Source organism: Numenius arquata, chromosome 8 (genome assembly GCF_964106895.1).
Source record: "Numenius arquata chromosome 8, bNumArq3.hap1.1, whole genome shotgun sequence".
Taxonomy (NCBI): Eukaryota; Metazoa; Chordata; class Aves; order Charadriiformes; family Scolopacidae; genus Numenius; species Numenius arquata.
Window position 1 is genome coordinate 21,121,257 of NC_133583.1, and position 130,423 is coordinate 21,251,679.

General features: G+C 38.0%; 1 protein-coding gene across 1 annotated transcript; it reads left to right on the plus strand.

The window, feature by feature from the left end:
• Nucleotides 1-6,127: 6,127 nt before the first annotated feature.
• Nucleotides 6,128-113,473, plus strand: ATG7 (autophagy related 7). Its single transcript, XM_074152479.1, has 19 exons — nt 6,128-6,173; nt 9,950-10,160; nt 10,367-10,421; nt 12,150-12,267; nt 13,690-13,767; nt 14,337-14,453; nt 15,517-15,666; nt 19,197-19,285; nt 20,381-20,502; nt 21,023-21,113; nt 22,612-22,756; nt 23,381-23,539; nt 29,582-29,776; nt 33,239-33,442; nt 33,694-33,809; nt 34,536-34,611; nt 36,594-36,674; nt 53,898-54,020; nt 110,813-113,473. Exons 2-19 carry the CDS (start codon nt 9,983-9,985, stop codon nt 110,843-110,845), a joined length of 2,130 nt encoding a protein of 709 aa, XP_074008580.1. The 5' UTR covers nt 6,128-6,173; nt 9,950-9,982; the 3' UTR covers nt 110,846-113,473.
• Nucleotides 113,474-130,423: the final 16,950 nt, after the last annotated feature.

Below are 130,423 nucleotides of genomic sequence, written 5' to 3' on the forward strand. Positions count from 1 at the left end.
ACAAGTAGTGAAATATGCCTTCTTTTGAACTACGAAGTAGCATCTTTGGAAACATAGGCTCTAATCCAACGGCCTTTCACAAACAATTGCTCAGATTCACAGCCATTATGATCTTTTTTTCTATAGTGATATGCAACAGCAATTGCAGCTAAAATGGTCTGTAATTCAGGTGACCCCTGAGGAAATAAAAAAGCAGCACACTAAGTCAGCTACAGTTATTGGTGTACACTGCTGAAACATGCTCACCCAAAGGCTACTTAGAGTTACCAAGAAGTCTATCCTCTTGGTCATGAGAATTGCCTTTTCTGACTTTAAAATACATTAATACATAAAACGTCAACTTAAAAGAACTGAAAATTTGTCTAAAAATTATGATGATTATAACAAAGAATAGCTCTGGTACAAGTAAAGAACATTCAAACACTGAACAGCTGAACCTAGGCAAATAAAACTGCCTGACGATTTTGTATCTCCCTTCATTTTTATCATATTTGATTATACTACTAATCTTAGCGTAACTGTGTTATTAATAAAGACAGGGGAAGTTGTTGTAGTAGGCTTCTCTGATGTGATAGCTATAATAGATAACAATAAAATAAGAAAACAGGATACTGCCTATTTTAAACTTCCAATTAGCAAGGGAACCTAACAGGATTTGTAAGTTTATTCTACTGAATAAGGCAATCCAAATGGCTCTGGATTAAGAGAAGCAAAGGAAAGCAAATTCGGGGAAGGAATGCAGAGGCCTACTACCACGTGGGGCCAAGCCTCAAGAGAATATTCCAGGTGTGGTTTCCTGTAAAATATTTTCAAGGTTTTCCAGTTAATAAACAAGGTCAGAGGACGCACAGCTTTAAGAGAACACAACAAATTTCTTGGACTGGAGTTCTACTTTGATTAAGGTGTGGCGAGAACAACAAACCTCACTGTTAAGAGGCAGAAAAATATATTCTCTCATTTTTTTCTGTGTCAATGGTGACATCTAGCGGGTAATGAGAAGAATTCTGGGCTTCCGCATCAAACACTGCGTATCACAGAAGTTTATTAAAGAGAGGTGAAATTAGCAAGTGGATCCCGCCATCTAGTACATGTTTCTTTTCTCATATTATTTTCAGGAAATGTGGCACTCAATAAAGGAAATATTAGTGTAGGTGCACATTTTGGCTTCATTCCATCATCTAAAAGGACTCCATTACGTTCTCCGTGATACCACTTTGTGATAGCACAATAAATGAAAACGACTGAAAGATTCACTTTAAAAAAGTATTTCTAATCCTAAGATATTAATGTAGAAGCATCGTAGGCATTTCTGAATAGTTCTAGAGGAGATCCTGAATTCTGCAGATTGCTGTATCTTTCCATTACTACCAGGGATGCGAGAGGACGAGCCTCCTAACCTAGTTGGGATGGCCTAAATTCCTAAAGATGAGGTGCAAGAATACACTTGAAGGTTTCTGTGTATGCATTCCCTCCACCAGAATGAGAATCAGCTCACTTGCAAATGCCAAGTTAAGTTTAAATAGTATGCATTCATATTCACTTTTGTTTATTAAGTACAATGATAAAGGTATTAATTTTCATCAAATTATTTGTCTGTTGAAGAATTAGAAGATAGAAAGAACAATTAATGTTAAGACTGTGTGAAAAATAGCTCATGAAAAGTTTAGACTCCTGATACCAAATTCCAAATTATCTTTAAAAATGATACATACCTGACACCAAAATAAATGCACTTCTACGTGGTCAACTTACAGTTTAAAATAGAAATACAAAAAATCAAGTGTGAGATGTACACTCTATACATGCACAGACACATGAGCACACATTCCAGGCTACTACAAAATTGTCATTTGAGATCTCCACGAGTTAAACAGTGTAAGAGTTCTCACTGGCAGAGATGTACCTTTGTGTATGGCAATGGTTAAAACCATATTGACATCTGGTAAGTCTAACAATGTTTCCGCTGTAACGATATTTGTACCCCTTATCATTTTGCTTTGTTTACCAAGATATCTTGTGTTTAAACCCTCATATGTTTCAACTAAAATATGCCTTAAATGAAATACGCAGCACCCATTGCTATACACTGGCACTGTGTAAACAAAATGAGTGCCTACTGTGTCATTAAATTGAATGCCCTGAGTAAAAAGAAATGCCTTTTATTTTGATCAGGCATAACTTAGCCTTCAAAAATACTGCTGTCAGACCTGGGACCTGAACTCAGGTCTCCTACCTGGCAATTTAATTTCCTCCTCACTAGATACAAATAACACCTTAAGTCCGTTCTTTGAGGCTTCACAACTGTTTCTCTGTATTGTATCAAAGTGCTCATAGGAGAGGCACCCACCTGTGCCAGGGAAATTAGTGACAAGGCTCACAGAAGTCTAAACAGCTGCAAGAAGATGCGTTTTTCAGCATACTCCTACTTTCTTCCACTACCATTCGAGTACTTGTTGCTACAACAGACTTTTAGTTTTGCAGTGTCCCAATCCTGCAGCAGTAACAGGTGAACAGCATGGGACTACGTGACTTTTGACTACTTTTTGTAAATAAATTCATGGAATAGTTCTGCCAGGTTCTGCCTGTATTTTGTGATCTTGTTCACTGAGAATGTGGTATAAAATTCATTTAAATCCTTAAATGGAAAGCACTACATACATCTAAATAAATATTATTTTTATTAAAACTTATAGCAGAATCTAATCTGAACTAAATAGTTCTGAGAAGTTATCTTCTCCTAAACACATTGAGTCCATATTCGCCAAGAATGGATGAGTTTGAATCTGCTTTGATTTTATTCTCATCTTCAATTCTGGGATGATATTCCCTTGCTGTGAGACTTTGCTTGGGGAAATTGGAAGTCCTACCTACGGAAAAACATGCCAAAAACACCTGACAGATTTGTTTCTTGTTTTGAAAGAGCTGATCTTCTAGTGGATTACTATTCTCATGTTTATTACAGACACTTTTTATTTGCTCATAGGAAGATCTCACAAGGTAAACCCTACCTGCAACAACTAACCAACTCCAGTATAAATCTCTGATTAACTTCGTTATAGCCACTTTCTTGAAGATCCCAGGCACAGAGAGATGTTTGAATGATGCTGCCTATTTCACTAATATTCTAAGGCTTCCCTGCAGTGTCCTCATATGAGAGTACATCAGCAGTTTCATATGTAAATCTCAAGTGTATTTCCCAGGTCAGCTAGTCTGTACAAAAAATGATAGTCCAGGACTGCAAGCTCACCGGATGTGCCTCCCACTTCCCCAAAGCTACAACTGTTGTGCAGAAATTTAACTCCTAGGGTCTGGTTTCTTTTCAGGTGTGACATGGCTAGTTGAGATAATATGGGGATACAGGTTCACAGAAGAGTGTCCCTCTGCCCTGTGTATTATTCCTCATGACCTATGTTATGTGCTGACAGCTGTTTCATAAACCACATTATGAAACTGGAAATGTTCAAAGTCTACAAATCTAAGCTAAGTTATAGTTCTATGGAGACCGGGTAACAACAGTCCAGCTATTTTGATGGGATGTCATCAATGTTCCCTTTCTATTTCATGGAAAAAGAGAATACAAAGATAGAAAAGTGATAAAATAAAATCTTTTCCAGCCTTGGGGAAATAAACTGCAGCACTGAGTTATGAAGTGTCCAACAGAGTAAAGGCATTACAAATACTAATAAAGTGGCATGCAGTACAAGGAATTGTAGAGTTTTACTGAGGTAATGCAGTTAGATTCAAGGTATAGCATCTACAGCAAAATTCCCAAGTTTATTCCAGTTCATTTTGTGAAATTCCTGGAAGGTCTATTCAGCCCATGCTCCACAGCAAAGTCCTCTATCCAAAACATCAGGTCTAAATTTGCATAATTAGCAGCACTGAAAATTTTCCCCTCATGCTGCCTGAAAAATTGTCTTTGTGTGACCTTACCCATGCTTATCTGACTGGCGGCTTTTCCTCTGAGGCTTACTCCCAATTTTGCTAGCAGTTTCTGCAACATGGGTGTTAAAATATTGTGTGCTCCAAAACAGAAGGCAGCTCTGGCAAATTTGTTTTCCCTGATAACTAAATGCCATAAACTACCTAAAGAGGTGAAGCTTGTTTTGTAGAAAAAGTACTTTGTTTTGTATTCTAGATCTGCAAAAATCAATATAGGCTCATTAAAAAATTCAGGTTGGAAGGGACTTCTGGATGCCATCTAGTTCAACCTCTGGCTCAACACAGAGCTAATATCAAAGTTAGATCATGTTGCTCAGAGGCTTGTGCAGTCAAGTCCCCAAGGACGGAGATTACAAAGTCTCTCTGGAAACCTAGTCCAGTGCTTCCCCAGCTGTATTAAGCAAATTTTTCTCTATATAGTCATTTGGAATTTTCCTTGTTTTGATATGTGCCCTTTTTTCCCCTGCTTTTTGCTGTGCATCTCTGAGAAGAATTTGCCTCCATCTTCTCCACTTTAGGTTATGTAAGATTCTAATAAATCCCCAGTAGCCTTGTTTTCTCCACACGAAGCAAACCCATCTCTCCCAGCCATGTCATATGCTCCAGCCCCCAGATCATTTTAGTGACCTTCTGCTGGCCTCCTATCAGTCTGTGATCTCTCTGTTGTACTGGCACGGGAAGCTGGAGGGGGACACAAAACTGGACACATAACTAACTCCAGGTGCAGTGTCAGGACTGCTGAGCAGAGGGAAATAGTCCCACCTGAGCCGCTGGCCATGTTTTCACTAACCCAGCCCCAATACAGTTATTTCTTACAGATCCAGGGATGGGGCATCTGCACCTTCTCTGGGCAACCTGTTTCTGTGTTTCACCACCCTCACAGGAAAGAATTTCTTCCTAGTATCTAACCTAAATCTACTCTTTCAGTTTAAAACCATTCCCCCTCATCCTATCACTTCACTCCCTGATCAAGAGTCCCCTCCCATCTCTCCCGTAGACCTTTTAGGTACTGGAAGGGGCTCTAAGGTCTCCCAAGGGCCTTCTCTTCTCCAGGCTGAACAACTCTCTCAGTCTGTCCTCACAGCAGAGGACCTCCAGCCCTCTGATCACCTTTGTGGCTATCCTGGTTTGAGCGGCACAGTACTAATTACTCTTCTGATGCCTCGGAAAATCGCACTTTTAAAAGACTCTAGTGTACAAATTTGTGAAAATATTTAATTTATAGCCAGCTATGGTATGTGGATTTCAAGGTCTCAGTGTTTCCGAGTCAGCCAGGTGCAGGGATGAGGAGGAGCGAAACCTGGGCACTTTACCCAGGCTGCCAAGAGGATTATTTCATACGTCACATTCAATATAAATTAGAAAGCTTGCTGAGGAGTTCTCTGTCTCCCTTGATGGTGGTGGTCCAGAGAAGCCCTTGCCCGAGTGCCGGAGCCCTGAGCCCTAACCTTCCTCCCGAAGCCGCAGTGCTCAGTGTCCCACATTGGCTGTCCCTGCAGGGAGTGCATGGCTTCCATTCAGATGGAAAGGGCTGGGTATAGTCATTGTACATTTTATATTGGTATCGGGGTCAATACTGGTTCTTTAGTATTACTGATGTTAATTACTAAGTCTTAGTCTATTAAATCTACTTATATTTCAACCCTCGGGTTTCCCTGTTTTTTCCGATTCCCCTTCCCGGGTGGGGAGGGGTCACTGGCTGTGAGAATAATTGTCTAAACAACAATAAACTGTTGTGTGTTTCTCAAACCGTAACATTGGCCTCCTCCGGACTTGCTCCAAGAGGCCTAAGTCCTTCCTATGTCACAAGGTAGCGGGGGGAAAAGGCAGTTTTTTTAGCTCCACCGCTTGGTTTTCCACTGGTGCCAGGACCGGCGCAATGACCCTACCTCACGCTTGGCGGCCTCCTCGCACGCTTGTCACACAGCGGGAGGACGGCGGGGAGCGGGGGAGCTGGGCTGAGGGAAGCGGGCCCCTCCGCCACGGCCGTCTGACAGGGAGCGGCTCGCCTCACTGACTAACTTCACTGACTGACTGACTGGACTCACTGGCTGGCTGCCTGGACTAACTTACTGACTGGACTAACCCCCTGACTGACTGGGCGGGAAAGCCCCGCCTCAGGCGGAGTCCGCCCGCCCGCCGCGCGTGCGTAGCGGCCGCCGCCGCCGCCAGGATGACGTCACTCGGCCGCGACAAGCGGGCCATGCCGGAAGTAGGGAGCGACGCAGCCGGTGAGCGGTCGGTGCGCGTGCCGGTCGCGCTGAGGGCGACCCGTCCACCCGCCAGCCAGCCCTCGTGGTCCAGTGCCCCTTCTTTCCCTCCCGCCCCGGGGCCCCCTTTTTTTCCCCGCGCCCCTCGAGGTCGGTGTGTCCCGGGGCCGCGGCTCCCGGCGGGCTCCTGGACGGGAGAGCCTCAGGGCGGGTGCGGGGACGCCAGTCACGGCTAGTCACTGCCTGAAGGGAGGAAGGCTCTGCAGGGGGGTCTGGGCAGGCTGGGTCCATGGCTCCGGGCCGATAGTGGGAGGTTCAACAAGGCCAAGTGCTGGGTTTTGGCCAGCAGGACTGGGGCAGGGTTCCCTCCCCCTGTACTGGGCACTGGGGAGCCCCACCTCGAGGGTTGTGTCCACTTTGGGGCCCCTCACGACAGGAAAGACATTGAGGGGGGGGAGCGTTTCCAGAGAAGGGCAATGGAGCTGGCGAGGGGTCTGGAGAGCAAGTGTTGTGAGGAGCGGCTGAGGGAGCTGGGGGTGTTCAGCCTGGAGAAAAGGAGGCTGAGGGGAGACCTTCTCGCTCTCTACAGCTCCCTGAAAGGAGGGTGTAGCCAGGGGGGGTCGGTCTCTTCTCCCAAGGAACAGGTGATGGGACAAGAGGAAAGGGCCTCAAGTTGCGCCAGGGGAGGTTTAGGATTGATATTTGGAAAAATTTCTTCACAGAAAAGGTTGTCAGGCCTTGGAACAGGCTGCCCAGGGCACTGGTGGAGTCGCCATCCCTGGAGGTATTTAAAAGCTGGGCAGACGTGGTGCTGAGGGTTGTGGTTTAGTGCTGGTTTTGGCCGTGTTAGGTTGATAGTTGGACTCGATGATCTTGAGGGTCTCTTCTAGCCAAAACAATTCTATGACTCGAGGTGGGCAGGGGCTGTCTCCTGTGGTGCTGCCAGCCCAGAGCTGGCATGAGGAGCGAGAGGCGGTGGCAGTGCCGAGAGCAGTGCCTGCCACCCACGGAGCGGGCAGCTGGCGGAGCAGGTTGGCCCCTGGTCCAAAGGCCGCCGTTTTGTGTCAGCAATGGTATTGGAAATAGGGAAGACTTGGGAAGAAAGTGGGCTTGATAACGGACATCAGATGAACTTAACATCTTTCACCCAAGAACCAGCTTTTCTGAAAGTGCCCCTTATGTAGTGGTGGGAAATAATAATTTCCTTTGTTGTCTAGATATAGAGGAGGTCCTCAAAATACTTAACTCCAGAGCACAGAATAAAAAGTTGTAAAAAAGCTCTAGATTTTAGGGAGAAGATTTAGGAGATTCTAAATTTAGGAGAAGACAAATATTATTAAATGTCCCACTGTGTTTTTTCCCTTAATATTCCTCCTCCATTAGATCAGCTTTAAAAGCCCGTGTATTTAAGAACAGGGGCTGGAACTTAGACTAGTGATAGTTTGTCTATGCTTTCTATGCTTTGGATTATCTTTGCTGGTTACACTTTAAGTTAAATGTTTGCTAATTTATGTTATTACTTGTACATCTTACATGCAGAAGAAGAAGTTTATAAAAATAGTCAGAAAATTCCATGCAGTTAGTTCTGCTGTTTATACTTCTAGCATTAGCAAAGTTTCAAGAAAGTAACTGATTTTTTTGTGTGCTAATAAAAAGAGATTTGAGAGGTTTTTCAAGTAAGCTGTCAAAGTTCACACTACCACAAATTGCAACTGCTGTTAAAAATTAAGAATTTTTTTTTAAAAAGAGGGGGGAGGACAAAAAAATGGTTTATTTGTAATATGCCAGTTGAAGCAAAGCATCATTCAGAACTGAAACATTTAGCTTTTACCATGAAAAATATGGAAACCTCAAAGCTATACCACAAAACCCACATTCCACATCTTACCAGCAATTGAGGGAAACATTTAAAATACAAGGAAATAAGCTGTATAAAGTGAATATAGAAAGCATAGCTGGACTACACTGAAGACTTTAAGGAAGTACCGTGTAAGGAAAAGCATAATTGTGTCTTTCTGTCAGAGAAGATTTGGCTATTTAGCAGTTATTAAGAAATCAGACCTACCTCTCGTTCTCTTCCCTCTGTTCCAACAAGCATGAAAAAAAAGCACGTAGGCTCTGTTTGTGTTGCACAAGCGACTTCACAGGACAATAAACTTGGAACTTTAATTCAAGCCAAGGTACAGCGCAGCAAAAATGTTCTGCATCTATTTAGATTGGTGTCATATAATACAGCTATGCTGGGAGATTTATTTTGACTTTTCAGTATGTAAAATCCTACCGTTGATCCACATGTAAAGGTAACAGGGGTATTGTGAAGAGTCAGTAACAGAAGGCAATCGCATGGGATCATGTTGTGCAAACTAAAAAACTTAGTCTTTAAAAATCAGTTGGTTGAAGGAATCATTTCAAGATCGTGTGAGTTCAGATGGTTGATTTGGTAAGCATTGCAAACAAAACCTAAATCGGTAGCTGTTGATCTCCCTTCTGGACTTGGAAAACAGCAGGTACTAGCTTGGTAGGTGGATGTGTTCGAATAAATAGATATGAGCACATGTTCATATCTTTGTGAGGAGTTTTAAAACCAATATTTTAAAATCTTATTTTTAATATGTAACAAATCCTTGTTTTGCAACATTTGTGCTTATCTTAGATAGTAAAAGACAGAATGGAATGCCTAGTAAAAGGACCTTTCCTCCCCTAGGTGTATATTGGAATACTCTATGTCAGGGTCCTTGTCTCCGAAACTTGCATCTTAATATGTGTAGGGGTGGACATGAAGAGGAATACTAACAGTAAGTCAAAGAGGTTCTGGAGGGCAACATTTTAATTTGATGAATTTTCAAGAAAATGAGCACATTGAGCTGAATCATCTCACAGTGAGGTGAATGCTGCTGCTAACATGAGCAAGGGGACTGTTACGCCTAGTTGAAGTAGAGGTTTATTGTAGCCCACTTTAGATGTTTTACTCCTCATTCTGGAGTACAGCCTAAAATTCTGAAATTTGCAAGTGTTGTGAATTGAAGACTATGTGTTTATAGGAATACAATTAAGCCAATATGGAGTAGTGATTTGGGGTATTAAAAAAAAAAAGTTCTTCCCATACGCAAAAACCTTTAGAAGAGAAGAGCTGTAAGAAAATAATCTAGACTTGTACATCACATTGACTTTCTAATGGCTAATGCCACTATTAGGGAAGTTCTGTTTCCAGCTTTTCCCTTCACTGGCTGCAAGACTTTTCTTGATTTTAGTTTCCCTTTCCTAGCTTTACTTGTTAATTCATAAATGCTTTCTGAGTGTTCAACTCTCACCATAGGCTGAGTGAAGATGTAGTTTGAACTGTAAATGCCTTTGGAACTTAAGTAGCACTAGTAGGCTTTTAGACAAATCTCTAGATAACAGAAGGAATGCAGATACAGGGTTTAGTATTTTGTTATTTTTATCTGTGCCAGCACAATACAAGATACAACTCACAAGTATGTAGTTCAGATGTAGTATCCTAAGGAATAGGAGAAATCAGGGAGTGGCTGTCAGGAAATCAGATCCTTCTAGGGAGCTTGGCCAAACAGAACATATACTTGCCTTGCATAACTGTACATAGAGGAAATTGGAAGGACTTTGCTTGAACTGAAAGGACCTCTGACCAATGATTTTAAAAATTGGAGTTACTTAGACATGCAGAGAACTAAGGCTTTCTACACTTCAACCCAACAAAATGTATTAAAAAGAAGCTTTGCATAGTCATGAGTAATATGGTCAGCTGAGTATATACTTACCAGGCATATCTGCTTTTACAGGATTCCGTTTAACAGCCATCGTTAACTAAAATCATGGCAACTGCCAGTAGCGAGGTGCGCCATCCTGTAGATCCTGGAATCTCAAAGCTGCAGTTTGCTCCCTTCAGTAGTGCCTTGGATGCAGGATTCTGGCATGAACTAACTCAGAAGAAGCTCAATGAGTACCGACTGGATGAGACCCCAAAAGTTATCAAAGGATACTACTACAATGGTAGGTAGTTTGGGGTTCTCATGTAATTCCTCTAAGTATTTATGTAACAATGTTTTAGGTATTTTGCTGAAATGTTAGAAAACACAGCTGGGTGAGCTGTGAATTCTGGTGTGCCTGTGGGTAATTTATAACTGACATTAACAAAAAGAGGGAAATTAATCTATGTGTTTCAGTTTAAAAGAAGCATATTGCTGCTTTTTGTCCAGGTGATCCTTCGGGTTTGCCAGCTCGATTGACACTGGAGTTTAGTGCCTTTGATATGTAAGTACATACTGTGGTTTACCTTAATTTGTATGTAAAGACACTTCCTTGCATAATAGTAATGCTTTAATGTATAATATTCCTTGGACAAACTCCACATGAAAATAAAGAAGCATTTTCATGAACTTTAGAACAGTAGAGGGACATGCTCTGAGTCACAAACATTAACTCCTTGTGTCTGAAGTAGTATATTCATCTGAAGTGTCGAGTTTAAAATATGCTGGTAAGTCTCAAATTCACTGTTTTATATATTTTTATACAAAATACCATTTTTCCCCCCATTTCTTCAGCTCTTCTGCGTAAGGGAGGATATTTCAGTCATCTGACTTCTGTCAAATTATTCCTTAGATCTTTATTTACTGAGGATTCATCATTAGAATTAGGATCTCAAAATAGTTTTTGCAATCCCAAGTTGTTACATTGTAATGTCTTCCAAAGTATTTAACCCCTATGACTAAAATTTTGTACTTTTGCCTTTGTCCCCAAAATGTACGGTAAACCAAGGCTGCTACAGCAAAAATGAGATGAGAGGAGAAATAAGTTTTCCACATGGTTTTCATTTCCAGCAAATGCCTAAGTTAGTATAGCTAACATAGGAACAGATGTCTTCATAGTTATTGTCTTGTTTGTTTTAAATTGGTAGATTATAAAGTTGTAAATCACAGAAGTGACTGTCTCGGCCTTGCTTGGTCAGGATGTTAGGAGCGTAGTGTGGCGGTGTGCATTTTGAGATAATTTCATAAGACATTATTCCATTAATTCTTGTGTAAGAACTTTCAAGTATGATACTGAAAGCATATGCAGCAAAGTGCAATTGGAAGAAAGCTGCGATATTGGGAACAGGAATTTCAGATTAGGAAAAAATGGATGGTACCGTGGTATTTTGATCTCTCAAATGTTATGACAGAAATAAATTTACGAAAGATCCATTTATGCAGTGTTTAATTATTCCTTCTACTGTAGTAGTAATTTTCTGTCTTTCTGTTTCTGTATGTTAGGTAGGCAGTTTAGATGATCATGAAGAGTTCCCTTTTAACTTTGGAAACTACATCATGTGTATTTATTATGTAACTTAAACATTCGCTGTATTTGAGTTCTAGCAGTGGCCAGAAACATATGAATTTCAGAGAACAATGTTAAAGGAGTCACTAAAATCCATCAGGTCTATAAATTAAGGGAATACTGTAGTTTTTTACCTAATAGACATTCAAAATTGGGAAAGAGGAGCTTCTCCAGCTGATGATGTTAGAAATTGTATAAGCTACTCAATCTTTTTTCTGGTTTAGGCTTCCTTTGCGATGTCTTTAAAAGAGTTACTCAGTTAAATTTTTATGTTTATGTGAATGGAATATTGATGTCTAAAGTTTAGTCTTAATGGTTTTTTAGTGAAAATCACATTTATAGTGATAGTTTATATTTGAACAGAATTTTAAAATCTTCCATCTCTGATGTAATAACACCCTACTAGAGGTAATACAAATGCCTGATATTTTTTTGAAGTCATAATATAGATGTGTATTTGCACAGGTTATTATGCCAATCCATGTCCAATAAAGCATTATGATCGTAAAAACGCTTTTGTTAGAACTGTCGTTAACTTTTATTACTCTGCCTCATCATTTGACAATTTCAGGGCAACCTTACACCATAGGATAGTTTCTGCTGCTACTGCTGATCATGTTAAAGGCGTTAGTATCCAGTTCCCAGAGGTTTCTTTCTTTTATTCAGGAATGCTTCAATACCAGCACATTGCTGTCCTGCTTTCGGAACATTGTATAATACCAACACTTTTGAGACTTTCAAGTCCTGTGATAAGAAATCACTTCTGGATAAAGAAGCAAATGAGGTAAGATTAAAAATCAAATCAACTGGTAGAGAGAAAGGCATTCTAAATAGCCAGTGAAGTGCTTTATAGTCTCTGCCCCAAATATTGCAGATACTGTCCATACTCACCCATACAGTAGCCTCAGGATTTAACGTATTCTAGAAGGAATAGAATACAATATCTCTGTTGAGAGGGACCTACACCAATCATCTAGTCCATCTGCCTGACCACTTCAGTGCTGACCAAAAGTGAAAGCACGTTAAGGGCATTGTCCAAATGCCTCTTAAACATTGACAGGTTTGATCTTTGTTTTTTACTGTTTTTTGCAAGAGAGTAGAAAGTAGCTAATTATACTTGGAGGACTTCATTCAGTGTTCTACTAGGCCACATTTTGAGCTTAGCAGTGCTATTGGAGCTGCCAGTGACTTGAATTCTGTAGACAACATTTGTGAAATTGTCTTGATATGCAGAAATCAGCAAGTGCCTGGTTTAAGCTTTAGATTATTGCATTACATCTGTGTATCAAAGTGATGGGGAACCTCCAGAACAGCCAGGGGACTGAGATAAAGCAATAAGAAGATGACTGTCAAAGGAAAGGACTAGTCTTCTTGCACTATGACTAATTAAATTAAATGTCACGGCTTCGGGAGAAGTGAAAATCAAACTAAGGCAACCTTTTTCTTTTGAGATACTTCACTTTGAACAGTCCTTGATTCCTTTAATTTGATTGATTGTCTGCCTGCTGGCCTTGAATAGCAAAGTTTTGATGCATATCTTCACTCAAAGCTGTGGATTTTTTGTGTTCCTGTGGCCTAGGGCTTCCCTGCCAGTGATAGGTATGATGCAGTGTCTATCTTTAGGGAAACTGCAAATGTCAGAATGCTTCATTCACTCTTGGGTTTTTTTTTGGGGTGGTTTTTTTGTTAATTTTTTTTGAGACAAAGATCAAACGGGTTTGCCTCATACACGTATTACAGCTTCTTTTCTCACCAACATGAGATGTACTGCCTTCTTGCATGTCTCCCACTTTTTTGGTGAAATTTCCTATTCCTTATTAATTTATTAGTATCTATAGAACCTGTGAATGAAAAAGATATATGTTCCATATTGCGCTAGTGTTAATAGTTCATATACATGAGGGTCTGTTGCTGATGAGGTTTGTTTTGTTTCCGTTGATCCTTCGTGCCTGAACCATGAAATTCCAGCTTCCATAATTTTTTGTGTTGGAGAGTGCATGTCTTACCTTTAAAATCCTTTTAGCATAGAAAACAGCATGGATGAGATCAGTTAGGAAAGATCACAGTGGATTTACTGGGAGTGTTAATTTCAGTATTTTTAAGGTAGCTGGAAGAATTAGAAGATTTCTGCAGCTGTTCTCATGCTACCTTGGTATTTTGTTTCTCTGCCCTTTCTCTTCCTTCTTGTCCCCACAATCAATGACAGATATGGGAATCAATAAAATCTGGAGCTGCCCTTGAAAACCCTATGCTCTTGAACAGGTTCCTGCTGCTGACGTTCGCAGTGAGTAATGATAATATGTCTCATACTTGGGGCATTGTAGTGGAAATGATGAAATGGTTCCTTTATAGGAGAAATACTGTATTAGTATTAGTATATTAATGCTAGCAGGATCATTGTCTGACATCTTAAAATGTCTGAAAACATTTTTAAAAACTAAGCCATTCTCATGTACAGATTAAAATATTTTAGGATATATTCATTAAAAAATGCTGGTGCCATCTCATATTCTTTTCTACAAATAGACAAAGTTATCTGATGGTCTTAGTAAAAATAAAGCAACCGTTTCATGTTTAACAAATGGAATATTTTAATAAATAATGCTCCAGCTAACAAAAACCGAAGTATTTTATGCACATTGTCTGTTTAAATCTTAAATAAAAACATATACAGAGAAGGGAAGACTTCTGGTATTTTTTTATTATTTTGTAAAATTATGACACAGTGCCTTGTGAAGTAAAGAGAACTATGGTTAGTATCATCAACCATCAATTATGATTAGTATTCCAAACAGTAATTTACTGTGATTTATGTGTTTATTATCTAATTTCACTTTTTTTTTTTTTTCCTAGGATTTAAAAAAGTATCATTTCTATTACTGGTTTTGCTACCCGGCTCTCTGCTTCCCTGATGGAATACATGTAATTCAGAAACCCGTGTGTCTTGGTGACAGATTCCCATTAAATCAGGTATTCAGAATGCTAAATGTTGTGAAATCTGCAGCACTAAGCAGTTCTGTGGGCTATAAAATGTACTATCTTTGTTGGCACATACTGAATTAATTTGAGAACTTAATTTCTTTTAAAATCTTCACTTTTCTTATTTCCATGTGGGTTTTTTGTTTACCTCTTTTCTCTTTATTTCATAAAATCTTTCAGCTTAACATCACTTCAGCTTTTTTCATTTAGATGCAGATGTGGCAAACAATTCTTGAAGAGTCAGTTCTAATTTTTATATACAGCTTATTGAAAATATAGCTATGTTTTTGAAACTCATATTTTTAAGATACTTTTTTAAAGGGAGAGCTAAGTCATGAGTTACAAAATTATTAGTAAAGTGCATGATTTCACAAGATAAAGAACTGGATAGGGAAGATATTTATTTTTTTTAGGAGACAAGTTAACATTTTTTTTGTAGTTTCTTTCATATTACAATGCAGAAGGATGAAAAACATCATCTTGCCCATATGTGCCTTTGTGCTTTGATAGAAGTTAATGCAAAACCTTGAACAGCTTTTTAATGGCATAATAATCAATGAGAAACTTTTGGTTTTTTCAGTGAAAAATGCTTGGTTTCCTTCTCAGAAGACTTTCATTAGTTCTGTAATAATAATGTAAAAATACCTGTCATGATCCAACACCAGAGTTTCAACTAAACACTGAAAATACATACAACAAAATAAATTCAATGGGACCCTGTTCTTTTGCTAATAATACAGGCACAGTTTTACTTTCTCGTAAAGCTACTGTGACTCTCAGAATGAGATTTTTATCTTGTTTTAATTTCTATTGGTAGATCAGTTTACAGCAGTTATAGTAATGCCCCTGTTTAAAATTTGCATTGGCAAATGCTTCTTTAACAACTGAATTTTTTATCTCAGTTATTGTGGTCATAATGGGCTTTAAAACTTCTGAACATGCTATATTCTAAGATTATCTGAGTGAGCCAGCCTTCCCAGATGCTATAAAAACTTTCTGTGATTCTGTATAAGATTGTTAAAACTCTTGGTTACGGTTGTCTTTTTGTGTTTAGATTCAAGCGCTTCAGAAAGCATATGATGAACTTTGCCAGAAAGAGGGGGTTACAGCCTTGCCTTATTTTTTAATCAAGTATCATGACAATTCTGTCGTGATAACTCTGCTGAAAAAGTGGGATGGCTTCTTCCAAGACCAAGGGGGAAAGGTAATGAGAATTTTATGTCTTTTTATAACCTACAAATATTGAACTTCCGAGTGGTTTGTAAAGAGTCTCTAATACTGAGCTGGGCACAATGTTTGCCAATGAATAGACTGGGTAAATAGCTGAAGACCAGCAGCTTGTATTGATTTTTGTGTTAAGTGTCTCTAGTTTTTACGCAAAAGCCCAGTTACATCAGACTAATGGTCAGCTTGAAAACAAAGTTCTTCATGCTCTGTCTCCCTTATTATCAAAACAGAAACGATGTAAGTTTATGAAAGAGTTAGCATAACAATTAAAGTTTTCCAGCCACTTTACCTATAATGCTATAATAATGCAAAACATCTCTTTTATTGTTTGTGTGCTAAAAATTGGTACTCGTATATTTTACGTATTTGCTGTTGTGGTAACAGTAATCAGAGAATACTATATGGGAGTTTTCAAGTTTTCAACTTTCAGCTTGTGTTTTGCCACATGTACATGTTATAACATGAGAGCTTTGGATAAAAATTGCAGGGTATCTGTATATGAAGAATGTTCAAGGTAAATGCTGAGTAATTTTGGAAGATGGATGGGTTGTGCACCAGAAGAACCTGGGATATTTCTTCTTGTTAAATGCAGAGGTCATGCCCGTCCTTTGAGCGTAAAGTGAATACTGTCCGTTGCATTCAGTTAGCAAAGCATTGTACTGATAGGTGAAGCTAATGTCATCACAGCAAGAGTTGACTGTCTTGGTTGGCTTGTGTTTATGTACATTGAATTCCAGTTTGGATCACGTTGCTCAGCTGCTGAACTTTGCTAGGCCTTTCTGAATGCTTTACTGTCCTTATTTTTGGTGAACTTCAAACTTTATTTTTATCTTGCATGTCATTGAAGTGTTAGGAAACAAAATTCTAAATTATGGTGAAGAGCTAGTAGGTGCAAAAAGGATATTTTTTTTTAAGGAGGTCTTGTCATACCTTATAAAAGTGATTTAATTCTGTTTTACAATACTTGGTCTTCGATTATTTTTTTTTCTTTTGCAAATTTGTTTTTCTGAAATTAAGACCTATGTCCACAGTTCTTTGTAAAATAAGAATCATAGAATCATAGAATCGTCTAGGTTGGAAGAGACCCTTGGGATCATCGAGTCCAACCATCTACCCTACTCTACAAAGTTCTCCCCTATACCATATCCCCCAACACCACATCTAAAGAGCTCTTAAACACATCCAGGGATGGTGACTCAACCACCTCCCTGGGCAGCCTATTCCAATGCCCGACCACTCTTTCTGTGAAAAATTCTTTCCTAATGTTCAGTCTAAACCTACCCTGCTGGAGCTTGAAGCCATTCCCTCTCGTTCTGTCATTAATTATCTGTGCGAAGAGACCAGCACCAACCTCTCTACAGTGTCCTTTCAAGTAGTTGTAGAGAGTGATGAGGTCTCCCGTCAGCCTCCTCTTCCTCATACTAAACAGTCCCAGCTCCTTCAACTGCTCTTCATATGATGTGTTTTCCAGGCCCTTCACCAGCTTCGTTGCCCTCCTCTGCACTCGCTCCAGCACCTCAATATCTCTCTTGTATTGAGGTGCCCCAAACTGGACACAATACTCGAGGTGTGGCCTCACCAGTGCTGAGTACAGGGGCACAATCACCTCCCTACTTCTGCTGGTCACGCTATTTCTAATACAAGCCAGGATGCCGTTGGCTTTCTTGGCCACCTGGGCACACTGCCAGCTCATATTCAGCCGCTTGTCAATTAGAACCCCCAGGTCTCTTTCTTCCAGGCAGCTTTCCAGCCACATTTCCCCAAGCCTGTAGCGCTGCTTGGGGTTATTGTGGCCCAAGTGCAGAACCTGGCACTTGCCCTTGTTGAAACTCATACCATTGATGTTGGCCCAATGATCCAATCTATCTAAGTCTCTCTGTAGAGCTTCCCTATCCTCCTGGGAATCAACACTCCTGCTTAACTTGGTGTCATCTGCGAACTTGCTGATGATACACCCTATGTCCTTGTCGAGATCATCAATAAAGACGTTAAACAGAAATGGTCCCAACACCGAGCCCTGGGGAACAGCACTTGTGACTGGCCGCCAGCTGGATTTAAATCCATTGAGCACCACTCTTTGGGACCTTCCAGTCAGCCAGTGTTTGATCCAGCGGATCGTATGCTCATCCAGGCCGTGTGAAGCCAGTTTTTCCACAAGAATTGTATGGGGGACAGTATCGAATGCTTTTTGAAAGTCCAGGTATACAATATCAACAGCCTTTACCTCATCCAATAATCTGGTTATCTTGTCATAGAAGGAGATCAGGTTCGTCTGGCAGGGCCTGCCTTCTATAAACCCATGCTGACTAGGCCTGATCCCCTGGTTGCCCATTATGTGGGTTTTGATGGCACTCAGGATGACCTGCTCCATGACCTTTCCTGGTATTGAGGTTAGACTGACATGTGAAGGTTGAGATTTTAGATGATAGTATAACTACAATAATGGGTTGCAGATAAAACATAGGGACGTTCTCAATATGAGAGAAATCTGTAATCATCTGGAATATATTTCTTTATTAACATTCACTTTGCAGTGCCAAAATTTTAGACCTGTCGGGTAAGATTTATTGCATCAATGCTGCCTGTAGAGTTTGTTTGTATTTGAATGAGCCAAATGCACTCGCTCCCCTGGAAGAAAAATATGTTTTTGCTGTTGCTGAGTTAATTTTCTGCTAGTTTACAAAATTGAATCAGCTTACTAAGGGGTCTTATGCCTGCTGGAGTCAGCAGCTGCAAAGCAGCAGCAATGTAAGGCTGGGAGGAGGGTAGTGGGCCCCTGTTCTAGGGACTGTTTTAGGGACATCTCACTGATGTGGTGGAGTCGAGACCAGTTGCTCTAAGTCTATTTATAGGCAAAGAAGCAGGAGGGAAGAGCTCTGTAGATGTGACAGACACAGGTATCACTAGTGATGGCCAAGTTCAGAATTTCAGCATATCTAATGGTAGGCAGTGGCATCTTTCTGATCTCTGGATGTGTTTTGGTTCTGCATTGACTGTGAACTAAGCTCCTAGTTTAGATGCCTCAGTTACGAGCATGGTATTACATTGCTTGAACATGAGACAGAATGTCCACTTCCTTTATTTACATCCCTTCTTGAAGGTTAGCTTTACAAGTAGTTTTTATGCCTTTTTTTCTTTTGCCTTGACATCTTGCTGGCCTCTCCCCTTTCACTTTTTGAGCATCCCAAAATCAGTACAGAATTTTGTTTTGAGACCAAGGCTTCAGTTGTTGGGCTTCTCCCATAATGGCGTGTTTAAGGAAGGTGCACATACTGTTGTGAAAAGTGAATGTCCATAAAGTGGCTAAACTGAATACATCTCAAAGCTCTGGCAAACGCTTGGCTGAAATCTAGCGTGAGCATGTATTAAACATTTCTAAATATATAAAATGTGTGTGTAGGCCTTCTCTGTCCACAAGTTTTACATTAAAAATGCCAGATAACTTTTACTGTAAACTGAATATCAGTGTGGATAGATGACTTCTCATTAGAGCAATTTTTTTTGCAGGTGACAGTTGGAGTTTATGATCCATGTAACTTATCCCACTATCCAGGATGGCCACTGAGAAATTTCCTGATCCTGGCAGCCCACAAATGGTATCTATTTTATTCTTTGCCTCAAAGATTATTTATTGGCTCATATCAAATGAGGCATTTTTCCCCACATGGCACTTGACTCGTATCATCCACCTGAGATTTAACTTTTAATCTTGACATAACTCACCTTCAATGATTCGGATTTTGCATGTTGTTCTATTTTTTTACTTCTGTCAGTCACAAGTTCCTGTTTTTCCTAATCCTCACATGCATGCATGTACCTGGAAACACATGCTTCAGACCCTGCCAAATACCCTCTAGCTGTTCCAAATCTTGTTTAAAGTATTCTGTGATTTTATATAATTAATTAGTGCCAAGTAATAGTAGACCTAAATTTTGAAAATCAGATACTTGTAGGTTTTCTTATAGTGTACTTTCTAGAATTTTTTGTTGGGCAGAAGTTGGGAAGACAGAACGTAGTTTTACACTCTGGTATTTGAAAAAAAGTATCATTTAAAGTGTCGTATAAAATTGTGTTGCAGTAAGAAAAGTGTCATTAAGTTATATTTTCATAGTTCTGACTTTTATGTTTTATTGCAAAGCACACAGCAGGGAAAAGAAATGCTCATTTAGGTGTGGCATTTTCTGGGCTGTGAGCTGAACTATAGCACAGAATGATGTGTAAATGCCCAGAGAACTTCACGCATTCTGAGATTTAGAGGTTTTTAAAAACTAAAGTTCTAATTGTTTGATTTGGATTTTTGAATCCTAAGGAGAAAAAATGATAATATATCAAAAGCTAACAGCGTCTTGCTTGTGCCATGTCAAGTGCATCACGTCACCTGATGTGTGCTCTCGTGCTTCCCTGCTATTTAGTCCTCTAAATATGCAGTTTGTCCTGCAGCAGTGTATAAATGACAGAGGACAGGCTGACAGTGTAATTTCTTTAGAGCTGTTTCACAACAAACTAGTCATTTTCACATACTAAGCAATTGTTTTTTCTTTATACCTGATAAGAACAACAGTGTTGCAGTACTAACAGAAAAAGCCTTATTCAGAATCTGCAAGAAACTAAACCTGTGTGAAATAGTATTTAGAAGTCCCTTTCCTATTAAAGAAGTTGCATGTCTCTATTTATCTTTTTTTAAACGGCAGGGGCAGCATTCTCCAGTCAATTGAAGTGCTCTGCTTCAGAGATAGGACCATGCAAGGGGTGAGAGACATAACACACAGCATTATCTTTGAAATAAAACTTCCAGATACACCCCTTGGCCCAGGTAATCCATTTTTAAAATAAAATTTCCCATTTTTTTTTTGTCCCTCTGTGATCACTGTGAAGATGGAAAAAAGAAATTAATACTACTAAATCATTGCCTGCACTGTTATTTCAAATGGATTTTAATTTGTTGAAGAGATGATTGAACTTGGCAAAATTTACTGAGTTCTGAATTTTTGCATTTACTGAGTTCTGAACATAGCAGTCTGTTTGACATTAAAGATCTGGAGGCCTGATGAGGAATAATGCTGTCTCTGTCCTAGGTTTGAAGCAAACTGAACATTGGACACCTGAGAGTAAAGCACTTCTCCAAGAAGCCATGCTTTCAGTTGACATAAACCAGCCAAATCTGTATAGCAATGTATGCTAGGTTGTTAAGATACAGATTATTTGCTTATGGGTTTAGAATTTGGTTTTTTTCAACAAGGTTAAATCCAGCAAAATTTCTTTTTTCTATCCTGTAATATTAAGGTTTTCATTCTTTATTTCCTTCGTCCTTTTTATTTTAATATGTCACACAGATTGTCCAAAAGCTGTTGGATGGGAGAAAAACCAGAAGGGAGGCATGGGTCCAAGGATGGTGAATCTCAGTGAATGTATGGATCCAAAAAGGTTTGTTTATTATCTTTTAAATTTCTATAGTTTTCTTTGCTTGAGCTTAAGCCATAACAAGTTGAAAGGTGAAATGCAAGGACTATCTGGCTTTGTTAGGTCAGAATATAGAGTAACACATACGCTGTATGTACTTTGGACAGTCCTATTGGAGGTAAGGACCTTAATAGAGTAGAGTACACTGCGTGCAGCAGAAGTGTTTGCAATTTTTGACTCGAGCTTAAAATTTCAAATTATATTTAAAACTTGAGTGGAATGTAGGTCATAGTGTTACAGACCTGTGTTTTTCATTGAATTTTATAACCTGCAAGTTGTTAAATATTATGAAAATAAGCATGGAGAAAAATTTAGCCTTTTGGAATTATTAGGGTGTGACAGGAAAGTGCTCAGGAAACATGAGCTTAGTTATTTTTATTGTTCTGCACATAACATATGGGCAATGGATTGGAAACAGTGTAATTAAACGGCCTCATCTGCTTTCCCTGACTTCATGTGTGATCTTGACTTTGCAACGCTGTAGGAGTGTGTTGATCTAATAATGCTTTAGGTTAACATATTTTACCTGTCAAGCTAAGCCATTTTTGTCATGCCATTGTGGCAATTCAGAGTATGATCATAGACATTAGAGGAGCGTCATCTGAGGGCTTTTAATTCTTTAAGTAAATGTAACTAGACCTTCTTTAGTTAGTATACATGCTAACTTCTGTTAATTCCCACAGAGACTGTTGGTAATACGCCAGCCTTGGCAACTGTGATCTTAAATCCTTGTTGAACAAATAATTTAGGGATACTGCAAAAATTACATTTATGGAGGATAAGGGAATGAAACTGTCAGGAATATGAGAATTTATATGTGTATCTGATTTGAAGACAAGAAAGGCAAAAGAATTTTAAGGAGATATATGAGAGTCAGTAGAAAGATAAGCTTTACCACTCTGTGGGAAGTGATGTACTTCTTTGGAAAGAGGAAGCAGGACAGTGAATGAGATAGTCATGCTCTGGATGGATTTTTCTTTTTTTCTTCTGACATGTGCCAGTTATTACTGGCCGTGACTTGCCAGTTATTACTCTATGGATTATTTGTGATGACCTGACTTGAGGAGAGTTTTAACACCTTCTGTTCTGATGAATACAAAAATCTGACAATAGGTTGAACATGGATTTCCTACCTCATTTTCCTTCTAAAACTTCCAGAAAGAACTGACTCCATTCCTTAGAAGGCAAGTGTAATATTTCATGTTGAGGACAGATGGAACTGGATGCAGGAAATTATCTTTTTCTGATCTCCTTGCCATGCACCTTATTACTAGCTGGAAGTATGCTTGGGAGACTTTGTTCTTCATATTACCTGTATCTTGAATTGTTGAATTCTTTCTCTCCTTAAACAAACAAGCAAACAAAAAGTATTGAACTTCTTCAGTTGAAATAAAAGTAATTGCTTTGTTGGAGAAACACAAGAACATATTCAGAGAGTGTTGCCATCTATTTCATGGTATAGGTTAGCAGAATCATCAGTGGATCTTAATTTGAAATTGATGTGCTGGCGGTTGGTGCCTACCCTTGATTTGGAAAAAATTGTGTCTGCCAAGTGTCTGCTGTTAGGAGCTGGTACACTGGGTTGTAGTGTTGCAAGGACCTTGATGGTAAGTCCTGAGTTAATCTTAAAATTAATATGCTGTTTCTCATAAATTTTATATGATTTCTTTTTTTTGAGCAGCTGCCATGGCACATAAGAGAAAAGATATATTTCTCTGTATTAATGTACACGTAATACATAGTAGTTGATGTTACAAATTGCGGGGAAGAGGTAAGATCTGTAGCCAACAGAAATAACTTGAAATTCTGCTAATAGTAGAATAGCAGGTAGTAAGAGAACCTTAGCAGAATAGTCATTTGTTTTGAATTCACATAAAAAAAAGCTTGAACAAGAAATTCCGGAACAAACTATCAAGCTAATATGATCAAATTCACAGGGAAGCACTTGAAGTAAGTAACTGTGCTGATACTCATTTTCAGGGATAATTACCGCATCCCACCGAATTCAGTAGGATTTTGAGGGATTACTGCTAAATTATATATTTGGAGAGACCAAATTTTCTGTTCTCTTAATTCAGTGCAAGTACAAGGTTCTTGCTGTGAAAAGCTTCAAAAGCTTTTGTAGATCTTTCTAGAAAAGTTGGACAAAACTCCTCTTGAGTTTCTGGTGTTACTCAAAAGTATATGGCTAAATCCATTGTACTTATTATTTAAATTACTTTCTCGTTTAGGGCTGGGGAGTCAGGAAGATAACATTTGTGGACAATGCGAAGATCTCCTACTCCAACCCAGTACGACAGCCACTCTATGAGTTCGAAGACTGTCTTAGTGGTGGGAAGCCCAAGGCACTTGCAGCAGCAGACAGGCTGCAGAAAATCTTCCCAGGAGTGGTAAGAGCAGTATTTAAAATGTGTTAATATGTTCCTTGGAAGAGAAGACTCTTGGAAGAATATTCCTTGGAAGAGAGCGACTTTAAATAACTACTCGAAGTTCTAGTAATTCAGTATTATTATGAGTGGGAAATACTCCGTAGGTGTTACATTGGTTGCTTAGAAGCACTTTACCTCAAGTAGTCTATGCCTGTTAGACTTCATTGAGACAATAAATATTTGTAATAGTGAAATATAATTAAGGATCATCTGAATCATTTTGTAGCTCATTGATAGTGAAGTAAATTTTTTTCCCTGTCTATAGTGTGTCTTAAGGAACTTTCAGTAATGGCTGCTTTTAATACTATATTTTCCCACTCTGCTCTTAAATATGAGTTTAGACACATTACTTGGCCGTTATGGAAGAAGAGAGTCTCGAAGGGCATAATAAATGTATTGTTGAGATTTCCTACTATGTTTTATACCCCAAATTTTCAATGTTATTGAAATTGATTTTCTACACAAGAGGCAAATACTTAATCTTTAACTGGTTATGCTGCTGTTGGAATGAAATGACCTAAGGTTCTCAAGATTGCAGCAGATGGACACTTTACTCTACGAATGATCAGTAATGTAGTACAAGTAAAAGAAAAAAAATTACTTTTAAAACTGAAAGCTGGTTTTTTCTGTTGGTTTTGCCCAGAATAACTTAGCAGCAGCAAGTATTGATTAGAAACTTGCTTTGCATAGCAATATAATACACAGTATTAAGATGATGTGAGAGAGCTTTCTTATCTGCTTTTGTTTTCTTCAAGAACTAAGCAAACTGAATCAGATCCAAAAAATGGCAGTAGTTTGTAGCAGCCTGGGAAAGATATCAATGTTGCCCTTTGACCAAAGTACTCCCCTTTTTTGGGAGCCTGATGGTAACAACTTACTGTCAGAATGAAGTAGTTGAAAGGGAACAAAGGATGGGAATAATTTTTTACGTTGTTTTAGAAACCTGATGATGAAAGGCCCAGCAATGACAGCCTTTATCCTCTTTGACTGCAGGGATATGTATCATATGAACGTTACTCAGTGCTCATGTTCAAACACATCTACTTTTCAATAATAAAAAGAAAAGCAGATTGAAAAAAAACCTCAAACTTACAAATATTTGCAGTTCTCTTAGTTTTATCCTTCATTTGGGAAAGAATTGATATGGCCTATAATTTCAGAATAGACATGCTCTCAGCTTCCTCTATCATGAGGAACATTTTTGTAATACTCATTCGGCATGTGATAGAAGTCAGTCAGCTGTTTATAGTTTTTGCTTTGAAATTGAGACTATCTTAGAATTAGTAGCTATAGTAACCCAGCTCAGCTGGCAAGCAGTTTCTTAACCACTTAGTGTAATAAGAATGAGTTATGTATACTTACTATGCAACTCTGTGTTTAAAATGCTACTGATTATGTTACTAGTCATAATATTATTGAGTTATGAACAGTGGAATATAGATCTATTCTGTTGCTGATGATCAGGGTTGTGAACAAGCTTTACAGAAGAGTGTTTCCAAATGTTTTTAGGTTCATTTAGTTTGACTCAAGGATTGTTCTGTGCTTTTGTTCTCTTTTTATCTGTGTTGATCCTATTATTGTCATTATTTATAAAATCACATTGGGACTAAACAGTAATTCAGTGAGCATTTGAATATCAAACAGTGATCCCCAGTATGAAAAAACACTAAACATTTCACTTTCAGAACTTTTGATAAGTAAATCAGAAGAGACTATCTGAAAGTTCCTAGAATTTTATTGAACCTTGCTGCACTATAGTGTTAATGTTACTTGGTGACATTCATTTAGTTATAGAAATATTAAATAGTAGAATAAGTACAGAAAAGAAAACATCTGAGCACTGTCACATAGAGTACCAACATGATGCTAACTAGGATTAGCGCTGCATGACTTTTCGCTTTTTAAACTTGAGAAAACGAAAGTAGGAGTATTAAGAAAGAATCAGTAGTTCAGTTAGAAGTAGTAAAAGCTGTTTGTGGAATCCTGAATGGTACAGGTTTTCATGTAGAGATAAAGATCAAAAGTTAGTGTTATGAGTTTTCTTGTTAGAAACAAAGACCAGGCTGTGCTATGGAATCTTGAGATTGTGATGAAGCTTTAAAAAAAAAAAAAAAGTTAAATGTAACCTGGAGAGAAACTTCCAGTAATAACAAGGAACCAATAACAATCTTTTAGTGAGTCTGTGTCAGTAAGTGTTAGGACATATGGTGTACATAGGAAAAAACTAATTTTCCTGCTCAGAAATAACATATAATGTGCAACCTGTACTGTATGTAAGGAACCCTCAAATGTTCTGCATCTGACACTGTTTTCTTAGCACATTATCCCCATCAGTGTTACACATTCTCTACTGTTTCCTCGTACCATGGATGGGTGACATCTGATCAGCCTTCAGTGGGACTCAAACCTAGTTTCATTGCTTTGTGGCACAAATGAGGAGAAAGCAGTTGCACAGATCCTGTGTATCTTTAGGATAGAATGTTTCTAACATATTTTTGGGTCAAACTCATTTCTGCAGTAGAATTCATGGAGAAGAGGTACTGTGGTTGACCATCAGTAAATATACAGAGAAACAACACACTAGCATTAACAAAAATTGACAGGCCTTAACAGTAAAAACTCTGGTTCAAACAGTTAATATCGCGCTGACAGCATGTGAGAGTGGTGAGGTTTAAGCAGCAAGCCAAGCACATGGGCTAACAATAAGTCTTTAATTAGCCTGGGTAAAGTCTTGGTGCTCTGGGATGGTTTGGACAGTGAAGCTACTGTAGCTGGAGATTTTTATAACCCAGCTGATTTTTCTGGACTCCTCAAAACAGAGCTGCATCTGTTACTGCAGACCGCACTGTTGCTGTTACCAAAACCCATATTTATCAGTATAAATGTCTTTGAATAAAAAGGTTTTGAGCCTGCTCGTTTCTTTCATACCAAAGGTATGTCTCTTGCTTTTTAGAAAGCTGTCTCTTGCTTTTTGGAAACCCACACAGTCCTTTCAAGCCCCTGGGAATCCAAGCAGTAATGCTGGTTCTGAAGGCATTTCTGAAAATTTGGTGATACATTTCTGTGCAATTCACTTGCAGTCTAATTTACTTTCTTTGATTTCCATGTGAGTAATATTTTGCACAAAAAATGCAGTTTTGCCTGGTTGACTTTGAAGTGCTTGACTGCTGTATGTGAATTCTTTTTTATTTTTTTAATTTTACATCCTTTCTAGTTGGAAGAATAATCACCTCATCATTGCAAATGAAACAAGAAGGAATGCTTTGACAAAGAGTTTGATTTGTTTCATTCCACTTCTAAGATTATCATTAACTGTATGTAGCTTAGAGTTTTATAATAAAAAAGAAGGGAGGACTCGGAAATAGCAGAATTTACGGATTCACAGCCTTTCATTACGAGTAGGTAAAGCACAGAGTCATTCGTATAGCTGCTGTGGAATTTAACTTTACTGACACTCTTATACAATCATTTCCTGAAGTATTCAGGCATGGAACTCCAGTGTATTCAGCATTTTATCATCCTTTGTACTGTACTGCATGGGGGGCCACTTTATGTAGGTATTTCCAATAGAACAATTTAATGATGGCAGCATCACATTTCACAATTTTCTGTGTACCTGCCCACGGCACGCTTCTATTCAGGTTTAATCTATTGAGCACAGATATCTTCTAAGTGATCTGAGTCATGGTTTAACAAAAAATGCAGAAAGTTAATAGAAATGTGAATAAAAACGAGAGAGAAGGTTATGGTAGCTCCACAAACTGCAATATTTCGATGTCTGTTTGCTTTAAAAAAACCCAGAACAAAAGCACTGGAACCTTAAACACAGCTTTGGTCAGCTCAATGAAACTGTTGAAAAGTGCATTATCTTTTATGATTTTGCACATGTCAACATAGAGTCCCTTTTTTTAATAAGTACATGCTTCTAATCCTTTATGAGATGGTAACTAAATACTATTTTCTTTTCTGTAACTTGGAGGCATTTCAAATCTTTTGTTACTATGAAGGTTCTGGTCTGAAAATCTAAGATTTTTTGTGTGCAGTCAAGCAAAATTCTTTTTGTTGTGTAGAGACTCTCTGAGATTTTGGAATTCTGTGGCATGAAGGAGATCTTTCTTTGGGTATATAGGCACATTTGCTAATGTGCATGTGCCATCGCAAGGTAGCCTTTTAACTCTCTGCCAGCGTTTGGCTGCAAAAGTGCACCTCGGCCACTTTTGCTAGTCACTGGTGTCTTTTTTTCAAGGGATGGTTATTCAAATAAAATTGAAGATATTGAAGCTGCTGGAATTGTATGTATTCCTACAGCTACAGTCACTGGATAGAGTTTTTTTTCTGAATTCTGGTAAGATTCTAGTATTTTACAAACCTTGTTACCATATTTCCATGCAGCTAGTATTCAACTATTTGTTTACTTGCCTTTTATTTTTTTGAAGAAAAATCAACCTCCTAAGTCACCAACAGTGTCAGTTACATTTATGTATTAAATCAAGCCTTGTATGCAGTACAGGGGCTTGAGTACTCACATACAGCATAGGTTAAGTTTTGTGTTCCTGCCACAGCTTTGTGGCGGAGATAATAACAGTGAAGATAAAACCTCCTCCAGTAACTGCTCAGTGTCTGTGCTGGTGATGCAGAGCCCAGTCTGTCCTCACTGGGACATGATGGAGCTGCCCTGTTAGCAGCATACGAGGTCACTGTGGACTCTACATTTTTCCTGTTGGAGGTGGTAGTGTGGGCAAGGAGGAAGAAGGGGGGAAAAGAAAAGGTGCATCCCTTGGTATTGTTAATGTAGCTATTACCCAAATTTATTTCCCCAAGCTGCTATATACGTCCGTTTCTTTTTATCTTCAGAGATACTTCTAATTAGAACGTATACTTCACCCTTCTGGTTATCTGGCTCACCTGGATTTATGAGCTGTGCATGGAATTGGTCTATACAAAAGCACATTCTACCAAGGTTCTTTTCCTCTCTTCCCATGTAATTTTATGTTTGGTTCATCTAGCTTTTAAATTGTTAGTTGCTTATGGCACAGTGACAAGCAAGGAGACTTTGGCAAGGCCTATGCTTCGGTGACATATATGAAGGATCCATTATTCTCTTATAGCAGATGGCTGGCAGATTGCGTTAACGTATTTCCAAATGAGTGAGTTAATTGTTTGCATTGTATACGCATTGTATATGCTTATTTGGCTCTTTAGCCATTTTCTGCTCAATATGCCTTGCCCAAATATGGAGTTGGAAGAGGCATATGTTTCTGCAATAAGAACAGGCGCTTTCAGCATCTGCACAGTGCAGGCCTCCAGGCATCCAAGGGCTGGAGTAACAAGTCTCAGAAGTGATTTTTTTCTATATCAAGGTCACATATGGCTGGTTGAATTACATGAAAATCATTTGAGACTATTGTTCTTCTCGCAAAGAATTTAAAACAAAGAGGAGAATGTGTGATACTTTACATCTGTCTTACTGTAATTGAGTCAATATTCAATATCAGAAATATAAACTACATTCCGTTACCATTGTGTGTGAAGTGGCTGGGAAGATAATCCAGATCAAAGATTTTATCTAAGTTTAACAGCATAATCATATATAAGATCTGTCTGCTTGCTTTTGTAGTGATGTTTGTTACCTCTGGGATCAGGAGCAGTTCAGCTGTCTTCCTCTAGTGATTTGCCAGACCTAATAAGACCCTGTGAGAGACTGGGCTTGTTATTTCAGGCACCTGTACATGGTTGTTCTGCTCTCATCACCCAAACTAGTGCGTTTGCATCGAGCTGCTCCACATAAATCCAGCAGCTGAGACTGCCATTCCCTCAGAAACTTCCGCGCTGTGCCTTAGTGCACAGCACTGCTACACAGAGAGATGTAAAGGATAAAGTTGCCATTCTGCCAAAGAATAATTGAATTTGTAATCTACAGTTTTGTATTGAACTTTATAATAATTCTATTAAGTCACAAGGTTATCTTTTTTAATATGTTGCTTTCTCTCTGTCTCCTTCTAGAGTTCAGAAGGCTACAACATGAGCATCCCTATGCCAGGCCACCCAGTGAATTTTTCTGAAATAACAATGGCACAGGCTCGGAAGGATGTGGCTAAACTTGAAGAGCTTATTGATGCTCATGATGTTGTTTTCCTACTAATGGACACTAGGGAGAGTCGATGGCTTCCTGCTGTCATTGCAGCCAGCAAGAGGAAGGTATTGTACCATGCCTTGCTAATATCCTTGTCACTGTATTTCAGCTCTTGCATATCAACCAGCTACGTATACCTAAAAGAACTTTATGGGAAATTGAAATATTAGATCAATGTTTTGTGATTGTTTTCTGTAGCCTCAAAGGTTCTGCAGAAGACAAAAAGACAATGTTGAAAAGAGGAAATAGAAACTTGTATCACAGAATGATTGAGGTTGAAAGAGACTTCTGGAGGTGATCTGGTCCAACTCCCTGTTCAAACGGGGCCAATTTACTCAGTATCTTTTGAGCATCTCCAAGGGTACATATTTCATAGTAACACTAAGAGAAATCATTTCGTAGTAAGAGAATCATAGGAGGACTAAAGACATTGCAGTGATGATTGACTGATAGGGGATGTGAATTGTAAAAACGTGTCTGAAACCACATTTTCAAAATACTTCTCAAAAATGAAAAATTAGAAAGTGAATTCTGAACTTAAGAAGTATGCCAACGCTTTCCTGGTTAAAAGTTAACTTGGGGTTTTTCCTAATCGCCTTATTGGAACACATATTGTTATGCATCCAATGCATCCAAGCTCTGCCCATGACTCTTACTCAGGTACTGTTGAATGCTTCATTTATTTCTGTAGCTTAAAAGTAATATCCTTATGTTACAGGCAAAGAAAAATGGAGAGGGCTGCAGTACATGAAATTAAGATTGTGAATTCTTATATTTAAAACAAAAGTATCTAAAGCTTTATAGATTATACTGTATATATGAGATCAGTGAGACTATGCATAACCACGTATGTAGTCAAAATGTTAAAACATCTTTTGTGGTCAGTATACAGACGTGGTCATATGAAGCAGATTGAGAAATAAAACATAACAAGGAAATATTCTACATCACACAGGATTCTGGAAGGAGCCTCTTTCTCCAAATTGATGCAGTGTTGAAAATAACAGTTTTGCTGAAGAATCCAACTAAATTATCCTGAAAACTTACCTCCTTTGCTATCATGATGTAGACTTTAGTAAAACAGTCTCAAGTAATCTTGCTATTTTTAAATTCATTTAAGAATTGTGCAGTTTCATGTTTGCTCGGTTAAAATAGCACAAAATCAGAAAATGCAAGTGTTGAGCTTTTAGCATGTCAGCTTAACCACAGTTCACATCCTGTGTGTTGTGTGGAATAAATGTAATGATGTCCACAGCAATTTATTAAGTTGTGAACTTAACACCAGAGTAAAAGAAAACATACATGTGACACAGCTGAGTCAATGTTGTCATTCAGTCTTTGATTTTTGCATTTCCTGATTTCTGTGATTTTTCAACTTTGACAGCTCTAGTTTCCTACTTGTTGTTAGTTGTTTGTGGTTTCTTTTTTGGAAATAAATATCAACACAAACAAAAAATGGACAGTAGAAAGGAGAGAGAATGCAGGTTTGTGATATTTGCAAACTAGTTTTAGTTTATAAATCCCAAGTATATTCCCCTTTCTCCTGAAGTTTATGTTGATAAGCATTTAATGAGAGCTCTACTTCAATTCTGAATTTGTATGACAACTGCAAATCTGAAGTACTGCTGCAGTTTGGACCCCTGAGTCTCAAAACAGGCACAGAGAAAATGAAGAACGTAGTGAGTGATAATCTGTATAAAGTTCTATAAGGGGAACACAGGCAGAAGTGAGAGTTGTTTTCCCCATGTAATCATTCAGTTGCCTTGATGATCTTTGATCTTCCTGCAGTCGTTCCTCCCAACACAAGTATCTTAGACAAACACAGAACTTAAATGTTAAATGCCCCTGTCAGACATTAAATTCCCATTCCTGCTGAGCATGCAAACTTTTAAAAATTTGCTAAAACACATGCCAAAAGATACACTTCTGCATAGTTTATTTAAAAAAATTATTTCTATTTTTTTAATTAAGGGTCAATCAGATTCAAATAATTGCTGGACAGTAAACTGAAGAGAGAAACAGTTTATTGCAGTGGGAAGTGTTTAGCTATTAACTTCTGATAATGCCATGTTATTCATATTTCGAAAGTGGAATACCATCTTCAGGTTTTACAGGTAGATGTAACGAGAAAATGCAGTCTTTTAATTGTTTGCTCTAGACCTGGCTGTGCTACCACACATTCAACAGCACAGTTCTACTTTAGAACTGAGGAAAGAATAAACTATAGGGGTTGAAAATGAACATCCAGAAATTGTTTGAAATACCGAGAATGATGATGAAACTCACAAGCTTACTGGTTAAGATGGCTAATTCTTGACAGCTTCCCTCAAAGTCCCTCTTTTAATTAATTCCTGGCTATAAGAATGAAAAATTGCAAACAGCTGTACTAGAATTTCTATCTTAAATATCTGCATATGAAAAAGTATATCTTCCTTTATATTTTACTGGCTACAGTCATTACTGCATAATTGTTTTTGCTTTTTCCTATATCTGAATCATTGTCTGTAAGTTTAGTAAAATCTGCTAGTTTAAGTATTGGTTTTATATTTAGGTCATAACATATATAGCTTCAGATTACTTTAAGCACTTGTCACAAACTGAAGAGAAAGGGGATGATGACAGTGTAATTGTACATCACAGCTGTTTGTGCTCCCCATGTGACTAAACAGATGCATATGAAGACCATAAGTAATCATTAATTGCTTTCTGCACTGAGCAGAATTTTTTTTGGATAACAGACTTGCGTTTCATTGCTCTGTCACATAGAAGCATTTAATGAGTTATATTTCCGACCACAGTGAACTGAAAAGACGACATATAGAATTTCAAATTACATGAATATACTTGTTATTGATAGTCATTCTTGTACTCAAATGGCACTTGGAATATTTTAGCACTTAAAGAATATGAACATACAGAATACGCAGCAAACTTAAAAATAAATTCTGAGCTGGAACCAAAATAAGTTATTCCAATAATGATACTAATAATTGTATGAATATTGGGCCCAATTTGGGCTAATAATTACATGAATATTGGGCCAAATTTGAATATAGAGATGTTAATTCATATCAGTGCATAGCAGCTTCAGTGACTTTAGTGAGACATTGAATGTTAGTTGGTACGAACCTAAGTTCAGATGTAAACTGGCACAGCGCATTTATGGAGTTCCTGTTCCTTGGTTTTGTTTTGTTGTTTTTTTTTTGTCAGCAAGTGTGCATAGGTTTGTGTAACAATTAGAGGGAGTAATATGTATCAGATTACCCTGAAAGACACAGAAAAAGGTAGTGGTTTGTGGATTTCTGAAACAGGCTTTAGTTTGGGCTTTGTATTTTTCTAAATGCTTGACAACTGGAATTTTGTACCTATCAGAAAATCCGCTGTTTATGGCTGGGGTGATAGATATGCAGTTAATATAGCATGTGGGGTGGTTTTTGACATTTAAAAGTGAATAAAGCCTTGAGACCTTTTTTTCCTTTCCCCTTTGGCTCACTTAAAATTTGCTGTTCTCTCTTTATTGGTCACAGTTGGTCATCAATGCTGCATTGGGATTTGACACATTTGTTGTGATGAGACATGGACTAAAGAAACCAAAGCAGCAAGAATCTGGTGATTCATGTTTCAGCAATGCTTCTTGTTCTTCTGATCTTTTCGGATCATCACTCTTTTCAAATATCCCTGGCTACAAACTGGGTTGCTACTTCTGCAATGATGTTGTGGCACCAGGGGATGTGAGTAAAGCCTTATGCAAATGGTGATTATAGATCTCTTTTGCTGTGACTTGAATTTTTATTTCCTTTAAATGGGGTTTCATAAAGGGATTTGTTTTATGTTGATGTACACAAGATTAAGAAAGAGCTCGTCTGTTATTTGGAAGACCAAAGAAATTAATTGCACAGAACTGAAGATGTTTTGTGTACTAGGGCAGCTGCTTACTTTTGAGTTACTTTTTTCTTTCCTTTAGAATTGTCTGTCTTTGTAGTCCACCAGGGATCGGACATTGGATCAGCAGTGCACAGTCAGTCGGCCTGGATTAGCCATGATAGCTGGTGCGCTTGCGGTGGAACTAATGGTGTCTGTTTTACAGCATCCAGAAGGGTGAGTCATTTCTGGGTTGGTGTTCAAAGTGTGTTCTCTGAGAAATAAGATGTATTTAATATAATCTTTTGGGAGAAGGAGGAGAAAGTACACATTAAGTGGGATAATTTTTTAAGGTGTAATGTTGCCTGTAAATTAATTTAATGTGTAAGTCATATCTACTATATTGCTGTTGTATTTAAGAGAGAACTGATTCATCAAATCTTAAGTTTTTGTCTTTGAAATTGGGAGCTTGCTTTCTTTCTGAGTTTAAAAAGTAGAAAAGTACTGAGAATATTTCAAACAAAGGAAGTATTCCTGTTAGTGGATCTTGCCATTCCTTTGCTCTGGAGAGCATTTGAGTGTGATGAGGAGCTTTTGTAACTACTTTTGCCAGATGAAGGTCTTCAAGATAAGCCAAATACTGCAAAATCTTAATTAAAGTTAAGTGGGTTTGATACAGAAATTACTCTGAAATTCAGGCTATTTTTCTGTCTTTAAAATCTGTGGAAGAAAAAGTGAGTTAGGAGATGGACATGAGTATGTTGCAAGTCTCTGAGACTGATTCTGAAAAAGGGATTTTGTATTCCCATGCTCAATCTTAGTTACTATGAAGCAGATTTTCCAGATAGGTTCCTTTCCAGATTCTAAACTGTAAGCTGTAACAAAATGTCTTGAAGCCTGCTGGAAATTTTGACTGTTCAGTATGTTGTCTTGTTCTAATTTTCCTTCTTGGATTTTTGGCAGTGGTTACGCTGTGGCCAGCAGTAGTGATGATAGAATGAATGAACCACCTACTTCTCTCGGACTTGTTCCTCATCAGGTAAATAATTTGTGAGTAAATGCTTTTGTTTAGAAGCTGGGAAGTGATATAAGGCAAGCATCAAAGCATCACAGGCTTTGCCTCCTTAACAGAAACATATTCTATGCTGTTTCCATTCCCTGAAGGACTGAATCTCAATGTTTGTTTTAAAAAAACATCAAAAAAAAAAAGAAATTCATCACACAGGCCAAGGTGGTTGTGTTCCTGGCATTGTGTCTGTCCTACTTGTGGACACACAATTCCTCCTACCTGCTTAGCAGGAATGTACTTGGAGCAGAAAGTATGTGAGTCTCATACATATTCAGTGACTCTGTTTCAAAATGGTGACTATCCTCCAGGCCTCTGGAAAACAGATCTGCAATTTGAACTTAACATCTAAAAAGAAAGAGTGAAGAAGTTTGGGCTTTTTCCCCAACAAAAAGCTAGAAATATTACGTTATGTAGTGATATTTTTTTAGAATAATTCCCAGTAAACTTTAGGAAGTTTGCTGTTTCTACAGAATAATAACGATTTCATAGTTCATATTTTTCCTGATGATGAGAATGTTAACTGTCCAGTCAGTCCTGTCTGAATTGTTTTATACCCCTGTATGATTTTACTTGCATTACTGTTCTGTTTTCTGCTTTGAGTTATGATCCATCTCAAATATGGATTTTAATTGGAAAACTTTTCATTAAACTATGACTTCTGTTAACCCTGTATCTGTTTTCACATTTACATTTAGTGAATGTCATTTACATTTAGTATCATTAATATCTTCTAGTTTAGACATTTGTCCTAACACAAATATAACTTTATAAAGTGAAAATAGACTTTTTTTTTCAAATATTGTGACATCCAATCCTTTTACAAACTGCTGTTTTCTCTTAGCAGTGACCCATCTAATCAACTCAATGAGTGCAGTATTTTCTTCAGGTGTCTGGAATTAACAATTACTTTCAGGTGTGGTTTTTTGTGGTGTTCTTTGTTCATTTGGAAGGCAGCAGTCCTTTCCTAAGGAGGTATTCTCTTGTGGATAGTAAATGTTGTACATTCATAGTCTTAGTCTGTCATAAATGAACTGAATTTATTTCCAGGAAGTATCTCGGAATTCCTAGGATAATGGAAACACAAAGCAATATGGTATCAGAAAGACTTGATTTATTGTTTTCCTTTCTTTTTCTGGGTGTGGATTTTGTTTAAAAATGGCTATATTTTTGTATACTAACATTATGTATGGCTTGGTGTTTCTGCAAAAATACCTTAGTGTTAATATTGTTTAAATTGCTATTTGCTTCTGAGGTTTATGCCATTTCAACTGCATTAAATGTGTTGGAGTCTATATTGGAATTATTTTCCATAATGGAATGCTATATTAATTAAGGCATTATTATTTGTATTGCAGAGCTGCTTAAGTTCTGTTCTTAGTGATGTCTCCTCATTGTAGTAGACTTAAAAAAGCACAGAGTAAAAAAGATGATCAGGACTCCAAAGAATTCATGCTCTAAATGATCAAACCCCGCTCCAAAGCATTTCCAGTGCTATCTCCGTTACAGAAACAATGGTCTGGAATTTTAAAATTATGTATCAGTTGTCATATTAACAATGTAATATAGGAATGCACAACAGCTAAGTTTTCAGATTATATGTTATGGAGGTGGGGAAAAAAAATATGTGTTTAACTGGTTATTCCATGACTTTTTATTTTTGATCAAACTTTGCAATCAGAAAAGTCAAACTCCAGGTGGTGCTGTGCCTCTATTTATGTTTAAATAGTGTTGCATTTAGATAGTTGTGCCATTAGTTGTATATAGAAAAACAGTAATATAGAGACTATAAATTTGCTACAGGTGTTATTGGGGGTCACTGTGTCAGAACAGTATTACCCTAGTTATAGCCGCTTTATCTTTTTATTGATTGTATATGTCATGTTTGCATCAAATCTTAGAATTATTTTTTTTTAAATTATAAAATAGTGTTGTAAATTCTTTTCATCTTCTAGATCCGTGGATTTTTATCGAGATTTGATAATGTTCTTCCAGTCAGCCTGGCATTTGACAAGTGCACAGCCTGTTCAACCAAAGTAAGTCTGAGTTTCTCTGGGCTTTATTTATACGTACAGAATGGTCTTGCCCCAGCTCAGTCCTGGGGTGCCGAGGATGGCTTTATATTTCACATTTTCTCTTTCTTCCTTAGCGCTTCGGATCCGTGTTCTCACTTCAGCTAAAGTTCTTTTGAGCTTGTACCCTTCTTGTTTAGCTGTTTTCCAAATTTCTTTTGCATCACTTACTAGCATGCTATCTCCAAATTAATGTTCCATGGTCATAGCTAAAGAAACCAAGCAAAGATTAGGGCCAACACATTTGTGAAAAGCTTATCACATAAAATACTGTCAATGTCTTTTAGCTTTTTGAGAAGGAATAAAATTGATAGTTTTTAGCTGTTTGAGAAATTATTTCTGATGTCCAATAAATAAGCTTGTTAAGTTTAGTATCGTTACAAATATGCAAAGTCATCTAAATTTCTGTTTTATGATACAAAACAAGCATATAAAGAACACTTAAGCAAAAAAAATTACTTCTATAACATTTCTTTATTGAAAAGACTGTTTCGTTTTGATGTTCGTGTTGACAGTCCTGAGTCAACTAATGGATTTACAGCTGTTGCTGGGATCTGGGCTGTGTCTTGCCAGAACACAAGGGCAGCCCACGAATGTGTCTGTGTGAGGCCTCCTCTTCAGTCTCAGTCTTGGACTCTTTTCCTCTACTGTGGCCTTGAAAAGTTTTTTCTGGCAAGTTTTCTATGGCCATGTAGTGGAAGTTCAAGAAGTTTTGACTGGGATATCTCAAGATGAAGATTCAGAGGTTTTGACTCATGATTTGGCCTGCTTGGGAGTGCCATTAATTTAGTTCACTTTTATGTACCTTGAGACTTACTGCAAGTTCTTTCCGTTCTTTTCACTGCACTTGTCCTTCCTCTTTCAAACAGCTATCAAAAACTCTTGAGGCGGTATAATTTTTTAAACGACTTGCTCAATGCCTTCTTCCACAGTATTCCTGTTATTTCTCTATGCTATCTGAGTACATTTGAGAAGTTTTGAAAGACTATTAATGTCCATATTCTTCTCAAAAGTTGAAGCACTGAACTTAAAACCGCCGTTATTTTTAGAAACACATATCTACCCTCTTGAATAGCTGAAAGCTCAGCAGTAGCTAAAAGTGATTATTTTCTCATCTTTTCCAGAAGTATGCTTTGCAGAAATTCTATATGTGTTACCTAAAGGGGAAAAAAAAAAAAAAAGAGAAACTTTATGATGGTGGAGCCTGGGAAGCTAAACTGTTAGAATAAGCTTTTTTTTTTTTTCTTTTTATCTCCAATCCAGGACGTATCGATATATACAAACAATAATAACATACATTGATGTAGATAAATTAAATGCAGGTATCTTTTTTTTTTTTTTTTTTGTTAGCAAATCATTTCCTCTTGGAGGTCATTTTAAGAGAGCCCTGTTTTACATAAACAGACTTGATGATTTAATAAAAACTGACTTGGATTTTAGCAGCTGTGCTATTCCCAGAGAGATCACTTTTCATGTGGTTTGGGTATTAAATTACTTCTGTGCTGAAAAGGTTGCTTCATTGGTGCACGTATTTCCTTACAGTAGAAACATAGCGTTTGTTTACTTTGCTAACTTTCTGTTTATTAGCATAAGAGTATGTCACCCTGTATTATCTGGAAATCTGATGCTAATACTTTGAAATGACAAATCCAATTACAATTTAATTGTAGTCTGTATGTTGGATGGGTTTTTTTAATGCGGCGATTTAGCATAATTTTGTCTTGATCTATGTCAGATTTACTGTAGATTCGAACTTTTAGCACAGGAGAGAAGTGGCTTTTCTGATATAATTGAATTTGCTGGTACCTTATGAATTTTCTTCTTTCTTATGTCAGCATTCTCTTTCTTGAGCTCTTGTCACTCTGTAACTCTTAAAACATGAAACTAATGGAGTAGGAATTTTTAAAATAATTCCAGTATATTCTTAAGCCATCCCGTCCAGCTGGATGACTTAGAAGACGCTGCTAATGATCTGCATGTTTAGAGATTAGGTTCCATTTCATTTTGACTTGCAGTCATGACTTCATTTCTCTGCTTTTGAAGCCGAAGAGCCCAGACGTCCAAGCAGCCAGCTATTCCTTACCCAGAATTGTCCTGAACAGGCTGCATGCCAGAGAAGCTTCCCGCAGGCAATTGTTCGGGAATTTTGGGATGGTCGCAGCAGGAAACCTATCTATTTTTATTCTGGGCCAAATTTTCCTTGTATGATTTCCCCCTCTGTCTTCTTTTGGTTGTGCACAAGCATGCGCTAGAGTGGAAAGTATCCTTTTTGGGAGCTGACGGCGGTGTGCTGCCAGTTGAGTAGCAGGTCTGAGGAGCAGCACAAGCTCTTCTGATACGCTTCCTCTTCCATCTCTAACTTGTTCCCTTACTGTAAGGGAGAGTCCAAAGTTCTTTAGTATAGAGGTTTTAATTTGTAATAACTCATTTACTTACAGAATGAGAATGTTAAGCTTATTGTGCTAATTAAGCTGTGTGTCCACAAAATGAGGGTATTTTCTCATAATATTACAGTGAGAAGCTTTACAATCCAGTAGGAAAGTGGAGTACTCCTGATCCCGTACTACCTGGTCCTTGCAGAAAACTGGCTAAAGCCTCAAAACAGGAATGTTAAAATACGTAGCTTTCTTAATGCAAAACTGCCAGGGTTTGTATTTTAATGAGCATAATGAAAATTTACCTGTTATGGCTCCTCCCTCATCCTTATGCATCATTGAATGAAACAGGAGACCTCACTTCAATGTCACAAAAGATTATTGCTACTAACCAACTTGGGTGTACAGATGTCCCCTTTGTTTTTACATATAGCTTACAGATCTTATTTCCTCCAGAGTTTGGATTTATTGTCTGTGTTCTTGAAAGCTACCTTATTTTCCCTAAAGATATTTCACTCCTTCCCCCGCTAAAATTGTTCTGACATGCAATTATCTCCACTATCAAATAAATTTTTAAAAAGGCATCATAAGCATCTCTACTAATTTTCAAGTTCTTTCTCAACTTTCTATTCAGCCTGATGAAAAATTGAGCTGCTTAAGTTGTATTTTTTTTAAGCAATGAATAATTTTAATGAATTACCTTTAAAGGTTTTTCAATTTCATTGCATTTCAGAAAGGGGTATACACTAGAATCAGGGATGGTATTCTAGGCACTAGGGTACAGTTTCTGTTTTCAGGCAAGATATTTCCCTACCCTTGCAGATGTTTTCCCTTTTTAACATCCCAGGAATACATTAAACACTTTTGCTGTGACATTTACTAAGTGCCCCTGTTGCGTAAGTTATAAATTTATGAGTGTTTCAGTTTTGAAACCTATCATCGTGTAGACATAACAATGCTTTTATTGTTCTCATCTGCTTTGCGTGCATTTTTACTTTAAATGGTTCCAATCAGTTATGACAGTAACCTGTGCTATTTAGTTACTTATCTCAATTGAAAAAAATCACTAAATTTAATTTTGATTCCAGTGAAACCCTTCACATTTGTCCAAGCTGCATTGAGAAAAGACTTTCCTATTTGCTTTCTCCCAGTAACTACCTAAGAGCTAACTCTTGCATAGCTTGCAGAAACGATGGAGGAAATGGGAGAAATGTTTGTCCTCCAGGAATGAACACTGCAAAGATCTCAAAGAATGTTTAAAAAGAGTTATTTCTGTAGCTGTCTGTAACATTGAGTCTATGTAACTGAGTCCATTTATAACTTTCCTTATTTCCTGAATTTACATATGTTAACATTTGACACTTCTGTGTACAGTGCAGCCTCTGTATTAATATTGGATAGATTTCATTCAGACTTAAAGAATGCATCATTAATATATCTAGGCATATTTTTAACATACTGAGTTAAATGTAATGCTTTTTTTTCCTCTTAAGGTGGCATAGAAAATTGCTTTATGATAAGTGACTTACAGAAATTTATCACTTTTGTTTTTTCTCTTTGAAAAAATGTTGTTTTAACTGGGGGGAGCAGAGGGCAGGATTATCTTGCCCATAACTTTTGAAATCTCAGGCAGTCTTTACCTCCCTGGATATCAATTTTGAATTCAGTGAGAGAATTGAAATAATATATATTTTCAAAATCAGTCACAGTCAGGATTGTTTTACTGCTTGAAAGATGTGCATGTGCATTCTTAAAAATAATGCCTGGTCTTACTATTTCAAAAATACTGATTTCTTTTTTTTTTTTTAATTACAAAGTCAACAAAATAGAATGTCAATTATCCCAAGTAAAAGAATACTAACAGAAGCAAGCTGGGATGTGTACTGAAAAAATGCCACATCACACACTAAGAAATGATGGCCGTGGTTAAATGATGGTTTTTTGTTCCCTTAGGGGAGGGCATATGTGATCAAGAACCACAGAAATCTGAAAAGAAGCATTGACTTTAAACACTCTTATTTTGTGAATAGAGAAGAGGGTGTGGAATCAGCAGTGTACTCGGGTTTGTGCATTGGGGAAGGTGGGGAGGTGTCTGTACAGACAGGATGGATGATAATTGAAAAAGGGAACTTACAAAAACAACAAAACTGAAATCTAATAAGGTGAGAGAGAGCTCATTATCTCTGTCCTATGTCTGAAAACAAATATGTGATGTTCTTGAAGTATGTGTAGTTCAGTGGAGAAGTTATGTCTTGTTACTCCTTGCCCAGTCCATCGTGATGACTGGAAACCTCATAGCTAATCCTGTGGGAAGGCGATAGTGCCAAATAAACTGCCCTGCACATAACAGCTCTGCAATAAAGGTTGTAAACGGAAGGAACACGGGGAAAGATAGAACATGTTTATGTTCAATTTTAAATCAGACCATTTACCAAAATTCAGAAAGCAGGTTGACGCTTGTATTAAGGCTGTTACGTCTATGTTGTAAGAGTTAGAAATTATGAAAGTTTTGCACCAGTTATTCAGAGATGTAGGTTGCAGGTTTATTGATATCTACTAGATAACATAGGTTGGTTGTTGACACCAAACAGCATCCCAAAGTCAACAGAAGAGAGGATTTAATAAAAAGAAACAAAACTTGATGGTTTATCTTACGGTACTGAAGAGAAGTAAGGTTGTTTAAAAATTCAGTCAGATCACAAGAAGGGTAGTTCAAAACTTTCCCAATGCTGCTACTGGCAGTCTTTACTTGTCCTCTTCTGCCCTCCCCAGACACGATGATGCTAGAAATCTTTGATGAACAATTGCTCTTAGACATTCCATTGTGTCTTCATTTCAACTTCTAACATATCTGTGAAATTGCTTCTTAATCAATTATTGTTTTGTTATCTTTTTTTCAACTAAGATAAATGTAGCAAGTATAAAAGAATTCAGGAGACTTTTTTTTCCTTATCAACTACTCTCTCATTCTCTTTTGTAATTTCGTTAGGGTTACAGCAGGGACTAATTTTTTGCTGTTACTACTTGTTATTTCTCTTAAGGAGAAGAAACTAATTTGCCTCTCCACAGCAAATTCATAGAATCATAGAATCATAGAATGGCTAGAGTTGGAAAGGACCTTAAAGATCATCTAGTTCCAACCCCCCTGCCATGGGCAGGGACACCTCTCACTAGAGCAGGTTGCTCAAAGCCCCATCCAGCCTGGCCTTGAACACTTCCAGGGATGGGGCATCCACAACTTCCCTGGGCAACCTGTTCCAGTGCCTCACCACCCTCACTGTAAAGAATTTCTTCCTTATATCTAATCTAAATCTCTTCTCTTCCAATTTAAAACCATTGCCCCTTGTCCTGTCACCACTCTTCCTGACAAAGAGTCCCTCTTCAGCTCTTCTGTAGGCTCCCTTCAGGTATTGATAGGCTGCTATGAGGTCTCCCCGGAGCCTTCTCTTCTCCAGGCTGAACAACCCCAGCTCTCTCAGTCTGTCTTCATAGGAGAGGTGCTCCATCCCTCTGATCATCCTCGTGGCCCTCCGCTGGACCCGTTCCAACAGGTCCATGTCCTTTCTGTGTTGAGGACTCCAAAGCTGGACACAGTACTCCAGGAGGGGTCTCACGAGCGCAGAGTAGAGGGGCAGAATCACCTCGCGAGACCTGCTGGCCACACTTCTCCTGATGCAGCCCAGGACACGGTTGGCTCTCTGGGCTGCCAGTGCACACTGCCTGCTCATGTTGAGCTTCTCATCCATAAGCACTCCCAAGTCCTTCTCCTCGGGGCTGCTCTCCAGCCATTCTCCACCCAACTTGTATTTGTGCCTGGGGTTGCCACGTCCCAGGTGCAGGACCCTGCACTTGGCTTGGTTGAACTTCATGCAATTTGCACAAGCCCACCTCTCCAGCCTGTCTAGGTCCCTCTGGATGGCATCCCTTCCCTCCAGCGTGTCAACTGCGCCACCGAGCTTGGTGTCATCAGCAAACTTGCTGAGGGTGCACTCTATCCCACTGTCCATGTCACCGACAAAGATGTTAAATAGTACTGGTCCCAGTACCGACCCCTGCGGAACACCACTCGTTACTGGCCGCCACCTGGTAAAATTGGTAAAACATTACCAATTTTACAATTGGTAAAACATTATTCCGTTTTAGCATATGTTAATCTATTTGTCCACATTGAGAATTGACACAAATTTAATATAAAAAGTTAAAGATCGGTTTGTGTCTTGTGAGACTAAACCACCCACCCAAATATTTTCACATGGGTGAGGATTTGTTTTGTGTTCAGGGCTCTGAGAGGAGGATGCATTTTCAAAACTTCTGACTTCAGGATAAGTAAATCTTAGCCTCCTAGAAGCTGGCAGCTCTATGTGCAGCATCAAAATGTTTGTTTTGAGTGTGGGTGTCTGCAACTGAATTTACAGGTTCAAAACTGAAGGTTTGCGTCTTTCATGTTTTGCTGAGCAAAAGCAGTTTTTATTACCTAAGATAATTGCCTTTATTCTGGCCAATCCATTTGTCTTCATCATGTAAGATGATTTCTTCCTGGATGGCAGATGCGTCCATTAGATATCTTAGGGAGTTGTATTTAAACTTGGCATAGAAAATGTATTTAAATAACAAAGTAAAACAACATTCCTCCCCAGATCATTATGGTTTGGGGTCTTTTCTTTGTGATAGAAGGGAATAGACAGCTAAGGGTTACTGCAAAGTGTTTTTAGGAGCCATTCTTCTGTATTGTGTTCTTTGCGATGGAAGTTTTGAACTCTGCTGATTAAATATTAAGAAGGTTTCCTGAGAGAGAGAGAGAGAAAGAGGAAGGGAGAGAAACGAGCAGAGAACACACAACTATCTGAAACTTGTTTTATTTCCTCTTCCTTTTGCTCCAGAAAATCAGCAATTCTCTTGCTATTACTTTTGGTTTCAGAAAAGTAAAGTTGCTGGATTAAGAATCCGTTTCTAGTAATGTGACACACGTTTGCCCTTCAGAGAAGAAAACAAATGATTTTGTTATTCTGTGTTTCTTTTATTTGGTGAATTTGTTAAGTGTTTCCTGATGTTTAAGTGAACTAGTGTGTCAATTTATGCTGATGTGGCAGTGTACCATATTAGATAGTAGAATCAAAGCTATGTTGCAGAGAATCCCAGACTTTGGTCCAAGAAGCAGCTGGTGTGATTGACTGGTCCGTGGTATTGACTATTTTACTTGTCTCCAAGTTAAATAATATTTTAAAAAGTAAAATATGTTCCTGTAATTGTTCAGTGGTCTTAAATGGATGTAGGGTATTGTTCTAAGCAGTTGTAAGTGGGAGAGAGAATGGTTTATGAAGTCCATATAAACAGGAATCTGTATTGTCTGAACTAAAAGAAAGAGCAGAATTAATTGAAGTCTTTACGTGAAAATACTGCACTCATCTAATATGGTTTCTGCACCATGAATAAAATGAGTTTTCCCATTTTTAAGTTTAATTGACTTTAGAGTATTGATTTCAATGGAATGAAGAAACCTGCCATTGTTAAAAACAATTGATTCATATTTTGGAGAGGTTATATTTCTGTTGCATTTAAATTATCTGTGTCTTAAAGGCTTTTTGGGTTTGTTTTTTCAATATTTCTTCTTTCTCCAATTCAATTACATTTTAACTACAGTTAGTACAAAGTGAAGGTCTACCAATCAGTAGGAAAGAGATAGCATTCACAGTCTTCTGCTATTGACATGTTCAATATCTGTGTCTAGAACACCATTTTTAATTATTTATTCTAATGGCAACTTAATGCTGTCTTGTCATCTCTTGGTGAAGCTGTTACAGAATTCCTTTTGTGTCTGTAAAAAAATGGAACTAAAATACTTTGACTTAAAATACATACTTGCTGACAGACTCTCGTGTAAGAATTGCAAAAACAAAGTTGGAGAATTCTGAACTGGATAAAAAGTAGGAATGTAGTGTAGTGATGGGTTGGTGATGGTGTTCATCCTACCAGTGCTGAACGTAGAAACAGTTCAAACCTCATTCTGTAGGTTTCCATCTGGAACTCACAAGGTCAGTTGTTCATTTTAGTGGATATGAGTAATTTGTAATTTTTCTTTTTACTTCTATAATGTTTTTGCGTACTTGCAACATAATGCCTTCTATTTATTTATTGTTCAGTTATTCCAAGGATTCAGTGCACATTTATCAAAGAAAATGTAGACACAGTATGCTTCATGTCTGCCATTTAAGCCTAGATTTTTTTATTTGTAAGCTGAGGAATAACTAAGTAAATAAATAAAAAGGAAATTGAATTTAAAAAGATGGTAAAATAACTGGAAATGATGAAATACAGTAAATATGGGTGGGTTTGGTGAAAATGTTGTTGTTCTGCCAGTGCTGTTTTGCATAGATATTGTAGTACATCCAGATAATAAAATCTTCTGCTCTGAAATAGTCTAGGAATTACTGAGGAGCTGCAATTTCCACTTTTAAGGTAGTGATAGTTTTGAGTGTTTAGTGTCTGACAGATCATGCCTTATTGTTGAACTGCTGATGGCAGGGGAGAGCCAGATGGAATAAATTACTTCATTTAAAAGCACTGGCATTTCTCTTGCTTAAGTCAACCCATCAACGATGGACCACTCCAGTCTTTGTAGAATTCAAATGTATGGGCAGCCAAAATGGTATTCGGTGTAAGACAGTTGATTTTCTGTGAGAAGACTAATTTTCATAGCTGTTTGGGGAAGAGACCTTGCTTCACTCCCAGCATTAGGGATTGCCTGCGGAAAATGGGTGCTGTTTCTGGGCTGTTTCTTCAAGGCAAAAATGAGAATTGTGCTATAGATGCCTGTCCCTGGATATAGGTAACAAACAGATTATCCAGCCACAAATCAATAACCTCAGATGTGACTGGGGAAAAAGAAGGGCTTTCTGCAGTTGCTGTGCGATAGATGGTGACTAATGCCAGTATGAACTGGAGCCAAACATGTTGTAACTGCTGATGAGCTAATCAGCATAAATTCTGGACAGGAAGCAGAATGGGGATAAATACAGTTGTAAATATCCGTCAAGTGTAAAATGTGGAGCGGGCGAGAGATGGCTATTAGGGCACTGAAGGATATACCCATGTATTAAAAGAGGTCAGGACAGATGATCTAATGATATTGTCAACTTGAAAACTCTTTTGTTTCTCTGTTCTCAGTCTCTAAAAATGGAGATGCTTATCTTCTTTTCCTCTCTCTTTCTTTCTTTTCAGTTCTGTTTACTGGTGCCTTCAGGCAGGGAATGCCTTAAACTTGTACGCTGTCCAGTAGGAAGTCCTTATATTGACTGCATCCTGAAGATGCCATTATGTTTCAAATAATCTGTAAGAAATATTTTAGAAAGGAAAGACTAGCGAAAATAAAAATCTCGCAGTTTTGTCTGTATTATTATTTTATCAGTTGATATCAGGTTACTTGTATATAAAACACACAGAGGTTATTTCAGAAAAGCTCAGAATGCATGCAGTTCCTGAGAACTTAATATAGACAACGACATGCTTAAACTGACATATCTTAAATTTTTAAGAACTCTACTTTCCTCCTTTTAATTATTCAGAAGAAGAAACTGGAAAGTCCAAAGCTAAAAACATGTCATTAAGACCTTTCATGGCCTGTTCTTCAGTAAGTTAATTCTCTGTTTTCTGTCCATTGCAATTCAAAATCGGTGACAAAACAGACAAAACAACTTTGTATCACTACATTCCAAGTCTAAATTAAACAGCAGTGCTCTTTCAGCACTCTGAAAGTGAATTTTCAGCATATTGGACTTGGATTCGTTAAGGTTTTGTACTGATTTGCTTTTATTTTTAATACTGATTATGGGAAAGAAAATGGTGTATGCATATGGTATTTTAATTATTTGGACGTGATCCAAAAATGATGCCGTTTTTGCCTTGTGGTTTTTAAGCTTCCAATACTTTCAGAATAACCTTCTTCAGCTTGCACCTGCAATATAGCCTTCTTCAGAACTTTGTTTTATGGTCTTGTTCTTAAAACTTAATCATGTGTGAATGCCCAGGTGTGTATGACCATTCATGCACACATTAAGATAATACTTAGAGAATTATCAAAAGACAAAGTGTCTTAAGAGTTGTCTTTGTGCTCAGGTAACATTGTCAGACTTTTCTGTTCCCGCGTCATGAACTGTGTTCCCCCAAAATCATTACATGATCTTTAGAAAGTTCAATTTTGTTGCATTCTTTTCCATACGTGTATTACAGGATCACCTTATTAGGCTTTTCTTTACAACATTTTAGGACCAAATGGCAATAAAAATTGAGACCTTCATGAAAAAGCAAAAGTCTAGGAGCTGAGGAATTTTTAAGGAAACCAGAAGTACGGGTCTCATGATAAAATTTTGCAGGTTAACGGTGCTGCCTCTGCAACTGCCTCAATCCCGGTGCCTCACATGCCTCATCTTACTCTCCTCTTGCTTAGGAGGATTATTCAAAGCATTGTAGTATTTCACTAAACTTTCTGTTTTAATAGCAGATACATTGAGCTTTGAAGAGTTTAACTGGCAAGACTTTTACATGTCTCCCTTATTTTCCATGTAGCTGTTGAAACTGAAATATCTCTTTTCAGCATACAAACACCCACAGTAGTTTTCTGATCATTCTGCATTGCCTGTGATAACTGGATAGTTAGCAGTGTGCAAAAATACATCCGGGCGTGTAAAACTTCTAAATAGTACATTGAATTTTGTGATTTTTCTGACTCTGAAGTGTTTAGTGAAGTATCTGTCCCCTTTGTGGGGGGTGGTGTCTTTGAGTGGAAAGCGTTCAAAGCCAGGAAGAGCGTAGAACACACCACCCATATTGTTTTGGAGGTAGGCTACCTGTGTATCTGAGTGTAAACAATACATCTGGTAGCATTAATTTCTTATTTTTCCTGGAAAGCAAACAATACTGTTTCAAGCTCTACAGATTCTATCTAATTAGAAAACAAAAAAGCCAAAACAAATGTAAATACTGGTAAAAGCTTTAAAAATTATGTGACAGAAATGAGGCATAAGATGTGAGCCGATTTTACATCACTGGCCAAGTTGTTTGTGTTAGGAGGTTGGTTTTTGTATTTATTTATTTGTATCTTCTATATATTAACTTACGCTATAAAGCAGTCCTGGAGCCAGATTCTCTTTCTGAATGTCTTTCTACCCAGCAATTGAGACTTCTTTGTGAAGAATGCTGTTAAAAAGAATATAACACCAAGGCTGCACATCTGTTTCTCATTTCAAAACAAGTTTTTTCACTCTAAGCCTCTATTTTTTTCCTCCTACCATGAGATTTGGGTTTTTTTCTTCAGTAAACAGACAAGAATAAAAAGATTGGTAATAAAGTGGGTTAGTCTGTATCATTTACACAAAAGGCTTTAGCAATACATTAATTTGTCCCTGTTGTGATAATGTGCATCCACAGTCATTTGTTCTATTAAAATGCCATCCTTTGAAAAATCAGTTGTAGCTCTGGCTCTGTAAGATGGAAACTAGAACCGAGATTATAGCGTGAGAAAAGACTGTGGCTTTAAAATGTGGGTTCTTCTGACAGTGTTTGTAGCAGATGTGAAATACAGAAGGCACGCTACGTTCTAATTCTCCTCCTCAGCTCTGAAAAGTGACCTGCAAGTGAGAAAAAGATAAGAGTTCCTGAATAAATCTGTATTGCTCCAGCTTGCCTTGCTGGGCAGAACAATTATATCCTTCTGGTTCTTTTTGTTGCTGCTTTGAAGTTTTTTGTGCTTGAGGAAATTAATTGCAACATAGGGACATGTCACTGAATGACTTGACAGTGACACATTTATTCCCAGAAAAAGTTCATGAGGGATTTTTTACATCTGTGGTCCGATAGTAACTAATTTGAGATCAATATTAATAAAAATTATAACATCTCTCAAGTGTTTGTTCCCCTGTAAAGCTGTTATTCAGAATGATCACACTGGTACCAAGTATGATGTTAGCAGCAAAGAGAATTGTTAAGAACTAAAAAAGCAAACTTGTGCCAACCATGGGCCTTTAGACTTTGCTGGACATGATTAATAGGAGAAAATTTCCTTTCCACACAGCAACAAATTGGGCGCTTATTAAATCTGGAAACATTTTTTAGAATTATTTTGTGCCTATTTGATGTCTAGACTGGCTTTGTTCCTGATGACCTGCAGAGCATTCCTGTGTGGTCTCCTGGCATAGGAATTTGAGATGAGTTTTATTTTGCTTCATGCTTTTTTCTTTTTCCGATCTGTTCAGTGGCTACTGAACAAATGTACGCCCCGTCACATTTATCAGAGGACAGCTGTTACTGAATTTGTGTAGTAAAGGTTAGACATGGGCAATTAACGGTGTTTATCCCTTTCATGGTATTTATTGTAATCTGAGTTGGGAAATAAAATTCCCTGAAGGTGACAAAATGTTCTTTCAGTTTCTGCCTATATTAAAGGGATTTCATTATACAGTATGCGTTGTTAATGGTACCACCACTGCTCAGGTAGCAAACCCAGTGATGCCGCCAGGTCACTCTTTGGCTCCCTGATATGTTGTTCTCTGGGCCATGGGGCTGGAACTTCTGTTTTCAAACTAGTTAACAGATATTTCTGTTCAGCGGGCTGTTCCCATTATAAAAATCAAGTAATTATAATCAGCAAGTAGACTTTTTGATGAGTATACAGACTTCTTCGGGTGCTAATCCAAAAAAGTATTCTGTACTGTTGTACTTTTAGGTTTTTTTAGATACTTTGTCTCTATAGTCAGATTTGTTATCCCAACCTAAGTTTGCCATTCTAGAGCTGTGGCAGGTCTGGCAGTGGGACATGATGGAGTTTCTACAGCAGGAAAATAGATTTTTAAACCTTTCCATAACAATAGCAGATTTGGTCATATTAATATGTATCTACCCAACTTTTTAAAAAAAAAAGCAGCTAAAGTTCACTAGATCCAAAAGTAAAATACCTTCAACTCATGGCTCTGTCATCTGGTTTTGTTAACATTAATGTTTTATTAATATTTTAGAGGACTCTTAATGGGAGACTTCCTAGTCTCTTCCATGCTAATCACAGTACAAAGGGCACTTGGATTTAATAAAAATTATTCCAGGTGATTCATCCAAAACTAATGCTAGACGTTGTGGCTGTCAGTGTAGTCATTCGGGTTGCTGTGTGTGAGTACATAAGAATTCATTTATAGCTGGGGGTAGGGGGGGGAATATAGAAAGGTTAAACCCATCTCTGAAATAAACCAGGGCAGTTTATACAGAGCTCCCTGGCACACTGAAGTCATGCATTTACTGAGGACGCAATACCTGGAAATCTTCACTTCAGGCTTGAGTCACAGTTCTTTGGAAATGAGGATCAAGGCATAGTTAGTTGAGTAACAAAATCAACCGAATTTGATAGACTTGTATATAGTGACGTTGCACTCAGTTCCCTGCTCTGTTGATAATATTTGTATATCCCAAGGTAGTATACATCTTTAGCAATTTTTACCTCTGGGAAGAGACCAAAACATCTTATTATTGTTGTCCCTGCATTTCTTTGACATGCTGTAATATTTTAGTATAAAGCTATGGTTTCACTGTGTATAGCCTGGATATTGTTTCAACATAGCATGAACTATAATCTGGCCTACATCACTAAAAAGATGTCTCATGAGCTCTGTATTGTGGTTCCAACAAATTAAAGCAATAGCAACATATTTGATAATGCTGTTAGCTTTGAGGATTATACACAGGCAGGGCTGTGAATGGAATCCAAGTTTATAAGTTGATATCTGTATACAGTGTTTCACAGAGAGCCAGATGCAAGAGACTTCTGCACATCTGGTTGGCTTATTAGAATTTTGGAACGCAGAATAGTCATTAAATGTATGTATCTATTCACAGTGCGATTTCACAATATATATAATGGATAATATTAGGAGGACACATCTCAAATGGAATGCTGAAGTTGTGCAGTTCTCTGCGTTGCATACAGTCAGATGGGTTTGTCTTGGTGTGTTTATCTCAGGAATAAAAAACAACAAGAAAAGCCCCAAGAAATGCTCCTAAGCAGTTTTTTTTTTAATCTTTTTTTTTCTTCTGTTTTTTCTTTTTTAATTTCTGATTATGTTTATGGGTCATTGCACAAGTATACAAAACCCCGTGTATGGCAAAATAAATCTTTAAAGTACGAAGAAAAATTTCTCTGGATTTAATAAGAGAAAATGAAGAGCAGTTTTTATTTATTTATTTGTTTGTTTGTTTTAGAAGTGTAAAGCGTGGTCAAGAAGGTGCCAAATGTTTGTCATAGTCACCTACGTCTATCTTCTTCCTCTTCATAGTTATGTTTCAGTTATTTGTGTTTTTTGAAACCGAAGTATAAAGTAGATAATTTTGTGGCTAAATGGACATTTTGCATGAAGATCTGAACAGAGGTCCCAGTCTGTTTTTACTGGTAAACTTACAGTTATGTCAGCTAAATGGAAATATTTTCTGAAATGAGCTTGAATTCCTGTACGACTCGGCGTAAAACCTCCCTGGATGTATTTTGCTGAGGAACGCTGTTGGGCTGTGCAAGTTCCCACAGCTTTAAGATTTATCAGTGCAAAGGTTGTTTGAGACCCTTAGGATGTTGTTAAACTAGAGAAGAGTAAGACCGTTGAGAATAAGTTGTGATTTTGGTTCAGTTAGATGAATTAATAATGAAACCATTTCCCCCCCATGCTATTGTCCAAAGCAGGGTGAATGGCTTCTTTGGGGGTGAGGGGAACAGGGGTTTTCTGTTCATTTTTAAACCTTGGCATGAAGCTCACTTGGTTCAATCTCCTATTTCACACTAGAACAAACAACAGTCCTTCCAGGGTGGTTTTTTTCTTCTTTTCCAGAAGAAATGAATTCCACTGGTTATGGGGAACTTGTCTGTCCAGTAAGAGTGGATATGTTCAAGGAGTACATAAGCTGTACAAATTTCTCTTGCTGCTTCTCTCCCAAAATAAGGATAGAATATATACAGTGAAAGAAAGGTTGTCCACAGCCCCTGCAACAGCTCTCTGTATAAAAGATTTTTTTGTGTTCTACTTATACTTTTTCTGCAAGAACTATACTAGAAGGAGATAAGTTAAAAATAGAGATACGATGCATATAATTTGCACAGATAAACTATAAGAAGACATCGATGGGCACAATATTGTGATCTGTTTGGAAATTTATACACCAGAGAATGAAAAATCAGGTATTTTTTTGAGCACAGGAGTCCTGGAGCCATAGCTTGATGGCTCATTTGGGTACTTTTCCCTTGGCTGGGCAGTAACAGAGATGCGGTTGCTTGTGGATTCTCTGGTATGTAGTAAGTGTTGGGCTTATGCTGGAGCTTTTTTCAAGTACAGCTATACCCCCCTATCTGCAGAGGATGTGTTTCCGAACAGTGGGATATAACAGCAATGCAATGTTGCTTGTAAAAAAATGACATGGTAAAGAGGGACTCATGCAGCGACTTTAGAAGTGCACCAAATTTAAACGCACAGGAACAGCGTATGTGGTTGGGAGGGGGAGAGGCAGGAGGAGATTATCAGAATCAGCAGCTGGAAGAGGTGCTGGCTTTTACAGATACTGGGTTTTGGAAAGGATCATTCTGAAAAATAAGAGTAATTCTAAAAAATAACAGCCATCGGTGAAACTGCCTGATCGTTAGCCCCTTTTTCTGTCTTTCACTCTTGAACTGAGGTTGATTTAGCTGAGAAAGGTGATGACTGGTATGAAGATGGAAGCGTTGAGAAAGGCATGATAACTTTCACAGTAAAAGCTGTTTGGCAGGTGTTTAGTTCCATAGATGAAGCCATTCTCTGGGCTTTTGGGAGAAGCTTGCATCTTCTCTATGTGGGGTGATCCTGATGCTCCTTACCCTGCCTCTCTGTCTTAGATGTTGTATATACTGCTCCTTTCTATGAAAATATTGTGTGTCTCTGAAGTCCCTGCACACATCCTGCTCTGCTACATGGATTTCTGTAGGAAAAGAGGCTTTGCAGTCTGTCAAGCTCAGCTGCTTCGTCTGACACTGGTGACAGCAGGGCAGGATGTGGTAGAACTCGGAACAAAAAATAGAAAACAATGGGTACTGGGATTGCTTTATCATAAGTTCATCCCATTTTCTTGCTACCTGTTTTCATGAAACTTGTAGAATCGTGTTCATCTGACGTGTATCTTTTCTTCCCACAATCTCCATCATATTTCATTGAAATCACCCTGCCAAATAGTTATTTAAGCTAAAGCTGCGTGAAATAAAATTCTTCATGGTGAGGGGTTTGAGAGGAACACAGGCTAAAACCTTCCTCACAATTCTTGTTGGAGTCTATAAGATTCTCCAAATATCCTTATAAACTGGGAAAATTAGAGTAGAAAAAATAGTGTCTTTCAGATACAATGGTCTCAGAACCGTGAATCTCTGGAGACTGGGAGGATGTTGGACTTGGACACTGATTCGGAGAATTTTTCAGTCTGTCCCAGCACGGTTCTTTCCCTTAACTGATACAGTGGAACAGTCTTTTACTGTGTTTTGTGTAACTCAAATGTTCCTTTCATGACTTTGCAACTAAGAGGTTTTTTTTTTTCTGGCCATATCATCTGTCTTTTTATAAGCTTAAAATAAATTTAAACCAGGAAATTTTAAACCTCACTTCCCTTCTCTCTTAACCTCCACCTTCTTCCACTTTAGAAATTTTTAACTGTTTGCAATATACAGTCATTTTCTGAGTGTTCAGAAAGATTCTATTTTGTGAGCAAAATACAATGATGAATCACATTATGGGCGTCTTACTTGAAATCCTTTTTCTGTTTGTTTTGACAGGTCCTTGACCAATATGAACGAGAAGGGTTTAATTTCCTAGCTAAAGTTTTTAATTCTTCACATTCCTTCTTAGAAGACTTGACAGGTCTAACTTTATTACACCAGGAGACACAGGCTGCTGAGGTAAGAAAATACAATTTGGATGTTAAGAATAAAGAGGTGGCAGTAAAGGGTGCTTGGGTTTATGTTCAGCTGTATAACCATGGGATTAAATCAATCACCGATAGAATGGAGCAGTGGTGTTTGATTTACAGGATGATTTACACCAGCCGTGTGCATATTCCACCCAGTGAGATAAGGTGTGTCCTCCTAATGTTATAAAATGAGAAATAATAATGGATGTGAGAGGTCATTCTTTTTTAAGAACAGATGATGGGATGCATGTTGGCAGCCAGTTAGAAATGTGTAGCGCTGGTCTTATTATTAATTTTATTGTTGCCACATGTTGTGAAATTACAGAAATATTTTAAGTGACATTTGTTACTTGACAATTCTGAATTTATATTGCGAAAGTTCCTGTCTGTTGTCTTTTGGGGTGTATTTCACTGGGGATGTAAACTGCAGTTGGTGCAAACACTGCAAGTACTATAGACAAATACTAGTAATAGGTATCCATGACAGCACGGAGCCCAGTACGGGTTGACAACAACAGTGGTTGCACAGCTTCATAGGTAGGTTAGACATTCTCTTAAATCAATTGTAAGTTTTTATATCTTAAGTTTTCAAGCATTTCTTTTAAAGAAAGTGACTTGTGTTACATGGTATAAGGAAATCAATTATCATTTTAGGTCAATCTAAAATGTAATTATTGTACTGCTTGATGAATTTCAGTATGGGGAAAACAACACTGTTTATTTGTCTAGTGACAGAAGTTGTAATGGGGGATGAAACTGGGGTACTTTAAACGTCCCTTTCAACCCAAACTGTTCTGTGATTCTGTGCTTTGAATCTCATGGGAGATTTGTTCTTGTGGGAGATAAACCTGCCTAAACAAGTTGCGATATTGAGTTTGTTCCAGAAAAAAAATGAAACAGGTATCTGTCTTAATATTGTATTTTAATAATGTTTTGTGATCTTTACTCTGTCTGCAAATGTCTATACTGTTCTACATATGTAATTTAATTTTGGTGTAGTCGTATCACGTGGATGTTTCCAAAGTTGGCTCTGAGAAGTGATTATCCAGTTACTGTAGCCTGTGTAAATGGTAGAGCTGTTTTTTCAGCTGGAAATGGCTCAACAGTGTTGCCGAATAAGGTTTGTGGGGATAATGATGACTTGGCTCTCTGTTTCATGTTTTAACCTTTGAAAATAATTGGAGCAGATACTGGAGGCATTAAACCATGAAATACCTGATGCGTTCTTAAATCAGCCTGGTGATACCTAGAAAAAATTTAAATATAAATGTGAAAGGGATCCAACAAAGGAAAACAAACACCCTCCAACAGGTGCTACTCATTAGCAGTAAGAGTGGGTGTAGTCTGATGGACATACATGACTTTTAGGCTGCTAAGAAGTGTCTGGTCTGCTAATGACAGAATTAAAACCAGTTACAATTGCCTTAGTAATCTATTATTTTGCAGATATTAATTAATGGATTTCTTTTGCAGCTTCAGAATGTATACATGTGTTTGTAAAAAAATACCTAAAACTTTATAAACAAATATAGAGTCTGGTGTGAGTTTATTGCAACTTACTGAAGTTCAAAGTTTAACGCAAAAAATGGAATTAGTGTGCTTTCAAAAACCTTTGGGTTCAACAGTGAGGTTTATGCAGTGAAGTCATTGCTCGTAGGTGGAAAAACTGATATGCAAAATATTTGCAAAGCTAATGCATAGAAATTAGCCCAACTGCATTAGAACCAGCGACTGGTTTTGTTCCCCACTACTCCCTCAGTACATAATCTGGGGCAGTTTTTAAAATTTTTAGGTGCACAAGAGAGTGCTTTCAGTATATTTTAGTATATTTTCTGTTGAATTGTTCTTGTATTTTGAGCTCCTACAGTGCATTTGGTGCAATTTATATTGCTGAGTTTGAAGACTGCGAATTGGCTTTTCAGGTTCCTGGCTACTTTTGAGCTGCTTTTGGCAGAATGTATTCTCTAAAATGGAGGCATTAGATTTGTTAAGGTCAGTGCTCTTTAGGTTGATTTAAGATATTCTTGATACGTGGCATTCTAAAAACTGCAACAAAAGTAGTGAGAGAGGTTTCGTAAGACACGTGTGGCCTGTTTTGGTCATTAGAGTATTTGATTGTTCTGTGGAGAAGTTACTTGTCTTTCTGCACTCAAACTCTTCAAAGAGATTTTGTAGGTGATTGTTCGGTTTGGAGACCGTAAAAATGGGTTCTAAGATTTTCCTTTCCTCCTATCTAGTAAAATTTGACCAGTGCTAGTGCTCCACTGTAATGAACACAGACTCATCAAGTTACATGTCATCTAACCTTAAATTCACTGCAGTGACGGCATAATTGTGTTGTAATTCCATATACAGAATCATTGATATTAGGCTAATGAAGTTGCATCTGATAGGGAAACTACTCAATCTTGTTCTTTTTTTTAAAAGGGTCGTTCTTAAAATGCTGATTCGTTAAAAGCATTTAGTTGAATATTGTGCTTAGAATGTTTTGTGGTCAGAAGTGGAGGTTTTGTCATGCTGGTCTTGTGCTTCAGCTTATTGCATCTTACGTTAAAACACACACAACGTTTTTTTTTAATGCATGTAACATTTTTAGCTGCCTTCATGATGTGTGTATATAAGTGCTTTAATGATCTAAATACTAAACTAATCTTAAAAAATTACATCTAAGTTTGGAGTTGCTTAAAAGAGATTCTGGATAAGTCATGTATGTTCCCTAAGAGTGGCTGACTATGTTAAATAGAACGTTTTTGCATGGCCTCAAGTTTTCATGAAAACCTCCCCTCCCTGCATGCTCAGCACAGACTGCGTTTCCCCAGCTTAAAGCAATGCAATTTGCAGTAAGATATGGAAGACTTTTCACTTAGTAAATACATCTTAAACTTGCATTGTTCAATTTCCTCTTCCAGTGCAGTGCTGTTGACCTAAGTATTAATACCATCTTGACATACTTTACCCTATATTCTTAAAATGACTGATAAGAGCATAATCATAATTCAGTGTTCAACCAGAGTAGGAATATAACACAGATTTAGTTTGTGGTTCAAATTTGATACTAATTGCAGGGGTTTTAGTCAATAGAGCACCTATTTCTTTAACATGAGATGCATCAGGAAATTATAAATGTTCTACATGACTTCCTTAGCATGACAATTTACTCAGAAAATAATAAAATTAGCAACTGCTTCTATTCTGTCTTGAAATGATGGTAAATTTCAAGCATCTGCTTTTTCCACATCTGGCTTTAATTTACGTTCTGTGGAACAGTTTTTGTTTTTTAATACCAGTTAGATATTTATGTACAGCTTCAACAAGAGACTTTGATGACACGCATGGCTTTGAAGGCCAGTAGAAGCTGTGGGAAACTCCCACATCAGTACTTAGACCTTGTTTCCACTGGATACAGTTCACTTTGGGAGCTGCCCAAACTCACGTAAAAATTGCACTTATGTTTTCCAGATCACTTTGTTCCTTAGTCCTAAACTATAGTTTTTAACTTGACACTTGTTCAGTGCGTAGTCAAGTTTAATAGCTGGGCTTAAAATAGAGAAAGTCTATGCATCTCTTTAAATTATTAATCAGAAACTAGAAGCGTTGATTTGGAGACAGAACAACAATCAACTGAATGACTTCCAGTTCAGAACCTGGCTGGGCTGCCCAACGATGGTTGAGTGTCACGGTGCATCTCTAAAACCAGCTGCTTTGCTTGCCACATTCACCAGATATAACCCTGCAAAGTGTATTGGACTTTGCTGGTGTGCAGAGCTCTTTATATTTAATCTAGTCCAAAATCACAGCTTTCCTGAGATGCACTTGACTACTCTTTGTTAAAGATTAATTTTTACTGATGTGGCACACTTCTGGAAGTGAAAACTGTGACACATTAATAAAATCCATAGCCAGGATTTTCCATAGTTGTGGAAGAACCGTGTCCGTTTGTAACATTTTCTAAGAAACTTAACTTCTTTAAGGGTACTTATTTTATTGTTGCCCTTTTTCTTCAGAAAAAACTCCCACTGTTCTTCAAGGCCCAATTAAGCAAAGGAACGAGGCTTATCCTTACTTGAAAATATGTAGGTGCTCTTGAAATCACTGGAGTGGGACATCTATTGAAATGTATCAATAGAAGGATGTATAATAGTGATAAAGTGAAATTTTTGCATGAATTTGGTGTAGTACGTGCAGTTGAATTTCTCTACGAGGCTTTTTCCGCTGTATCCATTTTCAGAAATACAGAAACTTAATTTCTCTCTGCTCTTAATAAGACCCAAGTATAAGTATACTTTCTTACTTTGCATTTCAATTCCTAAATTACTTGAATGCTTTAGGAAGCCTTACTATACTTTCTGCTTTCATCAGGATGAAAGAAAATCATAAAATACATAAAGCAAATAAAATTTTCACTTTGTTTTATGAGTGATTAAAACACAAGAAGTGGTAGAACTCTTGCGATCTAAGAGAATTGTAAAGAATTTTGGAAGAAATCAAATCCGGACCAGCGTTGATATTTCTGAATGATTGTAAAGGTCAGATATTGGTGCCAGCAGGTCATGATTTCTACTTTATTTTACTTTACTACTTTTATACTTCAGGTTTTTTGTCTCATACAATGTGACTATAGTATCTATAGTTTCTATGACAAGTTGTTGTGGTCACTGAATGAACCCTATTTGGTACCCCTTGCTGTGCTGGTTTACTGTATCCCAAACAATGCAGATTAGAGCTCTTATCCTATAGAAGGGTAGGATTAATTTAAAAAAAAAAAAAAATCATGCTAGTAAAATACTTTGAGCTCTTTGAATAGGAGAAAATACAGAAAAAGATTTTATATTCTGATTCTGCACTTATTTGAAATTTGTGCCTGACCATTTTTCAGCCATTTCTTGGGGAACAGGGCTTAGTTGTATAATAGGCAGCTGGTATTAAAAGTGAACTTTGTGCTTACCCAAATTTGGAAGAAAATTCAGAATTTCCAATGTGCTTTGCTATTAAAAATATCCTGCTTGTTTCTGATTCTGTATTATATTATGCAACATATTTGATGTTCAAACAATAACATATGAATAGCCAAAAAAACCACTAAACAAAACAGAAAAACCCAACTTCAACAATATTATAGTAGTAAGTTCTGTAACTTAACAGTTTTTTTCTGTTAACTAAGCAGTATTCAGAATTTAATTTTACTGGGTGTTACGAAAATTTCCTACAAGAAACATGACTGATGGGTAGACCAAAATTAATATTTGAGAGATTTCTGTGTCTGTAGTTTTTTTGTTTTCCTTCAAGTTTTTAATCTGGTGCATTTCAGGAGAAATCCACTTTGACAGATTCAGGCCTGCCCTGGAATCTTTTTCTTAAGATATTAAGAGATTAATCTGTTTTCTTTCAGAGGGTGGGTTTTTTCTTTCTTTTTGAGTTTTCTCATGATGTCAACTAGTGTCATCATTTTTCTTCATTCATCAAGCAATATTTCCAAGATCTTCAAATAATGGTAAATTTTTTTCTGCAAAAAAATTCCTACTGAACACAGTCCAAAATAGAAATGAGTCTCAGTTACGGTAGATTTTAAAATATATGTTAATTTCCAGGGCATTCTGGTTATTATGCTTTTCTATTATGTGCCTAAAATAGATTGAGTAAGTCTGTCTTTTGCTCAGTGTTCTGCTTAATCTATGGTATTTCTGCTGTTGAAATTTTGCCAAGGAGAGGTAATAGTTACATCAACACAAAACAGTTCAGCTGAGTTTTATGGCCTTTGAATGAGCCCAAGGATGGTCTTCGTGCTGACACCTTGTGCTGCTCTTTGAAGAATTTAGAAATATCTCTGAAGTGTTTCCTCTATTTCATATCAAAACATGATGTCTTTGTCTTTCCTCTGACAACTTTACTGATAACTTCAATTATTATTACTAATAAATGCTCTTCCTAGGACTTACATCAGCCACTGATGTGCACAAATACTCACGTTTCATGATATATTTGATCACATTTATATTTGTCCCTTCAGGACAGGGAGGGCCATGTGCAGTGTTTTTACTTAGTCGAAGCCAAGGGGAAGGAGGAGGAGGAAGCACAGTTGATTGTGGGGTTGGACAGAAGGGAAAGATTTCTTTGAGGGTACCGTACCACAGGAATGCTTTAAGGAAGATCTCAAGGATGAGAGCCTGCCAGTCTTCCAAGCTGAGAGTCCTGTAAGACCAGAGCCTGGAGTGTTACAGTTACAAACAGATTTTCATCAGTCAACCCTCGTTAATGTTTGAATTCCAGAGAGAGATCTTAAAAGTGAGGACAGCTATAGAAACACTATCCATATCACTTGGAATGAATAAATCTACGTTGTCAGAAACGTCCTGTTTGACCTTGTCTCAAAAACATGAAACAAGATATCATGAAATTACAATTGTATTTTTACTTGCAAATTTGGCTTGTAATTGCTGGCATCCTTCAACAAAAGATTCTACTGATTAGCTGCATAGATTGATAGATTTATTAAACTTGTATGTTTATTAGTCAAATCAAATGAAACTCTGCAAATTCAAATGTAAGAATTGGGGGCAGAGATAGAGGAAACGATGACTCTTCAGTGTATAGATTCTTTTTTTTAAATTTAAGCCACTGTTGATATTAAGCTGTCTTCTTTGTTTGAAATTTCAAATGTATGGAAAAAATGTAGACTAAAACCACTGAAAGAAATGGAATAATGGCATTTGGGCTAGCAGCAGATGCTAATTTTTTTTTTTTTTTTTTCATGTATTAAACTGTGAATTGCTGTCATAGTGCCAAAATATTGATAGAGTTTAAATATATCTCTGTATAAAATCTCACAGTAAATCTTGCAGAGCTATAAAATGGAAAGTACTGCTATGAATAAACTTAAAATCTCATCAGGTTTTATGTGAGGGAGAAAATTATGCAACAAATAGCAGGCAGTGCCTCATTTTATATGAGCTATGAAAAAAATTAGCCTTAGTAATACAGTACCTTTCCAGGTGCTGTGAAGCTGCTGTAGCATTAATATTTAGTCTATGTTCTTCATAACACCTATGCAGATTTTGAGCACTCGTTGTGTAGATAATAATTCAGGATTGTTTGTCCTCTTTATAAACAGTATTGATCAGGTTAGTACTGTTCAAGGCTTTCTGATGTTTCCTGTTTTAAGACTTACAGCACCTCGAGTACAGTTGCAAAGGTACACTGGTTTTCTTTTTCATGGATTATTTTAATTGCTCTCATTAGATTTGTATCTAAACAAGGTGTATTTGAGGTGATGAAGTAATGCTTCAATTTGTGACATGATAGTAAATGATATTAAATTGTACTTTATTGAAGACTTCAGAATATTTTTAGTTAATGACAAATGTAGCACCCAAAATTTTGCAGCGAACTGCTATACTGATGCTGTAAAATCTGAGAAATGGATTTGTTGATGTCTTTAGAAACTAATCATGCCTCTAAGAAACTTAGTAAACTTAATTACAATTTTTATTATAAGGCAGAAGACGACTTCCCCCCAATTTTCACAATGAATTAGTATTAATATGATTGAAGAGGTTCAATATTCTGGTATAATTTCTTTGCCAGTGTCTGACATTACAAGGTAAAGAAGTTGCAAATGGCTTCTGTAACTGAAGTTGCCGATCTAGTGAGTAGGGACTTGGTACTTCTAAAGCATCTCCAGGCATCCGCTCCTGTGGCACCGAGGACTTCAGCGATTTGGGGTCTATGAAGGATTCATGAAAATTATTAACAACACTTAATAAGTAGTTTATGAGAAAGCAGTAAGGACCCAACTGTCAGATATGGTAGGGGACAGACCTGTCTCTGTCTAGAAGGGAACTGGTACTTTACAACGTTGACCATGTGTTTGAGGGAGATAGTGGTTGTAATAGTTTTAATAATCTTCTTTTCTTGCTTAAAATGGTGAAGTAACTTCTTCATGTTCTCAGCTGTGCGCTTCAGCAGTCAGACTGCAGCGATCTGTCACTAAGAAGTTAAAATGACATTTTAAGTTATGAAGTTAATGACTTTCATATTTAATACAGGATCAAAGTTTATAGGAGCAGGAAAAAGTATCAAAAATGTGGTAGCAGACAGCAACAGTAAGAATACTGGTGTGAAAGTCTACCCCTCACTTTCTTTACTACTTGTGTACAGAAGAGAGTATCCTGATAAAAGAGTTCATAACATACGTTGTAATTTGTCAACATTATTTGTATTTATTATCCTAATATTGAGCTGTCCAGCTGCCTTGACATAGAAAATGCTTTATGGGTTTTGGGTTTGTTTTATTTAAATTTTCACTCAAACCTATCTTCCCATCACCTGCCTTTCTTATTCCTCTGCATCTGTCTGAAACAGACTATTTTAGCTGGTTCAAATGGCCTTTGAACAGTGCTGCTGTCAATTCCTCACATCCCTGCTATATTCAGTCAAGATACCACGTATTTCTCTTTGAACACTGTGATAATATTTGGTATTTTCAATGGATTTGGGATTTCCATAGCGCCAAGAGTTTAGGCAACAGCAAGCTGATAGAAGTGTACAGGATGTGCTGTATCTGGTCCTTTCGTGTTCCGTTTGCAAAGATTCAGGTAGCCCCCCATTCCTGTCGGTGCCTGCTTTGGAAGGTGAATAAGCCAGACCTGACTGTAATCTGATAGTGGCATTTAATTTCATTAAATCTTGAAGTCACATTGTTTACTGAAGACAGTAACAATAACACACAGAGAAAAATAAAAAACCTTACCAGAGTACTCAGTCTCGTGGTTCAAAAATTCTGGAGTAAAATTTTGGGGAATAACTCTCTAACATTTTGGTAATCTGCACTGAATAGAGGTTCATTTTATGGTTCCGTCATAAAAAAATAGTTGTTTAGCTGTGATTGGGATTGTTTTTCTCTGTAACTGCAGCACTAGCTATTGGTATGTGATAAACAAAAGGAGAATTATCAAGTGATTATGATCTTGTTCCTGTCAAAAGAATGTCTTAATGTGTCCCTCTGCTCTCAGCTTGTCTGATGCTCCAAATACTAGTGTTGCTGAAATAGGGCACTTTTATGCCCACAAATAAAAAAGTAATGAGACGTAAGCTTCTTAAAATTCAAGTTGTGTAAAGGGGAGGTCAGGGAAAGTTAAAGCAGCTTAATGGTGAACCTCTCTGCCCCTAAAATGAATCCTTCTGTATCTTCTTGTTCTTCCTCTTGATGGGAATAGAGTACCAAAAATTTTCCCGGTCTGCTTTACATTTGAGACCCAGCCCAATGATAAATCGAGATGCGCCACACCTCACCGTGACTAAGTGCTCTTAAAAATTACTGTGTATTTGAACTTTCTTTTTTCTGCTGAGCTAACTCTTGATATCTTGCTATAAGGAAGCCCAGAAGAACTGTATCAGCTCGAGTAATAACAGGAAAACCAGTGTTCATAATTCCTGAAGTAACCTCAGAAAACTGTATTTATCTTAAGAAAACAGTTTCTCTACTGGAATTCTAGTGAAGACAGGTTAGTCAGTTAGCAAGAAACTGAAGTTCATGTATTAATGCTTAAAATACTGAGAGGGAGCAAGTACCTATCTGGAGACAAAACTATGATCTTCTTGGTGTGGGGCTTTCAGCCTCCTTTCTTTCCCTTCCCAGGATCCTGGCTTTATCTTTGCCCTTGCTCTAATCAGTTTTCCTCCCTTGTGGGATTTGGGTTAGACAGCTGGTGAGGACAAGAGTTGCGTTTTCCAAAATACCAAGCTAGTTTTTGCAGAGGAGGCTTTATAAAAAAAACAAAACTGTCTTTTGCGCTCAGCCACAGTTTTGGACAAGGTACATCATCACTAAAACAGCATTTGGCAAATTAGGGTTATAACCTGCATTCTCTTTTTTTTTTTTTGTTGGGAGTATTATGGGGGAGGGGAGTAATTATCTTCTAGAAAGACCTTCAAACTATGTTGACTCTTTTTTGTCTAAAGAAAAAAATCTCCAGTAAAGAAGGGAGAAGTAAACCAATTTAGGGATTAAATCTCTTCCATTCCAGTATATTTTGTTACAATGAAGAATGAATAGACTGTTCAAGATGCATTCTATTATTCTCATGTGAAGAATAAGAAATTACACAACAAAGACAAACATGCTGATAAACTTTGTTTTATAATTAAGAACATAAATTATACAATGTGCATCTTGGTGCAGGCGAGCAGTTGCAGACTATATGGGCCCCTGTAGATCATTTGAGTGAAAAAAGAAAAAAAGTTTGCTGCTGGACAAATCACTACCAGATGCAGATTTCAATAAACACATAGTGTTGTAGCCTTACCCAAAGGTGCTATGAATTTCTGGAGGCAAATCTGCCTCTGCATTCACTAAACTGTTGAATGTTTGAATGTTAATTGAGTTACTGTATTATGTATGAGTACACTCCGCCCCACCCCCAGTTTTAAATGTACTCTGTTCATCTTGTAGACCATTAAATGTTGTCTGCAAGAGTATTTAATTGTTAACTATGTTTGCATTCTTCTGACAATCTGTGTTTCCTCTGGAAATGCCTCTAAAACTTCTCTTATGGCATTCATGTTAGAGTTGTACAAGAGAACTTGTGTCAATTATCACATATACCAAGCGTGTTGGTATTTTGTTATTGTCAACGTGTAATTTTTGACTACAAGGCCTTTTGGTACAAACAATAGTAGCTTTTTTTCCAACTTTGTAAACTACTGATTTCCCTTTAAATATAGGTGGAACTAGTAAGTGATAATAAATGAAGCTGATGACAATGCAAAGAGTTCTTAAAATCAGGCAGGTTTACTACAACTTCTCTTTAATGCCAGAGATTACTAATTCATAGTCACATGACAATCAGAGCAAGTTAATCATCACAAATTTTAATAACACCACATGAACATTAAGACCTACTCCTGTGTGGCAATCTCATATGGAAAACTCTTTGTAAACTACTTCTCAACTTAAATTTTCACAGTGTTTTAGTGTTTGTTTCTTATGAAGTATGAAATAATTTCACCAGCATGATTGTTTAAAGGTTTACATCCATGTTGCCACTATAATGCAAATGTTGTTGGCTAAAGTTGACGGTAATGCTGCAGAGACTTATAAAACAGGCAAAGTTTTGGTAGAAAACGGTTACCTATATGAGACTTCAGATTAATGGGTACCCAGAGGGGTTGTGAACTTTCCATCCTTACAGATAATCAAAAGCTGTCTGGGCATGGTCCAGTTTGATAATTTTCATTTATTTTATTTCAGTTTATTAAAAATAGTCCTTAACTTATCCATGAAAGTCCTTTTCAAAATTGTCTCAGGGATACATGTCAGTGTTGCCCTCAGTTAAAGCACCATGTACTGATATATGCTTCAGTCCTTCTGTGAGTCTGGGGCTCTATGGCTGCGCAGCAGCTACACTGAAATCTCTGTGCATTAAGGTATATATGCAGATTTGTCTGAGTATTGAAGTGTAGAATGTTGCAAAATTATTATTTAATGGCACATGTCTCATAGCAAATGAAGACAAGTGAATCGACTCTATTCCAGTTAAAACACAAAAGTAAACATAATTAAACTAGTCTATTTGGAATGACTTTAAACCATTGAGATTACAGAAATAATTTTGGAGAAATATTCTATATGTGCAAGCACATTAGTAGTTTATCATCTTAAAATATGGTTTCTGTTAAAGTACTTACTATACATGAAATAAATTTCTCTACTTTTAAACTACTGCTTCAAGCCTACCTCACATTGAATTTGATCCCCTGCAAAATAGGTGTGAAATTATGTGAGTTAATCAATAAATACAAAAATACATAGTTAAGGAAAAGATACAAACTGATTTAGATGGGCATAACTGCTGAGATGCTTGTTTATGTTGTTATAACTAAAGTAGAAAGAAAAGTCACAGGAGTAGAGAAGGGATGCACAAGTAAACCTGTAAAGAATTGAGTACTTTCCAACCTCTCACACAGGTAGGAGTTAAGAGATAAAGTTGTGAAAGAGTTTATGTTGTTGAAAATTTTATTTATCTAGTGTCTACAGAGACAGTGTGCCAACAACAGCAAACCCCAAATGCAAGTTAAAAGAAAAAGAGAAAACTACTACTGGAAGAGAATATGAAGGCATAACAAAGCTATTTAAAGTTATTACAGTGTAACAGCTGGATTTGCTGTTTCTTGATTATTTAAAAAAAAATTGTCTAAGTTCTAATTCCCTTTGTTTTGCTCACTTTGTGTAACTGTAGTATATGAATTTTGCTATCCTATGACTCATTCTTCCCACAAATACTATTTCTTTGAATAGCCCTGGTACAAACACCATTTCACATTAGCTGTCTTAGTTGGCAATTGTGTAGACTTTTTTTCTTCCTGGGTGAGTGATTTATGTGTACAATCCCTGGCTCTGCCTCTGCCACACATGGTGCATACCAGAATAGTGGTAATACTGCGTTGTACCGCTGTACCTATGATTGCTGTGCTCGTGTTTTTGAAAGAATAGAGTTGGCTGGTAAAGTGTATCAATCACTGAAACTAGTTTTAGTCTCTTTCTCCGCAAGCCCATAGTCTTATATCTATAAATTCTTGTATTTTGTATGAGTTCTCAGTGATGGACAGTCATGAAATTGAGGCATGATTTTAGTTGTTACTAGAATTAAAAAAGGTAATGGGCAAAAAAGGAGCAAATTCAAAATAAGATGTTATTTCCAGTCTCCAGAAGAAGCCACTTTGCATGAGTTTGGTTCACTATAATAAATAGTGAACAGAATTGCAGAAGCTAAATGACTGGGGTTCATTCAGATAAAGAATTAAAGAGCATCTGTTTTAGCTTTTATATGTGAGTGGTTGCTGGGCGGTCTATTTTAACTTTATCATTATAGACAGTTATGGCTGTGGGTGTAGGCTTTCTTGCTGCTTTCACAATACTTCACATTTTCTCTGATGGGACAACGGAACATGCAAGTGCCTACAAGGGAATTCTATACTGAATTATATATACTCTGTGAGTTTGTCCAACTGTGCTAGCGTACGCTCGTGACAGCAGCATGCCAGGATATTGATAGGGTCATCATCCTCTCCAGCTGTCTTTGGTTCCCCAAAGAGAGCGGGGATTCACTGGGGACAGCCTTTGGAGCGAGTCCAAACTGTAAAACACAAGCTCGGGCTTTTAGGTGGGTAATGAAATACTTTAAACCCTGCCTTCCTTGGACCTACAGGTTTTGTGTTGGTTGGAGCTACTACTTTGATATTTCTGCTTTCTGGATTTCATCTAGAGTTTAGAAATTGTTTAATGGATTTAATATGTAATTCAACATGTTAATGTGTGTTTAATGTGTAGATGTATGATTGCAGACTGTATTTTGATTACTCAACAAAGTAAAATCTTGGTTATAACTGAAACCTGTTGATGAAGTTCAAGGAGTTGACAGTGAATTTTCTTTTTATACAGTAGAAATTAGAGATGGTTATGGAAGAGTTGGGAAAATGAGGTAATACTTGCTGTTAAATATATTTTTTAGTTAAATATGGGCGTAAAGGTCACAAACATGATTTTTCCGTTAAGTGAGGTTAAACTCAAGCAAGGTTGGCCATAAAAAAACCCCGATCAAATACCACCTTTTATAATGTAGCATTAGTAACATCCTTATCTCATAAGTAGTAGCTGGTGGAGGATGCTATGTGAGTTTTCAGGACAATACTAGAAAAAAGTGTTTTTGGAAAAGTGCTAGGATGTAAGTTCAGTTATGAAAGAGGAAAATCTTGTTTTCATAAAGAAATTTCTAAATTTTGAAGAATTAATACTGTGATCATTGAACCTTTTGCTTCCCAAGGAGATTGATGTTCACCAGCTTTAGCATAAAACCTGCTCACTTTCATTCTGATTGTAAAGTGTGTTTTTTCTTTACTCTCTTCTGTTTAAGAGCAAAAGGAAAGAACTTGTGGCACAGAAAGTTGCTTATAGAATAGATTGCCTATTTAGAAACATTATTCTGATGTGGAGGGATGAGGTAATAGAGTAAAGCAATAACCAGAAAGCTTCAGTGTTTGACTCTGGCATCAAAAACAGCTTCATAGCCACGATCTTTATTGTACCTTTTTTAAAATTTTGTGGGGGGCTCTGATCAGTGTATCTGTTTCAGGAAGAGTATCAAGAGGACTCTAATTTTATATTTAAATATGGGATCTGATTAATACTTCAGGCATGCAAGAGAGCTATAACATTAGGACTGTTGTTACTATAGTGAGATGCTATTACAGACATCACAGGACTTGTTATACAAGGAAACACGATTACTTTGGATTAAAGAAGTTACCAAAGACTTGAAGGATTTATAGGTGCTGCCACTTTGAGTTATATATAACTACATTATTTTGTTGAAAACGTTTAGATCTAGAATAAACGAAGCACAATAAATGCTGATGAAACGAAATCAGCAGGTTTGACAGCTTTTAACTGACGCTGAGCGAATGATGAATTTTATTGTAGTATTCTTTAGGTCTAAAAATTGCTAGATAATTTACAGAAAATAATAAATAGAGCATTTGCACAGAGAAATGAAACTAAGATTCTCTGTAACTGGAGTGATGCGCATCAAAATTGATCTTCATGAGCGAGAGCAATGCCAATGCACCGGTCGTGTGTGTCGGAGCAAGACAAGAATTGAGCACCATCAGAAATCTCAGCCGTGCTGTTCTGGGGACAAAGGGGCTGGAAACTGTTGTAGGTTGAAGGGGATCTGGAGCTTGTTGAAATGTGAGGTAGGAGTTCGTTTTAAATGTTCTGAGTTTGAGGGGCATAGAGGAGTTTTGAAGAACAGAGATTGCAAGCCTCAGGCAAAGAGGAAGTGGGAAAAAGTGGGTTTAGAAACAAAGGACTTAAATTTGCCTTTTTTCTGCAGCATCTCCAAGATTTAGTCATGGTTAGTGTAATTAGAAGGGATGATGAAATATAAATTCATACCAGCACTGTGGTTGGTGTGCTGAGCTCAAGCAAGGTCTCTTTTTTCTAATGTGAATTAAGAGTTCAATGAATGCATATCACGTCAGTTCGATCATTCCATTAATCTCAGCTGTATAAAATTGGCTGCATTTGAACATTGCTTCATTAATCCGGCTCACAGACTAGTATGACATCTGACATCCAGTAACTTTTTCTAAGCAGTTGCATTCCATTCCATGATGCGAAGTCTGTAGTACTGCGAAGATGTTTCAAAACGTTTATTATTTTAACAGCTGGTTAATTACAAATTATTTATTGGGCTGTTAGAGTTAGCTGAGCATTCACCATTTGCTCTTGTTACCGTGATGCAGAATTAGTGTTATGTGTATTAATGTGAGTGTTAGTAAATCTGAATGAAAAATGAGCAATAACCAATGATGAAAGGCTTTTAAGTTTTGAAATAGTCTTACAACATTTATTTCTTACAAGCAGTACTATAAAAAAAAAATGTAATGGCAGAAATTGTTCTTGAGTTTCATTTGACTCTCCCTCTGTAACGTGACTCAGGAGTTTAGTTATGTAAAAATATGACTAAGTCCCTTTTGCCTTTGAGGTATAGACCTGGATGAAATCCAGTATTGGATTTCAGTAAATTGGAAAAGTTCTTTCCCAGTCTTTTTAACTTTGAATTTGGGACAAAGCTACATAAAAGCTGGAATAGTTTCCTCATCTAACTATTCCATGTTCAGGTGTGTTTTTTTTTTCTCTTCAAATAGTGTCTGATTACTAAATTAAGCTCTCAGCATTAATAAATCATTCCCCTGTAGAAGAAAACCTTTAATTTCCCATACATGTTGTCTTTTGTACCTTTTGATTATAGCTCTTAGGGCTGGTGAATCCCTGGGTAGATGCAGCAAAGAGAGAGAGTAAAAAGGAATCCAGGTGCATACTGAATAGTTTCTTAGGGTGACGTGCTTAACCTATGCCATGGTATTTGAAAGTGATGTATTAACTCCTTTTAACAGTATGCTATTTGGGTTATTTTTTTATGTAATGAAAAGTCAAATGTGGTTTCTGTCACAACCTGCCCAAACAACTGATTTTTTCAGCAGTTGAATATGCTATGCAATGTAGTACATTGGAGACACAGCAGTGCAACGTATTTCTGCCACAGTAAATGTAATTAGGGTGGGAACCAGAGGGGGGGGGGGGGGCATTTAGAACTGCACAAGCAATGTTTAAAAACCAACCCAGCCCACCTGCCTCGCCTGAACACTGCACGTTGGAAATTCCTATGCCTTACCATTTAGAGGGTAAAGGAGTGTCTGCAGAGCCAACCACGTGGAAAGTGTTTTCTGGTCTGCAGTGTTGCATGCTGACTTGCAAAACCTACATTCCAAACCGTGTTGGAATATGTTAACTTTTAATGTCTTGTTCCGTGCTACACAGGGCATCACAGAATCAAAATCTTAAAATGCTCACAGTCCATTCCTTCTGTATGTCTTTAGAGAAGAGAACAGAAGGGAAGAATGGAAATGATCTCCTACCAATATTATATGTTAGTGGCAATTAGGAAAAGTCTGTTAGTCCACAAAAAACAACAGCTGGAATTTATCTGCTCTTGCAAGCTTTCAGCTAACGTCTCTCACTGTATCCCACCCAAAGGTACTTTTAAAACCTTTGTTTGGATGAAGACAGCTCTTATTCTCTCCCTTGTGCTTATATTGACATAGTCACAGATGTTGTTACTATGCAAACTGCTATTAGTATTTTTTTCTCTTAAATGCTTTCCTGGTTTCCCTTTTGCTGTGACAATTTTTTCGTTGTTGTTGGGAGATGGAACTATTTCATTCATGGGCCACAAATGTTTTCTTTTAAGTATTCAAAACGTCTCATCCTTCTATTGTGTTTTTCCAGTTTAGTATAATATCCTCCAGTCCTACTCCAATATAGTTTTGTTTTAACCTTCCGTTTCTTTTATTTTTAAAATTTTCTCAGTACTGCTTTAGTTTTCCAAGATGTATCATTGCTGTCATTCTAGCAATGAAATTCTGCTCTCATTCACTTACTCAATCCGATCTGTACTTTTCTTTGTGTTTAACTGTATCATAACACTTTTTCTCTTATGTCCTATCATCCATAATTTCTTTATTTGACTCACACTTCTTTGCATTATCTTCGAATGTCTACTTTGTGTCAACTGTATGTTTTAAGTGTGCATCTGCACGATTTGAAATAAAAATATTAATCTTTTCAACTTCCAGATTTACAAATTTATTTCATGTTATTTAATGGTAAACTCTCTGAATAAACAGTTCCAGATTCCTATTATATTTCTATTAGTTTATTAAAGTAGTAGTAGGAAGTTGACACAGAACTGCTTCTAAACAATTTACTTTTCAGAATGCCATGCAAAAATGCTCTTCATAAATGGTTCCTTCTTGCACTTGTCATGTTTAACACTGTCACGTTAAAAAAATTTCAGATGTTTTTTCCACCTTTTTTTTCTTTCACAATAATCTGGGTACATAAGTAATGGGACATTTATTCTATTTATGCTTGCAAACGCTTTCATTTTCAACAACTACTTGACAACTTCATTACTGATTACATTAGTAGTTACTGTGAAGCTGTTAACTGGTTTATATTTAATTTTTTTTTGTTTGTATTTAAATATTTAAATTTGTTCTTTACAGAGGCTGGTGCTTAAGATTAGGATCGAGTACTGCATTGGTATTTCATTTATTTTCTCTAGTTCCCCTGCGTGTGAGATGGCATCTGTGCTGTTTTCTGGATTTGCAGCACAATTACCTTGCCTCAGCGTTTATCCTTTTTACCTATAAAGTCAATTTAGTAGTCTGGTTGATTTCCCGTTCTTCTTGTACAAACATGCATCTTCCAATAGTTGTGTTCCCGTTGAGCAATAAGAAATTGTCAGTACCTGTTTTTCTTGACTGTTAAGTATCAGGTGTAATTTAACAGTCATTTGGGGGAAATATTCTTTCAGTCCATTGCCCCTTGTCAGCAACCTTCCTCACCTGGGGACACTTTGTGCCTAGAGTATTATTCTAATACACATCTGCTGCCAAGTCCTCTTACTTCGTAGATTTAGCAATTAAATGTCAAAAGTTACATTTTAAACACCAACAGTTGTAGAGAAGAAGCTTTCTTTCTCTTTTTTCTTTTTTTTCTTATCTTACTTTGTTCTGCCCAAGACTAGTATTTGATCTAATGTAATTTCATGGATTCCTAAGGAAAATTAAGGCTATCCACATAACGATACTTACTGCCTTAGTTGCAGAGCAACCTCTGTCTTTTTTTTTTTTTTTTTAAATGTTATGTATGCATTGTCAAAAATAGATGTCTGCCTGCGCTAGCAGTGAGTTCAGGCATGAGTCAATCCATCTGTTTCTAGTCCCTACAATTTCTGTCAAGATTTTGTATTAGGGCTTTCTATACTTTTTATGGGAGATTTTTTTTTTAATTTTATATTTTTGAGTGTCTCCTTAATAATACTGTTATTTCACCAGAATTCCATGAAAAGAGTGAAACGTGTGAAAAAGCTGGACCAAATCTGTTGTATGGCAGTTATGGAGTCTTATGTATTAATACTGTTGTTGGCCTCTGAGGTTGCATGTTTTGTTCTTTTGTTACAAGCCGGAGCATGTTGACATTACTAACAATTCCCATATACGTTTTCACCCCCCCACGTGCACACACACACAAAAAGGGGAAGGAGCTCGGGAGCCCCCTCCGCTACTGACCGTTCTTATGTTCAGCTGGGATCTCTCTACATTGAGAGAAGACACTGAACGGAAGAGCCCAGTAAGTGAAATACCAACGAGAAGTTTGTCAGTATTGTTCTCACCATTGCCTTAAGCACATTTTAAGTCTAGTTTTTTTATCTCTGGCAGTTGAGTATCTCTTCACAGAAGAATACTGGAAGTTCTTGGAATTACAAAGATATCAAGTCACTAGCCAATTTTTTCCTGGCTGAGCAGTGACAAAAGCTGCCAGTTGATGGAGTTTTATGTGGTGTTTTTTCTGATGAGAACTACTGTTTGCTCTGAGATCATCCAAACTTACTTCAACTAGGATTCAACATCAGATTTTAGTTGTTTCCAGAGTTAGAATGTGAATTCTCGGCTATGGAACACTGATCAGATCATAGCTGAAGTTGTTCATCTTGAAATTCTGCAATTAAATTAAATTAAATCCCGGTATATTAGTAATTTTAGCAAAATGTTCTAATCCAAAATGAAATTCAGATGTTCTTCATGGAAATAGGGAAGTCCAGACAATGGGTATTGTATTTAGGTTATAAGACTTGTGTTCTTTAGGGTTTTGTTAATTTTCATTGTTTACGTTGTAGGCAAGTCTTTGCTCATTTTAAGGAACCAAACTATTAGTTTAAAACCATTTTTAAAAATTTGTATCCAAAAATATTTCTCTTGAGTTGTATAAAAAATCAGATCCTCTGGAAATCCATTGCCCTCATGAATGGACTCCTGGTGAGTGAGGAATTTTTATGACTCCCTTAAAAAACAATTGCAAGCATTCCACAAATAAACAATACATTGATTTTGGGGAACATTTTAATGAGTATTTTACAATAATTTGTTCTCCAATGCTTATTTCAGTATGGTATTTTGTAATTTTTAACTTAATTATACCAGGAATTCTCTTGTAGCAGTGGAGAGGGTAGAACTTTGGAGGATGAGTCAATGCCGTTCCAATTAGCAAGTGGAGAGACAGGACTAAGAATGATATTATTTCATTGATTTCCATGGGTTCTGGAGGAAGAGCCAGAATAGTTCAGTTGCATAGGTCAGCTGCTGTCCTTCTATTTCTTTTTGCATTTTGCAATTATTTTGGCAATTTTGATCTTTTTTTTTTCCCCTCAAATAGTTTTTCCTTCTGTGCTTTTCATTAATAAATTTCACATGTGATTTTGTTTTCTTTTGTTTTTCTTGCTTCTTTCAGGGCTGTTTTTGATTAATTGTCAACCGTAATAATAGTTACATTGGTATTGGCTTTTCCTGCCCCGCGTGTAAACTACTGCAAGTGACAGTTTTGCTGCACAATAAACCAGTGCCCTGTCAATGTGACAGCCACAGCTCTTGGTACAGCAGAAACCCTGACGTTGTTGATATCGCAGAAGAGTTTTGTTTGGAAAATTGGGGGTAAAGGGAAATGAACATCATTAGATTGCCCGTTGCCCCGGAGGGGTAGCAGTTGCATGCCAGTAAAAGCTCTTATTGTTGCTTTTGGATAAGATTTACTTTCTACTGCTCCATCTGCAAATAATCCAGGAGATCCTATTATCACCAGAAGTACAACTTTTCATTCAGATCATGTTCAGTTGCTGCACTATTTTTTCTGATTTTGATTCATGTCAATAATATTTCATTATTCCTGAGTGAACTCACAGGGAAAATGATAACATGTAGAACTGGAAAAATGTTATGCAGCCAGTATGAACCTGTTGCCTGGGGTTTCAGGCAGACATTTCAGCGTTAGTTTCCACTCTTCTGTCAAACCTGTGTATATCACATGTTCTCAGCAAGTTTTTCTCAATAATCTCCTTTAACCTGTTAGGTAGAATTGAGAAGTGCAGAAACGTTGCAGTGCTGCACTGCCCTTGCTCTGTGGCTGGGAGCAGGAGGTGGGTTAGCAGAGATAACTAAAGCCAGCTTCTTTATCTGCACACGAATAACAGAACTGTAAAGCATGAATATGGACATCAGTACAGAGACACCGACTGATCAGATTTTGCAGATTCTTTTTCGTTTAAGGGAGCCTGGCAAACTTACAAAGGTTACTGCTATCAGAAGATTATAAAATGGAAAAATATAAATCAAAGATACAGTGATCTCCTTCCAACTAAAACTATCTTAAGCAAGAGCATGAAGTCACTCTGTCAAAAACCAGATGAGTCCTTGGTTCTCCAGAACAGTACAGGGAGAGCATCAGGATGCAGAAATGACAGATCCTGCTGTGATGGTGAGGAAGGGAACAAGATGCTGTGAAGCAACGCTACTCTCTAGACACCGGGGTTTGCCCACTGTCTCTGTTACAAAGATCCTCCCAAAGATTCCTGAAGTTTTTGTCTGAATCAGTATTCCTAACTCATAACTGTGACAGTGACTTCTGTCATGGTTCGGCACTGGCTTGGCCTTAGCACAAAGATCAAAGAAATGGGTGTAAGTATCAGGGTAAGAATAAATATATATAGGTGTACAAAATGAGTTCTTGATAGGTGTTTTTAGGGGGGTAAAACGTTGCTGGTTTTGTGCAAGTTCAGGTTCAATTGGACTATGTGATTTCTAATTCATTAACAAATTTTACAGAGGTTTTATTTCATCGCCATAAAAAAACCTTTGCAAAAGATAAGAATTTTATTATAGAGGAGCTGATAAGGCACCTTCTGTGTGTACTTCTCCCCTCTGCTGTTTGTGTAAAACTCACAGAAGCAGAAAAATGGCCATTTAAACCCCAAATCTCTTCTTGCTGTATTGCAGTACTGTTCAGTTGCTGATGAATAATTATAGTTTTAGGGATTTAGAAATACTCAACAATTTCCTGGCTATAAATGCCCTTGCTGTCAGATGATGCTGTTCCGACTCATCGAATGTGGTGCTGTCAGGAGCCGTACGGGGAGCAGCCCGGTCCCACGCAGCCGGTGACGCGTCTGTAACGACGAACAGTCCCTTAAGAGCGGGGCTTACGCACAATCGGGAATCTCCCATCCTCTCTGCTGACTGCGAGATGAATCGGGGAAAGCTGGTGTTATTAAGGAGTGTGTCAGCAGTTCCAAAGGAATTAAAGGAGAGGAGAGCAAATTGAAACTTGGATGTCATCTATATTATTAATACAATACCAAAACTAAGGACCTTTTCAAGTTTCTGTTGTGGCAGCTGTAGTTTACTCAACTGTATCTTAAAACTGTGTGTACACTAATCTGAAATAATTTGTAACTCATTTTGCAAACTCCTTTAAAATTTTATTATGTAGCTGTCCAAATATTTCCTCAAATAAATGCCGGCAAATAGATTTCTTGCTGCTAAACTGTCCCAAGCTTTTGTCAAAAAAGTTAGTGGAAAAGTGGATTATCACAGAGAAAGCAACACATTCATATTGTATTTTCCTCACAGTTCTTTGCAACACAAAATGGATGTGCACCCCCTGTTTGAAATAATTAGCAGTAGTTTACTAGGGGAATTTTGGTACTTTCATGTTGTAGTAGCTTTTGATCAAAATTTCCCTGCTCTGCGTTGTTTAATTCTGGCCATCTGGATTAAAAGGTTGTCTTAATCTTAAATACAGATTGTAACTCTTTCTTTTTGAGTGCACTGCCATAAAAATCTGGCAAGTTTCCAGCTTTCTTCATTAAAGCTTGCTTTATTATGGTTTTTCAGCCATTAAATGATTGTTATGCGCAATGGGTACTTGATTATAATTTGCTGAAACGGGGAATCGGTTACAACAGTAATGCAGTTCTGTAATTAAGAGAGAGCATGTTTATACCTGCTAGGATCTTCTGAGAGCTGTTCAGGGTGAGGAAAAAACCGAGTTGAAAGGCAAGAATTTCTGCTAATGAGACATTGAAGCATTCTCATCTGACAGTATTTTGTGCTAGATTGTGGAAGTGTCACTTTCCACATAATAACTATGTTTGAACCAAAATTTGTGGTTGTGACAGGGATAAAAGGACAGTTTCTTCTGTCATAAAACTTCTCACATCTTTTATTTTTGTTTTGGATTTAGAAAGGAATGTGCGTTTCTAGCAGAAAAGGAGCAATTGGGAATCCTTGAATCCAGTCCAAGTTTTGTTTCTTCTCTTGTATGGTTTTTGACAGGGGGCTCAATCTCACTTTCATTGTTTTTCCACCTGTAGATTTTTGAAAAATTGTGAGAAAATTACTAGCTTGAAAGTGATTTTGAAAGTGAGTATTTCGTAGGTACGTGCATCATTTACTGTCGTATTCTGGCCGTTGCGCAGCTGAAAGAAATGTAAACTTGTCTTAGCTGCATAGTTGAACTGTTACGGACAACGAATAGCATGAAATAGCTGATGCTATAATTTAATCTGATTCTTAGCAGAACATTACTGATGATCTAAAGTATATACATGATAACTATAATAAACTTTAGAAAACATTTCTTTAGAACAGTGAAGTTACGTGGCAGCTTTACAATACTCTTTTTCCCTACCCTCTATCTGCCTTATCTGCTAACACTTTGTCTTTCAGATGCCTTTTAGAAAAGCTGCATGTAGAAAACTTTTCTGGGAACTGAATCTGTGGAATTTTGGTGAGATGAAGCTGCCTAATGAAATAATTTCCTTTAAAATTTTGCAAGCATGTATTTGGCTGAAAACAATTTTCTACCACAGCTGAGAACTCAAAAAGTGCACATACAAACACCGTATGTGCAACAAATTCCTGTCTTGAAATTAGCTCTTAGTCTGCAGTGAATCATACGTGCAGTATGTCAGAACTTTGCTTTTTAATATATTCATTCTCTTTATCTCTCAAATTGAGGAAATCCAGTGCTCCTTATTGAGTGAAATAAATTATACGTAGGCTCTGGACTAAGCAAGATGGAATAAAAATTAGTGAAAGCTGCAGAATTTAAGTGCTCTTTCCACAAAATCTAAATGGAATTGTTGACGGTGTATTCAGGAGATTTTAGTCTTGCTAAACAAGTGAGGACCATAGATGTGAATAAAAACAATAATTTATAATATTTTGTCTTTACTCAGTGTAATGAACCTTAGTGTTCTAGTGAACATACAATTGAAATGTGCAAGTCTTTTGAGGATAATTTAAATAACTTGGAAATTCAGAGTTACCTGAAAAAAATCCCTTCTCCTTTCAGACAAATCTTTTCCTTTCCTTTTTATAGGGTATTTTTTTAAGAAGTTTTGTTGATTTTGGAAAAAGTAAAAGGCGTTTCTTGTGACTCTAATCTTCTCAATGGCAAGCCCTTGTACTTCCTTTGCCAATAGTTTATTTCATATGTATTCAGTCCAGTTTTCTTTTTACATATGTGAAATAACAGTTTGGCAAGTGGTAAACAAAATATATACAGTGAAGAAAAAAAGACTTGTATTTTTTTAAGTGAAAAGATTTGTTTTATAAAATAATCCTTTCATTGAAGTGAATAATTAAAGCTAAAATAAATAAGATCTTATAAGAGATTGCAGAGTAATTATGTAACTTTTAAGAAACAAGAGTTCATGGTAATGAAGTATTTTCATTTTACTAGGTTTTCCTTGGAAAAGTACAGTATCATGTGATGATATACCACAGTGTGTGAGAGTAGTTTGCTGGTACAAAATCCAAACATCACAAAGTAATTTCCAAAGACCAGATGTTTATCAGTTCCCTCTCATGGAAGGGAGCAGAAAGGTTCTTATTTAAAGTTTCTCGACTTAACTTCCCAGTGGGCTTTCATACAGTGACTGTGACCCAGAAAGGATTTACTTTTGAAGGGAGAAGATTGCTTATATGACTACATAGTCTATAACCAGAGCATTACAACTGTGAGAAAAACTAGTTCGAAGCATTTCTGTTTCAGTAAATATTTGGTGTGGCTTTGGTTCACTTTGGCCCATGCAAGGCTTCTTTAACTCTTGTAAATTGAGAATTAGCGGACCTTTGATACTTAGAGTAATGGTGACAAGACTTCCTTTCTCCTCTTTCCTAACTCCCTTCGCTTAGCAGGGTTTTTAAGAGGTATTAGGAGTAGAGGACAGAGGGAGTTTCCTTTCCTTTAAGGCAGTAGTTAAAATATACAGTAAAGAGATGTCAATTATATTTTTCCAAGAAGGAGCAGAGTGTAGGCAGCGGGCCCAGTGGTTAAGTCCATACTGTGCCACTGGGCAAATTGCCTCTGTTTCTCATGTCTTCCTAATTTTTGCCTATGTGTCTCTTAGGTAATTTCTTTGGAGCAGATGTTCTATTTCAGTTCATTATTGTTCTGTACAAGGCAGAGTGGGATTTTGGTCTTTCTGAAACAAGACTTAAGATGCAGCTAAGCTGATTAAAAACAAATAACCCCCAAACTCTTCTCAATATTTATTCTCTGGAGTTAAACCTTGTGAGAAGGGGAAGATCTCAGAGAATGACAGGGAAGTCTTTTGCTAGAATTACGTTAAAAGGGCTGTTGAGGAAAGAACCCAGGTTCTGGTAGGACCCTCAGCTGGCACAAGGCTGAAAACGCACCTGTACGAAATGTGGATTGCTCTTGAGGTCACGTTATGAGCAGTGCCTTCAATGAGAGTGCTTTGCTTCAAGCATACACCGCTTAAAACAGATAGGTAGTGGTTAATTTGGAGTGACTGGCTACCTCGGCGTAGGTAGTGAAAATTCATTTCATAACGCTTCCACAGTTTCTAGATTTTAACTGATAGCACAATTAGGGGTAAAGTGGGAAACAGCAATTCCCAAGGCAAGATGAAGAAGCCGTTAGAAACAAGTGAGCCACCTTACAGTGTTATACTGAATTTTTCCAAATATTCTAGTCATATGGAATCACTTCTGCCTAACAGGGAGGTAACACAGCTGGGTGTCCTGGAAGCTGTACACAAAAAACTCCCAACTTTACCACCTGGTACCACCACCACTGACCTGGGGCAGGGGGAATCACTCTTGGATGCTGAATTGACAAAAGGAATGAATTTAGAAACAAAATCTTTGCCTGCAAAACTCTATTAATGCTTCCCCAAACCATCCAGACGGTCGTCTCAGCCAAAATGTTTTGTTAATGCAAGTTCTTGTACCCAACTGAACAAGCATTACTTTAATTGGCTCTGGCTTATCTTCAAATATGTCCTTATTAAGTGCCGTATCAATTACTGACCTTTATTTATAGCTCATGAGATCCAATTGAATGTTGTTCATACATATAAAGACACTGAATCTCAACTATCACATTTTAATATATACTTGTTTAGTCAGTTATAATATTTAATAATTTAAATACATCTTTTATATAATTATTAATTTATATAATTTAGTGAATTACATACAAAATTAAATTTACTTCACATTCTATTCATTTTTTCTTGTTTTTAGTGCATACAGATTATTACATAGGAGGTACTTACAGGCAGTAAAGCATACATAAAAGAAATGGTTTAAGTCAGTGCCTTTACTTTTCCTTGAAGAATAATTTCTACAAAGTGATTTATTTCATCATTTGCGTTTGCCTTGCTGGTGGGATGTTGTGTTCTTAGTCTATATGAATTCATGTCTTTGATATGCATATATATTCTGGTCGTTCTTCAGTGTTCACTGCTTATTATTCAAACTCTTGTTTTCTGTCTTTTTATACATCTCAGCTTGTCCTCAATAGATTATGATTTGAAAGAGAAAATATTTATCTTCTCTTACCTCGTTAACTGGTGTGGTTGATGAGCATCCACAGAAACTTCACTGGGGCGCTGAGGTTTTATCCTTTTGATAAGAATTATCAATTAAGAATTTGATCCCACATCTGAAAAATTCTTTGTTACTTTCTGATTATATTGAATACAAACTGAATCAAATACTAAGTGGTGTCCCCAGAGGATTTATCTGACGCTCACATGCAATTTGAGATGATATCTGTTACAGTAGGTGTGGGTATAATCTTCTGTTGACCAGCAACACGCTACTTGCCACTGGTTTAAACGCAACCGCATTGCTCTCCTGTGCTAATTTTCATCGAGGTGACATCAGTATTCTCTGTGCTGTGTCCATGGGTGGATTTTTTGCATTACAACTAATTCTAATATAGGAAGTGCCAAAACTATGTTCTTCCTAATTAATAGATGCATTATGACATAATTGAAGGGCAATTTGAAGTGAAAAAGTAAACTAGAGGTTGTACCTCTTCAGCCTGTTTGCATGTTGTTTATCTGATCTTTTGCTGTCGTGCAGAGTGTTTGATTCTCTGCTGGGGTTTCCTAAGATACCACTATACTTCTGCAAAGCTCACATCTACTATGCCTTATTTTTCAGTTATTATAACTAGAAGATACAGTTAAAGATGTTTTACTCGTGTATTTGCCTGGCTGCTTTCACAGGGTAACTAAGACCCTGTTGGGGTCTTAGACAACTAAGACTCAAGTTGGTTTAGATTTCTGATGTTACCAGTTAACATGATAATTGCAGCAGAGAAAGGGGAAGGCTAGAAAGAAAGCAAATCCCAGTTAAAAAAAAAAAAAGTAAAAAAAAAAGGCAAAGCAAAACTGAATACTGATTTTTATTTCCTCTGTAATAGTTCTAGTTACAAAACAGAAAACTTCAGACATTAGAACTGCATATTCCTAGCTGGGCATGCATTCTTTTTAAAATTATTTCTGTAGGCCAGCAAAAAGACTTATATTTTTCCAGTGAGCTTATTTAGTGTCTATTTCAGCATTGCTCCATTTTCTGTGCCTGATTATAAATGCATATGTACTTGATTTGACATGGACAGTTACATTCTGCCAATTACATAACAAAAAAATAATGATGAATTAAATGATATTTTGGTTCATTTTAGTTCTGAAATGTGTATGTCAATCTATAATTTTAGCAAATAGCAGGGATGTTTTCATACTAACATACAGGATCTCTATGTTAAGGTCACTCGCATGCAAATATGTGGTTTTGAGGAGTCTTTTGCACAAAACCTTCTACCACAAAGTCTTTTCTCTTACAGGGAATTACTGAGGGACTATGGCTATTTGAAGAATGTTTGTTCAAACTGTACTATTGTGATGTGTTGATAATAAAGTCAGGTTTTTAGGCATGGTCTTTCCATAATTGTAACTGTAATGTTAATTTATTCCTGCACTTCTTACCATAGTGCAGACGTGGTTTCCTGGTTCCTGTTGTTTGTTTTTAATTTAGGTATTTGCATTAACATTCAGATGCTTAAATTAGAATTTAACAGTATGTAGTGGTATTCCTGGTTTATGTCAAAAGTTACAGTTAGTGTAGTTACTGTGCAGTCATTGTCCCATTTTAAGATCTGTGTTTTTATTAATTTAAAAAATACACAATTTTTTGCAGAGATCTTTACAAAATACAGCTCCATATGATTTCCTCTGTTGAAATGGGAAGGGAATTAGAGGAGATTACATCTGAAGTATTTATATGATGCTTACAATACCATTGTGTATTTTTGGAGATGAAGGATTAATTTGAGAAGTGAAGCCTCTGGGGTATTTCTCAATGTCTGTCAGAATTTTCACAGGCAGTGATCTCTGAGATCTTAAACTCCTTGAAGTTACTCAATGCCAGTCAACAGCTTTGAGTTATAAATTAGTTTGTAATTAACATAATTGAATTTTGACACAAATTCACATATTCACTTCTTGAAAAGTCTGCTACACAAGCAAGAGCTTTCCCGGCTATCCTCAGTAACTTCTCTTGGGAAAATAAGAGAAAATCGAACTTAATAAACGAGTATGCAGGTATTGCAAAATTTGATTCCTAATTGCATTGTCTTACACTTGGCACTTCATCAGTGGTTGTGTCTCAGGTGTCATTGATTTCACAGTGTTCTCATGTTCCCCTCTTCACAGGTAGAGCAAGAAATAAAAACCAGTTCTATCTTCAGCAAATGGGACCCTTGTATTGTCACTTCTGCTTTAGGCCACTGACTAATGTTCCTTATGGAGCTCTGTCACATTTAGCTGACTAGTAGAGAAAAGAAGAAACTTAAGAAATGAAGATGTAGGTAATAAATTAACTTTGTATTTATGCTTTGTTGTGTTTTGTTGCTAAGGAAGGGATTTAAAAGATCAAAATATAAAAGTTTTATTGGAAGTGGCTTAAATCTATTTTTCTCCATTCATCAGTCAAATCTCATTCCAATGTATTAAAATACTCATCTTCAGACATTTGAACTGTGGGATAAAAATAAAACTAAGTGCAAATTTGGACGGTGGCTTTTGTATGCACTTAGCTCCTGAACTGTGCTAATACGTAGGGCTGTGTCTGACGTTTTTTGCTGCTATTATTTGAAGGCAGGTTTTGTTGTTAATACTTCAGCCAAACAGATAGGGCTTTGTGTTTGTAGAGCGCTGTATCATGATTCAAACAATACGTTGTGAGTCTTTAGAAATGTTAGGCAAATAAACTAAACCTGAAAGAAGCAGGTTATCTTGCCCTCTGAGTGTTTAGTTGATACAAGGGACTTAGCATATTCGGAGTGCTGATGTTATTATTCATCAAATATTTGAATAAGAGAAAAAAAGAGGACGGGTTTGGCTTGCCTTCACTCGTGTCTTCCAGCTCCTTCAACACAACAGTAGCCCTTGCTTGTCTTTGTTTCCATGGGCGCATAAGAGTCATAAGAAAGCAATTTAAAAAAATCAACCAAGTAAGGACATACAACTGGAAAGTGAATTTACTTGCAATTAAGTTCTGACAAATTTTCATAAATGTATCTGGCTGGTGTTCCCAGAAGAGCCGTGGTGTGGGATAGACATCCAAGCTAACATGAAGCTGATGCTTCCCTCCCTCTGCCGCTTTCTTTTCCACAGTGCGTTAATAGGCGTGCAATTCTAGACTGCCAGGATGCAATCAAGGCTTGTTCTGGTTTGGTTTGGCTTTTTTGTTAATTGGCTAACTCCCTGGGAATGAGAATGTGGCAGTGTGGTCTTTGGGAAGGTGGTAAAAAGATGGAATTCTTTCTTGGAAGGGTTGTTTTTATTTTGCGTCCAGACAGCTGTAGAGAGACCTCTCTGGCTGCGTGCAGATGCAAAACCTCCGAGTTCCAGAAGATACTGACCAAAATTGAGCATATTAGAATATAATTGCACGTGGAAACTTAGGCCTCTATTGTATGTGGTGCTTTGAAAATTAAGAGCTAAAACCTTCTTTGAAAAGGCTCAATAAAGTCTTGGATTTTGAAGTGTTTATGCTTTCATGCTGTCTTTGGTCTAGTTGTCTTAAATAGAAAAATATTTTTCAATCAGGGCATAGTTCTTTACTGTGTGCAAGCTGTCTTTTGGGGGATTTTCCTGATTAAATCTGTTGGGTATTTTAACATTTGGAGGAAAAAAAAAAAAAAAAAAACCAATGTCATTTGGCTTTTTCGTGGTTGGAGGAAAATAATTTTACATTAAGAGCGTGTCTTTACTTGTTTGGACTTGGTCTTAACTAAATAAAACAGTCTCTTCAATGTTTGTTTTGACTGTATTTTTCCTTGTAGTCAAAATGTAAGATTATACCTGTCCATTGTTTGATTTACTATAGTGTTTGTTATGGTATTGTTTATAGGGAAGTCACATTTTTGAATAGGTATTGAAATCTGGTTTCTAATTAAGACCAAGGTTAACTTAAAGAAAAGGGGAACTTTGCAAAACAGCTCTGCTTATAAGCGATACAGGCTTCATTTGTATGAAGCTGAACAAAAATGATTCTGCTGTTGTTAGGAAAAAAACTTTAGCCATCAACATTTGTAATTTTACAAAGCGAAGTCTTGGTTATCGTCTGTTCAACAAGAATGTGGTGAAGTGTGATTTTTACGTTAAATTATCAATGCAAACAGAGAGGTCTTAATTCTGAGAGAATTTCTCATAGAATCCTGAGGAGTAGGTTTGGTTTTAAAAGTGATTACATTCCAAACTTTCACACTTGTATCTTAATTAAAAGGGTTTTTTTAAAAAAAAAACCTCAAACCTAATAAGGGCGCAGCGCTTGGAACACAAGATTTCTGTTTTTATAAGCAGTCAATGCTGTCAAATGCGGGAAAACAAAAGGGTGAATTTAATCAGTGGGACACAAAGTCATTAGTTTCTCGCTGTTAGTTTACACGTAGAGTATTTAATTGCAGAGTAGTAAAGCAGCCAATCTGACGTGCCTACCAAGGGGGGGTGATTTTACAGCTAACGTCTAGGAGGTACCAGATACTTACATCCAAGAGGAAAACTTTCATGCCTTTAGCCTTGATTTGTTTCTTGATGTATCAAAAGAAGCTGCAGAGCTTGCAACTGGTTCCTTGTAAGTGGGAGTAATTAATTGGAAAGTGAGGACAGTGACATTAGTCCAGGCTGAGGAGAAGGTTTGAAGTGGGCCGAGTTTCCCTTGCAGTTGCATGCAAACTATTTTTGTGACACTTGAGTAAATGAGACCCCAAGAGAGAATCTTGTATTTCAGCAGACACCGATAGACTGCTCAGGAGACTTACAGCTGTTTGGGATTGCCTAGAGGAGAGCCAGTTTTATCTGCTCCGTTACTGGAGCAGATCTGCCTCTCTTCCTATCGGACATTGCAGCGCTTCAGTAGCCATCTTCCTCCACCTCAGCCTGTTCTTCCGCATTTGGGGATGGGCCTCTGCAAGATCTTCCCGCCCTCCTCAAGTACCTGAGGGGACTGTACAGAGAAAACGGAGCCAGATTGTTCGTGGAAAAAGGTTGTGTGCTTTTTTGGAGGTTTTTTGTGTGTTTTGTTGTGGTTTTTTATCGTTAGGGTGGTCAAATACAAGACCAGGGACAGAAAGAGGTCGTGGGATCTGCATTCTTAGAGATATTCAGAATTTAACTGAACAAGGCCTGAGCCTGGTTTCCTTGACCCTGCCTGATGTGGGGGTCACCGTAAATGACCTCCAGGTGTCCCTGACTTAATTTTTTCTATGATTCTAAGCACAAGTGTAATAATTCTTGGAGAAGAACACATATCATGCATAAATCTGTCATCATTGTGCACTTGCGTTTCACTAAGCCAGCACTTCTGTAAGTTTTAATCACTTGCAACATTGGAGCTACACTGAAATCTCATATTGAGCTTAAGTGTTTAGCCATGCTTTTTAGTTAGCAGAAATAAGAGTTGCCCTTGATTGTATTGCTTAATTAATTTTTAATATCGTTTTTTTATAACAATTTGAAAACTTTGTAATTCATGGATTTGAATGGAGTTGATGGCATGGAAAGATAAATGCTTTTGCTACAGTAGAAACGAGCTAGTTTTGCAGGTGGCTAAACATTCAGAAACTTTATAACTTGATTGTTTTTAAATATAGGACATGATATTAGAACACAAGTATTATCATCCACATCAATTATTCTTGAATACTACTTCTGAAATTGGGGACTGTGTTGACACATGCAAAAAAAAAAAACCAAAAAGCGCTACTTTTTGCTAAACTTCAGATTGATAATTATTAGAGGTATTTCTGGTCTTACAGAACTACTGTTTTCCCCTGTAGCAAAGCTGCTGTTTCTGTTTTGTCAGGATAAACAGTTTTGGAAAATAATTGCTGTTCCAAATTAAAAAAAAAAAAAAAAAATATTGTTCCCATCTCTGTCTTCCTTTTTGAAGCAGTAATTTATGCTCACAACACCAGTGGTTTCTACTGCTAGGAAGAGACCAAGAATTTTTATAGTTCTTGCATTTACTAATTAATTAACAGAATATATTATTTATCAGACTGAGGCTTCTGTTTGGGCATGGTAGGACTGTCCAGTGCCTAGATCTCTGGATGCAGATCCAGAACCATAACCCTTCTGTTCGTGCTTGTCATTAATTTTTTCTGTTAGTTAATAACTATGTACCATAAACGTAGGTTTTGCAAAAATTTGCCTTAAAAATAATTGTGCTAGACCACATCATTGTTGGATTTAGACAGCTTGTTTCACAGCTTGCTGCATTCTGTCCTTAGACACAGTGTAGCTTATAACTGTCTTGAACAAGTCTAAACTATGTTGAAACCACGTTTAGTAATAAACATAGAAAACCAGTTTTGAACAAGTTGAAAATCTCACAAGGAAGCCCAAGGAAGTTTTGCTATTGGCTCATATATAGAGTAATAAGGTTGAAGCCTTCGTTGATCAGTTTGAAAACTGACTCAACTTTTGTGATTTTTTTTAAGATAAACTACAGAGAATATCTTGAGTGAATGGTAGCAATTTTGGTGAAATCAGTAGCTGCATAATTTCACAAGCTTCACTGTGATCTACATAACCTGTTTGTCATGCAAATCACGTGCAAGAGAAGTCATATACTTCAAAACAAATATTAAGCTATGTTAAGAAACTGAGAAAAAGTTGATAATTGAATGTCTACAGCTACAGTAAAAACTTCAGCGATTTATGATGTACTCTTTTGACATTTTATTTTGTGAAAGTGGACTGTTCTGATGCATTGTATCTTGTAGAGCAAATTTAAAGCTGTGCACTTTTGAATTAACAGTGCTAATTGGTGCACTGATTGGAAATGTGACAATTTACATTTATCCTCTGATAAATGTACAAAGTTCTTTGAAAGTTTAGTATGATGTTATGCAGCGTTGGAAGAATCAATTAAATTTCTGAATGATTAGTGAACATTTTTTAGTTTCCCTTTCAGAGTCTTGCAACATGAGTAATTGAAAATTGGTTCTAGCTATGCCTGCTGGAAATAGAATATGAATTAGATTACTTTTTGTAGATTAACTGGGAATGAGGCTTTAAAAATTACAATTGGGTGTAAACTATGCAAGCCTTGTATAAGCTGTAGTTTTTAAAATGATACCCAAAACAGTAAAAAAGCATGGATAATGTGTCCTAGCACATTAGTTTTTTGTCTCAGTATGAAATGGCTTTCAGTTCACTTGGAAGACTTGTATTCGATACTCAGTTTGTGTATGTAAATACCGTACATATGCATACATTAATTTAAGTACTGTAACTTTTTAATAATCAAGTAAAATGCTGAAAGAGTCTTAATTTTCTGAACAAATTTTCAGAATGTGTTGCAGTATAATATTGTGTGCTCTTGAAATATGTAAATCTTAAAACCAATGTTAAAATCAGTCATTTGTTTGTTATTATATGTTTTGCGTGGTCTTGCTTAACCTAGCTATAGATACACTAGTTGGTAGAAACAAATATAATTGACTTCAGCTACTTTTAACTGTTTGCCTCAGGCTACTAAATTAACTTTTCCATTCTCTGAATAGTTACCCTGACAAGAAGTCCCTCTGTTTCCTGTTCTTAATTCTTGCCTGACTGCATGGATTGAACTGTGCGCCTGAACATTAAAATGAGGTGGTGTGTGTCCCTTCCCAGTCATAAGACATATCGCCCTATTCCAGGAAACACCACCCACTATTGTTTCCAAGACTTTGCAGATCTTACGTACATTAGTTAATTTAATTGTGATACGGTAATTGAAACCAGAAGTCCTTTTGCTCCCCACAAAAACTGTATTATATTTTTTATAACATATATGCAAATTTAAAACCCAATTAAAATACTCATATATTTAGCATTGTTAGAAGTCGATACAAAAATGCATTTCAAAATTATATAGACATTTTAACGTACCTGTATTGTTGATATCTCAACATAGAATATTTGGTTCTTCTTGCTGTGTGACTGGGTGTTAACACTAAGTGTTCTTAGATAGGATAATCACACACTTGTTATTTTAAGTTAGCAATTCCTTATTAGCAGAGCCATCCCTGTAACTTTTCAGAATGTTGAATACAATTCACTGATTTCTTACTAACTGTTAATGATCATAAGTTTCTTTTTTTCAGAGCAGTTTACACCTCTGATGACTTGTTTTTAATTTTGCATTTTAAGGAAAAAAAAAAAGGGTTTGGTTAATTCTCAAATAAAAAGCCTTGTTGTAATGGAAAGGAAACTTTTAGATTAATTAAATAGTAAGAGTAGAGAATACGTGGTGGTCTTTGTGCCTGTAATGGAGACAGCGAGGTGTGGAAACAGATATTTATAGAATACTTTGAGCTTTCAAAAGACTAGAAATTGAAATTCTGGAGAATTCATGCATGTAAATAATCCTGCAAGATATAAACAAGATTACAAGGAATATTGGACTTTTATTAATCTTTTAAAAGCCTGTTCATGCAAGACTTCTAAGAACTGTGGTATGGTTGCACTAAGGATCTGCTCTCAATTGTTGTCTTCACCTGTGCACTCTGCAAGTGCATCAAATTAGCTATATATGAGAAATCATTGCTGCCTTTTCTCCTCTTCCTGGAAGCCTTCAGATACCCACACACCTCAACTTCTAATTCTAGCTGTGATTCTAAAAAACTTTGAAAATAGCAAATTTTCATAGTATATTGTGTACTGAAAATATAAGAACATAGTGGTAACAAGCCACAGTGGGAAAAAATCTCATCTTGCACTTTAATTATTACTTAGTACTTTCAGAAAGTAGTGATAATAATACCTTTCACAATTTTTTTTTTCGCTCCTTGTTTTTCATTGAAGCAATGGAATTAATTTTTGAAAAAGAAATATTATAGCTTATCTTGAAAGGGATTCTTTTCTCAAGGGGAAAACCTTGGTAAGTTCATGAACTTCTTCCAGCAGTAGGATTAAGATCTTGATTTGCCAGAGTTATCAAAGACATTATTACATTAGTGAAGAAGAGAAAGAGAATGCGAATAGCATTTCAGTACTGCTAAGTCTTTACAAGCTTCAGATTCAAATGCTTGCATTAACAAGAAAATTGTATAATGAAATCTGTAGAACATGTTGCAGCGCTGTATTACCTCTGCCAAGCAGCATCATTGTGTATTTCAGCTGAAACAATATGCCAAATACTGAGATGAGTCTATGAGTCTGAAAATAAATATTTTGATTGGCCATGTCTTTAAAATGTGTTTTAATTGATTTTAAGACTGGCATTCTTCCAAAACTGCTGCGCAAACACTTTGGGATCTGATCCTTCATCGTTTAAATAAATGCCAAAATTCCAATTGACTTCAAAGAGAGCAGAATTAAGATCTTAGTCACCAAAAGACAGATTCTGATTTTATCTCCTGAACAGGAGGGTCATGTGTGATAGTCTGTGTGAGAGGCAGAAGCAAGTACCTGGGTAAGCGAGTCCTCTTCATTTGAATCGGCACTGAAGGCATGTATTAGTTGGTTGGGGGAAGGCAGCCTGGTTTTAAAGGTGTTGTCTCTCATTAGACATGCTGTTAAGCCGTCAGGTACTAGAAGCTTGCACTTAACAAGCAAACTTCCTTTGGTGTTCCAGTTGCCCAAATTATTGATTGCTTCTATCTTTTTAGATCGTTGTGGTGATGCTCAGTCTTGCGTTTGTGGTGTGGAACATTTAGCTAGTGGTGATATAGCTGTGACAGTCTAAGGAATAAGCACTGCAAGGTTTGTAGAGGAAGCAATATCTTGTATTTGACATACTGACATAGTTGGAAAAGCAAGAGAATCTTTTGACATTGAACATTTACATGCAATGGAAAAGCTGCAAGATTCAGGCTGGCTGAAGCTGAATCATTTGCTCTGAGACTGAATAGTAGAGTTTCTCCTTGGTGTCATCCAGTCATTTCCATTTCCCTTTTTTTTTTCTATGAGGAACTGGGTTTAGATTCTGTTTGATTTTTGTTCTTCAAAGGTAGGTCACTTTCCTCAGTGATTCCACAGTGCACATTCATGAACAGTTATACTGGGCATCACTGAAGGTATGATACTCTGCAGCAGCGGGCAAGAGTGAGCAAGTAGAGAGCTTGTTGGGCTGATCTCTCTGCTAAAGCCTGCAGCTCTCCCAGGCTACAGCTGGAGCTTAAGTTTATCAGATGATTGGAGAGAATTAAGTGGTCAGGCCTAAATGAGGAATGTGAGCTCAGAGATGCTTTGATTTGATGGGAAGAGATGGCTGGTTTTATGAAAACTGTTTCGTTGATAACTGGATGCTTATCATATTCCAGACAGCTTTGGGTGCTTTTCATTTGTCTGAAGACTATTGGCTGTAGTATATTTTCTGGAAAATTTGAGGTGAAAAAAACCTGCCTAAATATAGCTTTTTACTCACCTCTTCCTCCCAAATTCTCTGCATCTCCTATCCCTTCCTGTGTCTCACTTTCCTTTCTGAATCAATGATGGCAGCAATACCCTTTTATAATTTTCTAGCTTAAACATAATTTATCTGCATTATTGCAAGCTGTGCACTATTTGTTTTAGTTGCACTGATTTCGAAGATCAGTATTTTTGCTTTTCCATGTTACTGTTCACAACTCAATTAATATGTGATATCTGTAAGATATTATCTATTTAAGAATCCTGGCTCGAAGAGAAGATCACAGATAGCTGACATTTCATTGGTTGATACTCTTCCCAAAATCCTTTGCATGTAGTGATGTATCAATAAATAGGCCAGAATTTTCTGTTTGCAGGAAGATGGAGCGCTGATAACAACAGTGAGGTGTTATAAGGTACGCTGAGTCCATCCATAGGCAGCTCACAGACTTTAGAATACAGGGGAGGTCAAGAAACAGCTTTCTGATTAACTTGAACATGTCTTAGCAAATGATGACATCAGGACAGGAGTCCTGGCATTACATATTTATATTTATACATAATATATATGACAAAGTTATTATACATATATACATATAACATGGTACTATACCAGTGAGCACTGAAGAAAAATAGTTACAAGTCATGCCGGTTGTAATGATTTTACTTTCTGCTGCCAGTGTGTGTGTGGTAGTTTGATGGCGAGATGTAGCGCGGGAGAGGGGAGCTTTCTGAAGACAGTCCAGTATTTGCAGTGACATCTACCATGAGACCGAGCCTGCAGCTCTGTGGGATGAAGTGCTGATGGAGGATGCATTCGGCACTGGCTACCAGGGCTCAGCTAACAGATGGTAACATCTTACTGTGATGAGTGATAGGAATAAGAACATCCCTATTTTTTTCAGAAACCTTGAGATGGTCAATTGGAAATTATAGGGAGGAGGCCTAATGTTAGTAAAGATAGTTCAGATAGACTCAATAACCTGTCCTAGACAAGCTTATTTTCTTTCATTTCAAAGTCAGTACAGGTATTTCTGTATTTCTTCACATCTGAAGACCCAGATTCTAGGTAAGGGTTTCTGCTTTTTGATGGCCGGCTTCTTTCTACTTAAACAAACAAACAAATGAAAAAGTGTTCTTTTGAGCCAGAGAAGGGAATTTCATTCAGCTGTGAAGACAGCTGATTTGCCTTGGGGTAAAATGTGAGAAGAAACAGATGTCCAGAAAAGGAGAAGCACTAGGGAATAAAATAATTGAAATTGCCAAATAAGAGTTTATAAATAAAGTATGTGAAAGCTTACAGTACATAAACTAAAAGCAAATTTAAGATCACTGCGTGCTATGTGGTATTTTAAAGGGCTCATCAGTTTAACTTACTGTTTTTGCATTCACAGTCTCGTTTCAGCCTTTGTACCATGACAGAAAATCTTTGCCGTTTTCAGTGAATGTACACACATCATGTAAATATACAGTATGAAATTTTAAATTGAAGGTTACCTGGATTTTTCTTGAGGATATTTTGACAATATTCCTTAGAGCATTTTCTGTTCATAAAAAATTAATGACAGCATGACTCAAAACGTTTAAAAATTCAAATTGACATTGCAGTGTTATGAACTGCCTTTCAATTTTGCAAATTCCTGAAACACACTCTCTGTAGGCCTTAAAATGTCTCCAGTTATACATGTTTGTTCTCAGCTAGTGGAATAATTCTTCACGATGAAGTAAGTTACTATTTAGACTTTCTACTCTGGCTCTTGGTGAACACTTACGTGCATCTTGGTCATGATTGTAATTATTATATTTGAAAAGTCTTATTTGGGTGTAATGTGGATATTCCTAGGTACTGTGATAAGCCCCTGTAGTCTGTTGTGGTTGAATATCTGTCTGTCCCTAATTCAAATTTATATGCTGTCAAAAAACCAGCGTCCTCCTGCTGAAACCAAACGTGTTCACTCTAAATTAATGGGAGAAAAACATCTCCTTACCTTAATATGCATAGGTCACCACTAAGTGTAAGATTTTGGTTTTGTCTCAAAAAATTATCTTACTTTTTTTCCTTGTTGGTCGTTTCTTTTCACTGTTTCTGAAAAAAAGGAAACACTGATTAAATAAGTATTGAACGTATATCAAAGACATAGAATTGTTTCCAGGGACATTTCTTCATCATTATGTTGTAAGAATAATTATAATGAATTTGATTTGTAATTACTGCCAGAGCAACAATTCTGAGTCTCGTCAACATAGAGAAGGTAAAAATATATGGTGGGATAAGTCTGGGCTTCCACTGGAGAGGAAAACTCTGTTCTTACTTGCCTGGTGTTAACTACAGAGCTTCCTCTCGTGCCCCCCCCCCCCCCCCCCCCATTTTTGCTTCCTCCCCCCAACTCCTATAGCCATAAGCACTTTGTCATGTTGACACTGGCAATCGAACCGTCTTGCTTTGAGTATGAAAGAACTACTTTTATCATTTCTAATATGCAGCCTGGGGCCAAAACAGACAAAGCAATTTGAAAGGACTAGGTTCAGAAGGAGGCTGGAATTCCCATTGTACAGCCCTTGGGAATATGACTTCAATAACCAACTCTCAAGCAGTTATTTATCATAATGACAACTGTTGGTCTGTCCGTACTTAGTCAGCTGAGTTACACACTGTTTGATGGTAACTAGCTCATTGCCATCCATCCTTAGAAAAAAAATATGGTTTGTTATGATCAGAGCTGTCAGGAGACACCTATATTGTTTAATTATGGTTCTTAAAGGGGACAGGACAAGGGGTAACGGTTTTAAATTGGAAGAGGGGAGATTTAGATTGGATACCAGAAAGAAATTCTTTGCTGTGAGGGTGGTGAGGCACTGGAACAGGTTGCCCAGGGAAGCTGTGGATGCCCCATCCCTGAAGTGTTGCAGGCCAGGCTGGATGGGGCTTTGAGCAACCTGGTCTGGTGGGAGGTGTCCCTGCTCATGGCAGGGGGGTTGGAACTAGATGATCTTTAAGGTCCCTTCCAACTCTAACCATTCTATGATTCTATGATTCTATAAACTTCAAAAGTAATTTTATTCCATCTTTCTTAAAGAAGGTGGGCTGGATCATTGTTTGGGTATTTCCAAAGAAATACCTAATTCTTCATGCAAATGTAACTATCAATACGGAAGCCTACTTTCTATCAGAGAGTACCTTTGTGTGCCACTGATATCTTTTCATGTCCAGGGTTTTCTCTTTTATTAAGTCCCATATGGCACTGTCCCTACAGACCATGCCTGCTTTGTCCACTGTTTTACCTATGCTTTGTCTTAAGGTTTTTTTTTTATTCTAGCACCTCTTTGTCCTTTATATTGTCAGTCGCCATAAGCTTTTTGATGTCTACTCATCCATACATCTTGTGACCTAACTTTCAGCTTGTCTTAATAATCATTTTACTTTCTATCTATCTTCTTTTGAACTCTCATCACCACTACCGTCAGATTTCTGACACAATTCTTTTACTGCAAAATGCTTCCAGTCTGTAGTGATATTAGAACCCCAGTTAATACCTTTTTCATCTCAGTTTCTCTGAAACGTTTCTAAATCTAAATCTCCTTTAACTAATTTTTCATAGACCCGTCACCAACAGACAGACAACTTAAATATGTTTATTCTTCAGTCTCACTGCTGCTTGATTTCATCAGTTTAGGTGCTGCCCTTTCTTGAGATGCATTTAATTTGCCTTCTAGCTGTGGATTATAAATCAAGGTGACACCACCGTTTTCTCAAAGTAACAAAGATTACCTTTATTAATGTAAGCATACCATACCGTGTAAGTCAAGGAACATAACTGTATCTACTCTGCAACACTGTCCTGCTCATCTAATGTTCTTTGAGTCCAGCTCACAAGCATGAAGAAATGCAATAATTACCTCATTCCGCATTGTCTTGTTAATAAACCTTGACTCACTGCATAATTTTCCCTATGTTTTTATGGTACTTCTAATCTTTGTGCGTGAACTTTTATAATTGGAATAACTTGGAACTTGTTCTGCCTTTTGAATGATTTGTTGTTTTTTTGACTTATTTCTTCTTGTTAGCAGCAATGCCATAATTTAAAAAAAAAAAAAAAAAAAAAAAAATCCCCTAAATGAAATAATATGATGTGCCTGCCCAGCTTCATGCTTGGTCTGCATATGAATTTCATTTTTCCTTGGTGTGGGAAAAATACTAGTCTAGAGATAAATCCCTTTTTGATTGGCTGCTCTAAATAAAGCAAACAGCAATTGTTTCTAAGCTAATGTCAGTGATGGTATCACCGCCCCAGATTAGAACTTGACTGCAGCGTGGAGCCATCAGTGGAGATATATCATTCTTTCTATTAAACCTGATCTTTTAGGTTTTTTTCCTTGTGAAAACCACATCCTGCTCAGTTATTTAATGAGACATGGAGCCTAGACACAGTTTTCTGTTCTGAAGGATTGAAATTTAAAATAAGTTTAAACTATTTATTAAATTTACTTGTATATATTAATTCAAAATGTGTTAAAATACATATAAATAACTTAAGCTGCCACGTGATATTTAGCACTTGCAAGGCTGAAGATTCTCCAGAATGCAAAATTAAGCTGAAGGGAAGAGTATATATTTCCATGTAAATACAACATTTCCTCGTGGTACCACACTGGCCCTACCATATCCTAGGTGAGACAGATCCAGACACAGATAGATGTGTATATAGTTGTGTTTAATATGTTGCTGGTTGTCTGGACCGTAACACACTCATGTGGAGCAAGACTGACCCATGTTTAAAAGGTCATGAAGCTGCTCTTTACAGAGCTGGCACTTCACATACCGTTTCATAATCAGTGTATAGAAGCATCTTAAGCTCTTCCTTCCAATAACGTGATATAGGTAAAAGAGAAGGTATGTGTTGAAAATGGAGGTACCACTGCCAAAGCAGGAAAACAATGTTTGGCTGTTTGTAGAGCACAAAACTGCACTTACTCCTTGCTTAGCTGATTTAAATGAAATCCACCTCAGTGCTGTTTTTAAATATCTGTTTGTGTCATGCAGTGTGTTCTCTAGGTGAATAGCTTTTGGCTGTTTTGGAACATTGATTAAAAAAAATTACTAGGATATCTTAGAAGGAATCCTGTCTTACCCGCCCCATCCTTTTTAAATGAAGAAACCGATTTGAATTCATCTACCAGTCCCAGCTGGTGCCTGTCCTGTTTGCCATGCTGCGGTTCCCCGTGTGTTTTAAATATATTATTGCTATCCTCAGTGGGCACTGAAACTTTGAATGTGCTTGTTTTGAAATTTCACTGAGGCATACTTAGACTCTTACAAAATCCCTCCCAGACATGAGTGTAAGCGTGTTGGCACCGTGTGCCTACTAGGACTCGCAGATTGTTTCTTTGATTGCTCATTTGTGAGCTTCTATTAAAAGACGACTTGTCTGTTAGCCAGGTGTAGGGCCAACCTTTGTAATGGTGTCCGCATGTGGGGTGTTCTGGCTGGAGGAAAGCGGCTTAAAAACAAGCTTGGAGAACTGATTGACCTGTGTGGAAACAGCCTGCACAGATGTGTTGTAATATCCTTCCCACTTCAGCAGACATGACTAAACAGACTTTGTCTGCTCTGAACAATTAAGATGTTTGCCAGTGTGTGCAGGGCCCCATGCAAGTTCCAGCTTGTTCCCAACTGGTAGAGGAGTTTTTCAATTTGTGCAAAAATATTTTAGCTGTTCATGTTCTCTTCATTTTAGGGTTTACTCAAGATCTTTAACTTTTCAAGGAACACCTTATTCTTTACATAAATAAAAACACTTCCCTCTTCAGATTTTTCTAGTTTTTCTAATTCCCTGGAAGCAGTACTTACATAGCCAAAAAAGCAAACCTTGCTTTATGTGAAAACAAAGTAAGAAAACGCAGTGATGTTTATTCATGACCACAACAGTTTTCCTGTCATCATGACTCAGAAAGAGTCTGAGAACGTCTGCTCAGAATTTTGCTTTAATGTGGAGGCTCTCGAGTGATATCCACAGGATGCAGATGGGACTGAGGACTGATGCTCTGTAACTGGTGTTACAGAGTGGGAGAACTTTTTGCTATTGAATTCAATAAGGCAAGCAGCAGGGAAATCATTAATGAAAGCTCTGGGAGAAATAAGATGAGGTTTATTGTGCTGAATAGTGTGATCACTGTGGGTACTGGTCTGGTGATAAGTTATTATTGCAGGTGTGTGGTTGGACTATCTGCTGTCCCGAGAGCGGTTGAAGAGTCATTGCTCTCCTGAGGTAGGCTGACAAACCGGGGACACACAGCCTTTTTTCCGAGGTGGACCTGTTTCCTTGAGGCTTCCTACTCTCCTGTCTCGTGTCTATTTGCTAATTAGAAAAATTTTCTGAAGCTGATGAGTTTAAAGTATTGAACAATCTTCAAAGAAACCACTACAGAAAATGAAGCATCTGAATACAGATCCAAACTTGAGATATGATTGTTAATGGGTTGGTGTTTTTTTAATCCCTCAATATTGTTGGTTAGTGTTAGGAACTTTTTTCCTTGTTGAAACTTTAATTGAACTGTATTACTACAAAGACAAAGGAATACAAAAGTTTCCATGAGCAGCTACTTCCTTACATCACCAAAGTCACCCAGAGCAACAGTATTTAGATATCAGATTAGCCCAAAATGACTACAGCAGGCTATGGCAGCTAATCAGCTAGTCTTTCAGAAACCTGTGGTACTAGAAAACATTCCATGACTCTCAAAAGAATAATTATAAAGCATGTATTTGTAATAAGTAGGGATTATTTGTTCTGCATTAAAATAATTGGACAGTACTTGGTTAAAACTTTGCTATCTAGGTTTTTTAAGCCGGAAGTGGAACTTCACCATGGTGCATCCTGAGCAGCACATGAAAAGAAATGCCATCCCCTTTTTCTCTAACCCACCAGCAAACAAGCCTTTAAAATACATAAGATTCCGTTAAGATGCTAAACCTATTAGAGGATTTCATTGTTCATGACGAGTATAACTAATTCATCCGAATAACATAATAAGGTTAAACAAATTATAACATTTAACTACCAGTTATTCAATATATTGCAGAACCATAGAAAACTGAGACTGGAAGGGTGCTCTGGAGGACATCACACCCAGCTTCCTCCTTAGTGCAGGGCTGAATCTGTGGGCAGCTTGTCCCATTTGCTTCACCACTGTCACTTGACAATTTTTCCTTATTTCCAGACAGAATTACTCTTGTTGCAACTTGTGCCCATTGTCTTTTCGTCTTTCTGTACATGCTTCTCTGAGGAGTCTGTTATCTGATTCCATGGTTGATTATTTTGCTGGAACAGAGAAAGGAAATACTTTACTAAGAAATCACAGAAGTATCAAAGTTGGTGAACTTTATGTGCTGTTTACTCCCTGAATTTCTTGGTAAACATTTTCAGTGCTAAAAGCTAGTTTAAATTCAGGTTGAGCAACATAAATTTCGCAAATATATTTTCATAAAGGATTTTCTTCTGTCCTTTACTGTTGGATACAGTAATTGAAAGGAGTCATTGAACTGATATTTTGTCTTAGAGAAAGAAGGAATTGCTTTTTTAAAGAAAATCATTCAATTAGATGAAATACACGTGACTAGGAAGATTGTTGCTGTTTCTTCAAATCTTGCCTTATGTAAAGAGTGCACTGATAGAGCACTGATTTATAGAAGTCACAGTTCTAAACAAGCTTATTCTCAGTTATAGCTGTGTGTATCTGGAATAATTTATAAAGGTTGACTATGCCAGGTTTTGTTGACTGCATAGTGGAAGAAACAGCTCGTGACTTTGAAGATGAAGGAAAACTTTGCTTCATCTTTACAATGAAACTAGACCGTGGATCATTATATCAAATGTTGTGCACAGGGGCAACAAAGAGAATAGTTCCTGCTTTTGAAATCCTGTTTTAATTCCCCCCAAAAGTGACATTGCTATCTTTGTTTGAAACTATACTCACAAATTCTACATCAGCAGCAAAATTTTATTGTAGCCCGTCACTTGTTTCTTTGATTGGTGGATAAGATTATTGTAGTTTTGAGGAATATGAAAGAACAAGTTATCAACTTCTTATCATACAGTTTTGATGGAGAATTTATCCCCTGTGGATAGGTCAGTGTGGGAGAAAGCCCCATAGTAACTGATAAAATACATGAGTGGACAATGGAAGCTTTCCTCAAAGGCAGAATGACACGTTGTCTGTAACTTAAGATAGGAGCTGGCTCAGGCTATACAGTGAAATAACATACAGCTAAAGACAAGGAGTTTGTGAGACGTGGGAGAACGTGTTGCCAGCACACACACAGGCACAAACAGATCTGTAGTTGGAATAACAGAGCTAAGTGATAAATCTGTGCTTTGAGTGGGATTGATGCAATCCGTGTAACTCTCAGAACAACGAGGGGAAAAAACTAGGGGAATGTAAGGCAAGGCGTGATGATGTGGGCTGTACCAAGGGCCTCTGGACAAATAAGACGACGTTAAAAACATTTATGATACGGTTTAAAATTGTCTTGCTGTGTAGCTCAAAAAAAGGCAGAATCTAATATCCAGGATAGTTTGAATTACTGAGAGGAGCAAAAAGGAGAGCATTTCAAAGGCAGAATTGACTGGTGCTTAGCTAATACTTCCCTGCTTACAGTTATGAAGAAACCAAACTTCATTTATGTCTTTTGAAACTCATCTTCTCTAATGTTGTTATTTTTGTAGTTTCTTCTACCACAACCTGGGTATGATATGACTTTAATTCAGATTTAGCTCCTTAGAAAATATTTTCTGTTACCCATAATAAAAAACAAAATGGGGAGAAACATCCATCTCTGATGTGGAGGAAATCAAAACCTCAGTTCTTGGTTACAGAAGAATTTTTTTATACTGTTAAGACAAGAAAGAATGGTATTAATAGAATTGTAATTAATTTGTTTATCACACTAGAAGAGAAAAATTAGAATTACATAAAAGCTTTTCAGTCAATTTTGTGATAAAGTAGCAGGTGTTCAAAAGGTTAATGCAAGAAATGTGGTCAGCTTTATAGAAAATATGGAATTGTATCACTTTCCTGAGTTCCCAGTGAGGATGGTTTGGAAGAATAGTGCTCCCAGGAAAACCTTACTTTGTGTTAATTGTTTGAGGGGGGTGGTGGTGGTTGTTTTTGTTGGGTTTTTTTGAAGTGTACTCCATTACATAGCAGGTGAATGCAGCACTGGCATTTTGTAGGAATATTGCATCGAGCCAAAAAAGCATTATGAAAAGTTTGGTGTTAAGTCAGAAGGGCTAAGAATGAGATGATTATATGTGGAGCTGCGATCCAGAGCACAGCTCGTTAGTGAGCACCGTGAAGCAAAAGTATAGCAGTTTGCACAAGACAAGATCTGTATTTAGGGAGCAGGGTCACATGTTGCCAAAGTAAAGAGATGATCAGAATAGTTCTTGTGAGGTGTTTATGTTGGATAAAATCATTTGCCTGCCTGAGAGCCACATTGTAATTATTCAAGATGATCTTACGTTTCTCAAATTCAGACCCAAACATTTAAATTAACATTATGAGAGTGCTCCTCAGATATTTTTTTCTCAGTTTAAAAAGACGACTTGTGAACAGTAGCTTAATGTTTCAAATACTTATAGAGTACCTTTTGTGTTTTGGTTTATATCAAGTCTTCAGTTTTCCCCTGTGCAATATCTATAATCACCTATTCCTTTTAATTTCTGTTGCTTATCAGTTCTGCAAGGAATTGAAAAGCTATATAAACCGAGTAAAATGAATGATTTTATTCTCTACGGAAAAGAAAACCATTTTTTGCAGTGTGATATGATCTTAAATGTTTATAAATGACTATGCCCTCAGTTTTTAATATTGTCTGAAAAGGTGTCCCTCCCAGTGTATTGTCAAACCACAGCTTGATCTTGATCCTGCTCCTCTTGCCACAAAAGGCCAAGTGCAGCCTGTAGAAATGGCAGCGCTGCTTTCTCCTCCAGTTTGGTGCTCTGGGGATGTGTTTGAATTAAATTGATTGTTCAATGTGCTTGATTGTTCAAAATTATGCAGAACAACCTCATAAATATATTTCAGTTCATTCTTTGAGGGGGAAAAAGAGGTGGTGAAGGGGGAAAAAAAAGGGATATTTAAGATAATGTAAATTTAGTAAAGAAGTAAAGTATGTTTTCATAGTGCAGGAGATCTGTTGCTTGCTTTAAGATGGATTTTATAGAAAATTCATTGAACAGCCTTGGTTTATATTCCCATTTTGGAAACATACTAACTATATTTGCTGCCCTGCAATCAAACTTTTGAAAGTAGCTTCTCCCTCCGACGTTCACAGTTGGATTAACGTGTTGTTCCTGCGGTCCCCGTTGATCCCATAAACTCAGCGTAATTGCAATCATAAAGTAGGCAAAAAGATCAAAGTAATCCCATCTGGGGGGGAAAGAGCCTTCTGAGCCAAAACAAGCTGTTTGGCTTGTAAGCAACTGGAAGCCTTTCCTCCTGCACATCTGCAGTGTGCTCTGCATTACAGAGCTCGGGAGCGGGGCCTGCTGCATACAGCCTGTGGCTGGGATGCTATAGAAATGCTGCAACTGCACTTTGCGAAGCTTTTCTAGACTAAATAACTTGTAATAAAAAAGATTATTTTGTACCAGATAGATTACATTGGAGAGATCTGTGTTTATTTCTCTTCTCTTTCAGAGCGCTGGGTTATAAATAACGAAGCGCGACAGAGTGGGTTTGATTTTTTTTTTTTTGAATTGGTGAACAATTTGCTGCATTCAACCAAGCAAATCCCTTGGTATGGCCATGGCATCTTCCAAAGGTTTGGTGCCATCAGGCTGAAATAAGGTTTGGGAGTTAATAACCATCAGGAGCTTGTCAGAACATTGCTTTCTTACTGGGAATGAGAGAGACCAACAGGAGAGCAAGCGGGTTTTCACTTTGTTAAAGCAGTTCTAGCAGGACAGATAAAGGAAGGGAAAATGAGAGAACTAAATAAGGAGATTTGATAGCTGGGACACATACAATATTCACAAACGAGCGGTTAGTCCAACAGATGTTGAAATGATGTGGTCAGAAAATCAAAAGCAATTCTGAACAGGGTTACAGAATCCTGCGTCACGCAAGACCCTCCTAGCACAAAATCTCTGCACAGTAGCATCACAATTCTTGTTTGTTCAGCTGTTTCCATATTAATGGAAGTGCCACAAAAATAAATCTGACACTTGTACAAGTTTTCATGTAGTTTCAGAACTGTTGCCTGAGTCACTACATGGGTTTGTAAGTGAACTGGAAGCTGCCTGTATTATTTAGAGAATTGTGTAATGTATGGGCATAGCAAATACTTTAAGAGTGAGACAATGTGCTTGTAGAGGTCTGTTATTGCTGATGCACCTTCTGCTTTCTTTCGTTAATTTTCTGTCCATTTGAAATAATAGAGTTTAGCAGAACTAAACCATAACCCTGATTTTCCTGTTGTATTTCAAGAGCATCTCTACTGTTAGTGTCTAAATATTTTGCTAATTGTGCGTTTGTACCAACGCTTGCAATTTTCTGTGTAATATTTACTTTTGTCTTGCCTGATAAACATAATGGGAAAAGTGACATGAAAGATTTTAATAATAATCATGGGGGAAACTAGCATGTAAGGTTTAATACAAGTGCATTTTTCTGACTATGCAAAGAGCATTCTTTCTGCGTAAGAGGAGAGAGAAGAAGATTTTCTGTAACTTCTTGGTACCTCCTCCACAAGATAGAAATGTTATGTATACACCACATGTATCTTCATGGAAGCAATGATGAGATCAGTGAGGTCAAAATTGTAATGAATTGATATTTTGATTGCTTTTCAAGTTTTCTACTACTTACGTGTTATATGCAGTGCACTAGAGGAAATATGTTTATACTAAATACATGTACAAAATGTGCATGTAAGATGACATAACTGCATGTGGGAAATCTGTGTCAGTTTTTTGCTGCCAAGTACTATTTTCTGATAATGGGAATTGAGCTGAAAAGGATCTATATTCTTGATTTCAGAATTATTTAGAATAATGCATACTTTGTCTTTGCCAGCTACACTTTGTGAGGATGGAGTATGGTTGATTAACCAAGAAAATACCTTAGGCATAGGGTTGAAACGTGACTCTCGGCTGAGTTAGGTGACCCTCCAATGATACTTCTTATTGCTATTGGATTCCCTGTCTCATCTGAAAATGGTCAATACAACTTCAAGGATTTCTGTGCACTTTTTTTTTAACTTGTAGAAGTTGGGTTGTTGGTTGTTTTTTTTTTAAATAAGAGGAAGATTTTTCTGGTTCTCAAGGGTCTTCATAACATTTGGCAGTCTCCCTTTCTGATGTGACACGGTTTGCAAATACCGATCTTAGTTCCTTCTCCCACCCCAAATTTCTGTCTTCGTGAAGAGTGGTGAGATGGTTGATTCTTCACGCAGACTGTCAGCGTGCACATCCAGGAATGTGTCCCCTGTCTGACCAGCCGTCTAATTATGGTCTGAATTTCTTTTGAATATAAGCCTTACCTGGTTTATTAGGAGCCTAGAGCTGTTTAACTTTTTAAGCTGTTTAATGCTTTTTAACTTAGCATCATTAAGCTGTTGAAAAGATTGCAAGTAGATGAGTCTTCTGTTCCTATTGGAAAGGTGTTGCTCTGTCAACCACGTGTAGGTGCTATAACGAAGCATCGTGAGGATATTAATGATAGAGGGTGTATTTGTGGATATCTGATGGCTATGGGCTAATTGTTTTATCTTATGTTTCGAGATAAAGTAAAACTCTGGAGCGGGGTTCTTAGGCCATGAAATCTCAGAAATATTTAAAACTCAGCTGGACAAACCCCTGAGCAACCTGATCTAGTTGGCCCTGCTTTGAGTTGAAGGAATGACCAAAGTGATCTCCAGAGGTATCCTCCAATCAAGTTCAGTCAGTGATTCTGTGACCCCACTTAAAACACTGAGAGTACCTTAAGTATCACGTTCTGTAATCTCTTTATTGTTTCTGAATTGTTTATTTCTGAAATCCAGTTGAATAGCTTGTGTAGTTAAACCGCTGCTCTTTTATACTCGGTAATCATCAAATGTTTGATTTTGTATGACCTGAAAGCTAATTTACAGGTCTTAGACAGCAGTTGTGCATCACCTGTGAATTAAAAAGCTATAGTAGAACATGGCAAGCTATTGATTTATGCAGAACAAATAAAGTCTGTGTAGTTGGAATGGCACAGACTCAGATGTATAAATGGTGTTAATTATTCTGAGAAATCCTCTTAGGTACATGATCCAGATTTCCTGTACAAGTCTGTGCAACCCTTGAAAGTAAACGTGTGTTTACATCTACATTGTGAATTTTTTGCAGGATTTAGAAATGTAATGAATATAGACTTACACGTATATTTATTTTTAATGTAAAATCTGAGCACATCAAAGGAGGAAGATGATAGAAGAATTTGAATGTGTACTTTTATATACTATAATACTTTCATTTTCATCTCAAAGGGTTTATATCAGATCTACTCATTACTATGACAGTATTTACATTAATTGTGGCTTCATTCAAACACACATTCTGTTTGGGTAGGTGCTTTTTGGTGGTAGTAAAATGAAGTTTAAAATCCCATACCAAATAGGATAATGGCAATCATCAAACCTTTTTGGTGGGAGCGTGGTTGGTTGGTTGTTTTCACACTTGTTTGTTTTCAGTTTTTAAGAGCCTGAGGGAAAGACTTCATAGTAGAAACTATCCTCTTAGGTATACGTCATTCCAACAACTCAAGTGCTGTGCCCTGAAAAATGGCTTTTTCAGCTCCAAAGCATTTTTAGAGGGGGAGAGAAATTGGTTTTGTATTTGCTTGCTTCTCTGCTTTGTTTTTTTTTTTTTTTTTCCTCGTAAAACAGGAAACAATGGAAGGAAATGTCTGAGGCATTCTTATACCAAAAAAACCTAGTGTGCATTTTTTTTTGTTCCTTTTATTGTATTGTTTCATTAACTGCTAGTCATGTGAAAAAAAATCCTTTTTTTTTAATGTTTTCATATAATAATCTGATGAATATACCTAGGAAAACTGCTATGAAAACAGGAGGGACTAGTGTCCAGTGCTACTGTTTGTATGTCTGTTTGGAACAAGGATATTAAAAAGGCATTCTAGCTAAAAGTTTACACTGTAAACAAATACTTTCTGTACTGTTTACTTGCCTTTTTCTGTTTTGTTCTTAAAGTTATCTTTCAAAGCATTTGGAATCTTCAGATGCCAGTTCTGCAAGATATTTAGAAAATGGTCTGGTTTCAAGCACATGTAGGGTCATTTTGAGAGGGGTAATGTTTGCAGTTTGTATGAAGAGGGAGGCCACTTGAGAAGTATTATATTCAAGAGAATTGTAGGCAAGAGGAACTGGAAGAAGAAAAGAATGGTTGCTGTTGGTTGAGATCAAAATGAGAATCCCTCGTGACCTTGACCTAGATTTTAGCTGTTATTATGGGCTGAAGAGATTTGGAAAGTCTCTAAAGGGAGAACAAGCATCAGTCAGGGACACCATCATTGAGAAAAAGTACAAAGTTGATGGACTTGAATTTTATTGCAAGATTGTAAGCCATTTGGACAGGATAGGATGTGAAGGTTCTAGTAGAGACAAAAAAAAAGGAACCTGTGTAGGTACTAGGGATGCCAGGAATTTGTTGGTTTTGTCAACTAGTGGGGATAGGACTACTGTTGTACAGGGATCTGGAAAAATTATCCACTATTTTCTCTCCCTGCTGTTTAAATAAAGCAGCTTGAAGAAAGAAATCCAGTTTTTGTAATCCTTGGCTTTGATTTTTTTTTAAGGGTTAATTTCTTTTTGTGTGTGTTTAAGTTTGTCATTTCTGTGTCAGCTGAAGTAAGAAGTATCTGATATCTGGTCTGTAGTTAATTCTTCAGATTATAGCCAAAACTGAGTTTAGCTATAGTTTAATTATAGAAAGTTAGCAGCCGTTTCTGAAAAACATTAGCTATATCTTTCTGCAGAAATAGAAACCTGTTGCAGAAAAACAGTGAGGTGTGGATGGGATGAAGAGTCGTGGAGGAACCACTGCGATTCTTGTAGGATAAGCTTTTGCCACTGGGAGCAAGAGGGGATCCTTGTTAAGTGTATGACTTTGGTTTCTTGGATAGCAAAGAAAACACTTCACCGTAGAGCGTGCTGTTCAGGCTCTGACACGCATCTGGATATAAATTCTGAACAAAGCTAAATGCTCATGTTGGTGCAGAATACTCTTTGTGTAGGTTGTTCGTTTATGGCTTTTTTTCCTGTGGGAAAGGGGGATGGGGAAGGGATTGTCAAATACGCAAAATGCTTGAAGTGTTTTCAGTTTCAGTGAGATGAAGGGTAGTGCTTAGTGTGCATCAAATATCCGAGATGAAAGGAGGGTGCTGAACTTTGTAATTATCCCTCAGTCTATACCATGGAGTCTGAAAAAGTTGCATGTTAGAACTTGCGGGCGTTTAATGAATTTCAAGTTGCAATTTCATTTCCGTTGCCATTCCTGAAAGATGCAGCCAGTGGACCAAGAAGAATCCTGAACCAGTTGCACGGGGAGTGTTACTGCAGCCTGCTGTGTCTAGTTCATTTCTAGTACAAGTATATTTAGACACACATATTTTGTAAAGTGTTTTAGGCTGCCAAAAGGTTGTGATGTGTTGTCTCTCCGGTAAAGTGTAGAACAAAAGCATGTTTAACCTAATATCTATCAAAAAAAGCTCACATTTCATAGCTACAAAATAATTTAGTTGCTTTAAATTTAAACATATGTTTGGATGTGTTCTTTTTTCCAGTTGTTTACATTTCCTGAGTAAGTGTACATTTCAAAATCAAAGACTAAGATGTGATAAGCCTTAATTGATCTGGGAAGCTGTATGTTCTCATGTGAAACTCAGCTGTGCCCTTTGATGTATGTAGCCGTTCGCTTTGAGCCCTTGCCCTTTGCCTGTAGAATTTTACTCTTTACTTACTCTTCACCGTATTTGGAGCATTTATAACATAGTAAATCCTGTGGTTTGCGTAATAAAGCTATTCCAGGTCTTTCTAAGCAAAGTGTTTTGGTACATGTGTATGTAAATTTAACTCAGTTGTGTGTAGAAAATAGTATTTGTGGGGGTTGTTTGTTTGTTTGTTTTGTCTCTCTTAATGAGGTAGCCATTTTTGTGGCAAATCCTTCTAGATCCATGCTGGCAAGAAACTTTTAAGAATCCCCTAAGGGTACCTTTATATTCTTGCAAGTTTATTTATAGGATAAACAGTAGTTATCTATTTGAATTACATATGTTAATTCTAAGATGTGAAGCCACTACCTGCTTCAGTAGGTGAACACCAGTTTTGGAACCATTGTCGTGGAAGTTAAATTTCGGGTACCGGGTGTTATTGTTGTGTGAAGGAAATGCAAAACTCTTTATTCAGTGGGATTTATTGAACACAATGTGGAACTGTGTAAAATCAATCAGTGGGAACTTGTGAAGAGTTAATTTAATACACAGGGGTTTTTCCCTGTTCTTCCTATTATGTAAGAAAATAACGCTTATCATTGCAAGAAAACACGTGCGGGAATTCTTCTCTTATCCTGAATAGACATAATTTGCATCTGAAATTTAAGAACTTCCACAAAGATGTTTGGATATAAAAGCACATATTTGAAGAAACAGGTGCATTGAGATAATCTGTACAGGTTTGTAGAGAGGGGGTTGGCTCTGGCAGCTGGGTTATCTCCCTGGTTTATGCCTTCTCCTGCCTGGAGCTGCCCTTAGCTCCGACTCGCCCAGGTGAGCTGCGGGACAGAGCAGAACTGAAAACAAAATCCAAATCCTCAGCTTGGGTTGGATGACAGATTCTTGGTGTTGCAGTCATTTTAGATATTGGCTTTCGTGGCTTTTTGCATTTCACGATTTCTCCTCTTAAAAGTTCCACTCTTTTGAAGTGATATCCAAAGTTTGCGTAGTAGTAGTCTATGTATTTTAAATGTCTTTTCATGAAAACGTGTATTGCTATTAACTAAGAGCCTATGATCTATTATAATTTAGCTCTCAGTATTGACATTTAACACAACTTTTGCATGTAGCTTTATTTTCTTTAAGTTAACATGCAATTGGTAACTTTTGTATAGAATTTTCCCGTTTTATTTCATGTTCTCCTCTCCCCTGTGCACATCATTATTAAGGTACTATTGCTTTATTCTTTATAAACCTTAGCAAGATTCAGCACACAGTGCTATGGTTGTGACTGCTCTGATAGTAAGATGAAGCGTAAACTGTCTTATAAAACTGTCTGTTCTTCTAGAAGTACAATAATAGCATACTTTTCACATGTTTAAAAATAATTCTCAATCCAGGATGTTTGCATAGCAGTTAAATACCCCTGAACGTCAGTTTTGGTCTTTTTGCAAATATTTTTATGTTAAAAGACTCCCGGGAAAGAGCTGTGCTTTAGATCAGAGAAATTAGTTGTCAATCTCTTCACTTTCTTCCTCTTGTTAACAGGGTTCTATTTCTTAAGTGACCTAGTAGGCGCTGCTGCTGGCTGTGTGAGCTGCTTGCGCTGTTAGTCCTCAAGTTACTTGAGGCCCTCTATGGGTTGCCCGTCCTCGACTACAGCGGCCAAATACAGGGAACTGCTTTCTGCCATTTAATTTCAACAAAAGGAACTTACAGCGCCCTTGGAGCTGCTGTTTGTATCGTGTGGGGTGTTGGAGTAAAGCAAGTGTTGCGCATTAGACGTGTAAAACAAAAAGGCTCTCCCGGCTTTATAGGAATTACGGAACAGCTCGCCAGTTCCTGGATGGAAATATTTTCATATCACAAAATTACTAATATCACTGGCACCCTCACCAGCCCCTCTCTGTAAAAACCAACGCAACACAACAGGGGGTATTCTTGCCTCTCACCCACACTGCGGATCAGCGCGGATGATGGGAAAGCGCAGAGCAGAGACGCTGGCTGCACTCCCAGTATATCTGCTCAGTAGATAAGAGTTTCTTAGGGCTGTCGGTTGGCTGCTTTCCCTTTTGCCTTTGAATCACCTCATGGTGTATTTTTAAAAGTATTTCTTGTGCTGCTTTGACAGAGAGGTGTGTTTGTGAGGGTTACAGTCTACGGGCTTTGTTTTCAAAAACTAGAGTGTGCTAGAGAGAGATGGACTATCACTCTGAACTTTGCATTTCTTGCTTTTTGCCAGCTTGAATCATACCATAAACTCTATTTAAAGATTTTGTTTTTTGTATTTATTTTCCACATCCTTGACCCTGACTGGTGAGCTGGACATTTGTGTTTGCCTTGGCAAGCTCCAAGCTGCTCATCTAGGGCAGGATGAAAACTCTTTTTTCCTTTTGTAAACAAACTGTTCCTTCAGTATTTTCCATAAGGATTCACACCACCATTTTGCAACGCTTCTAGGAATTGAGAAAATTTTGCCACTCAGAGTTTTCATTTTACACAGCTTGTAGCACTGCATAGAAATGTTTGGTTTTATATGAGTAACAGTTTTCTGAGGTTGGGTCTGAAGAGCTTTTTTCAGAATGTTTTAAAATTCCAGAAATACTACATTTTGTCGTGAAGGGGTTTATTAAAGTTATAGATGAATATTCATTGTTGCCTGTCTGGAAAATGGGGTTGTTTATATTTTTCATTTGTCTAACACTAGTGCTGGTGTGTCAGACAATGCAACTGTGAACACTGCCCCATTGTACTAGACACCGTACACATGTCAAATGCTGCTTTGTGCCCTGAAGAATTTACAGTCTAAATAAACATTCGCATTCTGTATTTCTTTGGATAGATATATTTTAGTGGTCAGGATGTAAAATGAGAGAATAACTTAGTGAGCCACTCGATGCCAACACATAAATTATGTTTAAGAAAAAATGATCTGAATTTGATTTTCCAGGGGTATAAATGACTGATGCTGCCCCTGTTTTGTTAGGTCATTTGCAGTGGGGGGCTCATAGTTTTGAGGGCTGTATGCCATGGAAATGACATTCTTGTAATTAACAAGACTTGTCATGTTACTGCAGCAGTGTTGCTGCTAATTTTGGCAAATTTGAAATGTTCGAAGTCAGAGATGAAGTTTTATGTATTATAAAATGGATATTATTAAATCCAACTCAAAGCTGAGTACCTGTGTTAGGCCTGATCCCAAGCTACTGCAAGCCCTGCCAAGGAGAAAAAGGCTATTTGCCATGAGCTAAACCTCCAAAAAACCATTAAAAGCCTTTTAAGAGCACACAAATTTCTCTCTAAGAAAAAGCTTGTGGCATATATTCATAATATGTTCTCTTCTCCCCCAGCCCTCCACTAACTAGTTGTGCTCGCAAGTCCCTGTATTTTTCACAGCTCATCTGTTCTGCTCCCTGGTAACTGATATGAATTTATAACACTTGGTGTAGTGTGTTCACAAGGATACCAGATTCCTTGATGTTCTGTGAAAATACTCACTTTTTTCCCCCCAGTCTACAACCACATACTGAACATGGGCAAGTAGCAAAGTAAAAGTACAATTATATTGTATTGCAGCAAAAAATCTGTGTAGTTTTAATATTTCTTTAAACAATTGGAAAGCACAAATTTCCATGTAGCTTTTCAGCTTTATGCTGCTATTTATGAGATCTAATATTTGGGCTCAAAATGAAGTCTTGGAGAACAATTAATTTTTCATGAATGTCATGAAAATTTTCTGCAGTGTTTAGTGAAGTATGCTGTTTGTTAGAAGTTATTATCCAAATTAAGTATGTGCCAATGAGTCAGCAAACCAAAACAAAATGTCTGGTTTCTGATCTACAACTTACTGTAAATGATAATAAATAGCAAATAACCAAACTGACAGTTCAGGAACAAATGCTGAAAAGCATATGTTAAAAAATACCCCCCAAACTATAAATTATGAATAGCGTGTAGGTTGTTGACAGAAGAGAAAAACACTGAATTTTATGTAAAGCTCCATTGGTGCTCGTCATCAGTCCATAAATGTTATTTATTCTTCCTTTTAAATAGTAATACCAATTTTATAACGGTATATTAAAAGCGTATTTGAACTCCACAAACTAAATTTACACTTCCTTTTTTGTTGCAGATCTGGGACATGAGTGATGACGAAACAGTCTGAAAATCAGCTGAATAAGGTGGAAGACGACCTACTTTGGACTGGAATGCTGCCTTTTATGTGTTATTCGACAAGTTAACGATTGCTTACCCATTCTGACTGCTACAAATACAAACAAATAGAGTCTATGTTCTGACATTAATATCTTCACCTTAAAAGCAATCTGTTATGGATATAAGTCTCCATGTTTTCATTTTTATTATGTAAATAACTAAAGCAATGTGGTTATGTTTAAATCTTGCCTTTCTTTTTTCCTTTTTTTTTTTTTAGTTTCTAAAGATGGCTTACATATAAAATATGCTGCTTAAGTAAACGTTGGTGGTTTATTTGTCCCAGTTTTTATTTTGATTGTCAATGGACATCTCCAAGCAGCATGTCTAAATGTCTTTTTTCATCTTTCCCAGATTTGTGCCCCTTTAGTTGGAATTTATTGTTAAGATTGAGGATATTCTGCTATTGGGAGTTAAACTGCATCTTTAAAGGAGAGCAGGAGTATGTAAGAACCTACACCTACTGCCTACAACACGTTGGTTGCAGTTTCAAAGGACATATTTATAGTACAATTGATTCCCTTTTCTTTGTTACAGTGTGATTGTTCTTGCCTGTGTCAGTGGAGGTGTTATTCTCTGTAAAGATCGCACCGTTTCATGCTATGGAAAAAAGTGATTTGACCTATATTTACACAGGAAAGACCAAAGTGTGTTGGTATCATCATGAGACTCCCCTGAAGTTTAGAGAAAGCTCTGTTATGTACTAAAGTTGCTTTTGGGGGAGAATCATTGATTCAGATAAAACTTGTGGAGAAACGCTTAACAGGAGTAGGAAATTGGTTCTCTAACTTTGCTGTTCTTGGATGATGGCATACAGTACTTTACAGGTGTTAAAAAAGACCAATTATTATTTTCATTTTGGTTCGAAGTTTTTCATTTTTTGCAACATCAGAAACAGCTTCAGAGGTTATGGCTGAGCAAAAACAGTAGTGTGAGAATCCTTGAGTTTAAAAGATAACTTGAGAAAAATGGATTTGTAAAATACCAAAGTACATTATTACAAAATTGAGAGTGAATATATTGTTTTTTAATCTTGGAAACGTTTTAGAAGTATATTTGATATCCCTTTTATGGCTTTATATTGTGGGGATTATGGGCTAACTCACTCAGAAAAAATGCAAATCACTTTATCTGCCAAGCAGTCTTTGCTTGTCATATATATTATGAAAATCAGTTGATCAATCCAATTACTTTATTTCCTTCCTGTCGTGGTTCAGCCTCAGCCAGCAATTAGGACCCCCGGTAAGGTAGGGAGAGATAAAGATGGTTTAATAGAACAGTAACAGAAGAGAAAATAATAGTAATAATGGTAAAAGAATATACACAATTGTGATGCAATACAATTGCTCACCATGCAATTGCCCAGCCTGTCCTGAGCAGCAATCGTGGATCCCTGCTTTCCAGCCAACCCCCATTTATACACTGAGGTGTATAAATGAGGTCTCTGGTATGGAATGTCCCTTTGCCCAGCTTGTCACTTCTGTGTTCCCTCTCAGATTCTAACTAAGCTGAATAAGTCCTTGACTACTTATACTCTATCCCAGCTGAAACCCGGACACTTCCTTAACATAAGCTCCGACTATTTGGTGTAGATAATTTCACGGCTTTTCTCTTATGCCACATCAGAAGAAGTTCCGTCAGGTCAGTTTGCCTAAAAGCAAGGATATCTGCAATTCCCAGATTCCGATCATAAAAGATTTATTGAAACATGCTGAGGTTTGCATCAAGTGTCTAAAATAGCCCTTTTTTCTATTTCCTTTAGCTATCATGTTAATTACATTTGTGTGGTTTCTTAAATTGCCTTAAGGGAGTGTCTTGTTTAGCTAACTTCATTGTAATATAAAAATATATATGAGTCAAATATATTTTTTGAAAGACTAGTAATCATAGGAAACTGATCTTTTGGTGGTCAGGTAATGAACAATAAGATTGATGACATGCCACGTTGATTCTAAAGCAGTTTGTTAAGGTACATAATTAGTTACGAGCTCAAATGACTTCCATTTTGTTAGCCATGCCGTAGTCCAACTGGAATCCTCCACCAGTACCAGGGTAGTTTAAAGGGAATGATCTGCATTTTCATCTTTTGGAGTTGCTGACCTTGGAGTGTAAAATTCTCTTTGCCATTTTTGTTTATATAAAACTTGAAAACTAGACATCTTTCTGAAATCTGATAAACATTAATAATTATTTTAACTATCTGAAACTCTGCTTGTCACGTAGCTTTACATCGAGATATCTAACTGCAGAAGTATACAAGATCGAAAGGTTCAAAACTCAGGGTTAATGTAATGTTTCCTTACCTCTGTAATTTCAGTAACATACAGCTCTCTCAGGCTGAGCTGTTTCCTGTCCATATGCTTCCCAGATGTCTCTGATGTTCAGAAACACTTCAGTTTGACTTGCAATAACTTCCGTTGTCTAACTATAATGTTGTTTTCTTTCTCCTTGCAGACCAGAATTGTTCTTATTTTGCTTTTACTCAGTATCTAGCCTTCTACTGAGTGAGAAATCATGAGAATCCATTCAAATGGATGAATGCACATTCAAATACTATAAACAGATAAATACATTTATTTACTGGCTTGTATGCATTTAATGGCAGGATTTCGGCATAGTCCTCAGCTCCAATTATTGTGTTTAATAGAGGAAGAAGCTAAACTTTACCTTGCTTCATGAAGGAGGTAGGATTTAAATTTTATTTGTGCTGCCACGATGTCCTAGGCATCGGTGAAGAGCCCAAACTCATACTTTCATTGTAGAACCCTGCAGCTACCGTGGCTTTTCAGATGTAACCCAAATCTGTTGGGAAGCGGGAGTGAACAGCCTCAGAGGAACCTACTCATCTTCCTAAAGTATTGAGCAGAAAGGTAATGGCATTATATGGCAGTGTGGGTGGGACTGTGTCTCACAGAAGGCAACTGTGACACCTACAGAGCACATCTGGGGACATTTAATAGTGTTAGAAGACTACAGCTCTCAGTGGAGAGCTGTTGACATAATTTTTGTGCTTGAGTATTATAGAAACTCATGGAATGGTGGCCTCTATTTTGCTTCTATGCTGCTGCTGACTAGAGTTTGTTCGGTGTCATCCCTTCAATGTGTTTGCTGACTGAACTCTAGAGTTTGTTATGGAGTAGTACCACGTTCACAGAAGTGAGGAGCTTGGGATTCTGTGTGAGAGTTTTCTTCTTTAAAGCCCTCACTTGCTCTCATCCTTGCTTTCACGATCTGCTGTTCAGTCCTCTTCACCTGTGTCGTAGTCTGTCAATCAGGAATAAATTTTACTTAGGGCATGTCCTTTATATCACACATAAATCCTCTTAGCGCCGTTAAAGCCAGCAGAGTCATAGCCAGTGGGTGGTTCAGCCCACATGAGAATATGTTCCATGGAGCATGGGGCTGGTTTGAGTCTTAAGTCTTCAACATTGGGCTCTGTGATGGAGAAAGGGCACAAATTTGAAAATTACACTTAGATCTGTGAATAAAGATGCATAATGGCCCAGACAGGATGGTCAAGAAAGTCAGCAAGGAATGGAACCACAGGATTTAGATTCCTAGGAAGCTGATGACTCCCAAGAACTAAAGGGAGGTTCTGTTTCAGGAGAAGTCAACAGTGCAGTAGTTCTTTTGGCACATCAAAGGAAACTGTAGTGGTTACTCCAGCCCTTGACATCATTGAGCTTGAGCCTGGAAAAATACTTTTCCCTTCCCTGTGTTGTGTATGGCTTTGATATTGTGTCCTCAGAGAAGTCCGGTGACAGAAACTAAAATTTCACTTTTTTCATCTTTGATATTTTTAGTCCACTTCCTGTGTGAAGTTCTTTCTAATTCTATTTCTTTGTATAAGATTTGGCTCCTTAACTTAAATATATGCAACAGAAGTATTAGAAAAATTGAATAATTTTTCCATATATATACACATTTTCTTATAATTTCTCACTTGTGCTGTTGTCAAAAACTCTTATTGAAGTGGGTTTTATGTATTTCTGAACTTTTCACTATGGACTATAAATCATAGCGTTTGTTTCTCCCTCTTGCTGAACAAATTCCTTCTAAATGTATGTTAACTGGACCAACTGGAATTGTTGACAGAATCACAGAATAGACTTTGGGATGCAGGACTCTCATTAATGCCAGTGATGTGTGAAAAGTTCACTTTTCTGATACCAGCTTTTGATCAGGAACAACTCTGCCTGTTTCTTACAGAATCATGAGGAGCCAGGACTGAATCCATGAGGCTATTTTTATGTAGCTTCTCTTTAGAGTATAACCATCTCTTAAGAGTTCAAGGAGAGCCCTAACTCTCTATTCTTATGGGAATAAGCAGGATAGCTCACATTCTTTCAAACGTAAATAAGTTACAAGCCAGCACATAGTCAGCTTTCCTTGCACTCTCAGTGCAAACAGTGGTTCTTATGCTGCCCATTGATTCAGCAGTGCCTGTGCTGCAACTTGGCATTAAGAGAGCACAAAAGCTGACGAGAATATGAACGGGTAGATGGTGGGATTTTTCCTTGCTACTTTTCCAAATTTTTTGTCCCAAAATTTTTTTTTTTTTTTTAAATAATAATAATGCGATACTTTCCTTGGAAACAAATAAGCATTTCTACTCCAAAGGGAGCCGTGAAAGAAATATTTGCAGCATGGTAAACTTTAGCAGACTTCCGAAGAAACGTAGTCTGGAAAATGTCCAGATCCCAAGGCTGTTACCATTCTTTTCCTGACTCTTTTGACATGGCTTCATTAATTCCTTTTCTTCTTCTTCTTTTTTTTTTTCGTTTTCAATTTTCAGTGCAGATGCTCATGCATATCCTGCTGAAATGAACCTTTCCTTCAAGAGGGTGTTATGCACCTTTTCTCTTTTAGAGCACCTGGATTAACTGTTTTAAAAGACAAACACCACACTAGGAGGACTTTGGACTGTCCCACTCTGGCAATGTGTAAAACCTATGAAACCCCTACTTACCTGTCCCATCTCCATTCCAGCTCTTTCCCTCGCAGCTGCCTGCACCTTCTCCAGACCCCTAACAGGGTTTAAAAATACTGTGGCACCACACAGGTAATGCTTTAGTTTTCAAATTAATATAGGCTTTCCCTCTCTGTTATCACTTCAGCGATCCAGTGTAATAATTTCTAAAAAGTTCATTTTCTTATCTGTGCAGCGCTTGACAGCTTTTGAAATAAAACCCCCTAACAATTTGTTGACAGTGTTTTCAGTCTGGTTTTACTTCTATTGATACCCTTTCATCCGCTGCCACTGAAGGTAATAGTGACTCTTTATAGTGAGCTGTGATTGGTGAATGGACAGACCATGGGACTCCTTGCTTTGTGGTAGCACTACTCCTAGGTTTCTTATCTTTTATTTAACTCGTCATCTTTAAAATGTATATAAATTGGATATAGGTACTTGGGAAAAAATATCTCTGTTTGTTATTCTCAGTTATCCTGGGTCAGAGAAACTGGTCTGTTGCTCCGACCCGTTGTTTTGTTGAAGTATTGCTGACTATTGTTTGACGTTATGGAGTGTTAACCAACATAGGCTGTGGCTTGGGCTAATTTGTAGCCGCTTTTCTCTTAAGTACAGTAGCTGAAATTCAGCAATCGGTATTCTTCCACCAGCCAGTGGTTGGTGTTTTGTCCAGGTGGTAGAGAAGTCTTTGGCGTGAGTCACTTGAGGATTGTTTTAACCTGGCCAAGGAAATTGGCACTGCAGAAGGGAAAATGAAGCTACTCCCAAAAGAATTCATAGCAATAAACTTGAGTAGCAACGATGTTAAGTACCTTAAGGTATTCTGTATCTTAGGGCAACCGTTTTTTCGCCTAATTTCAAATGATCTCACCCCAGGATAAGAATGCAGTTGAGTACTCCAACCATCTGTAATTTCAGGTTCTAATTGTTGCCCTCGATAATTGACAATATTATCTGCCTGTTGTGACTCAACAATAGCATCATTTTCAAACCCAGTGCAATTATTTAGGACATTCTCTGAAAAGATTTTCAGAACCCATCAGCTGTTTTGTCTGAACTTTGCAAGTGACATAGCATAGGTTTGGTTCTGTGTAATCAGGCCAGTAGTCCCTTGCCGTTGTAGCTCCTTGCGGGCACTTCCTTGGGCTGGGGGATAAAAAGGGGCAGTCAGGAGTTCTAAAAACAAACGTGTGTTGTGTTTCCTGGCTGGCATGGAGCACGCACTGTCTTTCCAGCTGCTATAGCAGCCTAAATGCCTGTTTCCTCTTGTTCTTTGAATAGATGTTTATATAGGACATTGATAGAAAGTACAATGGACTTTGCCTCTGGAACTGAAGGTCACATGCACACGTGCGTTTCATTTTAAATGCTAAAATTTTCAAATTACTTCTTAAAAATATGTTTTAGTAAGCTAACAGGAAAAATACACGCAGTGTTGTACCGCTGCAAATCAAAAGCACAATTCTTAAAAACTTATTCTTTGTAACTTCTTTCCCATACAGTTCCTTTCTGTTCTCAGCTCCTTTGGCTGTGGATTGCTGCCTCGGTGGCCTTTGAGCATCCAAAAATTGAGGCTTGTGTGTAACTTCAGTTTGCTTTTTGGCACTGGCTCATTTGATTTTGTAAGATCTCAGCAGATGATTCATTGTTTGATTTGTTAGTGAAATACTATTCTGCACTACCTAAATAAGAAAAGGGAGAGATTACTCTGATTTCATTCTTTTGAAGGAGGTCAGTAGTGGTTTCCCCAATTTTGGTCTAATATGTGCACTCTCTTCAGAGGCTGCAGTTAGTGCATCCCTGTGAGGCAGCGCTGCCGGAGCCCGGTGCATTTGAAACACAAGCTGGTGTCCCATTTCTGGAATGATTTTACTTTCTAAATCAAAACCAGTATGAGCTAAAACTGTGCAAAGAAATGCTGCTAAAATTGTTTCCACATCATGTCAAAATGCTTGCAGGAACGGAGAGGGCCTGGAGGTTCCAAGTCTGGCCCACTCTGAATGCATTTGAACTTCAGTTTTTGACAGCTAGAAACCGGTGTCCTTTTTTTTCCTTCCCCCCTCTCTTTTTTTTTTCCTCTCCCCATGAACATCTCCTTCCCCTCTCAGTGCTTGGTGCGTCACTGCTAAGGGAGGGATGTGGATGAACAAGCAAAGTGATTTCTAGTGACAGACTTCTTTCAGATTCGTGTAAGAGATGAGGAAGTGTATATAAAGTAGGTATGAGTTTGCTTGGGGGTTTTGCTTTGTCTTTAAGTGTCTTTATTTTCATTTCATGCTTCAAAGTCTGACTTTTATACAGTAATTCTGTAGGTGTTACCACTTCCTCAGGAACCTGTGACTCAGGCAACGTATAAATGCAATGACATCACCGGCAGCTCCTGTTGAATTGCCTGTTTCCTAAATAGGGACTGTTGGTTTTTCTTTTAATACTTGCAGCTTTGTTTTGGGTTGGTTGTTTTCGGTTTTGTGGAGGGGGAGGGGATGAGGGGTTTTAATTCTCTAAGGCAGCCTTGCCATTGTGAGTAACCGCACTGCATGTCTTTTATCCTTCTGAATCAAATCACCAACATCGATGTTTACTTAAAACAGGAGATCCACATTTCTACGCAAGCTATTTATGAATGAAATAATTGTAATTAGGCCTTAGTAGAGGTTCTGTTGTCATTCTTAATTCACTCTTGACCCGTAGAGGGAGGGCGGGGGGAGGGTGGGAAGGAAAAGGTCTGAGCATAATTTTCCATTATTATTTTGGAAGTAATGCAAACAGAAGAAATGTGTTTTCATACTTCTGGGCAGTTCTCATGGATCTCCCTCCCTGCTCTCAATAGTGTGTATTTGCACCACGGGAGAGGCATGGTAGATTTTGGTGTTTCCTTTCCTGCAAGTGATACGTTTTGATGATAATTTTATATAAATACCTGGTTGGAATAGGAGGAGCCAGAGTGAGGTTTGCTGCTTTGCAGAGTGTCTCTGAAGCGGGCAGGAGCGGTGGCTGCAGCAGGTGGGCATGGTCGGGTAGGGCATGGTCAGGTGGACGTGGTCGGATGAGAATGGTCAGGTAGCTACTGTTTGGGACTGCATCTGCGTCTCTTCCTTGGCCAGAACCCCCAGCGATGTCACCGCAGGAGCTGGCTGTCTGGCTGCTGTTAAAGGGAATGGCAGGAATTCTTGTCATCAAAGGAATGTGACAAGTTGGCTGTCTGTCTAGGTCATTTATTCATAGTGCTCATGGACTGGCTATAAAAGTGTTGCATTTGTTTATTATTGTCATGAGCAAAGGATCACTGTCCTTTTGTTTAAACAGTAGCAGTTTTGGAACTCTCTAGAAATTCATGCAGCAGAGACTTTAGATACGTCATTTGGGTTGTGTCTTAATTGTAGGGGCTGTCCCTGAGCAGGCACTGCCATTGCAGTTGCACTTTAAAGGAAAACTCAAAGAAAGTGCATGTGTTCAGGGAGGTCGTATCAGTGACTACCATAGGTAATTGTCTTTCTTCTAATTATGTCAATCCATGTCAAACTTTGGCGCTATTAAGAACCATGTAATTAAAGTTATTTTTCAGATGACACACTAAACAAAAGGCTTAAAAAAAAAGTTCTGTATCTCTTTTGGTTTTATTTCTAACAATTTTTTTCTTTTTTCTTTTTTTAATTTATTTCATCCTACCTTCCTAAAGTCACTGTTCCACTTCCTTTGTATCCTTCATTGTCTGAATTACCCTTGTGCAGGGGTCATGCATGCTTTTAATGAAAAACTCTTGCTCAAGTTCCACCCCATGGCTATGAGAGCAATGGTTGTATATTGTTACTGGTACCAAGTTGGGAATGCTCTGACATGATAGATGGCATAAATTTAATAACATTACAATTACTTGGTCACACAGATATAAAGACAGTTTTTCCCTAATTAAAATGTTTACTGTTGCAAGAGACATACATGCAGTTAGGCAGTGTTGGTGATTTTTCCCTAGGGCAGTAGTTGGGAATGCGTGAGCCCTACGTGTTCTGCCCCACGAGCCCAGCGGGGCAGCAGCTGATGTATAGGGTGTAGCCAGATCATCCCCACCAACTGCCTGATACGTTATGTGAGTAGTGCTCTCAGAAGTCCTGGGGTAAGACATTTCAATTACGTGCTAACCATATTTTGTTGAGTAGTGGTGTTTAGCAGTCAAATATTACGAACTTAAGACAGGCTTCTCTGTAACCACGCTCTGGTTTGCGAGGGAGAAAGTCAGCGGGTGTGTGTGCAGCGTTCCCCGGCTGCTGGGGACACTCTAGTTTCGCTTCCAACGGCGATAGTATCTGTTACTTAATTTAGCTTCCTGTTGTTAGTATTTGGAAGTGTCATTAAGAGATTCTGATCAATAACATCAAGCTATCCAACGCTTGAAAATCAGCTAGGAGCAGAGAACAGCAACATACCTGTTGATCTGAGATACTGGAAAAGAATGTGGTTTAAATGTCACTTGAGTGTCAGGAGGGGGCTGACACTCACACCATGAGGACATGCGGCAGAACTTGGTTTCAGAATATGACCAAATGACTGGTTTTAAATTATTGTGTTGCTATAGCAGTAGGTGATTGTGGCTTCATAAATTTTCCAAGCCAAAATGTTATGTTCCAGCTTTCACAGTTTGGAGATTAGTGTAATTAATTATCCTGATTTTTAAAAACACAGCTCATTTAAAGCAACTTTGTCCTCTCCATAATAGTCACAGAGATGGGAAGATGGATTGAGGCAGAACACATGGGCTGTACCACAGACCTCCAGTGAAGCCAAAGAAAGTCACACCATCTCCACCTCCCACCCAGTGTCTGAGCTTTGTTTGGGAGAGTCTCTTTTGCTGAGCAAGTGCCTGGCACAGCAACGAGCGATCTTGACTGAGTCCGCTAGGCAATAGAATAGAACAGGGATTGGAGATGGCACAGGCACATCTCATCCCTAACGTTGTCTGTTAATGCCTCTTAATTAGTTTGGACTAGGAGTTCGGAAGTGGTTAGTGAGATTTATTTGCCTTGATTTTTGGATGCCCAACTTCGAAGTCTGGCTTAGAGCATCCAATGATGTCTTAAAAGGGGTTTCGGAATTCAAAAAGGAGTCTGATTTCAAATGTAAAGACAATCTTACATTAAGCATGTATTTTAAAAACTTTATGTGTGTAAAAGAGAATTAAATAAATCTGTTGTTAACTTCTAAATGCTTGCTGTTTCAGTTTTGCTCTTTCTTGCATGTATGTACTGAAAAATAAGCTTCCCAGGATGAGCATTAGATTTTGTATAACACATCAGCTAAAATAGTGAGGAGTCACAGAAGAGCTTTGTTATTCTTGTGGAAAAGGAATACAGGAAAGGGAAAAATTAGCTGAGTGCACTTTTTAAAAATGATTTCTGGTTTTGAGGCTTGCGTTGTTTGTTACCAATCTGACAGCTGGAAGCATAACTGCTTGTGTCACGGGGAGTGCGTCCTGCTCCCGATGGGATTCAGGTCCATGTTAAGCTGTGGTTATTAGCACAGGTGGAAATCGGGGTAATATAAATTAGGGATCCAGTCCGAGAGTGGCTGAAAATAACCTGGGTTCTGTTCTCCAAGGCCTGCGCCGCCGTTAAAGTTTCTGTCCCCTGGAATTAAAGGTTTGGATTCCTTTGCAAAAGGAAAGTGTGCGTTGGCTTTGGTAACGAAACAGAAGAATTAAGAAGCAAGAATAGATCTGAAAACAGAGATCCGGCGTAATAATTGTACTTTTTTTTTTTTTTTAATTTTCTTAATTAACAAACATTTCTTAATTAGTTCTGACCATATATTACAAATGTACTCCAGGGGAGAAAACAAACTTTTTTTTGTCCATTTCCTGAGTGAAATACAGAGACCTGTTCATGAACCACGTATGAGGTGTAAGTACGTTGCCATGACCTGCAATTTGATGGACTCTGTAGTGGTCCAACTATAGAGTATATATACTATATATATACTCTATATATACAACTATATATAACACTATATAATGGTGTTAGCGACATTTTTGTGTTTTACTGAACTTTCACAGTGTAGTCATTGGCTGTTTTCCCCAGTTAAACTTTTCACAAAAAAAAAATCTCAAACTTCAGTTATGAGAGAAGAGCAAATAAACTGAAATCCTTTTAAATCATTACCCGCTGCCCCAATCTCTGTTGTACTGAAGCTCTGTTCTTTTGTCCTACCACGCTAATATTTTCTTTTCCTCCCCTGTTTCCATTCTAGATGGAAGATGTGAAGGGGCAGAAGAAAAGCAGAAGTGCCAGAAGAAGAGGAACCTGAAGGAGAGCCAGGAAAGACAGCTCTAAGGAAATTGGCCTCCTGTTTGAGGCTTTCAGAGCAATGGATCAAGGATGCCCCAGGTTGGGAGCTTTCCCATCAGAGGTATTGTCATTGGCTTAGAGTAGTTTACTTTCCTCCCAAGAGCTTCAGTTCATTTCCTTGGTTGTTGGCAGGTCGTAGCACATCCCGTTTTCTGGTCTGGGCCTGTCTATCTATGGGAAGTTCTGAGGCTTAGCATCAATTTTCTTCTATTTTGGGGCTTCCTCTTGGGTTGCTCTAGCGATAAGGTTTCCAAGGATTAGAGGCAGTGTAGGTTACCCAGCCACCTTCTGCTGCTCCCTTTCGCTCCCTTTGCTGCTGAAATTAAGTGCTACTTCTCTTTTGTCACCCAACTTTTCTAGCACTCTCAGGAAGGAGAGGATCTTTCTTAGTTTGTAGCTAAAGAGGAGTTAGACCAAAATACTGGCTTAAGCAGACTTCTCACCCACAAGCAAAAAAAATAAAATATCTGGAAGCTTCATGATGTGATCCTGTACCTTAATGAAGGTTCCCTATGCTCCCTAACACCATCCTATGTGCAAGTTCTTGGAAGTGTTTTGGTTTGAGGTTATAGTGTAGCTGATTCCCACATCAGGGCTGCAAAGCTAAGCATTGGAGGTTTCCTGAGGAATTGGGTAGATTGTAGCTTTCTCAGCTCTCAAAATGTTGATGCTGGTCTCCCAACACTGGGGTTTTTTGTTTTGTGTTTCTTCAGTTCCCAAGAATCTGTTTTCTTTTTTCTTTAATTTAAAAATGAACGCATCTGTTTTGTGGCTGTGTAGAAAGACTTGAAAATGTGAAGCTATATGGCTCAAGAACAGAATTAATTCCAAATGTAATTATTTATAATAACCTGATTTTAATTTTGCTGCTGAAAAATTCAAGTGAAATATTTCCTTGTACAGTGATTTCAGTGAGTTCTATGAATACATAACATAGTTGTGGTGAGATTTCAGTGTTACTGCCTTGTAATCGCTCACCTGAGTTATAACCAAAATAACTGCATGGCAAGAAAGCTTTCTAGTCACTGAAACACTTTAATGCTGTTGTGTTCGTTATGCCTAGGTATCTGTGCAGGACACGCAGCCGACAAATCAGTTGAGATTCGTGCAAATCATATAAAAACAATAGTCTATATCCTTTCCTTAATATCATAAAGGCCGAAAACAGATTTCTTAATGGCTATGGAGTAGCGTAAAGAAGTCCTGGGCTCCAAATCCTGTTGATTCTCTAGTAGCAAGATCACATACTTGGCAGCGATGGTGCTTTATTTCTCTGTATACCAGCATTAGATGTTACATTCTGGGCAGCAAATCAAATTGGAAACACTCGCAGTTTTCTTTTTGTTGAGCTCTGGAAATCAGCATTCTGAGTATAGATCTCTATGCTATTCATAGCTCAAGGGAAGAACTTATTTTATAATTTAGAAGAAGTCAGTTCAAAGAGCTATCTGTACAGCTGCAGATTTTGGAGGCTTGGGCAGATTTTACTTTCGTTTACTCTAGTTTTATGGCAGCCACAAGGTGCTTTATGCCTGGTTCAGGGCTTGAATGAAGAGGCTCTAGGGCAGCACCTGAGTGCCCTGCATTTTGGATGGATGGAGGGAAGGGAAGGGGCTGGCAGAAGGAACGAAGAAGAGGAAGGCAGTGGGTTGATGTGTGAGCTGTACGTAGCTGTGTGGGTAAAATTAATGCTTCTCTTCAGGGAAAATGCATATAATTTGCTCTGGGAGTATGTCACAGAGGGACAGAATGGAGAGAAGGTGGGATCTGTCATGGGGCATCTGTTAAAAGGAACAAACTTTTCGTATAAATAGGAGACTATTTCTTCTTGCCTTCATTAGCTTCTCTTTCTTTAATGATGTATTTATTTTGGGTGGATCTGCTATTGACTTTAATCCTCAACCTTTGGCCAGGCATTTTTCACATTTCCTGTGAGAATTGGTAGGACCAAAACTGCATCCAGAGCTCAGCTATAACAGGGCAGAGCAGGAGGAGAATCCCACACTCTTTCCTGTATTTCCAAGCAGAAATTGTTTATTTGTTGCATTAATCACTTAAGTTACAGGCATGTCAGCAAAGTCACCGTTTGATTTATTACTGCTGATTTTGCATCATGCTGAAAGGTCGTAGCTTGACTCACATTACAGGCTGCATTTGTGAGCCTGGCAACAACAAAAGCATTATTTTTTGTTCTGAGGAAATCTGTTCTTGCCATGAAAAAAATCTCTAAAACAAGAGCCCTAGAGTCACACCGTGTTCCGTGTGGCGGTGGCTTTGCAGGTTTGGGTTTTTCTTCATTTCACCACTCCAAAACTCCACATTTGAAGTAGTGACGCCACGTCGTATAGGCTAGGGAAGCTGAAGGCTAAATTAGCAAATGCATGAAATGATAGAGGAGTGGTTCAAAGCAAAGCTCTCTGAAAAAGTGCTCTTTAGACAATGTCTGTAGTGCAGCCTTTACAAATCATGTGCATTTCACAGTGATACAGTTCACCGTTCTGACCTTGTTCTCAGCCTACATTCAGGCAGCCAAGTCTTTATTCCGATAAAGAAAACGTCTCACGTGCTCTTATTTTCCCCTGGCGTAGCTAATTCTGCTCTCCTGATATATTATATCCTGAAGGCTTTTTCAAAGCACAAGGTAAATGATGTACATGCGTACGCCTGTGTTCTGGGGACAAAATGAGAGTGTTGTTTACTCGCAGAGAAAGAGGTTTGCTCCTGGTTTCAGTTGTTACTTTACTAAATCGCCCTGCGGATCAAGAAATTATTTTTAATCTTGATTGTCAAATTCCTGAGGGAGGTATGAGAACGACTGGGAAGGAGAGACTTACAAACAAGTGACGAAAGGTTACCATTAAGATTAAAAAAGACCTTCACAACAGAGGATGACTTTTCTTTATTTTTAGCAACTCTGAATAATAAGAACAAATGCCCGTCTTCTTCAGTTAGATGGTCTGTTCCAGTTAATGCCTTTCCTGCATTTTCCCTGGTAGGGGAAGTCAGGTTGGTGGCAGGAGGTTCTCCTTTTCTTGCCTATTTGAATCACGTCCTGGTTGGTGATAATTTTTGAAATCACTTTGCTTCCCTCCGATGGTTCGCCGTGTGAAGGGATGAGGGGTGAGGCTTGCCGGCCCCCGCCAGGCACCCTGGGGAGCAGGGGGTTTCCTCCAGCGCCCGTGGAGCGTGTGTGTTCCTCAGAGGTGGCCTCTCCACAGGCAGCCAGGGCTCGACCGAGGGAATTACCGGGGAGCGATGGGGACAGAGAGCTCCGTGTCCCACTGCCGGGGGGAAGCCAAGGTGATACCGGCAACTCCTTGTACGGCAGGAGGTAAGACCTAATTTAAAGTTTTCTTAACTCTCTGCAGTTCTGTTACTTTGGGTTTGCTTTCAAAGAACGTGTGTTTATATTGGTATATAATTGGTATATATTGCTATATAAACCAGAACAAGCTCCAGCAGCCAGAGCGATGGCAGATTTTGGATGCCTTGAGATTAATGCCTTGAGAAGACGTTTGATGAATAAAAGTAACATTGAGGTAAATAAAGGTATGTCAGTGACAGTAAGAGAAAAGGACTCTGCTGCTGCTGCGACCCCCCTAACAATGCTGTATGACCTGTGGGACTGTTTGAATACAAGCATTTTCTTCTGAAGAAGTTAAGATAATTGGCACTTGGAAGTGAAAGGAAGAGGAAAGGCCCTTGCTTTAATCTCTGAGTATTGTTAGTTCTGTCCGTTATTTTCATCCCCGCTTCCCAGTTAAGAAGACTGCAGTGGATCAGTGAAGGGCAAAGGTCTGGTTTTAGGCTGAGAACTTTTTTGTAAAAACTAGTTGAAGCATTTTTTTTTTTCTCTGAAAGCAAAAAAATCCTGTATCTTTTATACTTTGTTTTTAACCAGAACTAATATAACAGCAGTGGTGTATGATATGTATACTTCAGCAACCAAGCCACGTGTCAGTAATGCAACTAGACCCACATTATTTTAATATTTCAAGAAGCAGGAGACTTGAGCTTTGTGTTTTCCTGGATTAAAAACATAAGGATTGGACCATGAGCAGCAGGAGGCTGTCAGAAGTGTTGCGTGTGCACAGGGTTGGCCCAAACCGAGTAAACAGTTTTGAGATAAGCAGCGTTTTGACTATTAAATGTAGCAGGCGTGTGGCTGACACAGCTTCATGCTGACAGATGCCTTTGTGTCTGTCTCTGTGATGGAGAGAAGACAGATGTTCTCCTTGGCATTTAAGAAAGCTGCCGCTTAGCAAAATAAAATGTAAAATTAGAACGAACAGTGGAACTGGCTCCTGCCTACAAGCGAAAAAAGATGGAAACAGTCTGATGTGAATGTAATGAAGTGTGTTCTTACTGGAAGTCAGTGACTGCTTTGTCATTATTTAAAAGTAGGCTATAGAAAAAGAAATTCGGGTTTTTCCAACTCTGTTAAAATATAAATGCACGTCAATCTGCATATCCATGTCTGACTAATCCCATGCCAGCCATTCTCAGCGGAGAGGCATGTCAATCGGGTATAAATGCTGAAGTGATACAGCAATTAGCAGCTATAAAACCCCTACGTTAGCGCATTGTTGTCTGATGAATTGGGCGCCTGATTGTGGCACAAAGGAGAAGATGAGAATTTCCTATTTAATGTTTCCTAGGGATGCTGCTCTCGCACAGAACGGAGGCCACCTTTGGTACGACGTTGTCCGCTTCTGGCACCAGAGGAAGGAGCAAGGCAGGAGGAGCTCCTCCCGGGCAGAGTCTGGCATCTGGCTCCCGTCCCACTGTGTCTCTGCAGGGTGTGTTCGTGGGTTCCATTCGAAGGGGGTGTTCCTGGAGAGCTGCTGCTCTTGTTTCTCTTTGAGGTGAGTGCTGTCCACGTTAAACGTCATAAACCGTGTGCGGAGGCTTTACCGATAGTCTCGGTGGAGCATCCGCCTCCCTTCACGAGTGACACCGTGATGGTCCAGCGAGAGCTGTCTCTTGTAAGTCCATATTCACTGGTGTGGAAGTTCCCGAGGAGAGGGAAAATCCTGTGAGTGAAGTTCGGGAATATTGAGGGCATCAGGAAAGAGGCCAAGTGCTTTGCCTGAAGTTTCCCTGTCTTGGCCCCGGGAGCGTGGGCAGAGGGGCCTGCAGAGGGGTCCCACTCACAGAGCCCTTCGTGCGCGGCTCCGGAACGCGCTTGGTGGAGTTGTGGGGTTTTGCAAATGGGATGGTCAGATTTGCCGAGCAGAATTAAGCAGGAAAATCTGAAACTTTTCTGCAAATAGAAATCAGCCCTGATGCCAAGCCCCGCAGTGAGCCTGCAGTGAGCCTGCAGTAACCGTGGAGGAGCACGGAGGAGGTGTGTCTCCTGAGTAGAATTGTTCTGGGACAGGCTGAAGACTTAGGGATTCAAACTGTAGTTTTGAACAAAAAGCTCCAGAGCTCCATGGAAGATTGCCAGCTACTGCGAGGCTCCTCCTACCATTTCCATGTCAGATAAAATGTACCAGGACCAGAATCGTCCTTGTCCTTTAATTTTCATTAAAAATGTTTAGTTTATTGTCTTGCAATTTAACCACTGTTTTTGCAATGGCCTGTGCTACACTGGGCTTAGGCTGCTTCTGCAGCTCTCCTTTGGCCTGTGCTGGGTTAAGACACCCCGAGTTTGCTGTAAACTATTGAATGTCTCGGAGAAAACCTGAAGAGAGAGAGCTGGAGAAAGAACTGGTGTCTGTGGCTTTAGATTGAGGATGAAACGATTTGCTCTCCCCTTCTCTTTTCTACAGTGTCCCCCTGGGACGGCGCTTGAATACACTCGGGAGTTTCGCTACAGTCAAGAAGGTTTTAAGACGGAAGGTTGAGCACCAGCGGGAAGGCCGTGTACTGGCGTGGGTTTATTCCTTGTTTTCCCGTACGTGCAGAGGTAACTGATACCAGCCCAGGTCTGCTGGTCTCTGTCAAGGCTTGTGCTGCGCTGATGGAGGGAGAAAACCCAGATGTGTATTAAATGTGACTCTTGGTGAGAAGTGCCGCCTCGACGAGCCTGGCAGCGCCTCTCCTGGGGGTAAAAGCCGTATAAAAAACCCTCTCTTCCGCTGGAGGCAAACGTCCTCCTGAGACAGCGCAGGCTCTGAGGAGCGCTCCCTCCTGCACCTCTGGAGAAACGTAGCGCTGGTGCCTTGTGCGCTGGGTCAGGAGAGCACCAAGGGAAACAGGAGAGCTTTGTCTGGAGAACAAGGCAGCTGCTATGGAGCTGTATGTAGCTGCAGTTTAAAAATAACCAATTAAATGATCTATCTTGGCTGTCTTAGACCCAAGGAATGCACTTGAGGTAGCTGTTCCTCGGAGAGGGGCAGAATGTTGCCAGTGAAGGAGAGGTTAAAAAAATTATTTAGTTATTAAATTGGTGTATTTTCTGTCATGGGCTCTTCAGGGATGAAGTGTGCTTCAACACACAACGTGACCCAGCTGGGGACACCTGTCAGCCGCTGCATGTGACGTACTTGGATCCATGTCCTGGCCAGACGAAATGGAAGCTCCTGCAGGTCAGGAAGATGCAGGCTGGGTTCTTGTTGCGCCGCTCCTCAAGGAGGGTCTAAAGATAGTGGTGACCGTTCCCCTTGGCCAGGCGCCGTGCGCCAGCCCTGGTGAGTCGTGCTCTCACACAAATAACGCTGGAAATGCCTCTGCTGTGTTTTGCCAGGGTATCGGGTTAAGCAACACGGCATCCCGGCGTGGTGTTTGGACACTGGAGAAGGCTTCATTCACATGGGCGTTGCGGGGCACCTCTTCGGGAACGCAAGTCCTCAGCACGGCGCAAGCAGCGAGGTCTCCGCACTCCGCTGCCACACGAAGGCTGCTGCACCGGGCGGAAAGACAATTTTACGTCTTCTCTCCATTGACTGATTTGGCCTCCCAGGAGCAGCTGGATTCGTTCCCACCCCCAGCAGCCCCCCGCGCCCCTCTGGGAGCTCTGGGCCCAGCTGCGGCGACAGCTCGGCTGCTGCTCCTGCAGCAGTGACGGCCCCGCTCGCTGATGGTGAACTGGTTACAATTTCGGGGTTTGTGCCTGTGCCAGTTTTCAAGTCTGAGAGTTCGGTTATGCCGCGCGGCCGTGTCGCTGCTTTACGAGCAGCTGCCGTGGTTCCCCGCCGCGCTCTCCGCAGCCAGCACGGATCAAACGGAACGTGGTACTGCCGGCAAACTCCCCTTGCTGGCGCCGTGGCTGTAGTTTTAGAGGAGCTGAACATTCTCCAGCAGCTACCGGTACAGGTTTAGCAGGTAGAGCTGTGCTGCCTGTGCCCATACACAATTACACGGCTTGTTGTACCGCCGTTGTGTCACACCATCACTATCTGTATTTGTGTGTAGGTTTAATTTTCACAACTAATGCAGCTTGAAATACGTAGAAACAGTGTTCAGGAGAGGTCACTCTCTGAACTGTGCAAACAGGGCCCAACTCTACCCCCAGTGCGTTTGGGACGTCAGGGCTGTTTCCTCATATTAAAATCCTGGTTTGAATTAAATTAGCACCAATAGTGTGTGCGTAGGGGCGAGATTACAAACACAGAGCTGGAAGTTGCCTTTCACTTAGGTCACAGAAAAAGATAAGCCATTACAAATAGTATAGAACTTAATAATGATACGACATGTGTGTGTACGGTCCAGTTTTTCCAGGCCACGGTGCTCTCCCTTTTCTGCTAAATTACCACTTGCTGCTAATTAGAAAAATCAAGTCGTAGGAAAAAAGAACAAAGCTACTGTATTTTTCCTTTTAGCCTGTAGAAAATAGAGCACTCTGTAAGTGACTGACCTGACAGGCAGCGGCGCGGCTTGTCCCGGTTCAGGCGGTCCCCAAAATGTTGATGCAGGGATGACTTTTTCCTGAAAGGAAACCAGCTCCCTGCGAGCGCAGACTGGGAGGCGAGTGAGGGCTGTTGTCGTTGGCCTCCCTCCCAAAGGCTCTTAGAGCGTGTCTTTAGGCTGCTTTCCACGGGTGTTGAGGGAGGGATGTTTTTCAGATGTGTTAAACTAATCATTCTCCATGTGTTCTCATGGAATCTCCCACACCCCAAAAATAGCCCTTTGCTTGAACAATGCACACGCGTGTCACACCCGCTTCGTTTGTCTCACACAAGAGTAACTTTCTGTCTCCTTATTTTTTAGGGGCTCCTTTTCTCATTTTTGGAGACACCTCTGCCGCATTCAGAGTGGAAATTCCTCTGCAGGCTCT

Excerpts from the sequence above, each read along its gene's own strand:
- ATG7 (XM_074152479.1), top strand. The coding sequence starts at position 9,983 with ATGGCAACTGCCAGTAGCGAGGTGCGCCATCCTGTAGATCCTGGAATC. Across the intron at positions 10,161-10,366 it reads CAAAGGATACTACTACAATG|GTGATCCTTCGGGTTTGCCA; the intron begins GTAGGTAGTTTG and ends CTTTTTGTCCAG. Across the intron at positions 33,443-33,693 it reads ATGTTGTGGCACCAGGGGAT|TCCACCAGGGATCGGACATT; the intron begins GTGAGTAAAGCC and ends CTGTCTTTGTAG.